The 144,179-nt window shown below is 37.9% G+C and overlaps 2 protein-coding genes across 6 annotated transcripts; both read right to left on the bottom strand.

Moving 5' to 3' along the window:
• Nucleotides 1-44,739: 44,739 nt before the first annotated feature.
• DSC3 (desmocollin 3) lies at nt 44,740-92,688 on the bottom strand. Its single transcript, XM_032421231.1, has 16 exons — nt 92,623-92,688; nt 81,687-81,771; nt 79,408-79,607; nt 77,646-77,765; nt 74,531-74,686; nt 73,091-73,235; nt 68,684-68,850; nt 65,250-65,384; nt 64,670-64,855; nt 58,329-58,588; nt 58,076-58,218; nt 56,900-57,124; nt 54,182-54,406; nt 51,594-51,715; nt 46,872-47,129; nt 44,740-44,937 (listed from the first exon to the last, which is right to left on the bottom strand). The coding sequence occupies exons 1-16, from the start codon at nt 92,686-92,688 to the stop codon at nt 44,740-44,742; spliced, it is 2,691 nt and encodes an 896-aa protein (XP_032277122.1).
• A 17,508-nt stretch (nt 92,689-110,196) lies between these two features.
• Nucleotides 110,197-143,482, bottom strand: DSC2 (desmocollin 2). 5 transcript variants are annotated; one of them, XM_032421415.1, is made up of 17 exons: nt 142,721-143,252; nt 135,169-135,253; nt 133,863-134,062; nt 132,793-132,903; nt 131,375-131,530; nt 127,883-128,027; nt 126,777-126,943; nt 122,827-122,961; nt 122,394-122,579; nt 120,624-120,880; nt 120,132-120,274; nt 115,776-116,003; nt 113,830-114,066; nt 113,355-113,479; nt 111,838-112,095; nt 111,123-111,168; nt 110,197-111,036 (listed from the first exon to the last, which is right to left on the bottom strand). In XM_032421415.1, exons 1-16 carry the CDS (start codon nt 142,787-142,789, stop codon nt 111,133-111,135), a joined length of 2,538 nt encoding a protein of 845 aa, XP_032277306.1. In that variant the 5' UTR covers nt 142,790-143,252; the 3' UTR covers nt 110,197-111,036; nt 111,123-111,132. The 5 variants fall into 5 exon arrangements, with proteins under 5 accessions (XP_032277306.1, XP_032277305.1, XP_032277303.1 ...); XM_032421414.1 differs by having other exon boundaries at nt 110,198-111,036; nt 132,793-132,912; XM_032421412.1 differs by lacking the exon at nt 111,123-111,168 and having other exon boundaries at nt 110,198-111,036.
• Nucleotides 143,483-144,179: the final 697 nt, after the last annotated feature.

Below are 144,179 nucleotides of genomic sequence, written 5' to 3'. Positions count from 1 at the left end.
AGAGGGAGAAGCAGTCTCCCCGCTGAGCAGGGAGCCCGATGTGGGGTTCGATCCCAGGACCCTAGGATCATGACCTGAGCTGAAGGCAGATGCTTAAGGACTGAGCCCCCCAGGTGCCCCATTAATCCTCTTTCTAAATAAGGTCACCTTCTGAGGGACTGGGACATAGGACTTCAACATTTTGCGGAGGGGACACAATTCAACCCATAACAGACTCTGTCTGTGAACTTGCCATCTGAATTCCAGTTCCCGAAAGAGAGCTGATTTTTAATTTTTCATCAAGGGACATTTTTTGAGTTTCTCTTATGTAACAGAACTAAAATCTCAGTCCTTGTTCTTCGTGAGTTGTTAGTCTAATAATAAGGCAAACATGTAAGCAAGTAAATACTGTGAAGGCACTGTTCCAGTGAAGGAATATGTCTCATTACAGGGAAGCATAAAATTTGAGAGTTGAAAATAATTATAGCAGATTGTGTCATCACTTTATTGAAAGTTAAAAAACACACACACATTGCCCTGAATTCTAAAATGCTCTAAGCTCCCATTAAGAACTTTCATTTCCCCTGAAAAGAAAGTAAGATTTTTTTAATATCTTATCTCAGAGAGAATAAGGCTAAGAGCATGGTAAGATGATTCAGCAATTTAGAAGGTAGTTTTGAATGCAGAAAACCAGCATCCATTTATCAGCTCCCACCTTGCTTGTGTTATAGGAAGGAATCAAGACTGTCAGCCTCAAAGAAAAATATACAACAATAGTGTTTTTGTTTTCACTGACAGGTCAAATCATGTTCCAAGCCCTTCACCAACAAAGAAGACTTTTTCCTCTGAAACGTAATTTCTAATAAGTTGAATGCTTGTGTAACCCCTATTTACTATGCACTTAACATCAGAAAGTCAGGGCAACACATTCATTTCCTACAAAGAAAACCCAAAAACAGTAATAACAACAACAAAACCTCAATTTTGCTTCTCAGTAGCATGCTCGAGGTAGGTCTCAAAAGGGGTTTCAGGAAAGCTCCTAACTCCAGGCTCCAGCCAGGCGTGGCAAAGCACACAGTGCTCCGTAGTCACGGAATTGGCAGCTCACCCACTGGACCCTCGACTGGTGAGCAGCCTGGTTTTCCTGCCGACAGTATCCGAGACCCTCCTCGACAGGCTCTCTCTCCCCGCTGAGACTCCTAAACCCTTTCTCTCCATCCTTCTCTCTCTCCCTCCTAGGTGCCCCCTCTCCTCAGCCTCTGAGCCAAAGGCCCAAGTATTTCTTTTCAGCAGTTTTACTTTCTCTGGTGCTGAAAAGGACCTTAGAACGCTTTGCCTGGTGGCATTTCTTTCCCACAATATGCCGAAAACATCTGTGTCTTTCTTTGTTTTGAATTGCACTGGGTTGAGGGGAGCTCTCTCTTCCCTCAGTTTTCTTAACCTGGGAAGTATCTGGACCCAGAATTGGATTTGGCAAGTACCATGAACCAGCTACAGGGGGAGAAGGAGAAAAAAATTCTCCCACACTCAACTTTCGAGGAAAATTTAATGTTATATTAAACTTAAGCAGGTGTACATAGAGAGTCCAACCATGTGCTTTTACACTATAATTTTCATGTATATATGTCACAGGAAGAGGCTCTGTTAACCGAAGAGAGAAAGGGGGGAAGGACAAACGGAGGGAGGGAGGGGAAGAAAAAGAACAGGGATTAACCTCTAAGAATATAACAAAAAGGTTTTTACTAATATTGACATTTTGGGGGATGGGATGAAGGACAGGAATTTCCATTATGAAATTAAGATTTGAAAGACAAATGCCAACACTGATCATTCTTTCCCTTTGCACCATTCACGGAAAAGTTAATATGTATCACTTTTTAACAATAATATTGGATATATTCCATTTATTTTTAGGTAAAACAAAAACTCTTGAGTTAGGAGGCGCCTGGGTGGTTCAGTGAGGAGTTTGCTTCTCCCTGTCCCCCTGCTCCTCCCCCTGCTCCTGTGCACGTGCTCTCTCTCTCTCTCTCAGTCTCTCTCTCTCAAATAGATAAATAAAATCTTTAAAAAAAAACCTCTCAAGTTAATGATTTTTTCAAACTTATGAATATCTTCCAATACCCTAAATGTCTTCTTAATATTCTAAAATTTTTCTTTTTTAAAAAAGGATTTTATTTATTTAAGAGAGAGAGAGCGTGCACACGAGCACGAGGGGGGAGGGGCGGAGGGAGAAGCAGACTCCCTGCTGAGCAGGGAGCCCCATTTGGGACTGGATTTCAGGACCCTGAGATCATGACCTGAGCCGAAGGCAGATGCTTCATCGACTGAGCCACCCAGGCGTCCCTATTCTCAATATTTTCTAATTCTAAGAAATGTTTAAAAAACATTCAATTCTCCCTTACCCTTTTACCTTAAATAATTTTTCTGAACAACTATAATTTAGTAATAAAGTAAATAGTCTTTACACCAAGAGTAGTTTGTGCAGAAAATGTCAAATGGTGTGATATAATTATCACATATGGTTATAAAGCAACTTCTCCAAGCCTGATGAATATTAACTGATAGGGAGTTGCCCCATGCATATGGTGCTTGGATTAAAGGATTTATCCCCTAGTAGGATCCTTTCTGGTAACTTTTTACATTCTCAAGGGTCCATTTGCAACCTACAGATACAAAAAGAGTTTAGATGATCAGATTTACTCCAGCTTTCATCATCAAAAATACCTATTGAATTGTACCAGTCTGTGAAATAGATACTTTACTGGCATACATAAAGATAGTAGCCATTTTCCAAGATATGTTCTAAAATGTATTTTTTAGTTCAATACGAACGTGATAAGCAAAATAATGTCCCTGCAAAGATGCTATATTCTGCTTCCCAGAACCTGTGAATATATTACTTTACACAGCAAAGTGGACTTCGCAGATGTGAATAAATTAAGGGTCTTTCACTGGAATGTCATGAGGTTCTTATAAGATGGAGGCAGGAGGGTCAGGTCAGAGGAGGGACACAGAGAGGAATGAATGCAGGCAGCCTCTAAAAGCTGAAAAAGGCAAGGAATGGATCCTCTTCTTCAGCCTCCAGAAGGAATTCCGCCATTGATTTTAATCCCTTAAGCCCCTTTTCAGACTTCTGACCTCCAAACTACAAGATAATAAATTTGTGTTGTTTTCATCCACTAAATTTGTAGTGATTTGTTACTGTTGCAATAGGAAACTAATACAGTGGGTTGTATCATTTGGCTTAAGAGAATCAATAAAGTGTAATATTTGAGAACTTAGGCTTTGAATTCATACAGGCCTAGTTAGAATGGACTGCTCCTACCATGTACAACTAGGCTCAGCAATTAATATCCTCAAGCCTAAATATTTCTCCTTTGTCAGATGGGTATGAAAAATAGAATTTTTGAAAAGATTCAAGGAGGTATTTGTAAAGCACTTTAAATAGTTCTAATTCTTAACAAGGCCCTGCTCCAAATATTAGCCACTGTAATGGTACACTATGAACATACTATGTTTACTATTTTTTGCTCTCGTCAGAGGAACCCTGGAACCACCTTGTCTTAGGAAACTGTTATTATCCCCTGGTTGGTATGAAGGAAATGAAACTTCAAAACAGAACTGAACCAAGTTATCTGGAGCCACTCTCAGAATTTTATGGTTAAGTATGAAGCAAAGATAGAAGTGCTGAATCTGGGAAATATGATCCGTCTATAATATTGCAAAATGGAGGGAAGAATAGAAGATTAAATTGTAACTTGGATCACATTTTTTTAAAATATTCTTTTTCAGAAACAAAAGCATAATCAGGCAATTTGTAGGCAGCTTTCTATTATAGATACCAAATCATACTCTTGGAAAACTTGAAGGTAATTGACTTTTTATTCATTTTTAAATACCTGGAGCCATAACTTTAACCTACCTTATAAAACAAATGTGGCTTTTTATTTTCACATCAGGATATTTTTAAAAGGTTAGTGTGAAGTGCCTATAAATATGCAAAGATTTCAACAGCTAAGACAAACATCTCAGTAAATAACTTAATTGAGCTGTGAATATTTAGTGATTGAAATCCGATTACTTTGTGGCTTAATTTGTGTACTGCTTGACTGCTCTGCAGTTTCAGGCAATTTAACAATGTAGACAGTATATGAAGATGGAATGTTAAATAGTGACTGAGGCATTCGAAGTAAAAATGTCTGTGTTGTTCATTTTTTTAAGCATACCACTGAGTAGGACTCAAGCTCAATTCAAAGACTCCAAGTGGACAGAATATATAAGTCATGGAAGGCACATATTCTCTCCCCCCACATCCTTGGATAATTAGTTTTACCTTCTTGTTGAATTTTTGGTGATCATTAGGCTCATAAAGATTAATAGCATAGCACACAAAATCACCTTCACTCCTGTAAAATACAGTTTACTATATACGGAGGGTCAGTGAGTTTTTGTGATGACCTAATGCTTTCAGAAGACATGTAGAGTACAGGTTCTTTTGAGAGATTTCTTGTTGTCCTTGAACCCAGCTAAGTGAGTTTCTGATATTTTACACAACTATATGCCCAGACATTGAATTTTAAGAGATTGGTAATAAGTTAGGTCAATAAAGAGAACAAATTTGGACATTGCATGCCAAATGAACTGAGTCTTTTCCTCGGTGTATCTTTTAACAAGCACATTCCAGAATATGGCTTCTATCATCAGTTCATTTTATTCTTCCTTCAAAATAAAGGTGTAAATTCTGTCCATCTCCACCCTCGGCACTCTATCTAAGCCACTTGAATTAATGCAAGAATTCCAGTTTCCTACACCCATCTCATGTCCCCCTCATTCCGTTCTTCTCATGGGAGCCAAATGATCTTTTCAAAAACCAATCATGTTACTATCATCGCAAAACCTGTCAAGGGCTTCTTGTTAAGCAGTTAGGAAAAAATACAAAATCGTTACGATGAGCCTCAGGGTCCTGCTATGTGGACTGCTGCTCACCTCTTTATTTATACCAATATATCCACATATTATTATTGCGACATATGATCAATATCACAATATCAGTAAGATATTTTATATTCCTTTTGTCATACGAACTCTCCAAAAACTGGATCAGCACTTTTTGATTCAGGTTGGCCACACCTCTAGGACTCGCTGGCCACATGGAGCACTCGTGCCACACAGCACAGGTCCAGAGAACCAACCAGCTGATGTCCATGAGCAGACCAGATGAGGTGAAACGTCGGTCACTGAATACAGTGTTTCTTCACAAACAAGAAAATATTTTTCCAGAGTCAAAGAAGATGCCTAAAAAGTAAAATCTTCTCTCCAAACTAATAAGTATTCATTTCTAAAAAGCGAAATTATTTTATGTCTATATAAATTACAAGTAGCTATCTAATAAATCCTAATACCTTATATTTAATAGTTGTTCCTTTTTCTAGTATTAACTTTTCACTTTACAATGATTATGTATTAGTGTAACAAATTATGAAGTTTCAGTATAACTACCTCATATTAAATGTGTCTTTACCAACAAAGAAGTATTTCATTAAAACCATTCTGGCATTTATAATCAAATTAAAGCAACAGTGAGCACAACAACAAGTTCATAATTACTGTGATAAATGTGGACTGATTGTAGGGGCTAATAACATCCATCCTTAATATATTGTAACATTCTACAAAGGGAGCTTAAAATTTCAATCATTTTTAAAGACTGACAACTACTAAAACTGATTGCAATGTACATAAAACTACACTCAATTCATTCTGCCCTGAGTTAGCTTTTTGTCTGGTTGATTAAATTTTTTTGGCTTTTATATTGCTGAGAACTCAGCAGTTGTTCAGACATGAAAAGCCATTTAAATTTTGTGGTTTTAAATGGTCTTTTGGACTTACTAAATAAAATTATGAATGCCAGTATCTAAATTGCCGTGATCATTTAGCAACTAATGGGTCATCTGTTCCCATAATAGGAGGAAAAAAAAAAACTCTTCAAATTAATCAATGGTCATAAGCACAGCCAGAAATAGGATTTTAAGTATAACTTCACCTAAACCATCTATATCTCAAACACAGAATTAATATGAGTTGTTGATACCCTGAAATGAGAAGCTGTTGTTGGCAAATTACTAGGATGGAGCCCAGTTATAACGGTTTGGACAACTTTGCTTTTTCCATACTAACATGTTTTAGCTCCAGCATGGATCAGTGATTTTTTGAGTTCTTGATAATAAAAGCAAGGTTACCTTTGTCTGTCCATCAGATGTAATTTCAGGCTTCAAGTAGAGACTGGTTTCCTAAAAGCCACCTGTGACCCCAAGCTGTGTGTGCCCTCTCCCTTCATTATAAATAGAGTCCCATACACTCCTCTGTCCCTTGGGCCCCATCCTAGGTACAATTTCATCGTTGCTCTTCCAGCTCTTTCTGGTTTGATTTTAATCTTTCCAACCTTCTTTTCAGTATCTTAGGTCTTCAGATGTGTTTCTAGATCCTTCCTCCATTTCCGTCTTCTATCTTAATTCACACTTCCTTTGCAGAGATTATCTTAGCCCTGAACTTTCTGCCTATGATCAATCTTTCCTCTTTCAAAAAGTTTTTGTGGCATTATAAGAATAACCTTCTCAAGATCGATATGTTCATCTACATATTCATGAGGAAACCTGTTACCTTGTGGAAACAGGTGTTTTAGTTATCTTCAAATTTTGCAGAAGAAAGAGAAGTTTCTCCAACAGAATGTGGGGAAGAAACGAACACCAGTGTCTATAAAGCAGCGCTTCTCAGCCCCGACTGTGTGTAGGAATCACATGCTGGGACTGGGGTGTACCTCCAAGATTCTGATTGAAGTGGCCCAGGGTGAGGCCCAAGCATCTGTATTTCTGGAAGTGATTATAATGTGTTTTCAAGGATAAAAATCCTGTAATGTCAGATTGTAGCACTCTGGGTAAAAAGGGCAGCCTTGGGTAAGCAAAGTACTACAGGCTTAGGCACCATGTAGAGATAGAAGGTGCAGAGACCCAATGACATGCAGGAGACTTGCCTGGGAGCAGGGCACTGAGAAGAGCCAGTGAAGCTGGGAACCAGAGAACGCAGGGCGACTGTCTGTGTTAGAACTCATGAGCCCTTGTTGAGCAATTTATACTCAGAATTAGACCAGAATGAGTAACAGAAAGACATCACGGAGGTATTCAGTGACTTAAACTAGCAGCAGAGTGTAAACTAAAATAATGGGTCAAGCCAGAATCAATCAAAAATGTATCTTGTCATATGTTCAAGAGGAATAATTAACTTGGAGAGACGGTCAAAATTAATGTGCAAACAAGTCAATAAAAAAAAAAAAAATTCTTTCTCTGGACCCTGTGACTGCATCTACCATTTGCCTCTTCCTCTTCCTTCCACAGCCCAGCCAGCATCTCAGAAATATTGTCCTATTTCTTGACCTCCAATTCGCTCATCCACTCACCGGGACGCTGAAGCCACTTTTGGCAAGATCAACGGTGAGCTTTTTATTGGTAAACCCCACGGACCTCATTATTGATAATCTTACAGAGACTCGAGCTGGTTTGGACAGAGTTGACTACTCTCTTCGATTCCTCTTTCCTTGGCTTTTGTGACGATGCTCTCTTGTTGATTATCCTCCTCTATCTTGGAAAATTTTACTATGTTTTCCTAGGTTAACCTGTCCCTTGGTGTCCCACTTTTCCTGTTGTCAGGATTCTGTCGGCCACACCTTACACACCACACTTTAGCCAGGCATTCTCACCAACTCCTATGGTTTCAACTACTTTCAAGAGGCTGATGACACACACAGCTTTGTCTCCTGCTCAAACATCAAGCCCAGGCTCTAGAACTTGCAAGCTCTCTCATGTCATTCTCAGGCACTTTACACTCAATATATTTAAAAATGAATTTGTGATCTTTCTCTCAATTTTTATTACCAGACTGTCCTAGTCATCCTAGTCAGAATTAAAAAACCATTCTTGGGGCACCTGGGTGGCTCAGTCGGTTAAGCGTCTGCCTTTGGCTCAGGTCATGATCTCAGGGTCCTGGGTTGGAATCCCATGTGCTCTCTCTCTCTGTGTCTCAGATAAATTAAAAAAAGAAAAGAAAAGAAACCCTTCTTGACTTATATATCTCTCTCTCTCCTATATATATGATATATATATATATATATATATATCATACTTTGTTGAGCAAGATCACACATATATATATGTGTGTGTGTGTGTGTGTGTATAGGAACTAAAAGCTTTGACATCATCTAAGAGTTTGTCAGAAATGCAGAATCTCAGCCCTCACCCCAGACCTGCTAAATCAGAATCCGCATTTTTTTTTTTGCAAGGTTCTCTGTCTGTTCTCCATACGGTAAAGTTTAAGGGGCACTGCTCTATAATTCATGCCTTGGAAACCCTCTGATTCAACTCCTTCTCTCCACCTCTGCTGCTACTGGTGTAATCCAGGCCATGAGTTCTGAAAATTAGCTGCATGTTACAATCACTTGGAGATTTTTTTTTTAATATCCATGCCAGGTTCTACTCTGGAGGTTCTGACTTCATTAGTCTACAGGAATCAGTAATTTTGGGTGAAAAACTCCTCAGGTCGTTTCACTATGTAGCCAACACTGAGAACCACTCATTGAGGCCATGATCACACTTCAACTAGATTATCAGAAGAGTCTCCTAACTGGTGTCTCAGTCTTCAGTCTTTCCAATTTTCCTTCTTCCTAATAGAACGTTATTTCTTAAAATCTGGGTTTAGAGCTTTTCAGTGGCTAATGTCTCCATATTAAGCACATACACTGAAGCAGGATACTCATGGCCCCCTATCATCTGTCACCTGCTTATTCATCCAAAGCCATTTCTCACCGTGACCTTTCTTCCCCTGTGTTCTTCTGTATCGCGGTCAAACTGAATGATTTGCAGTTTACCAAATGGGCCATGGTTGTTTTTGCCTCTGTGTCTGCTCTTTTTTTAACAGCTTTATTAAGGTATAAATGATATGCGAAGAACTATACATATTCAATCTGTACAATTTGATGAGTTTGGACATATGCAAACACCCACCACGCAATCAATGTAATAGATATATCCAACACCTTTCAGAGTAGCCTTGTGTCCCTTTGTTTTTTTGTATATGTGTTTTTTTGTTTATATGTGTGTTTTTGTATGTGGCAAGAACACTTCACATGAGATCTACTCTCTTAAAAAATGTTGAAGTACATAACTTTCAGCAATTTCTAAACCTCACTGTGCTCATCTATAGTGAAGAGACTTTTATCATAATAACAGAAAGTAAAATGAACTATTTTGACATTGTGTTGTATTTCGGTAGTAAGAAATTTCTAGTTTTCTCAACTAACCTTCGCCTAAGAACTGTATCTGTTGTGACTTCCTTACCCAAAGGAAACACCACGAATCAATTGGTGAACGCTATCAGAAGTAGAACTTGGAGGGCTTAAAAACCTAAGCTATATTAAAAGGAGGAAATGATGTAACATAATGAAATTTTGTTACAACGTATTTACTAAATATTTGTTGAGGACTTCTTGTATGTTAGGCACTGTGGAAGATATTAAACCAGTTCCTGACATTAAAGATACTAATATGTGGGAAAAATAAAACATGCATGCAACAATACTTAATACTGACTCAGTACTTTATGTTAATGTATATAATCCTCACTTCAACTCTAGAAGATAGACATGATTAAAATCTTTGTATTCTAGATGAAGACAGCAAAGTTTCTTAGTTTTCTCAAGGGTACCCAGCTAACAAGTGGGAGAGGTCAAATTCAAACCAGGTACTGTCTAACTCCCAAAGCCCCACTCTTACACACTGTCCTCTGCTAATTCTTTACAATCAAGGGATGACGGCTAAATGTCATCTGAGTGCTGCATGCATAGGCAGTAAAATAATCTCCCAATCTTACAGTCAAACAAGAAGCTAATTATCCTAAGATAAAAATTCACTCAGTCTTCTGATGCTGAAAATTTAGATACTTGGACACATCTGGTTGATTCACACAACTTTTACTTTTCATCCAGATTGCTTGTCATTATAAATGCCATAACATAAACACAACCAAACTTGAACTGCTCAAGCTTTTCTAAATGGACCTCAAAGCACTCATTGCTCTTTTAGAAGTATAATGTTGATTTTTATGCACTATCAGCTTCTGTGTGATAGCCTATAATTAAAAACTTACAATGCTTCATTATGAGGATATAAACTAGAAAATAGAAAGTTGTATTGGTGAGAAATCTTAACATTTCTTTCTTTCTGAAGAGCCTAGAAAAATGAGAAATATCACCGCTGTTGCAGTCACCTCTGTGGACTGAGGAACTGGTGTTAATCCAACACCTTCTGCTCTAAATAAGATAAATGGAGGTTCAGGCTCCTAGTACTGAAGGCAAAACATAACAAAAGAAAAGTTATGGCAACAAAGTCTACCCACTAGGCAGATAACAAGACAGGAAAGCTACAGGATTAAGAACTTGTTTGTTTTTTTTTTTTTTCTCCTCAAAAAGACCAAATATGGTGTGTGCTGGGTATATATAAAGCCTAGAACAACCTGGCTCAGTAATGGCACCCCCCGTCATTTCACCGTGTCTATTCCTGGATAAGACATCTTAGAATAGAGATGCTAGCATTAAACTTTTTCTTGAAGAATATCCTAATGAGTCAGATTTTTCCTTTGTGTAGAGCCTCCCATTCACCCTATTCTACTACTTTGATAGTTCCAGGGTCTTTCCTTCCAAAGAAGGGTTTTGGCTATTTATCAAACTATTTGCTTAGTAGCTATCATTATTCATACATTTATATTTAAACCAATCATTTTTCAAAACATATCACTAACTTGATTTGTGGCATCTATCCATTTAACTGATTAATCACTTGATAATATTACTCGCCAACTGACGACCATAAACAGAGAACACGGAAATTTGATCAAACACATTTCCATGCAGTCAAATCATATCAACAATTATTTGGAGGGTTCATTAGGTGTGACCTACACAAATAGGAATGAAATGATTCATCATAATACCCCAGCAGTAGCCAATCGAAAATATAACTATTAGGATTTTCTGTTTGATTTGCTTGCTTATTTAATATTTAGAGTTATTTTATTTTATTTGTAAAATCCACCATTCTTTGTTGTAAAATCAGAAATTAATAATGGGGAAAAAGGAGAAAGAGGAAAGGAGAAAACTTAAATGAGGAAGGGTAGAAGGTAAGATGATCACATACAACCCCAACAACTCCCAACAAGGAGTTAAGTTTTCCAAAGAATATGTCCTAGAGTAGAATCCCATCCCCAGTATTTGCATACATAGGTTCATTATCTAGAATGAACTATGGAAATATTGTTAATGGTGATTTTTAATTCTGAACTTGGTCTTTTTAATTCTGAACTTGGAGTAATTACAACGAACAATAGACTTACTAGCTTTGATAAAAGAAAAAGATTGAACCAGAGTGTACAAAAATAAAAAATAAAAAAAGTAGATCATCAGGAAAGCACATGAGAATTCAGAATTCTGCAGTGCAGAATCAGGTGAAAGATGAAGTTTCAAAGGGGATGAGCATAGAAAGATATTCTTTCGTTACATGTAAGGAAAGCTTTCAGCAGTTACTTAGAGTATAGATATTGGAACTAATATTAAATGGTCTATTCACTTAGATAGGTATCTTTTTATTTTATTTTAATTCTAGTATAGTTAACATTTATATTAGTTTCAAGTGTGCAATATAGTGATTCAACACTTCCATACATCACCCAGTGCTCATCACAAGGGCTCTTTAATCCTCATCACCCGTTTCCTCCATCCCCCTGACCCACCTCCCCTCTGGTAACCATCAGTTTGTTTTCATTAGTTAAGAGTCTGTTTTTTGGCTTGTCTCTCTTTCTCTCTCCCTGTCTTTTTTTCCCTTGTTCACTTGTTTTATTTCTTAAATTCCACATATGAGTGAAATCGTATGGTATTTGTCTTTCTCTGACTCTTTTCACTTAGCAATATACTCTGTAGCTCTCTCTATCCGTGTTGTTGGAAAGGGCAAGATTTAATTCTTTTTTATAGCTAAATAATATTCCATTATATATATATATATCTCACTCTTCTTTATCCATTCATTTATTATGGACATGGGCTGCTTCCATAACTTGGTTATTGTAAATAATGTTGCTATAAACATAGGGATGCATGTATCCCTTTGAATTAGTGTTTTTGTATTTTGGGGGTGAATACCCAGCAGCACAACTACTGGATTGTAAAGTAGTTCTATTTTTAACTTGAGGAACTTCCATACTGTTTGCCACCATGGTTGCACCACTTTGCATTCCCACCAACAGTGCAAGAGAGTTCCTTTTTCTCCACATCCTCGCCAACACTTGTTGTTTCTTGTGTTTTGATTTTATTCCTTCTGACAGGCGTGAGGTGACATCTCATTGTGGTTTTGATTTGCATTTCCCTGATGATGAGCAATGTTGAGCATCTTTTCATATGTCTGTTGGTCATCTGTATGTTTTCTTTGGTGAAATGTCTGTTCAAGTCTTCTGCCCATATTTTAATGAGATTATTTGTTTTTTGGGTGTTGAGTCTCAAAAGTTCTTTATATATTTTGGATAATAACCCTTTATTAGATATATCATTTGCAAATATCTTCTCCCATTCAGTAGGTTATCTTTTAGTTTTATTGTTTCCTTCGCTGTGCAGAAACTTTTTATTTTGATGTAGTTCCAATAGTTTATTTTTGCTTTTATTGCCCTTGCTTCAGGAGATATACTGAGAAAAATGTTGCCACAGCCTGGGTCAGAGACCTCACTGCTTGTATTCTCTTCTAGGATTTTTATGGTTTCAGATCTCACATTTAAGTCTTTAACCCATTTTTAGTTTATTTTTATGTATGGTATAAAAAAATAGTCCAGTTTTGTTCTTTTGCATGTAGCTGACCAGTTTTTCCAACCCATTTGTTGAAGAGACTGTCTTTTTCCCATTGGATATTCTTTCCTGCTCTGTCAAAAATTAATTGATCATATAACTGTGGGCTTATTTCTGAGTTTTCTATTCTGTTCCATTGATCTATGTGTCTATTTTTGTGCCAGTACCACACCTGTTAGATTCCTACAGCTTTATAATATAATTTGAAGTCTGGAATTGTGAGAAATGTGTATCCTAATTATAATTTGTTGTGTACATTGATGTTAACCTTTGACTTGGCTACCTAATAAAATACATGAAATTCAACTATATGGTTCCATTTATTCCCAATTAATTCTTCTTTTTTTATTATTGAGATTTTTAATGAGATAATTGTAGATTCACAGGTAGTTGTAAGAAATGATACAGAGAGAACACTTGTACAGTTTTTCATTTTCTCTGGAATAAATGCTCAGGAGTATAATTCCTGAGTCATATGGTGGTTGCATGTTTGGTTTTATAAGAAACCACCAAACTATTTTCACTCCTTATTTTAACCATTCTGACAGGTGTGTAGTGATATCTTATGGTTTTAATTTGCATTACCTTGAGGTATAATGATATTGAACATCTTTTGTTTGCTTATTTATCATCTGTATTATCTTCTTTGTTAAAATATCTATTATTATCTTTTGCTCATTTTCTAATTATGTTACTTATACTGTTGAATTGTGGGTGCACTTTATATACTCTAAATACTAGTCCTTTGTTGGAGATGAGATTTGGAAATGTTTTCTCCCAGTCATAGTTTATCCTTTTATCCAATCCCCATGGGCTTTAACAGAGGAAAAAGTTTACGTTTTAATGAGTACCAATTTATCAATTTCGGTTGTGCTGTTAGAATTCTTTGTCTAGCGCTAGATCCCAAAGATTTTCTCCTATTTTTTTATGAAAGTTTATATTTTTACCTTTTACATTTAACTCTATGATTTATTTTCAGTTAATCTTGTGTAAGTTTTGCATTTTAGGTCAAGGGTCTTTTTGTTTGGTTTTTGGTTTTGTTAATGTTTTCCCTATGCATATTCAATTGTTCAGGCATTTGTCGAAAGGCTATTTTTCCTTCACTGAACTGGTTTTATACCTTTGTCAAAAATCAACTGGCTGTACTTGTGTGGATGTGTCTCTGGTGTTCTTTTCTGATCCACTGATCTATATGCCTATTCTTCCACCAATACCACATTGTCTTCATTACTATAGCTGTATGATAAGGCTTAATACCAAGTAGAGTAATTCTTCCCACTTTATTTTTCTTTGTAAAGATTGTTTTACAACAATCTTGCCAAAAGAAATTTTAGAACGAGTATGCCTGCCCCAACAAAAAAATAAAATAAATAAATAAAATAAAATAAATTTTAAAAATCTTGACATAGTTTGCTTGATTTTATTTTTAAAATACCAAGAGCTACTTCAGTTATTACTAGAAACTGGTTTTGAAAAAAAGACAGGCTCATAGACAGATGCAGGTATCTTGATGAATGTGCTCTTGTTCAGATGTCCCACAGATTATATAAGGGTATGGTCAGGCTTTGTTCGAGTAGGAAGATAATAGGTCACAATGTCATACATCACGTAGTTCAATAACCTATATTTTTTTGATTTTCATATAGACAGCCATGATATAAAAACAAGATGAGCTTTACTGCTCTTCAGACATACACCTTGTGAAAAGGGAAGAGTAAACCTGTCTACGGTTATACTCTCACAGAACTAAGACTAGGATGAATTTATCTGTTCTCTCCTTTGGAAAAAGGAATTGGCATCTTGGATAATAGTCATAATTTTACAATGATTAATTTTAGGCTTTTATTCACATTCATCGTAATTAGAATCAGAATTTTATGTGAGGCACTAGTGGCCTCCTTTAGAAAATCAAATGGACTGTAACTAGGAATTGATGGGATTTTTGGCAGAACCACGGAGCCTTCTGGGTCGCTTTCGGCATGTGCTTTGTGAAGTGCCATCCACACGAAGCTGCTGGAGCTCCAAAAGGACATTTGACTGGTAAATTGACTTGATTGATTCAAATTTGATTACATACTAGAAACACATTTAGTTCAAGTTAAGCACATTAATATATATCAGTTAGAATAAAGACCCAATTACTTCTTTGTTATTCATTAATGAAATTTAATGACTTCAACAAAACATTAATGAAGAAAAAATATTGGCTTGCCTAATTCATTTGGAAAAATTAATTAATTGTTGTATTAAGGGCAGCCTGTTCCACAAAGTAATTACAGAGGCTTTGATGGAGAATTGCTTTATGTTATTTATTTAGCAAGCTGTTGTTTACCTTTTTCATTTTATATTGATTTGTTGTGCATATAGTTTTTTTTCCCCTACAGGAGGAAATAAAGTCAATTTACAGTGATGATGTAACTGTGTTCTTATCATTGATAAGGTGACTGCATTTTAAAATGTTTACTAAACTCTACATGCATTACAAAGATGGTAATGTTCTACCAAAGAGATTTTCAACAATAATATCTGACAAATAATGTCCTTATTTAGTAGACGACTAGAAGGCAGAAATGGAATAAAATAAACCTTAGCAAGTTAGCATCATGGCTCTTTTTTTGATTAGGCAAAGCCATGGTTTGTTAATATTGTAACATAAAAGTGCCAGAACTAAATATTTAATAAGAAAATTGCAATATTTAATGTTTTCTGAAATGCAATATCAAGGACCATATGAATGAATAATTAAACATAAAGCTGAATCAATAGTTTAGATTTCTGATTTTCTTTCACTTCTGTTTTCTTCTATGCCTTGGATCTACACACTAAAACTCATCATATCTATTTATGTAAAATAGAAACAGTAACAGAAAAATTCTCAGTAAGCATAGACTAATGGCTTTAATTGGTTTGACAATTAATACAATCATAAGAATTAATATTAAGATTAATCCTTAATATAATGTTCATTAAGTTATTTTTCATTAGATACAACTAAGAAAGAGCAAGTAATTTGTTTTAAATTAGAAACAGGTGATCAAAAGCTACCTTTTTTTTTTAGAAGATAATTCATTATCTGTTGTGAATAAATGAAAGCATTTCTACATTGAATTGCCTCACAGAGACTTCCATTCCATCACAGGGTAGATTATTTTGCAGGTAATAGAAAGACCACTTGCATAATGGCACCATGTTTCATTAAGATAAAAAAAGATAAAACCTGAAGTAGTCGCATTCCAAAATAAATCAGCCCGGCTCTCTGCTGATCGGCTTTAGCTTTTTCATTACTATATGGATATGATGGATATTTTTCAAAACCTAGTTTAGACAAACTGTTCAGAAAGGAATGAGTTCTCCCGATCAAACGAAAATTAAGGTGAAAATAGATGTTCTTCCTCCCTCCCCCCCACCGTGGAAATATTTAAGAATAAGAGACAATTATTTCTCCAAACTGTTAAGTCCTCTCAGGATTTTTCTCCTTCATACATTATGCAGCAACTATTTTAAACTCATCCTATCTCAGAGGGGTGAAAGCTAGAGAAAATAAATGAAGGAATGCCACTGAATATCATTCTTTCCGGGGAGACGGGCACAGGTCTGCTTGAGTCCCTTATTTCTATTATGCCACAGAAGCAAATAGCTCAGAGCTTTTTTTAAACATGAGATCTCCCCACTTTATTCATTTCTCAAGTAACCACCGGATGGCAGCATAGGACGATAAATCAAAATTGATCGCTTAATTCAAAATCATCCACCAGAGGTTATTAATCAGACGTGAATCCTTTGGGTGCCTAACACATGAAACTGGTAACAAATTCACTCGTGGGGAAAATGTGTGTGATATTTAGTCCACCCGTGTGTGGTTGCAATGACACCTCACCAAGTCATTTCTCAATTTAGTCCAGTAGAAAACATCTCTCTTTCATTCTGTAGTGTCTTGTAGGGTTACGGCGCTCTCAGTGTGAACACGAATTGGCAGTCAGAAGTATTAGAGCTTCAAGAAATGTAAAATACCCGTCCATGACAGTCTTACGGTTTGCTTTTTAGAAATCAAAACCCAGTTTCCTGTCTCTGGTGCCATTTCCCTGTCTCATAAAAAAGAAACTCAAATGTACAAAAATCCATTCTGATTCTTTCAAGCTCTTTTGGCTTATTAATGCAGGATTTTTAATATTCCCATTATCTTCTCGCAGAACAGGATATAATTATCTTCAAGTCGGATGATCTAGCCAATGAATTTTAGGTACTTTTTAAAGTTTAAAAATTGCAATATTTTCAAAAATTAGTTTAGATTTAGTACCGCCACATTCTATATTTTGTTACTTTATATATATTTCCTATTTCCTCACATGCCTACAATCACTTCTAATGATATTAAGTGGCATGTTTAGAAATCCTCACTTAAGACCCCATTTTCCCTCAGATGTTGGAGAATACTATTCTGTAAGGAAATGTTTCGAAAAAGATGTTCCACTTGAAGAATTCTACATACTTTTCCTTTTGAGAAAAGGAATACACATTCACATATTAAATCTCTGAAAAGTCCTAAAAGAAGAACTAGTTTATCTTTTATAAATCCGGCTTTTAATCAGTGCTATTATCATGCAGTAATAAATACTGATTTAAGTCAAAACATTAAGGTTATACTTCAAGACCCATAATATCTCTCACACTCAAAACTGGCATTTGACATCACAAATGCTGACTATCCAATCCACTCAGTTGTCAACCCAAAATATTTAACCTTGAAAATCTCATCAAACTCCAAAATTCCTGAGACAACAATTTTAACCCTTTTTTGAAATTTTCTCATATATCTTAAATAAAGTATAATTCAGTTTATCTAAATAAAATTTTAAAAATAAAATGTTTATGTGAAAATTGTGCACCATGTAATAACTTGGACCTAACCTTGAAAAATAACTTAGCAATATATGTTGCCATCTAGTGGCCATTTCTTAAATCACAGTTTGGACTAAACTGGACATTTGGCTCAAAGGTGTCTCACAGTGATTACACCCAGAAATAGAATTTTAGAGTAGATCATCATCGAACTCAGGTTAACTTATAATTCTATTTAACTGCTGTAAGAATTTTATTTCAGAAATCTTCTATTTAGTTATTTCATTGGCTAATTTTCTAAATGTATTGAGTGCTTCTAAGTGTAAAGATGTTTTCTATTTCGAGGGGGTTGGATGTTAAGCTGATTTTGATCTGCCTGCTCATACATATTTCTACCTATATGCATTTAATTTACAAATTTACCAATCATGTCAAGTTAGTGATTGTCACATTGCCTTTCAGAAGAAGTGATACATAATACATCAGCTAATGGCAAATAATGAAAATTAAACTTTTGCTCAGTTCCCCAAGTGATGGAATGTGCCTAATTTAAGCCTTAAAAATAGTTACAATTTCATTCGTTTAACAAATACTTTTTAAATACCTACTTCGTGCCTTGTTATATGCTAGTTAGCAGAAATAAATAATAAACAGGATATACCCAATCTCTGCCTCATGAGCCTCTACAAGAGGAAACAAGCTTTGAGTGATGATAAGGCATAGAAAGTACTTAATTAGAATTTAACTTAAGAATCAGTTCCATCCATTCACTAGCCCCCTTCCTGGGTGTATTGGGGAAGAAAGGGTTTTCACACATCCACCCATTTGTGTACCAGTAGCTACTTCTCTGCCTCTCTTCCCTGCTGGTCACAACGTGTATCATCCACCACCACCCAATACAGTGTTGCAGTCAACCACAGGACTCAGTCAGTGTGGGATAGCCCACTGTCCTTCACTGGTTTCCTCCTTGGTGTCTCAAAATACCAAGACAAAACACTGTAAGCATTCATAAGACAGAACTAAATGTTTAGGGATAAATAGAAAGAATTCCAACATAGAAGAAAAACTGTACATTAACCATAATCATTACCATAGTCAAAAACGATAAGTATCAAGAGGTAGATGGATCAGAACAGACGTCTCTGGGGTTGGACCCAAATTCCTAGAAGTGCCATTCTCTCCCCGGGTTCATGTTCTTCGTGGATAAATCCTGAATTTGCAAACCCTTATATAAGCCTGTATTGTCTTTAGGAAAATCCCACACTCTACCTTCAGGGGTCGGTCACCTCTAAGACCCCTTAGACACACAACCAGAAACTGTCACTCTCCAGCAAGACTCCCCAAACTGTTCAGAGTGGACGTCGGCCCCTAAAGCCTGTTCCTTTTTGAGATGGTCCACCAGTGAGGCGTTCAGAGGTACTCTGTTCTTCTGGGCATCCAGCCAGCTGGTGATGAACCCAACAAAGGCTTCTAGTACACAAGCATACACACATACTAACTCTCGGGGCAGGAGAGCCTGAATTCACAATATGGAAAAGACATATTTTCCTAAAGCAATCCTTCAGTTGTTCTCAGTTCAGGCAATATTTTCTGTGTAGCAAAAAACAGTGGCAGTTCCCTTTTGGTTTTTCTTTCTTTCTTCCTTCCTTCCTTCCTTCCTTCCTTCCTTTCTTTCTTTCTTCTTTCTTCTTTCTTTCTTTCTTTCTTCAACTATGTCCCAGGGCCTCCTATTGTGTAAGACAAGCGAGTAATAAATTGAGTCCTTTATGGGACCATATACCCTTTGATGACTATCTTTTAGCTACATATAGACACAGAAGACATTTTGAAACTAAATTTATTGGGAGCTTTTTCCCCTTTGTATGCCAGATCACGTTCATGAACAAGGCATGCTCTGGTCTTTTGTTTAGGTAAAAGAAAGTAAAAATCGTTCCTTCTTCCACCCATCTCCTACCCCAGCAACACCTAGAGTTAGGTGATGACGGTGGTATGGAAGGGAATAGTGGGTGAATATCCTCCAGTTACACAGCTAGCATAAGCACTAACAGGGATATCTAATCCAATATTAAAGGTTTGGAAGACCATAGCATTTATGATAATTCTTGAATGATCAATAGAAATTAGCTTGAATAAAGGGGATCAGACTTGTAAGGGAAGGAGAATTCTAAGTAGACCAAAACACATATTCAAAAGCCTCAGTGTAAAAAGAACCGTAATCATTCATTCAAGACCCGTATGGATCTTGTGATATATGACATCACCGTTCCTCAGCAGTCAATTATGACTACTTCAAGTCAACTTTTTTAGAATATGTATTTCTTCCAGTGAATTATGTTAACTTTGTTATGTCTCTTTATGTTACTAAAATTCGGGCTTGGTTATACTCCAATGGTATCTACTCCCCATTTTCCCCAGACTAAGACACTAAACTACCCCATCCAACCCCAAAAGTACAGAAATGAGAGTCCATTTGCAACCACATAACCACCACACCAGGTGTCCAGAAGTCTGCTGGAGATTCAGGTGCTGGGGACATCATGGACCAGAAATTTCCATGAGATAAAATTGTGGTGGAGCCTTAAGACACTGGCAGGCTGTTCATCCCACTCAGCTGTTGGACGTGAAGTGCAAGTTTTCTTGGGACAAGCAGTGTGACACTTTCATTTACATGGGAACAGGACAGTTGACAGTTGAGGGCTCTGGATATAATTGTGTGACCTCTCCGCTCACGCTATTCACAGCCAGCACCTGGGAGTCTCTGGCCATAAACAACAAAGGTTGAGGTCAACTTCCAAGGCTGACAGTGGAGTCACTCAAAATGATGCTGACCCACTCTGGATGGGTTCATCCTGCCCTAGAGAGTCACCCTCCCTTCGAGGGTAGACTAAATATCTTCCTTCACTACATCCAGAGTGTAGGAGAAGTGGAGAGAGAGAGGGAGAGAGAGGAGAGTTTTCATAACTTGTTCACCTGGAAAGAAGTTCAAAAATACCTGGGGAAAGATAAGTATCAATTAGCAAGTAAGAAAGGAAAAAAGTTAGATATATAATAAAATTATGATAGGAAACAATGGTAATATGACCGCTGAGTGAAGTTTAAGACAGTTGGCCTATGAAGCAGTGCAATGAGAGAGAGAATGAAAGAGAGAGACAGACAGACAGACAGACAGAGACTGTTATTTTCAAAGTGATTATTTTTAATCAATCCTTACTCAACAGAGTTTCAAATTTTCAAAACTTGGCTAAAATGATAGAAGTGTCCCCATTTGTTTCAAATACTTTAATCTTTGGAATTTTTTTAAATTTTATTTTATTGTGGTAAGAACCCTTAACATGAGATCTACCCTCTCCAAATTTTAAGTGTACAGTACAGTATTGTTGATTATGGGGTCAGAGTTGTACAGGCGATCTCTAGAACATTTTCATCTTGCGTGCCTGAAACACTACACTCACTAAACAGCAACCCCTCATTTCTCCCTTCCGCAGCCCCTGACAACCACCATTATACTCTTTGTCTCTCTAAATTTGACTATTTTAGACATCTCATATAAGGAGAATTACACAATAATTGTCTTTCTAAGACTGGCTTATTCCACTTAACATAATGTCCTCATTGTTCATCCATATTATTGCACATTGCAGAATTTCCTTCTTTTTTAAGGCCAAATAATAAATATTCCAGTGAGTGTATGTAGTATATTTTCTTTATCCATCTGTCAATGGAATCTTGGGTTGTTTCCACATCTTAGCTATTGTGAATAGTGCTGCAATAAACATGGGACTGTTAATGTCTCTTTGAGATCCTGATTTCATTTTTTAATAAATACCCATAAGTGGGATTGCTAGATCATAGGGTAGTTCTATTTTTAATTTACTGAGGAACCTCCACACTGTTTTCCATAGTGGCTGCACCATTTTGCATTCTTAGTAATGGTGTAGAGGGGTTCTAATTTTTCCACATCCCAGCTTATTGTTATCTGTTTATGTGATAATAGTCATCCTGGGAAGTGTGAAGTAATATTCACTTTGATTTTGGTTCACATTTCCCTGATGATTAATGACAGCATTTTTTCTATATACGTCTTAGCTATTTGTATGGCTTCTTTTAGAGAAGTATCTATTCAAGTCCTTTGCCCATTTTTATATCAGGTTACTCGGGGTTTTTTGTTGGTGGTGGTGGTGGTGTTATTGGGTTGCAGGAATTCCTTTTCTATTTAGGGGATTAACCCCTTACCAGATATATAGTTTGCAAATATTTTCTCCCATTCTGTAGGTTACCTTTTCATTTCCTTAATTTTTCTCCCCCTGCTGTGGATCTCTGGAATTCTAAACTAAGATGTTCGGAAGCTATCAGAATCCCAGCCTGCCAGCCAAAAAGTTAGGTGCTTTTTCAATGTGCAAACTAAAAACTCAGTACAACTGAATAAAAGAAAGTAAAAAAATATCTATTGCTGAGTAACAAATTATCCCAAAACTCAGTGGCTTAAAAAGATCCATCTGGGGGCGCCTGGGTGGCTCAGTCGTTAAGCGTCTGCCATCAGCTCAGGTCATGATCCCAGGGCCCTGGGATCGAGTCCCACATCGGGCTCCCTGCTCGGCAGGAAGCCTGCTTCTCGCTCTCCCACTCCCCCTGCTTGTGTTCCTGCTCTCGCTATCTCTTTCTCTGTCAAATAAATAAATAAAATCTTTAAAAAAAAAAAAAAGACCCATCTGTATTATCTCAGTTTCTTTGTTTAGGAAATCCAGCCCAGCCCAGCTGGCTGTTACGCTTTCAAGTCTCCCACATGTTGCAGTCGCGGTGCCAGGTTGGCTATAATCATCACAGGCTCAGGTGGGCAAGTTATGCCCCAAGCTCACATGGTTGCAGGCAGGATTCAGTTCCTCATGGGCTATTAGAATGAGGGTTTTGGTGCCTTTCTGGGTATGGGCATCCCCAAAATGGAGGCTTGCTTCATCAAAAAGTACAAAAAGTGCAAGAAGGCAATAGAATCTTCAAGCAAGATGGAAGCTACAGTATTTTGTAACCAAATTACAGAAGTAACATCTCATCAACTTTGTTGTACTCTGTTGTTTAGAAACAAGTCCACTCTGTCCAGCTCATATCCAATGGTGTGAAGACTAGGATATGGATGTTATTGGGAACTCATTCTAGAATTCTTCCTACCACAGATGGGAAGGAGGTTCTTGATGAAGTTTGTGGTGATCCTGAAGACCTGTTTTCACTTCTTCCTACACACATTCGTACACACGAGAGGCTGGAATCTGCCCTTCTACCTGGAATGACATGTCCACCATGTTTTTGAGACCTGAAAAAATGTCTTAAGTCTCATTGCAAAGGAAGAGTAAGGAAGTGTCTCAGCGTTTGGATAATACATTGGATAACATGCAATCCAAGCACACTAGTGTTATCTGCCAATGTGCGCATGTCAGCAGCCGGCCTCAGAATTTCCAGAGCCACCTGACGTCCGGCCAGTATCTAACTTTAACAATAGTTAATCACACTGCTTCAGTCATAGATAATATTAGATTTTTGGACTCATCATTGAAGAGGGTGCTGTATGGGTCAGGGTTTAGGGAAAACGATATATTTAAGCTAGCTTTAGCAAAAGATAGAAAGGAATGAGGTGCTTACGGATTTGTGAAGCCTGAAGAAACAGACTGAGTTGAATTGAACTGAACCAAACAGGTCAACTGTGTAGGAAATAATACAGAGCCACACTGAGGAAAAAAGGTACCAGAGGAGCTGCTTCTACAGTGGCTGGCTCCGGGCATTAGTCACCACTGCCACATTCATGACATTACCACTATCGGGACAAAACCACAGTCCAGAAGTGTCAATTTTATCAGGAGGTTGTCAGAGGAAGAAGATGCCTCTAAAAGACTTATTTTCATGGAAGAAACAGAATCCAGGCCTCTGCCAGCCTTCTACCTTCCAGCACCTGTGCAAAAGCATCTGATGGACAGGAACCTAAATTGCAGCCAAAGCCCGAAATGCAACTGAGTCTGGGAAATGTAGCTTTTCTTTTTCCAGCTTGTACACTACAGGATGGTAGGACAGAAGGCAGAGGGAAAGGCTGTTTTGAGTGGTTCTGGGGCAATCTGAGTGACAGCTTGTCAGGCCTTTGAATCTGACTCAAAGGAATTCTTGGCACCATCAGATGAAAGACGATAGCCACATGTCTCTTCACTATCATGGTATCAGCTTCTGGCCTCCCTTTCCTGCTTGGGTTCCAGGAACAGATGCTAGATCATCAGTGTCTACATAGTAAATAGTTAGAAAGAGGAGAATAATATGCGATGAACTGAGATCCACGTCTCCTTACTGTACACAATATTTTGGCTGTAACAAAAGTGCTTTAGGTTAAGAGTTTTTAAACCATCACATTTTGTTTAAGTTAAAGGTGGTTGCAATTGTTACATTTGCTTTTAGCAAACTTACAAGAAGCAAGAGAAAACCCATATGATGTGGAGAAGAGTTCATGGTCACATAGAAAGATACAGATCTTATCCTTTAGCAGCTGAGACACAAATTGAAGAAGAATTCACAACCAATCAGTATTACACAATAAGAGTCCAGAGTACACACCCTGACCTGATTTGTTGACTAGATTAATTTCAGTTTCCTTTTGTTAACCAGCATTACCTAATATCTTGTCACTGGATTCTAGATTTTTTCCATACTTTGCTTTTATGACAGCTGCACCTTTTTCCCACTTTTTTTTTTTTTTTTACTGTGGTTCTACGTGCATTGTTATTTTGAGTATGTAACCACATCAACACTTGAGTCCAAACTCATGGTTTTAAGTTATTTGGTTGGCCCGCCTGATATCATTTTTTAATTATAGCTGGAAATTTCCATCTCCCTCCCCTATTTTTTCTTTTTGCCTCTCTTAATGAAAATTTCTTTTCCATTGGGCCTCAGTAAAACTCTCCTTAATTCTACTAGATTCCACTGTGATATAAAATAACCTAAATCCTCAGTGTGAATGCTGTCCCCTTGAATGCCTTTGCTTCCAGAGTTCTAGTTTTCCTTTACTTTCTCTAAACTCTGGCATTGAGTCTATTCTTCTAGATAAGGATCTTGGCTATTTTGTTTTTACTTTGGTTTATACTAGCTTGTTTAATAAATTTCTGACTCTGGTTTTGGTTTTCAGAGCAACAATTTAGGATGTTTGTCTACTATTTCTCTTTATATCAGCCTATTAGTTTCTTCTGAAGCTCTTAGCCACATACTCAAATGCTGTCTTTATCACCTTGTATATATTTATTGTCTTCATCAAACACCCTTCAACTGTGCCATATCAGGCATTCTACTTACTACCAAGCATCAGAAAAATATCTGTGTCCTGGTAGGATGGCTACTCTTCTCAGTTTGAACATTCTTACCCTTTTCACTACTCTCACACAGAATTAAAAATCCGTACCTTCGTGGAAAGGAAAACTCCCACATTACATGGGATAGCTTAAAATATGGTCTCTAGGGCACCTGGGTGGCTCAGTCGGTTAAGCATCTGCCTTCAGCTCAGGTCATGATCCCAGGATCTAGGATCCAGCCCGACGTTGAGCCCCATGTAGAGCCCCACATCGTGCTCCCTGCTCAGTGGGGAGCCTGCTTCTCCCTCCCCCGCTGCTGCTCCCTCTGCTTGTGCTCTGTCTCTCTCTCACTCTCTCTCTTACTCTCAAATAAATACATAAAACCTGAAAAAATAAAAGAAAAAAATTACAAAGGAAAAACCATAGAAAGCAGAAAACTGCCAGAGTGGACGTTTGTGTTCACCTTGAGACCTTAGCTTGAGCAGGAAGGTCACACACTGCTTTTCATCTATCAGGCACTAGGCCAAGTGGAGGATGAAACTTCGCTGCCATGACAATGGAAAAGACCCCTACTGGGATAGTTTAGACTCAAAACATTTGGGGATAGTATGTATTTTATTATTGATACATTTCTTTCTGTGTTTATATCTTAATAATGAACACATACTAATTTTATTATAACTATTTTTTAAAAAAAACAGAAACACAGAGAAGTATAATGAGATCATCAGAGATATTTACAAGCTATATGCACAAGAAGGTTTATCATGATATTAAGTGGTAATGGACTCATTGGGGCATCAACATTTGGCATACTCCTATAGGCCATCAAAATCATAAAGCTGAAACTCAACTCTCTTCAATGTTTATCCTTGTTTCGTCATTTAATCCTTTAAAAGTGTTTGGTTGATCATTCTCTCAAAATGGCCCCTTTATTCTCAAAGGCCCTATTTGGACAAGTTTTTATCCATGAAGCATTTGTTAGTTAATTGAAAAGGTAATTGAAAACAAAACCAACTTTGAAGCTTACTTGTGAAGACATCTTATAATTACAACATTAATTGGGTTGATAAAATCAACACAGTTCTGAAAATTACCTTCACAAAGATGATTCCTATGTTCACATATTATAGTTTCACTTTCAAAGAAAAAGTACTCTTTAAAAAGAGAAATATAAGAAATCTCAAAAACAGAAAAAAGGGATTTTAAATATGAAGTCGATACTACTAGATATTTTAAATTGTATTTTAACAAAGAGAAACAGGGGCACCTGGGTGGCTCAGTTTGTTAAACACCTGACTCTTGATTTCAGCTCAGGTCCTGATCTTCAGGGTCCTGGTATTGAGCCCTGATGTTGGGCTCCACACTCAGCAAGGAGTCTGCCTGAGGATTCTCTCCCCCTTGCCTTCTGCCCCTCTTCCCCCACTCACGTGCTCTCTCTCTCTCTAAAATAAATAAATAAATCTTTTTTTAAAAGAGTGAGAAATATTTATTCCTGCTTTTAAATTGAAAGCAAATAATTTTATGACTTGAAATAAAATATAAGCAATATTTGAGGTTCATATTAAAGCATTTGAAATATAAAGATATTTACCAACTGTTCAGGAAAATCAACTATGAGTATCATAAGATGTTTTACATAAATATAACCCAAAACAGAAAACATTTTATAAATAGCTTCTATGGGCAAATGCTAACATTGAACCTGAATCATTAGGACTTAGTATCTTACTTGTGGCACAATGGGGAATAAAGCTATTCTTTTGCACAGTAAACAATGCATCCTTTGATTTTATTTTTATTCCCTAGCTCATCTTTCCACATATGAAATGCCAGAAAGTAGGGAGAAACATGAAAAAAATTGGAATTATTTGGGTAACTAAAAACCCTTACGGAATCCAACATCAGCAAAATGGCAGATTAGGATGGTCCTAACTCTCCTTCCCACATTAAACATTGACAAAACAACCAGAAGCTATCTAAACCAACTTTCTAAGAGCTGTGGAAACAAAGGATTGCTACCTCGCAAAGCCCCAGTCAAGAGAAAACCAACTCCAAAATAGCAGGGAAGTTTTGTATTTTTATTTGCCCTCACCCCACCTCTTCCCTGGTCTTGGGCAGCAACAACCCAGTTCCCAGTTGTCCTAATCCTTGGACATGATTCTGTATGTCTGTCTAATAAGGCTGCAAGATATCTGGACAACTGACTTGTTAGCCTCTGTCTCCCATAAGTTGGAATGTAGGCATGAAAAAAGTGGCAAACACTCCTCATAAAAGTCACAAGGGGACTACCGACCCACGGTACTTGGAGTAAAAGATTATGAATAGAGACATATAATAGACCATCTAAGGTCAGGAAGCAAATTTAGGGGTGAGAGTGGGAAATCAGGACATCCAAAACCAACTGTTTAGGGGTGCCTGGGTGGCTCAGTCGCTAAGCTCTGCCTTCAGCTCAGGTCATGATCCCAGGGTCCTGGGATCGAGCCACACGTTGGGCTCCCTGCTCAGCGGGGAGCTTGCTTCTCCCTCTTCCTCTGCTACGCTCTCTCTCTCTAAAATAAATAAATAAAATCTTAAAAAAAAACGCAAACAACTGCTTAGACAAAGGATTTTTTTTTTAAGATTTTATTTATTTGACAGAGAGAGACACAGTGAGAGAGGGAACACACGCAGGGGGAATGGGAGAGGGAGAAGCAGGCTTCCCACGGAGCAGGGAGCCCGATGCGGGGCTCGATCCCAGGACCCTGGGACCATGACCTGAGCCAAAGGCAGACGCTTAACGACTGAGCCACCCAGACGCCCCAGACAGAGGATTTTAGAAAGTCACATGCATGTCTAGGAAAGATGCATGCTCAAAAAAGTCCTGAGAAAAGGTTAAACCCTCACTTTGGGTGATCCCTAGGCTTGGAGCAAACCTAGCTAATCCATGAAAGACGCCCCCCAACACACACACACACACACACACACACTACTCTGCAAAGACTGGGAGAGATCATTTTTCTTTCTTTCTTTCTTTCTTTCTTTCTTTCTTTCTTTCTTTCTTTCTTTCTTTCTTTCTTTCTTCCTTACTTTCAATTGATTGTGTATTTTTGTTTATCAGTTTTGGTTCCTGGCATTCAAGGAAATCTCTGTCAAAGCATTTTCCGAACAGATATCGGAACAGAGACTTCCATGAGCATACATGACAAGGAATACTTGTTGCATAGTTTGGAAAAGTCTCAAAACAAATACTACTACAGCTTTTTTAAAATCCAGCAAACCCTGCAGAAGGGAAATACCTGATTTCCAGAGTTGCCACATCATAAAAATCAAATGCCCAATTTTCAACAAAAAATCATAAGGCAGACAAAGAAACAGGAAAATGTTGTTCATTCAGAGAAACAAAATAAATCAACAGGAACTGTCCCTGGGGAAGCCCAGACATCAAATTTAGCAAAAACAAAGAATTTAAGACAGTCTTAAGTATGCATTGTTCGCAAATTGATAAGCACCTCATGGGAAAAAGTGATACCAAAATGTTGGGATTACCACCTTCCACTTACCTTTCAATGAGCCCTCAAATATTCTCTGACTTGATGCCTTTCAAATAAAAGATCTGAAAAAATAGTAATGATGTCTTCATTCCAAAATGACTTTAAGAAGAAAATTACATTCACAGTAACATAAAAAGAAAAAGAATACTAGGAATAAATTTAACAAAACAAGTGCAAAACTTGTACTCTGAAAACTGAAAAATATTGTTGAAAGCAATTAAAGATCATAATAAATAAGTAAAAATTCACCTTTGTGGATCAGAAAACATAATATTGTTAAAATGATAATAAATCCTAGATCTGCAGATTCAATACAATTCTTATCAGAATCCCAGCTCGTTTTTTTTGTGGAACTTCATAAACTGATACTGAAATTTATATGGAAACTGAAGAGACCCAGATTAGCAAAACCAATCTTAAAAAGAACAAACTTGAAGGATCACACTTTGTGATTTCAAAACTTACTACAAAGCAACAGTAATGAAGAAGTGTGCTAGTGGTATAACAATATAAAGATCAATGAAATAGGATGAAGAGCCCAGATATAAACCCATATCTAGAGTCACCTGAAATTTAAGATAAAAATGCCAAGACCATTCAATAGGGGAAAGAATGATCTTTCCAGCAAATGGTGATGAGACGACTGGATAGACACATCTAAAAGAGAGAAGTTGGATCTGTACCTTATGCCATATACAAAAATAAACTCTTAGGGATCAAACACCTAAATGTAGAGTTAAAACTGTAAAATGCTTAGAAAAAAATATAGAAAAAAAATTTTTGTGATTTCAGATGTGGCAATGATTGCTTAGATATAACACCAAAACTATAAGCTACAACAGAAAAAATAGATAAATTGGACTTCTCAAAACTAAAAATATTTGTACTTCAAAGAATACTATCAGGGGCGCCCGGCTGGCTCAGTCAGTGGAGCATTTGAGTCTTGATCTTGGGGTTGTGAGTTCAAGCCCCACCTTGGGTGCAGAAATTACCTTAAAAAAAAATCTTTATTAAAAAAAGCAAAGAACTGTGACAAGAAAGTTAAAAGTCTATCTGCAAAATGAAAGAAAATACTTCCAAATTACATTTTTTAAAGAGTTTATTGATTTATTTGACAGAGAGAGAGATAGAGAGAGAGACAGAGAGAGCACAAACAGGGGGAGTGGCGGGAAGAGGGAGAAGCTGGGATCATGACCTAAGCCTAAGGCAGACACTTAACCTACTGAGCCACCCAGGGCCCTACATTTCTGATAAAAGTTGTATATCCAGAATATGTGAAGAACACTTTGAACTCAATAATAAAAAGAAAAATAACCTACTTTAAAAACGGACAAAGTGGGGTGCCTGGGTGGCTCAGTTGGTTAAGCGACTGCCTTCGGCTCGGGTCATGATCCTGGAGTCCCAGGATCGAGTCCCGTATCGGACTCCCTGCAGCAGGGAGTCTGCTTCTCCCTCTGATCCTCCCCCCTCTCATGCTCTCTCTCTCCCTCATTCTCTCTCTCAAATAAATAAATAAAATCTTAAGAAAAAAAAATAAAAACGGACAAAGGATGTGAATAGGTAGGTCTCCGAAGAAGATAGACAAATGGCCAATATACACATTAATAGAAGCTTAACATTATTAGAGAAATAAAAACCACAGTGAGATATGACTTCACATCCTCTAAAATGGCATTGCTAAGGATGTGGAGAAATCACAACTCTCACCCACCGTTTGTGGGAATGTAAAATGGTACAGCTGCTTTGGAAAACATTTTAACTGTTTCTTGAAAACTTAAACATAGAATTACCATGTGATTCAGTAATTTCACTCCTAGCTATATACCCAAGAGAAATGAAAACATATCCACACAGAAATTTGTACATGCATATTCATGAAAGCATTATCCATAATAGCTAAAAAAATGGAAACAATCATAATGTCCACCAGCTGATGAATAAAAGAACAAAATGTGTATATCCAGACAGTGGGGTGTTTTCAGCCATAAAAAGACTAAAGTAATGATACACGCTACAATCTTGATAAACCTTAAAAATATTATACTAAGCTGAAGAAGACAGTCACAAAGGATCACATATTATATGGTTCCATTGAAATAAAATGTGCAGAATAGGCAAATCTGTAGGCTAGTTGGCTAATGCATAAGGCCGGAGACACTGTAGAATTATGATTCATGGATATGGGGCTTCTTTGGGGGGTGATGAAAATGTATTTAAATTGATTGTGATGGTGGTTGCACAACTTTGACTATAGTGAAAACTATTCAATTAATTGCACATTACAAATGCATGAACTGTATGATAGTGAACTTCGTCTCAAAGAGCTGTATAAATAAACATACATACTTACAGACATATATATAGAACTCTAGTAGTAGAGATATAATGAAATAATTTTTTAACAACTGAATTAGGGGTGCCTGATTGGCTCAGTCGTTTAAGTGTCTGACTCTTGATTTCAGCTGAGGTCATAATCTCAGGGTTGTGAGATCCAGCCCATGTTGGGTCCTCAGCGTGAAGCCTACTTGGAATTCTGTCTCTCTCTCTCTCCCCCTGCCCCTCCCATCTCTTTCTTTCTCTCTCTCTCTCTCTCTCTCTCTCTCTCAAAATAAAATAAAATCTTAGGGTGCTTGGATGACTCAGTCAGTTAAGCATCTGCCTTTGGCTCAGGTCATGATACCAGGGTCCTGGGATCGAGCCCCATGTCGGGCTCCCTGCTCAGCAGGGAGTCTGCTTCTGCCTCTCGCTCTGATCCTCCCCATGCTTGTGTTTTCTCTCGCTCTCTCTCTCAAATGAATAAATTTTAAAAAAACTTTAAGAAATAAATAAATAGGGAAGCCTGGGTGTCTCAGTCGGGTAAGCTTCTGCCTTCCACTCAGGTCATGATCCCAGAGTCCTGGAATCGAGTACCACATGGGGTTCCTTGCTTGGCAGGGAGCCTGCTTCTCTCTCTGCCTGCCGCTCCCCTGCTTGTGCTCTCTCTCTTTCTCTCTCTCTCTGACAAATAAATAAAATATTTTAAAAAATTAAAATAAAATAAATAAATGAAGACACAGATGTGATGAAAATAAAGAAAAGAGAAAGAGAAATGCCATACACTTAGCAAAAGAAAACTGGTGTAGCTACATTACAGCTAAACAAATTAGAATTTAAGGCAAAAAATATTACAAGAGATAAAATGAAACATTTCATAATGACCAGATGATCAATTCAAGAGGAAGATATAAAAATTCCAAATTTGTATGAAATTGTCAGAGACATGAAAAAGACAAATCCATAATGACAGTAGGAGGTTTTAACATAACTACCTCCCTCAGTACAAAAGTGTGATAGAATGGGTGGACAAAATAAGAAAATACGATATTCGAACAACTTGATTAGCCATATGGACCTAAATGACATACACAAAACGCTAGCTGTGGCAGCCTCAGAATGTATATTCTTTTCATTCTGAGAAGCAGTAGAATATCCCATTTTTGAACAATTTCAAATAATGAAATGTTGACTGCACTGATTTGAGAAGTTTTCTGTAGGACTTTCAACATCGTAATCACTTAGGAACAAAAAAACAAAGAAACTGAAGAAGCATCCTAGGGAGACAGATTGAGGTATGAACTTAAGCTGCTTCAGCCCCACGCTCTTCCACAACTATTTCTATGCCTCTGGACCAGTTCCTTAATCTCTGACCTCAGTTTCTTGATCTATAAAATAAATATGGCAACATGTCAGAATTAAATTCTAAACTATCCAACATGTACTCAACAATGTTAGTTTTCTTACTTCCTTTCCTCTTCCCAATCATCCTAAACATTACAGATGCAAATTATAATCAGTCATCTAGATAGAACAGCTACAACAGAAAATGCCACATATTTACAACACAGATATAAGATGTTACGTATCCAAAACTCTAATATGGCCTAAAGAAATGGTGTCCCTCGAACCATGAGAAATGATGGACTCTGAAAAACAAACTGAGGGTTCTAGAGGGGAGGGGGGTGGGAGGATGGGTTAGCCTGGTGATGGTTATTAAAGAGGGCACGTTCTGCATGGAGCACTGGGTGTTATGCACAAATAATGAATCATGGAACACTACATCAAAAACTAATGATGTAATGTATGGTGATTAACATAACAATAAAAAATTTAAAAAAAAAAAGAAATGGTGTCCCTCATTAAATCATTAAAATTTCTACCAATGGGCTTTCAGTATAAACACAGAGATCTTTCTTTTTAAATTGTGTCAATGCATCTTTATTTTGACTTTATTTTTATTTTCTTTTTTTCATATTTTTATTAAATTCTATATAGTTAACATACAGGTCAATATTGCTTTCAGAAGCAGAATTCAGTTATTCATTACTTACATATAACACCCAGCGCTCATCATAACAAGTGCCCTCCTTAATGCCCATCATCCATCTAGCCCATCCCCCACCCACCTCCCTAAACATAGAGATCTTTCCTTTCGGAATTCATAAGACAGCAGTAAGAAACATTAAAAACAAGGCATAGACATAAAATCTTGGAGCTCCGTTTTCAGTGAGACCAGGAGACAGGATGTGGTAACAGACCTAAGTGACCCCCTGTGATCTGCTGGTGTCCATGGCTTTGTGTGACTCCCCCTCCGCCCCCGCATGCAGATCAGACTTGTGATTTGCATCTAGGCAACAGAATATGGCAAAGACCATTGGATGTCACTGCCATGATTAGGTTGCTTTATGTAGGTCTCTAGCTTAGACCGGAGGGAGACAAGCAAGCAGCTGTGTTGAGGAAGGGCAGGGCGAGGACGTGGAGTGGCTTTGAGCGCTTGCGTGCCTGAAAGACCTGAGGGCGACCTATAAAGACCACAGTTGGCCAAAAGTAGGAGGTTCACAATTCTATAGCTGCAAGGAAATGAATTCTGCCAACACCCTGAAAGAGCTTGGAAGCGATTCTTCCATAGCAAGCCTCCAGATGAGCCCATAGCCCAGCTAACGTCTTGATTACAACCTCATGAGACCCTGAGCACAAGACCTGGCTAAGCTGGGCTCACGCTCCTGCACCATGGGATCGAGATAACGAACGTGTGGTTGTAAGCCACTAAATTTGTGGCAATTTCTTACATGACGATAGAAAATGAATATACAAAAATAATTCTCAGACAACAAAATACATACAAGGACTAGTAAAATCAGTGAATCGGGACCAGTAAAATCAAATAGAAACCTTCTGAGGAATAAAGAAGCAGGAAGTTGAAAAGTGAGTGGGGGAAAACCTCAGAAAGTGCCAATAAAAACACATTCTTTGAAAGTGAGAGCTTAAAAAAAAAAAGAATAGGAAAAAGAAAAACTCATGCTAACCTACAAAAGCTTTAGAATTTGTTCTCAAATATTGTATGGGATCTGGGGGTAAGTAGTTACCATCGAGGACCTAGGTTAGTTTATAGATAGATGCAAAGAATGCAGGATTATAGAAGGCCTGGCACAGATGAGCTGTAATTGCAAGAAGCTGGAGAGAGGCAGAGAATCTTCAGTTGAGGATGCGATTGTGCCCTCTCCCTCCCAGGAACCTCCTCAACTAGCTGATTTAATAAGTTACGTTTTACTTAATGCTAATGTAATTTACTCTTCCCAAGAGGAAAAACATCACAAATTGCATTGAAAGGGGCAGGGATATTTTAGGTTAATAGAAGGAATCTGATCAAGGATCACTGTAGGGCATAAACTATGTGATGTAGAGCATAACATTATTATTTGACACATAGCATCATAACCCTTGTGCCAAGCCATTCAGGTGATTAATCATCAAATAGGTTTTTTGTTTATTTAGGTTCTTGGACCCCTAGGGAAAAGATGCCAAACAGCGATGTAGGTCAAGCTTCTAAGTGTAACTTGCTAGTTTATGACTCTCAATGTATTTTCATAGAGTCCAGATATTAACGTCACTCAACTCACTGTGAGGGGCCTCCACAGTATCACAGATGAGGGGGTCTAGTAAGTGAGGAAGCTGGGAATCCAAACCCAATTCTGACTCTAGGTCAGCTAATACCGAATGACCCAACACATGCTCACACTTACTGAACGCTCACTCCAGGCCTGGCACCGGGCTAAATACAGTGCGTGTACTGGGGCTTAATCTTCAGAGCAATCCAGTGAGATGGTTACTGGTATCAGAACACACTTCTCTTCTCTGATTGAAAGCCACCGGGGGACTTTTACTTCATCCAGAGTGACAGCTCTGACAAGAAATGTGGAATTGTATGTCACTTCCAAAAAACTACTTTACAAAATTCTTCTGAGAAATTTCCAAGTCCAGAAATTATGCCAACTTGCCGTGTAGTGTTGTTATTAAAGAACAGAAACAAACCTGCCAGTTAAAACTGCCTCGAATAAAGAATAAAGTACTATATTTGGTACCATTGCCCATTATCTCTGTCTCAAGGGTCATAGTGAAATTAGTAAAATATACAACTCCCCTTGAGAAAAAAAAATTCCTATTGACTCCTCAAAATACAGGGATTCCGAACCTGCCCTGATTCTGGGGGGAAAAAAAAGTCATCTCACCAACAGAGGTATGAGTGTGGACAATATCTGCATGTTGAGTATTATTTTAGGTGGAAAATAAAAGAACAGGAAAAAATGCCACTTATATTGGTCTCTATCCTCAATTCTTAACCTCATTAATTTTAGCATATAATTTTAAAAAATAGCCCATAGCCCAAAACTGGGATTTTCATCTAATGTTGGCAAGGTATGAAAAATAAATTAATTTTCTTATAGAAGCCATCTCAAGTACATTTATTTGTTTCATGTTTGGAATAAGCAGCAGAAGCAGGAAGAAAGCACTTATAAATCCACCACACATGAATTGCACTGAGCTTTTATGGTGTGTGAAATAAAGCATTTGGTTTTAAATAGAGAAGGGAAAAGGAAAGAAAAAAAAAGAAAACCAAATTAACTGTGAGTTTGGGTACAGCTGACATAATTAATAATAGATAAAATGCATTAATAATCATTCTATCATACACTGGTCACATTGATGCCTTCCTAAAATATCTAAAACATATTATTTGGACACATAAATAATCCCAAAAGGAAAATTAGCTCTCTAGTGAAACAATTTGACAAGTGTCATCTCTTTTTATATAAAGTGAATGTCAGTATACACAATGGAGTGGATTTTTAATTTATAATAAAATTTAGATATATTGCCAAATTTTATCTCCTTGGGATCTTTGCATGTTAAAATCTGCTTAATCAAGATCATTCTGGATATTTATTTGGTAGGCTCCTTGGAGCATGACTATTTACATCTTTTACCTTTCTTACCAGCACATAAAATTACAGAGCTGCTGGTGCAGAGATAAATAGAAACCTAGACAGTGGAATATAGAGGGCCCAAGTCATGATGTAAGATTAGGAAGGACAAGCAGGCTCTGTTTAAAAGGGAATTTTTTTTCAAGCACTATGGCCAGAATGGATTGACATGGGGTGGAGACAAAACCTCAAGGGAAATGTAAATTAGCCAGGCGGCAAACACCAGATCTGAAATCAGACCAGTCTCATAGCTGTGAAGACATGTCAGAAAACAAGTCAGATTCCCATTGTTAGAAGAACAACAAGCGGCCAAATGCTGATATTAGCAGTTTAGGTTCTCAGAAAGACTTGTTAGTTCATGCTTATTTATGTCTTCTCTGCAATATTCCAGAGTCATGGGCACCTCCCCTTTGATGTGCAAATAAAGGGATCTGCCAAGTAGCAAAGCTAGGATCCAAACTCAGTTCTAATTCTGGGTGGCAGTAAATACAAGACAAAAAGGAGGGAAAAAAAAGGACTGTCTTCCCTCCCTTCTTGGAATGCAATTGTTGTGAGAACACAGACTTCGGCTATTTTATTCATTGCTGTGTCTTGATTTTTTATCTATTTATTTATGTTTTATGAGAGAGGGATGGGAGGGGCAGAGGGAGAGAGAATCTTAGGCAGTCTCCATGCCCTGTGCGGAGCCCAAAGCGGGGCTTGATCTTACAACCCTGAGATCATGACCTGAACTGAAATCAAGACTCAGATGTTTAACCGAATGAGCCACTCAGGTGCCCCCACTGCTGTATCTTTAGCACCTAGAATTACACTTAGCATGTGGTAGATGACCAAGAAATAATTGTCAATGACTGACTGACTCACTCACTGAAGAGCCTTGCTTTAGATAATAAACTGAAGCACAGGGAGATTAAGAAGCTTATCCAGGTGACTTGGCAGATTAAGTATTTTTCCCATGCCAGGCCCAACAATTTTTGGACCTATTTAGGACAACAGAAATTCCATTCAAATTTGAAAGTTCTCTTGTGTGTATACCCGTGTGTTTTTTTGTTTTGGCTTGCTTTGTTGTTCTTCTCTTTAGAGCATTTTCTTATGTTGTCTTAGCCTCATCTATCAAGATAATAATCTTACTCTATTGTTACATATTTGGTATGTGTGTAGATTAGAGATAGGAAATTAGACTAATTAGCTGTCTGCGATAATTTGTTTCAATTAATTTGAACTGATTCAAATTCTTAGATTACTTAGCAAATCTGGTCAGAAAGATGGGCTAGAGGAGCATACAAGTTTTTCAGGAGTTAGCAAATACAGTGAAAAGAAGGCGGGGGGCACGCTGGTTCTCAAGATCTCAGGAACAGAGACCCTGTACTCTGATCCCCAATTGCTGTAAGTAGCATAAACTCTCTGAAGCTCAGACATAATAGAAGAGTGAGGGAGAACGCTAATTTTAATCTGACTGGTAAAATTTACATTTTTATTTCATTTCTGCCACCCCACTGAATGGGGGGTGTATGGGGGTGACAAGATAAAGACAAATTATGAAAAAAACTGACATTTTCTGTGAATTTGTGATCATGGGTATTATTTGTAGCCTAAGTAAACACATATATACAGAATTCCTTTGAAATGATATATGATCTTTCTGAATCAAGAGGGTGTGGGGGAGGGAGGGGCCCCCTGTAAAGAACACAGCATTTTGAGAATTGGACTGGGAAGGGTATTCTTGTTTTACTCAGGGACACATTGCCCTTGTGAATCAGGTGTGTCCAGCTTCACCAAGTTAGAATCACAGAACAGAAATGTGACTAACCTGGTTTGATTCCAATAAAATCACATCACTTTTCTTTTTTTTCTCTTCCTATGCCTCATATGCTTGAGCCATTTTCTTGCCTCTCCCCAAGTAACTTTATATAATTATATATTTGCTTTAACTTGTCTGTGATGATCCATACTAAGAAAAAAAATTTTCAATTAGAAATTGAAACTAGGGGGGGCACCTGGGTGGCTCAGTCGTTAAGCGTCTGCCTTCGGCTCAGGTCATGATCCCAGGGTCCTGGGATCGAGTTCCGTATCGGGCTCCCTGCTCAGCGGGAAGCCTGCTTCTCCCTCTCCCACTCCCCCTGCTTGTGTTCCCTCTCTCGCTGTGTCTCTCTCTGTCAAATAAATACATAAAATCTTTAAAAAAAAAAAAAAAAAAGGAAGAAATTGAAGTTAGGGATTTCTGTGAACTTGCCCTTTCGCTTGGAACCTGTCACATCACGTCAGAGCCACTTGAACAGTCGATGAGCCAGAATGCGTCTCAGCAGAACCCTGTAACCAGTCATGTAACTTAACTCCACAGGCTCAGATCATTTCTATCAGGAAGTAGATCTATTACAGTTAGAATGTAAATCTCTCTTAATAAACGAAATGTAAATACACTAATGTCACACAGCATAGATTTCCCTTCATGTACTTTGGAAAGAAAATAATGAAATCAATACAAATTTTGTGGGAACTTAGTAACAAATATTCAGGTTTCTTGTGGCATCACGTCTATGTATTAGCTTCCCCGGATGTAAACTACGGGCTCATAATACCCACAGTGCAGATTCACCTCCCTCTGTGGTTGCTTGGTACACAGGAGACAGAACGATCACAAAGGAGAGAAGTTTAGGTTGCAGGTATTTCTGCCGATGTTTGGCGCTTTTCAAATTGGCGTCCAGAGATTCTTCTGCTCTTGAAGTCTCGTGGAACAGCAGGCTGCTCAGGCCCAGCCCACGTGTTCGTGCTGCCCCAGGTGTCTTTTCCTGTCTGTGCTCAAGCACAGGGGAGGCAGGTGTGACTGAACAGTGTGCCGTCCGCTCTGTCATAGATAGTTGAAAAGGAACCACGGACACTGGGAGCTGGGAGGCACGGGCAGAACACCACGCCTCTCCTACCTCGAGGACGCATGGAACTTCCCTCGCCCAAAGAACACTGCAAAACCAGTTCATCTTGAAGGCAAGTATTTTTTCTTTTATCGTTGTGGTTGTTTCCCAGTGTGGCGAAACACACTTAACCTGAGGCCTACCCTCAACAAAGGTTTACGTGCACAGTATAGTATTGTTAACTGAAAGCACAATGTTGCGTTTTCACCTTGCACGACAAACTCTATCCACGCTGAACAGCAACCCCCTGGTTCCTCCCCACCCCCACTCGGCCACTGGCAACCACCAGTCTTCTGCTTGCTGATTAGTGGTTGCCAGGAGCTGAGGGAATGGGGAAATGGGAATGGCAGCTTAAAGGGTTTTCTTTTTGGAAACTCAAGGATGAAAATGTTCTGGTTGCATAACATTCTGAATGAACATCCCTGAACTGTACACTTAAAAATGGCTCAAGGAGAGACACCCGGCTGGCTGGGTGGGTGCAGCACCTGACTCTTGATCTCAGGGTTGTATATTTGAGCCCCACATGGGGTGTAGAGACCACTTAAAAATCAAATGGTTAAAATGGCTTAAATAGGTGAACTTTATGTTATGTGAATTTTACCATAATTAAAGGGAAAAAAAATAAGGGGAAAACAAAAGTTCTGAGGCTCAAATCGATGGAATCAAGCCATCAGAATAGCGAGACCTGCAAACTCAATCTGGATCCTATTTGTTTAAGTCACTGCCATCTTGTTTTCTGTCCACGCAGCTAATCCTAATCCTGACTAATACAGGCGCCATAAAGAAACTGTCTAGAGCTGGGATTAACCCTTTAAAAATAAAGTTGAAAATGTTATCAATGCTCATTGTAGAAAATGACACAAAATACAAATCCACCAAAATTTCACTGTCTGGAAAGAATCTGTTCAGATCTTTTTTATATAAATAAGCATAAACTCTTCCCTAAAAAGAGCTTAGATATTATAGTATATTCAACTACTTGGTTTTATTGCCTATATATGTGACCCTTATGTATCTTTCACTAATACAGGCAGTGTTCTACATGCTATGAATATAGTAACTCATTTAGTCATGCCAACAACCTCTTGAGGTTGGTATTGTTATTTTGCTTTGAAAGACAAGAAAACTCAGACTAAGAGAGGGAGTAAGTAACCTTTCTAAAGCCACACAGATAGTAAGTGCCAGGATTTACCTGCAAACAGTCTGACTCTACACTAGACATGTACCTTCTCAACCGCTACGAGCCAGTATTTTACCAAGTCAGTTCTGCTGGATGCCTGGAATTTACCGAATGTTTTGACATCAGAAACAAAAATTCAATGAACATTTTTAAAGACAAATATTTAGACATAAACATAATCATCACAATAAAAGTTCCTGAAATTGAAATTATTGTTCAAGTTCCACTACAATTGAAAGCTTTTGAGACAATGAGTACATTTTTGAAATGGTCAGCCTTACCTTTGTGGGAAAGCACACACACACACACACCCAGGGAAAAGATTCGCTGTGAAATACACAGCACCATAATTTGGTTGTGAACAAAGCTTGAAGGTCATATATTCTGTAAGTGACAGAACAAAGATGGGACTATCTGTTGCTCTTTTTTTTTTTTTAACTCATAATGTTTCCCCTTGACTACACTGCTCCAGGTAAGAATGCTATGTCAGCATTTTATTTCTGGAACACTCTACAATTACAAGTATCTTCCAATACTTCTTTACCCAATAACAATCAGATGGAGATATACATAGACATCATTTGTAAAGCTGTGCCCCAAATAGTGATCTCCCCCAAATAATTTAATATATAAATGATGTTGACAATCTGGTAATGACCCATTCTCTAAAATATTCCCCAGGAATACAATGAAGACATTTTCGAGGATCTATTTCCATGCCAGTCTTAAGCACAATTTTACAACATGACCATCTTGGAATCATTTAATCCCTAAATATAGCAAAGACAAGATATCGAGTTAAGAGTTTTATTACATCCTACATCTGCAACTATTACTTTACACAAACAATTTTTGCTTATTTTAACCTGCCATGTTTCTTTAAAAGTGAAGTAACTTCTTTTAATAGGAGACTTAAAGTTCTGTTACAAATGCTGCAAACCAAACCTTACTGCATTTTAGACAGTTCACTGCTTCCTTATAAAAATATGAAAAAACAATCTCTACATTTACATTAAAAATTCAAGAATATTCACTAGAAAAAGAATGAAAGCTATCTTCACACTGAAATAGCATAATTTTCCCCTTACACATATAAGGAAAGAAGAATACCACGTTATAAATGTTTACATTAAACATAAGAAGTCTTTAAAAGGAAAAGTACCCTTTGAAAACTCTAAGTCTGAAAATCTAGATTTCAGGGGAAAATTAGAAAACGGGAAATGTGGCATCAAGTAAACAATGTAGACACACACTTAACTGAAGACCTTCTATCTCAGTGCCCAGAGGGCTACATAAGGAAGAAAGTATTCCCCATGAATGCCTTGTTTGTTCTGCACAGCCAGTTCGGGCCCATCCGGCAAGTGCCTGCAGACACATGATGCAGTCAGCTCTTCCCTTGATTCCACACTCCAAATAAGGTGAGGCATGGAGAAAGGGTTGGTGATATTTCACCAAAATCAAATGGGAGCTGCCACTGGCCTGAGAAAAGAAGGAAAAGGAGGGCCTGGCCTAGGAAAATTTAAGTAGCAAACAATATTGTCTTTACTACCACTCCTGTCCCTTTGTTGGCTTCTCTCCTTGCCCTTGAAGGCCTGGATTTTCATGTTGCTGTCTGTCCAAATACCGTACTTGGGCCTGCACTCTCCCTAAGTCCCGTGTTTCCAAATGACTACTCGGTCTTTTTCTTTCCTGTATTAAAAATTCCTATTTCTTCTGTTACTTGAAAAATCCTTGTAAGAATGCAATCGCATAAAAATTAATTCATACTAAAAGGTGATTGACAGCCTGGAGCATTTGCCACCTAAGTGTTACTGACAATATTGGGAGAGAGATTAAAGAAAGGGGACCGATGGGAGGGCTGGATTTCTGTGAATCACACCAATGCCAGTTGAAACCAGGGCAGTGAGTAGGGAAGTGGTATTTTATCATTTCCAGGCTTAAATTAGAACACAGCAAATGGCGATGAGCCTTAAGACAGTCAGGCAGCACTCAGTCCCTTCAGTAAGATTTGTGCTCCCACCCCAGCTCCCTTTATCCCCTGAAATCTGACCAACAGAACATGGTTATTTGGCTCTAAACTTTAAAAATGTCGGTAGATAGGAGAGAAAAAGAAAATGGTGATAGAATCCTTTTACCAGAATTGAGTTTAAAAAAGCTTTCAGTATTAGCTCCAAGAAAAGCATGTCATCTCTGGAACCTCACCACTGGGAGTCAGGCAGCCCTAGCTGTAACAGCCTTTGCCACTTTGCTCCTCATTTGGGCGTGCAGAGTGAAACTGCGAAGCAAAGCTACTGTTCCACCTAGTTTCCGCTCTCCTTTCCCCTGAAACCAGAGACGTTTAATTAGCTGCATACAATTTTAAAGAAATTACACAAATGTACATGAACTATTTCCTGATGTGCTCAGCTCTGCAGCACAGAAGACCTAAGTATAAGAGGCTCTCTCTTTTTAAAAACCCTGGATTCCTATTGTAGGACAGCCCCAGCCTTATATTATCATCTTCCCCTTTGATTTTCATTTTATTTTAAACATGGCATTGGCTAATAGTTGTATATAAGCATATATTTATATATATGTGTGTGGTGTGTGTGTGTGTGTTTATCCTTATAGCATTCCTATGAAAACTTCCGTAAGTCGAAATGGCATAAAGCAAAGAAGCAATTACCATTCATTTATATGGAAAATTTTTGAGTGTTTCCAGACCCAAAAATTAACCTCTCTCCGGCTTTTCTGGTACCTTAGGACACGTCTTGCTAAGGGATGCACAAAATAAATGGAGATAAAGCACAGATGCTGGCAGACACCACTCAAAGCTCTGGCGGCTGGATGCGGACAAGGGGAGAGCAGGTTCCAGGGAAGAGCTTGGCGGGGCCACTCACGCTGCCTCTGTAACCTCGCGGCAAGACGAGCGCTAAATGCTATTTTCGCTTTTTGCCTTTTTTCTTATAAGCAAAAGTCTTCAGGTATCTTTAGGTTCGCAAAAACAGGTATTAATGTAGGTCTTTTGTGAAACACAAACTTTTGAAAAGTGGGGGACACCACTGTCTCTCTTCTCTCTCTATATATATATATAAAGAGAAAGTCAGTTAAGCCTATATTCATACTGAAAGTTGCCACTACATGGGCCACCTCACAGATTCTGCCTCAAAGTCAAATAAATAACTTTGGGGGCATGGTGGGGGGGGGTAAGTCCCAATTCTTTGGGTAAATCCCAAAAAGCTGCAAAATTTGTAAGTTAATTTCGTCTTCTCTTCCAAAATTTTCTTCAACTGGTGATACCTAAAATTTCTTGTCTATTTTTTAAACTAACACTTGAAGTGAGTATACAATAATGTGATATTAGATTTATCATAAGATTAGGTGTTAATTATTTTAAGTTTAAACACCATTGCTTTGGGGTATTTTGCAAGTCCTTCCAGGGGCTCTATCACATGAACAAATGTGAGAAGCACTAAATTTTAAGCAACGTTTTGGAAGATATTAAATTGCACCCAGGGGTTCTTTTGATCCTTTACAGCATATTAAAATATTTATCTGCCTTAATAAGGAGTAATTTGTATGAAAATGGTAGTGAATGGAAATGCACACTCATCCCTCATTGCTACCCATAACTAGGACGGGGTCTGGTTTCTTCAGAATATGTGGCACGACACAATCCATCTAACGATAACATACTCTAATTGCAAATAATTACTATCGAGAGAAAATAAAAAGCCTTATGTGCTAAGCTTGCAAATAAAAATATGCAAGTACAATATTAAAAAGAAGAAAAGCAACTTTTTCTCAGCATAATTTTCATTACTGCAAGTTAGCAATTGTAGTCCTGAATCTCAGGGAAAAAGATGTCAAGACTTGTGATTACAATCTCAATAGATCTTTGGTATTTTTCATTAAAATACCAACAATAACTCTCTGTATAGTGAATATAGTTCCGTTTCTTGAGAATAAGGAAATTAGTCCTCATAATAATCCTTTTGCAAACCATAAAGCACACATTCAAAAGCATAAAAACAACACAATTTTTTGGTCTACACTTCCCTCGTGTAGTTTAAAACCATAGCTATGTATTTTTTAAAACCTTATTAGGGCAATCAAGTAGACAGAACTGCTCTTCATGATCTAAATGCTAACCAGAAGGAAAATGAAATTCTAGTAGTCTTTGGAGCTACAAACTCAGTGGTACTGATTTTTTAAAGAGCTAAAAAATGCAATATAATTTAACACAATGTTTGATATAATCCTAATCCATTTAAATCTAAATCTGGAACAAGAACAGAATTTCTAGCCCAGATAGCTATTCTATATTCAATCAAATACAGCTTAGCTATCACTGGACTAATATTAAGTCAACACATTTACTGGTAAAATATCTATAAAGAATAGCAGGTCCTTTACAGACCTTAATTCCAACGATATAGCATGAGATTTTCTAGCTGTCTATTTACTTGGCAGTAAAGAAGACAAAACACATTTTAACATTTCAAACTCCTTGGAAAACATAAGCAACAAATTGCTATAAAAATACAAATTGGTGAATAGTACAATTCCCCAAATTTAGAAAAATTGTATATTTTTTCTAATGTATAGATATATTAAAAATATATCTATATATCTATCTTTAAATATATTAGAAATTGAAATTCTAATATAGATCCATATATGCATTAGAAATTGAAATTGAACTTTACAATATCCCTTTCCTTTTGGAAACTTCCAGAATGTCTGGCAAATACATGTCTAATTGTAGTACTTTAACATTATCTCTTTGTGCACGTCTCTGCTAATGTAGTAAATTTGGCTCCCAGATTATTTAAAAAGTCAAGGCCATCTTCTTCCTGTTTTTCACTGCAGCAACCTACAGAACCAGCTGGAGATCCTCTTCCTTCATAGTTGTATGTAAGGACATAATCTTGAGATGGCACGTGGTCTTCATTCTGGTTACACAGATGCAATTTCTGTAAAATAAAAAAAAAAAAAGGATTGTATTATTGTTTTAAACACTCTTAAACATATGAACATAAAATTTATTTTTTATTTACCTTTTATGTTTAATTTTTAACCAGTGTGTCCTCTAATGGAGTCCTACATACAAAAAATGCACATGATTGGTCGATATCATAACCGTACCACAAAGTCAGTATATCTTACATTTCTAGTAATCCATACAAATAAAAAATTATATATATATATGCACACAAATGTTATATTTAAGTACATTTAAATCATCATTTTTAAAAGCTTAATTTTATATCTAGAGGTCAGGCTAGTCCACAAAATGGTGACAATATGCATGGCGGTGAAGAATTTGATATTGGATATTCAAACAGTCCTGATTTTGAGTCAAAGCTCTTGCTTTACCAACTACGTATATGACTTTGGGCAGGTTACCAAACATCTTCAAGTCTCACTTCCAACTCTCCTTATGTCTAAAATGGGAATATATACAGTGACTATCTCGCGATAATGATGAAAAAATAATGCACCAAAAATTCTCTTATTTTGTCCAGCACATAGTAAATATTCAATAAATGTGAACTAAAACTACTATTACATGCAGTTATAAAGTAGGCAAGAATTACCACACTGACTTCAGAAGCAAGTGCCCAAGATAGCTCAAACGTGACAAAGTAGAGAAATGCACAAAGCATTTTAGTGAGATTAAAAATAATCAACATCACCCACACTGCAGAAACTGGGCCTTTGGAATGGAGCGGCCAAGCATTCAGCCACACCCAGCCTCACTGTTACCAGCCTGGCTGCCGACCTGTCAAACTCCTGTGCCTCCTCCCTCCTCACCTCACCTCACCTCCCTCTCTAACCCACAGCTTATTTCTTTGGCTTATGTTACCAAATGCCTTTCTTCATGACCATGTCAGCCTCAGATCCCATTCCCATGAACACCCCTAAGAACGCCTCTTAAGCTCCACGCCTTCCCAACCTGATCTTACATGCACACTGTCTAGAAACAGAACAAAGATGAACACTTGAATCTGATGGAAAAAAAAAAATATGCTACGGACACGTGATCAGCTACAGCCGTGTCACAGAATGGTGCCTATTTGCAGTCCATTAAAGGATGAAGGGCTTCTGGTCCACTGTGGGGGTTACAACAGTACTGGTACACTCTGATAAACAGAAAACTTAGTACCAGGTAGAATATTTAATCCAGTGCCTCTCTACCCAGGTGGCACATGTGAATCCCCTGAGGAGCTTTAAAAGTAATAATAAGAATAATAAGCCAAACCAATTATGCCCAAATCCTTCAAGGTGGAGCACAGGTATTACTATCATTTAAAAGCTCCCCAGGGGATTCTGATGTGCCGCCAGGACTGAAAATCCATGATTTAATCCCTCTTTTCTTTCATATCCTTGCTTTCCCCTGAATAAAAACACTTTGTATTTGAACGGTGCTTCTTACATTAAATAGAGTTCTTATAGCTCATATTATTGAATGTTCACCCCAGAATTGTGTACAGATGCTTTGTTTCAGAAAAATGCAGATTTGACTGGGGGAGTTTTGTGATTGAAGGGAATGAGATTTTTTTCCACATTCTTCTCTATTAAAATAGTTCATGAGGTAAACAACATCTAAAAATGGCATGTAACTTTAACAGGGTCATTAAAAACCTCCAATTCTCACGAGATTTTAGAAACTAAAAGAAATATGACAGATGGAATAAAATCTCTCTTATGTTAAATAATGTAACAAGATCAGAGGGCATGGGGTGGGGGCTGGCGGGAGTGCAGGGAATGACCAGAGAGTGAAAGAGAAAGGGTACATTGAAAAATATGGAAAAGCAGCTTCTGAAACTCTACATTAATTTCAATTTCCTATTGTTCTACACTTGGACATTTAAATTGCAGAGGCAAAACACTCATGGAAACTCACTTCACCAAGACGGGGCTGAGTGAAATTATGCCACTCGGAGTAGGTGTATCTGCAGTTGTCCACTTCCATGGGTCCTCCCCTGCAGGAATCCAGGGTGTGATGGTGCGCGGTCCCCCGGCATGATTCCAGGGTCTGGTGTCCGCCTTTCACCATCTCAATGGTCTCCTGCCCTCCATTTTTCACTCCTGATCCCATGGTACCGCAAAAGCCTTGGCCAGAGTTGTTGACTGTCTGGGTCGTAAACCCATTGCCAGAACACTGAAATAAAATAAAATCAGATCATCTGTACTGAGAGGAAACGGATTCCAAGTTAAGTCATAAGAAGACAAGGGAGAGAGAACGTTTATTTAACCTTTTATTGATTCATCCATTCATTAGCAGACATTTATATTTTCAGATTCTGTGCCCATTGTAGGGATACAAAGAGGGACACGATCTCTCAGTGGCTCTAAGAAGCTCTTATTCCAGTGACGCAGAAAAATAGAGAATTATTTTAAGAATGTAAACGTAGGTGAGCACAGAATGCTATAGGAACGCAGAGGAAGAGCATTAAAATCCAAGCACAGACAGAGTAAGTGGAATAGAGTAGAAAACACTGCACTGAAGGACGCCTACTTGAGAAATGGGAAGAAGAAAGCAGTATCTGCAGGAAGGTCTACACACAAAGGCAGCGGGGTACTTTGGGGGCCCTCAACTTTCAACCTGCTGAGAATGGCTACCACTTAGAATTCAAAGTGAGACAGGAAGTGGAGAGGTTACAAAAGACCAGAGAACATAAAGACCCATATGCCATGCTAAAAAATTTAGACTATCAAGAAGATGATGGGGACTCAAAGAAGGGTTTTAATAACAGGGAAGAGACATATTTTTTAAAATCATTCAAGGCAATAATGTAAAAGATAAATAAGGAGACAAGTTGAGTGTCGTGGATATCGGAGAGGTCACTGAATCATTCTAGGTGAGACATGATGAAGACCTCAGCCAAAGCAGAAGCAAGGATGATTCAAAGTGGTTGGACTCCATACAAAGTTTTACTGGTGGTCAGATGGATGAAACAGCAAAGGGAAGAGTCAGGAATTATTCCTAGGTGCTCTTCTTGCGCAACTAGATAAATGGTATAATTCACTGAAGTAGGGATGAAGGACACACTCGTGGGTGAGAGGAGAGTGAACAGTCCAATTTTGGACATGGTAAATTTGAGAAACCTATGGATGTCCAAAGTGAGTATATGAATATGTGGGTCTGGAGTTCAGGTGGGGGAGCCGAGCTGGAGCTACGATTCCACAAGTCACCACCATATAGGAGGTAGTAGAAGCCACGGGAATAAATTATAACACCCAGAGAAAATGGTAGACTAAACGAAAAGAAGGCTAAGACTAGAACCACAAGAAAAAACACGTTTTAAGGGGTGACTAAGGGAATTAGAGGACAGAACTCATCTGAAATAGCTATTGGAGAAGAGACGAATCCAAGAGGCACAAATCTGAAGCCATGCAGAGAGGATTATGGTAAGGAGAAAAGCATCCAAGTAGTTTAAGAACTGGTTCAAATAAAGTAATCCACCTATTAGATTCAAGCATAAAAAGTGGCCACTGGTCGTCTTTGTCAAAAGAATTTCCAAGAAATGCTGAATGAACAGGAAGTAATATCATGGAGAAATCGAGTATAAATCTCTCAAAAAGCTCAGTTTCAAAGAAAAAGAGATCAGAAGGGAACTAGAGGAAAGCAGAGTCGAGGGAATGTTTGAAGATAAAAAAGACCTGACTAAGCATCGATTTAATGTGGGCACCTCACACGGAACTCTGGGCCGCCCGTGAGAAGTTCAGTTCGAGCAGTAACCTCAAGCATGGCAGATCTAATTATGAACTGTGACTCTCAGACAAGACCTCCAGTAAAATAAGGCTCCATTGTGCCATCTTCTTACCCATTTGTTTTTCTCCTATTTAATATGCAGAGTCTCTAACTAAACTGGAAGATTTTCAGGTTCAGATGATTTAGAGTTTCGGATATTTCAGAATCTGAAATGTATCTATAAATGTCAAACACGGTATCTCATTGCCTTAGAAAATTATACCGGAAAAGAGAACTGAGAAGTAGCCATTTGGTGGCACTGCTACCCTATATTTTTTGCTTAGGTTGCTGCTACAGTGAAATTCCATAAAAAAAAAAAAAAAAAAACCCCTCATTATCAAATCTCTTTGATGGTATAATTTCTGTCATTATAAATACATGTTCAGAGATCATGCAAGCTAATCCCAGAATTAAAACTAAACTAAAACCAAGGCGAAGCCCACAGTGCCGTTTCACATTCTCTCTATTCTCTATTCCTTCCTGACCATCTCTACGTGCGTTGCCCAAAGTTTATTCTCATGGGGTATCAACGACTCCTTTTCCATGTCAATGATTTCCAGATTTAACTTCTCCAGTCCTGACTCTTCAACCAGCTCCTAACCCCACCTAAATGCCTTTGACTTAAACTTAGCTCCAGAACTAAAGTCATCACCTGTACTCATTGTACTAAAATGAGCTTACACATTCACTCAGAAATCTTGTTATATTTTGTAAAAATATACCTAAAATTATGTTTTGGTATAAATTGATAATTCTGAGTCCTTTTGAGAAGTGTTCCTAACAGAGAACAGATAAAGATAGGGATGAGTACATTTGGTGAAACAGCCAATTAATGCTACCAGCTCTAGCATCAAATGGCAAAGAACAAGTATTATGAACATCTCAATTATTCCCTTCTCAGATATAAAATAAGAACTTACTATGAGTCAAGGACGATTAAGGGATTAAATGTATTTTCTGAATGGAGAAATAATTACAGGGTTCCACATGTAGGCCTGTCAAGCACAGGTGGGCTATGATTTTCCATGATGATGGGAGGTAGTTAAAGAGAGAAAGTCAGTAAGAAAGATGCCTTCACACTGAGATATAGAAAAGTCTTGATATAAAGTCATTGTCCTTGGTTACAGCCTCTGTCGTTTGATTTCAATTTTTATTTTGTTACTCAAAAGCTAACAATCTTATCATTTACACATTTAAAATATTTATCATCCCTATTTCCAATGACCATTATCCATCCTAGCAGAGTTATCCACTGCTTCAACTATTGAAAGATTTTAATCCTTTACCTTCCCTATCCCTGACGTCTTCCTATTCTCACCGATCACCCTACTGACTCAGCATCACGCTGCTCCCAATATGCCACTTCTGTGCAGAAAAACCTTCACCTGCTCTTCCTTACCAAGAGAATAATCCCAAATCCTTAGTGTGGCATACAACAGCCCCATGTCCTACTCCTCTCTTACATCCTCTCCCCCCAAGAGCCTAATTAAGTGTCAAGCTTCTATTGTAAAACAACATTTCTTCCACTTCAAATCAATTTCTTTACTATTTGTTGAATAATCCCTAAACTTTGTCATCTCCTTTTTAAAAAATATTTTATTTATTCATTTGACAGAGAGAAAGAGAGCGAGCACAAAGAGGCAGAGCACAGGTAGAGGGAGAGGGAGAAGCAGGGTCCCCGCTGAGCAGGGAGCCCGACGCGGGACTCTATTCCAGGACCCTGAGATCATGACCTGAGGCAAAGGCAGACGCTTAACCGACTGAGCCACTCAGGCGCCCCTATCATCTCCAGTTTTATTCTTGAGGCGCTTTTCCACCTCTTTTGCTATTCCATCTCTCAACTTTCAAACTCTTCCTATTCTTTAAGTTACAGAGGAATCTGTACCTCTTTCACTAAGCCTTGACAGTTGATCCAGACAACACAAATGGACTTATGTATCACAAGTATCTTTAAACGATAACAGTGCTCTCTCATATTGGTGCTAATGGTTTACTTGCATGTTCCTACTTATTTTTCCCATAAAAGGAGATTCAATTTCCCATAAATACTTTGAAATCTTTTTGAGGGAAGAACATGCCCTGTAAGAACTTTTTAAATAGACATCTCCCCAAACAAGACACCTAGTACTAAGCAAGCACCTCAGTGGTCTCAAGAAATATATAAGGAAAGACAGTGACAATAGCCTTCCAAGTAATCTACCCTCCCCCACACACTTTTTAAAAATATATATATATATCTCTTTGATATCTTCTTAGTTTATCTTGAAAACTTTCAATAAGTTTTTTTTCCTATTATAAATGGTCAAAGAGTTAGATAAAAAAATACTATCTGGAAATATTTCTACATTGTAGAAAGCAACTAAAAGATTGTTATTATAATAATTTCACAACATCAAAGAGCAAATTTCAAATCATAACACTAGAGAGTGGAAGAATGATAATTAAAACAACACATCTGATTTAAGAAGTTCAATAAATGCCACCTACATAAATACTTGAATATTGACAGATAAAATATTTACGCCTACAAAAGCTGACCAAGCTAAAAATGTAAATATTAACTCTTAAGTTACAAAACAACTTCATGAGGGCGCCTGGGTGGCTCAGTTGGTTAAGCGACTGCCTTCGGCTCAGGTCATGATCCTGGAGTCCCTGGATCGAGTCCCACATCGGTCTCCCTGCTCAGCAAGGAGCCTGCTTCTCCCTCTGACCCTCCCCCCTCTCATGTGCTCTCTCTCTCTCATTCTCTCTGTCTCAAATAAATAAATAAAATCTTTAAAACAAAACAAAACAAAACAACTTCATGAGAATCAGTAAAAGAAATTATGGGAGATACTCAGAGATAAATACTCATTTTAAAAAATTACTTACCACCTTATCATCTCCAGGTGCTTCTGTGTTTGATATAATCAAGTTTTGCTGTGCTAAATCTTCAGGAAAACCTTTTTTTTTTTTGGCACCAACAACTCCACATACCAAAGTTAGCAATACAGCTGCATTAAAAAAAAAAAAGTTTAACATACATAGAATAAAATACTCATCTTTTATTTTTTATTACCTCGGGTACACAGGAGGAAAACAAAGCCACTAAGGCATGGTCCTGTGAATTACCTTGGCTTTTCTAAATTAATAGGCCATAATTTAGCTTAGACTTTAAAATCTGAATTAATTATATGTATATTTTGATTATAAGTCTGTTTAAGAGTTTGAATTCTATCCATAATGTTCAAGTATTTACAATTGTGAGTTAAATAATAAATTTTCAAAAATTTCAGTGACATTTATTTAAGACAGAGACCTTAAAGAGATTTACTGATTGCTAAAAGAATGGTTTGCCTATATGAAAACATGACAGATTTTTCTCCCCAGAACAGATTTATCTCCAAGTATCTTAATTAAAACTATTCTGTATTTTGTCTGTTCAGAATTTTCATTCTACATCATACCTGTGGGAGGTTGAAATATGTGATAATAAAATTAGCTGTAATAAAAACGACAGTTCTTACAATGCTCTACAAACCTCTCTAATAAAGGGTGGCCCAACTGCAGCCCCAAATCCAGCCCATCACATGTTTTTGTATGGCCCATGAGCTGTGGTTCTTAAATGGTTTTTAGAGATTAAAAGAATAGAAGTTCACTACACGTGAAAATTATATGAAATTCAAATGTTAACGTCCATAAAGTTCTATTGGAACCCAGCCATGCCCATCACTGAAATATTTTCTATGGCTGCTTTCCTATTAGAAGGGTAGATTTCGTTGGTTCTAAGTGAAACCACATGGCCTGCAAAATGTAAAATATATTCTATCTAGCCCTTTATAGGAAAAGGGTGCCAATGCCCGCCTACTCTATGTGGCCCCCTTGTTACCTTTCTGGTTCCATGTCCAACCCCGCTCTCCTGATGCACTCCACTCCAGCCACACCGGTGTCCCTGCCATGCCTTGACTTCTCCAGGCACCTTCTCACCTAAGGGTCTTTGAGCTGACTTTCCCCTAGACTGAAAACCTCTCCCCCAGGTACTATACTTAGCTGACTCTTTCAACTTTCCCAAAAATCATCAAAGATAACCTCGTATGTTGGCTAACTGAACATAATAAAAAAATAAATAAATAAAAACTTTTTTTAAAAAAGTAGAAAAGGGACATTTTCAGACAAAAAAAAAAAGATAACCTTGTCAAGTTAGCCCCTACCAAACCACCCACCAAATCTGTAGTCACTCACCCTAATCCCCCACAATCACCCACACACGCTCCACAGGACTACAGCTCCTAATTATTTTGCTCTATTTTTTCCTCCACAGCATTTCATTTATTTATTAGTTTACTGTCACAAGGCACAGTGTTTGTGTTTGGTTTGGTCTCTTCTGTCCACTGATGACTCCCAAGCACCTAGACAGTTTCTGGCATATCGTAGGTCTTCAATAGATTATTTATTTTGTGGAGTTGCTGAAAAATATTGAACACTGTACTATTCTAAGCTCTTCACATGCATTAGCTCAATTAATGCTCAGTGCTGCCCTGTAAAGCAGGCTACCCCAATTATCCCCTTTCACAGATGAGGAAACTGAAGCACAGTTAAGGAACTCGCGGCCCGCACCCCCACACCCCCCGCCAGTCACATGGCTTGCAAATGATAGAGCTGGGTTACAAACCCAGAGAGTTTGGTTCCAGAGTCTTGCTCTTAACAGCTAGTCCTATCACAGAACAAAGGAACAGGGGCTAATCCAGGCTGGAGGAGCGGATGGAAATAAAAAGAGGGAAAAATATGATGCCATTGGGAACTATACAACCGGCAAGGAAGAGGTTAAAAAAATCAAAACTAGCAAGATACACCCAAGAAGAGATATTGCTGTGATCCGACTCATTCCCATAAGGCCATGGCAAAATGATGAGACGAGACCACAGTGGCTTGTCGTGGACTTTCATATGGCAGAAATTTTAGATTGTTTTATTTAGCCCTACATGGGGTAGTACTAGGACCAAGAAATGAAAACTGTATGTTGACAGATTTGGTACCGTCTAAGGAACTTTAAACAGCTCTGTCCAAATAGGAAATCGTATTTCAAAAAGGATCTTGCTCCCTCTCCCTGAAAATAGTCCATCAGAACTCAGATATAACACAAAAGCAATTTGTAAATTGCCCACCCCTGATGGATAGTTGGACAAGATTACTTTTTAAAGACCTTTTCCTGGGGCGCCTGGGTGGCTCAGTTGGTTAAGTGACTGCCTTCGGCTCAGGTCATGATCCTGGAGTCCCTGGATCAAGTCCCGCATCGGGCTCCCTGCTCAGCAAGGAGCCTGCTTCTCCCTCTAACCCTCCCCCCGTCATGTACTCTCTCTCTCTCTCTCTCATTCTCACTCTCTCAAATAAATAAATCTTTAAAAAAAAAAAAAAAAGACCTTTTCCTGCACTCAGGTATTTATGATACATTTTAACTTTAAGTAAGTAAAAGGACTTACAAAACAGTAGTGCTATACCCAGTAGGATGGCCAGGATCGCCCATTTTCCAAGTATTACTCCTGCACTCCTTCGAGCTGCCACACATTGACTTGGATGAGTACAATCACACAGATTAACTCTCAGGGTTTTTGTTGTAGATTGACCTTCTCTATCTTTTACAGTAATAGGAACACTATATTCCTGAAATTCAGCATTTTTCTGATATGAAAGACGGGCAGCTGTATCTGAAAGAAAATGAAAGAATTATATCTTTAATGGACATTTATTTCTCCCTTAGCATTTGTTTTGCCACCTTTGTTTCTAAACATATTATTCTCAAGGAACCACCTGCCACATGAAACTGTGTTAAAATGGAGAACTACCTTCCACATTGCTCAGCACTAATATTACTATGTATGTCCATTGTAACTTTTTACGAGAGGCTGAAAGACATAATTTGACATTGGAGTGATCCAGTAGCAATTCAGCAATACTGAATATTCCCTTATCTTTCCCTTATCTACAAACCAATGATGGTAGATGGGTCCCTGATACGCACCTCAAGCATTTTTCTATAGTACCAGTTTATGGTACTCATAAAGAATTAACAACTATTGCTATGCACAAAGTACGTCTTAAGTTGACATTCTCTTGTCCATTTACTTTCTGGTACCTGTCCATTATCTTTACACATAAGGTAATTCTCCAAAGTTCAACAGACCCTTTGTTATTATGCCTTCCCTCTAGAAGTGATCTCAATACCAGAAAGCTAATTAATGTCACCCAGGCTAGGTATAAGGCTTACATAAAAACAGATGTATCTGTAACATAACAATACATTTTTATCAACTATGATATTTCCCCAATAGCCTCGATACCTACTTTAATGACTTCATTATCAGGTGACCAAAAACTCTACACACTTTCAAAGCCAATTACAGCAGTCGGAGTTTTGCAATAAGCGAAATGATACAGCAGCACCATGCACATCCTCGAAGTCATCCGTAACTTGTAAGCCTTTCTTAAATGCACTGTGACAGCTGATAAGAACTTCAAAGATTTTTGGCTGCACCTCAAATGTAAAGCTGCCCGGAGGAATGTGAATTACTACGAAGGGTTAGGTGGAACGCTCCCAGATCATACTGTGGCTAAGATAAAATCCTTCAAATTCCTCTCCTCCCTCAAGACCACAAGCTCAGCTGTAGTCACATCTCGTTTATTCATACTAGTGCAACAGCTTGGGACGGACGTCCTTGCCATTCCACTCTGCCCTCTTCAAACTGTCCTGTCACCAATGGCACCTTGTTAAGACATAAATCTGGGCACAGCATTCCTTCCCGGCCCACTCCCAGAGCACACCTGCTGTACAAAAAGTCAGTCTCCCCAGCCTGGTACATAGGCTCTTCACGACCAGAGTCCATCCATCCTCCCACCCAACCTCTCAGCATTCCTGCTAAAACCTAAACTCTAACAACACTGGTTTACTTATTCCCCCCAGCATTTTCCTTTGTGCATATTTATTAACCAATTATTGATTACACAAACACTTATTAAGCTGTTAATATCTACTAAGCACTGGGTTACGTGCTGGAAATACAGAGATTAATCACAAATATCCTGAGAAACTCATGTATTGGAGGAGAAAGGTAAACAGATGATAATACAACATGAAAGGAGCTATAATACGGGTAGAGAAGGTCATGATGCTACTCCTTCGACTTCAAGAAAGATTTCATAGATGTGAGCATCTGAACTGGAGTCATGTCTGTCTTGTTAACTCTATACATATCTGCAGGGTCAGAACAGTGCATGGTAGACGGCAGGTGCTCCACAGGTATCATGAATTAATATCGAACTATGAAATGGGAAGGGTGCCTGAAATATAGAATACTACACTCCCCCAGAAACCACTATCATAGGAAGCTGTTTTGAGGGCTCCAACGCCATGCCTCTGTCCAATCCCACCATGTTGCCTTCCAGAATACTATAGAGTGCTTGTCTCACACACCCAGATTCCTCATTTCAGAGTTTACTTACACTAAAATTTAAACTGCCCATCTCTGCTCTGTCCTCACCTCACTGGAGTCACTTTAAAAATACACCAGAGGCGCCTCAGTGGCTCGGTCGGTTGAGCGTCCGACTCTTGATTTCGGCTCAGGTCACGATCCCAGGGTCATGACATTGAGGCCTGCATTGGGCTCCATGCGCAGCGTGGAGCCTGCTTTAAGATTCTCTCTCTCCCTCTATCCTTCCCCCACCCTCCCTCTCTCTCAAAAAAAATACACCAAAAACAATTTTTCTTAATGATAAGCTGCCCAATATTTTAATAAAGCTTTTTTATCTTTGTTGGAAATACAAATTTTGCCTTCATAAAAATTATGATTTCTTGCATTTTATAGGCAATATATAACACAGACCTCCTATAATATTTGTAAAAGTTTGAGTTAGTCTTCTCAAATATATTAATGAGAATATTATAGTAAACAAGAAAATCCATTCTCAGTTATTTTAGAACATATAAATCATTATTTTTTATTAAATATTTTTGGGGTGCCTGGGTGGCTCAGTCAGTTAAGTGTCCAAAAGACACCTGGGTTCGGCTCAGGTCATGATCTCATGGGTCTGCTTGAAGATTCTCTCCCTCTGCCCCTCCACCCACTTGCTCACATGCTCTCTCACACTCTCCTCCCTCTCTCTCAAATAAATAAACAAATCTTTAAAAATAAATCAATAAATACCATTAATTTTGGTGAGGATCCATATTCTGTTCGTTTCTGGAGAAGTGTTTGCCAAGCTGAAATAAAACGGAGCACCGTGGACAGGTTCATCAGGATCGACAGCTGAGATGTCCGTATACTTCATCTTTGGTTTGCAAACTGTTACATAACTTTGAAGTATTTCTGGTGGGTTATCATTCATATCTTCAATGTTAACTGCGAGTGTTCCAGTACACGATCTACCATCTAGGAAAAAAGAGAAAAAGTTTAGTGTAGTTTCTTGCCTTCTTTTACAGTTTCCTAATAAAACAAATTAACTACATTCTACATATATGTTTTCTTAAATAAGCTGATTATTACAGAAAATGGGAAATAAGAATGTAGAAGGATACATGAAACCTACAGATCATCTAAAATCAGTACCACCATTGATAATATCAGCCAGAATTGCCAATAACCTTATGTCAGGATTATTACCAACCAATAAAAATCAATGTGTGAATTGCAAACTCTGTGTTTCAGGGCGGGTTTCTTCTGGTACAGATGTTAATGAACAGTAAAAAGGGTACAAAAAGTTATTCTAATCCTGATACACATTTAAGCCACTTAGGGAGATTTTTAAGATCTGATGTTCAGGTTCCCCAACCCAGGATTCTGATTCAGCGTGTCAAAGTCATGTCTACAAAATGATTTTTTTAAGTGCCCCAAGTGAATTACTATTATTCTAATTGAATTAGAATATTATTCTAATTATGAATTATTCTAATATTCTAGTATGAAGCTGAGGTTGAGAACCTCTGGGTTGTTTTAAGGAACAGAATTCAAGGAAAGGATCACTTTGATCTAATAATCAACTGAGTTTCTCAAAGATTCTATTTAAAGTGGCATAAAGAGATATACAAGAGTCTAGGGAGGCCATTTCATCTGATCCTAGACTTAAGTTTTGTCTTTGCCCTCCAACACATGGATCCATAAGCATTTGAGGTCTCGCTATGCTGGGGATATAAAGATAAATAAGACATGGCTTACCTTACAAGGTTCACCTTGTTAGATGATTAAAAGAAACAGGAACAGTCTTCAAAGTAATTTCTAACAATTCCAAATACTTATCACAAAAATTCTGCACAATAATAATAGCAGTTTATTCTCTAATTCCTTTCTAAAATACCATATTAAAACTTTTTTTTTTTTTTTTACCTTCGTCTATTGCCAGGACTGTAATATTATATAAGTCATTTCTGGGAGTCATGGCCTCCCGGTCCAGGATTTTGGAGGTTGTGATTGACCCCGAAATCTCATCAATGGTGATCCATCCTTTAGGATCATGCAATTTTTTGTACCTATTAATGTAAAATAAAAAGTCTTTAGCAATATAAAATGTATTAAAATAAGTTACTATCTCAATTATTACAAATACATTATTCATATGTGGTTACAGACTTCTTTGTACCTTAAGCCATTGCTACTTCTAGTTTCAGGGTCATACGCCTTATAGCCATTGACCTTTGACCCCACTGCTGAGTTTTCTTTAATCCGCACATATTGAGCTGCAGGGATGCATTCAGGCCCTTCATCCTGATCCCTCACATGAACTGTGACCAAGGCTCGGTTCATGGTTGCCATTCTGAGTGCAACATCTCTAGTAAACGGAGCTTCATTGTTTGCTCCAATTTCCAGGATCACTTGGTGGTTTTCTTCATAATTCAGCGGCTTTTTAAAAAAGCATATGGGTATCAGCATCAGTGTAAAATACATACGGTATTTCAAATAACAAGTGAACAACTGTAAATATGAATAGTGTTGCATATATTCTATGTTCCCATTCAATCAATATTGACTTTTACCCTTGGCTAAAGAGAGAGGTGATTCTTCACGAAGCCTTTAGCAAGAGTGGTCTGAACGTTTCTGCGGGGGGTCTTATGGAGCTGTGGAAAAATAATTCCTGAAATACTTTTATAGTTCATTCTTACTAAGGAAAATGATTCTGAACCTGGAGATAATGCAAAAAAACAAAAAAACAAAAAAACACCAAACAGTGTTTTTACAGTCCTGCTTTAGAGCACTAAAGGACCAGTGTAGGGGGCATCTAACTCCAGGAGAATGCAATTTTGTTTGACTTACTACTTCCTATTGACTATGTCCATTTCCTTAACCACCACACTATAATCCCTCTGCTATATGATGCTGCTTAATTGGGTTCATCGGCCTCTAAAAATATTTAAGTGAATCCTTTGATTAAAACTGATTTCTAGGGGCGCCTGGGTGGCTCAGTCGTTAAGCGTCTGCCTTCAGCTCAGGTCATGATCCCAGGGTGGTGGGATCGAGCCCCGCATTGGGCTTCATGCTCAGCAGGAAGCTTGCTTCTCCCTCTCCCACTCCCCCACTTGTGTTCCTGCTCTCACTATCTGTCTCTCTCTCTCTGTCAAATAAATAAATAAATAAAATCTTTAAAAAAAACAAACTGATTTTTAGACAGCAAATCAAGCAAAACCTATAAAAACATTATTTTACATTGTATTGCAAACTCGAAGCATTTTTTTCTTTCTCTTTCTGCTTATCAAAACCATCATTGGCTGGCCACTGAACAAAATCAAAATGGAGGAGTCAAATTTTTATTTTAAACCTTTCCCCATACCTAGCTATTATCAAGCTGAGATACCTAATATCATGAGTCCACTAAGAAGTCAAGGAAATTTCTGAATCTTAGATTCCACAAAATGTATGTGAAACGCTTTTTTATTTTTTATGAACATTCCAGAAAATGGAGAGTCAAAAGAGGAAAAGAATTAGTATCTGTTTATCTGTTGCTAATGAACACTATGTCACAAATTACATGTGTCGGTATGATCACAAAGAGAATGAGAGCATCTCCTGGCAATGACACATGGATGGAAATTCACGAACAGCTGCTGTTCTGGAGGAAGTGCTGTTATTCCAGCCAGGACCCCTTGCTAAAGCCTTAGAATTTCTTTATGTAATTTTTCAAGGCTTACACTGGATATTGCTTTAGAAGCTTAAAACTCTGCAGATTGGAAATCTGGTGGGATGAAATCAGTGATTAATGAAAAAAAACAGGAATTCTCTTCCACCACAAGGTAGCTTTCTGTTTTAATCAATTAAAAAAAAAAAAAGCTCAAAAATATCCTAGGGGCGCCTGGGTGGCTCAGTCGTTAAGCGTCTGCCTTCGGCTCAGGTCATGATCCCAGGGTCCCAGCATCGAGCCCCACATTGGGCTCCCTGCTCAGCAGGAAGCCTGCTTCTCCCTCTCCCACTCCCCCCTCTTGCGTTCCCTCTCTCTCTGTCTCTCTCTCTGTCAAATAAATAAATAAAATCTCAAAAAAAAAAATAACCTATATCTGCACTGAGATATTAATGGCTCCCAGAATATAAAGTGCTGTTTTGTAGTGGGCCCTCTCTGTTGAGAACAGCCGAGAACAGTATTTTTGTCACTCAAGCCCATGTGCACTATGGCTGCTCCTCAAATAGAAAGGAAATGCTGGGATGGAAAGATCATCCAGGCCTGAGCTAAAGATTGCATCAGCTCATGCTCGACGGTTCCAGAAAAGTTATCCAATATGGAAAATTATAACACTAGCCCCACGAACATGTAAGGCTTCTAAAAATATAATAATAATATCCTATAGTTTACCAAGTGTTTTCACTTTCATTGTTATAATGCAATAGCTATTAGGGAGGCAGAGAGAAGTATTTTTTTATGTTTTATAGATAATAGAGAGGCTAACTTTCCAAGATCACATAGCTATACAAAGGAATTTAACATGGCACTTAACAGCATGTACTTTGCAATTAAAGAGACCTAGGTTCAAATACTGTCCTACTGCATCCTAGCTGTGCCACTTCGACTAAGGTCCTTAATCTCTCTGAGACTAAGTTTTGTCTTCTGCACTACTGTGTAAGAATAACATTTAACATTGTAAGCCCACAGTGAGTGCTTTCTACTATAGATTATAAGGATCTGTCACCCGGGCAATTGAAAGAAAAAGGGATGTATTTTTGGTTAATAGCCAAAATAATGCACCAAGAGGAGACACCAACTAACAAGGCAACGTTTGGAAGCTTTGTTTAGATTAAAGAAGTATATTTGAGCAATCTTTGGCTTAACTTACTGATTATTTAATTCATTTTGGCATAAAGGAATGAATAAAGTTCATTCCTAGCCATCATTATGTAAGTAGTGAAAGAATGATGGATTTCAAAATGCCTTGATTATACAGTGTTTGATTTTAAACTTCTTTTTTATCTTTTTTTTTAATCTTTTTTTTTTTTAATTTGACAGAGAGAGACACAGCGAGAGAGGGAACACAAGCAGGGGGAGTGGGAGAGGGAGAAGCAGGCCTCCCGCAGAGCAGGGCCCGACGTGGGGCTCGATCCCAGGACCCTGGGATCATGACCTGAGCCGAAGGCAGACGCCCAACAACTGAGCCACCCAGGTGCCCCTGATTTTAAACTTTTTTTTAAGACTTCATTTATTTATTTGAGAGAGACCGAGTGAGCATGAGCAGGTGGGCAGGAACAGAGGGAGAGGGAGAAGCAGACTCCCCACCCAGCAGAGAGCCCAATGTGGGGCTCAATCCCTATTCCGGGACCCTGGAATCATGACCTGAGCTGAAGGCAGCCGCTTAACTGACTGTGCCACCCAGGCGCCCCCAGTGTTTGATTTTAAAATAGAAGATGACTCACCAAGGTTAGAAAGCACTTAAAGAAATAACTTAAGTACACAAACACAAATCTTTAGCAAGGAAAAAGATAAGACACCTTTAAAGACCAGTGTGGCTACCAAAAGAACTGTGTGATGAATTCAAGTTTTCTAAGGGTTTGTGTAAAATACAGAAAGGAAAATATACCATGGAAAATGCAAATTTTATTGACCAAAATGTTAGAGACTATTATGAATGGCTCAAAGAAAGAGAGAAGGTAAAATTACCAAAGGAGCTATTAATTACAGAGGAAGGAGATAATTTAAAAAGTAAACTCAGAGAAGTAGAAATTAATTCAAGTTCCAAAAAAAGACCCCTTGTGCAACTAAAGTCATGGTTTTATCAAACCAAGTAACCCAAGGATGGGAAAGAGGAGAGACAAGGGGAACATGACCCAAAGGTCCCCAGCTGGAAAAGTAGCACAGCGGTTCTGAGGAAGGTTCTGCCTCAAGAACGTCTGAGTTCGCATCCTAGCTCTATCACCTCCCATGAACTGGGGCAAGTGGGGCATCTTTTTTTAATTGTAAAATGGGGATAATAATAATACCTTATCCTAAAGGGGATGTGACAGCTAGATATAACCTACATAAGATGATTAGCATCATTCCCTGTGACAGACATGAAAGGTGATCAATACTTGATAACTGCTTTTAAAATTCTAAAAGCATTTCCTAGGTATAAGAACTAGGATGTAACTATAAAATATAAGTGCAACTATCTTATGTTTAAAGATAATAGGAATAAATGCATATAAATTTTATTGGGGGATTTTCTTTATTCTTCATATGTGAAATTAACTTAAACTGAATGAGAGACAAAAAATTAAAGTATCACCATCTAATTGTTCTCCCTCCTGGGGAATCCTGAGATGGTACCCAGAAGCTGTTCACCAGAAATAAAACAGATGTTTATTAGTCACACAGAGTGAGAAATATTCTAGGATACAGGCTGTAATTTCTGAAAATATTTGGAAATATTTTTCTTAATGTCTCTGTGATCAACACTCGAGGGAAAAAAATCCACTCTGAATATGAAAAAAATGGAATGTGTTGACATACTATGATTTTTTTTAGAATATATTCTTCTGACAAAGTTTACTAAAATTCATTTTGTATTGTTTAAAAAATTCACAATAAAAATTTAATTCCCAGTGTTACTTAAATTTTGCCTTCTGAAGCAAGATAAAATCACTGAGATTTAAAAAATAATAATAACGGGTCTTTAATAATGGACTCGAATGAGAGAGAACCAAGGAGGAGCCTTCTAATCAAGCAACAGATACGGAGAACTCTAAAAGGTCTGAGCTTGGGTCTGACTTGAGCTACTGCAGTTGGCATAATCTATCCACCTCAGATCTCAAGCTATTTCTTTGATTTATTTCTAGAAAGAAGTGAAGGTGGGGGTGAGGGGTGTGCAGAGGAAGTGTCCAGGAGAAATCTCTTACAGAACATTTGTTGCCAATCACATCAGTTTTTGAGGCAAATGCCTGTACTACATAGGTGTGTCTACCTTTGGAAATTATACATCACAGACCCTCAGCCTACCCGACTTCAGGGGCAGCTGTGGTGGACACTCCCCGGCTTATGCTGACAGATTCACATCTCAAGCACACAAAGATTTAGCTCTTCAGATTCAAAGTTTGCTCGCAAGCCAGAGTACTCTCCCTCTACAAAGCACAGCCAAGCCCAGAAGTGCAGGAACACTAAGGTTCCCTGGAGGCAACCTCCAACCAAAGAGGCATGGGCATCAACAGTGGGAGTCGATGGATAAATGCCCCAGGTACTATTTTTTGAGGAGATAATTCTTAAGTACATTCTACACGGTTCATTGCAGGATTGAACACCCGAGGTGACTAAGTCAATAACGCAGACTTGATTGGCTTTCCATTCTTTCCTGTCTTACTTTCCCATTTTTACTCTGGCTTCCTGGGATCCACTTTCTAAATATTTCCCTTCATTGAATTCCTTGTCTTGGGTTCTGCTTTCTGGAGAGTGCAAATGAAGACCAGATTGAGCTGGACCAATAAAGAGGAAAAACAATCAGTACCATCTGCTTATTTCTTTTCCTACTACTATTAGTTATAAAGTTTCATTTTTCTTAAGTAGTTGGTTTCAGTATTCAACTGGAGCAGATCATATTAGAGAAAACTAAAATAGAGGTTTGATGTTGAGAGTAATTTGGAACAAATATATTTGACTATTCACACTGGGTAGAACTTGCAGATGCTTATTACATAATCTCTGGAAATTTTTACAGAGGAAACAATTATAAATAAATATTTATGTATCAAAGTCTCCACCATATTGTTGTTGGCAGGAAAGCTTCCTTTAGTCAATGGATGACTCCTTTACCTGCCCATAGGACAATTTTCTTCCTTGTTCTGAGTTACAAATATAAAACCAAGAATCCTTCCCAAATAGGGCCTTTTCTGTCCTCATAACCTGGACCCTAGAATAAAACAATGCAACCAAAAATACAATATATAGAATAAGGAGTAAGTTCCTTCAGTGCTGTCTGATATAACACTATATTTCATCCTCAATTCCACCTATAAAGGATCAGATACAACCAGGCATATTCCAGAGAGAGAGAGAATGAGAAGACTATGGGCTTCTAAATTATATCATGCTAGGAATAAAGGAATCAGGAACACTTACCATAGAGAAGGTAAGTTTCAAATGAACATAGCAATCTTTTCAAAAGAATTCTATTTCTTCCATTAGGGATGGAACCCAGACCATTAGAGACAGAACCATGGGATATAAGGAGAATAATTTGGGCACAGTAGAAGAAGGACTTCCGAGAATCAAAGCTCTCCAAATATGGAATCTGCTGCCAATGGAGATATGGAGATCCTTAGAACTGAGAATGTTCAAGCATAAGCTTGGTGACAAATGACTGGCAATAAAATTATAGAAGAAAGACAGTATTAGATGGGAACAGTTGGACTAAACAGACTTAGCTCTATTCTAACTTCTGGAGTCTTTGATCTGAAACTATTTAGTTGATTAAGCCACTAGTTGAATAGAACTTGTTAGCTTGCCAAGTTGTCAATTATTAATTATTACTGTACCTTTACAACCCACAAAACACCCTCATTAGTTTCTTTGTCTGTGCTGATTTTGAAATGTCCATTTTCATTGCCCTTCCAAATGGTAAAATTGGCTCTCCAATTGGCAGTGTTAATTAAATCCTTATCTTCTATAGGTATTCGTAAGATCTCCACATTGTATGCATTTTCCTCTACTGATGTTTCATACTGAAACAGAAAGAACTCATTAAAAACTTACTTTATAAAGAGAACTTCTACAAACAAAGTAAAATATTTCTTCCACTCCAAGAATACTGGTTCTTATAGTTTTTATCTAGTTTATTTTAAAGTTATGAATTACAAAGACTGTTGTTTCATTAAGGATTATCTTTCAAATGAAAGAACTACATTATAAATGAAGATGAATGTTACTTGCTTTTATTAGGAGATAATATAAATACTACAATGAATAAATAAGAGAGATTTATATGTCAGCAATTTAAATTCTAATTTTATTCATAAAAATAAACATAATCAAAGTATGCTAGATACTTTGTTAATTCATATTAAATAACAAATAATAGTTGACAAGTGGAGGTAGATTCTGAAACTATATACTTACAGTATTTTGTTTGAAAGTAGGTGCGTTGTCATTTGAATCTTTTACTGTGATCATACAAGTTGATGTACTCATCAATCCGAAAAACTGACCATCCATGTCTTGTACTTTCATTATCAGTGAGTACTTTTCTACAGACTGAAAACAAAGCAAATATTTAATCAGTTCTGAAAACATATGCTTTGACTTACAAATGAAACCTCAATTGTACACTCTTCTATTTGTGCATATCCATGCTTTTATTGGATTCCATATTTGTATACACTTCAAGAACTTGGTAGACAGGGAGAAGCTGAAAAGGTAAATAGAGGTTAAATTACAAAAAGCTATACTAAAAATTTAGATTTATACTTTAAGTAGCAGGTAATTGGGAAAAGTTTTGTGGGAGTCCTAGAGGGAGCACAAAATAAGAACATCTGAGTTTTAGAAAGAAGTTTCTTAAAGAAGATTTAGCATCATTTGTGGTAAACTGAGCTGAAAGTAAAAGAAATCGTCTAAGACAGGGGATCCAAATCTGAGGAAGTGGCCATGAGGACAGACAGAAAGGGTGAGAGGCAACTTCCTTGGGAGTTAGCATTTAGTAGGATGTGATGGTAGATTCTATACAAAACCTAAGAGAGGTGATTAACATAACATAATAAAAAAAACTAATGATGTAATGTCTGGTGATTAACATAACATAATAAAAAAAAAGAGTACACTTTTCCTGATGAGCACTGAGAAATATATAGAATTACTGAATCACTCAATTATACACCTGAAACTAAAATAAGAATGTATGTTAGCTCTAGTGGAATTAAAATAAAAATTTTTTTAAAAATTAAAAAAAATAAAAACCTAAGAGAAAAGAGAGAGTTGAGAATGATGCTCAGCCATCATCCTCGGGCAGGCAGAGGGTGGGTGTGTCATCAACCATTGCAGCAAATGCCGAAGGAGAGCCCAGTTCTCCACGGAAGTGAACACTAGCAAGGTTGGCAAGGAGGGCCAAAAGGAATGAGCTGTGTTTGGCATATGCTGGATTTTATGCGCCTATGGGAAATCTAAGGAGAAAGGTTCAGAAGGCACTTGGATGTATGGCCCCATACTTACGGGAGAGTTCACAGCCAGAAATACCAATCTGGGGGTCATTAGTATGTAAACGCTGGTTGAAATTATAGCAGCAATCAGATTATCTAGGAGAGGTTAACGGATGAGAAGAGCTGAGGATAGAAGGAACAGTAGCATTTCAAGCATGGGGGAAGTAGGAAGACTAAGCTACGCACACTAAAAAGGAAAGATCAGAGAAACAGGAAAAGAACCAGGAAAGAGAAGAGTTTTATTAAGTGCCAACAATAGACAGGGGCTTCAGGCAACAGGTGGATGTGGCCATTAGGAGGTCACCGTTGACTTCAGTGAAGAGAATTTTTGCAAATGGTGTGGTGATGATGAAATGAACTCATTACTTTATGACACAATTACCACTGTTGCCTTTCTCTTCTCTCTCATTATCCATTAGCCACTCCTTTCGTTTTGTTTTCACTTTTTTACTTTTCTCCGTTTTCAATTTCCTGCCATCTCTTCCTCCAGTGTTCATTTTGCTAACCACCCCCTTCCACATTGGAAACCAACATTCCCACCCTGAAATGCTCCTCCTTTAGGCCCCACTGTCTGATACCCTGCTTTTTCTTCCTCTAAATGCACTGGGGTTTTTTGTTTATCTCTCTTGTTCATTTCTTTCTTTTGTCTGCTGTTCGCACAACACACTTTGTGGTTGCTCCCCGAAAAATCCTGTTGACTTTTTTTGATCAGGAAAACAGACCTGGGGGGTGCCTGGGTGGCTCAGTTGGTTAAGCAACTGCCTTCAGCTCAGGTCATGATCCTGGAGTCTGGGGATCAAGTCCCGCATCGGGCTCCCTGCTGAGCGGGGAGTCCACTTCTCCCTCTGACCCTCCCCCCTCTCATGCTCTCTCTAGCTCATTCTCTCTCTCAAATAAATAAATAAAATCTTAAAAAAAAAAAAAAAAGGAAAACAGACCTGGGTTTGACCACAGATCTGTACCTTACAAGCTGTGTACCCTCAAATTATTTAATTTTCCTAAAGCCTCATTTCTCCATGTGTAAGAAATGAGGGAAAACGCTTGTTTTTGCTTGATTACTACATAGACTCTACCTATCCCCACATATCGAAAAACACATTCATATTGCCCCTTCAAACCTGCCCATTAGTTATTACCATCCTGTGCTTTCTCACATAAACTGTCCTGACCACACACAAAAATAAAAATAATGACAAATAGAACCTTTATACTATTTTTGATTCCTTTTCACGGGTTCTCATCGTCCCTTCCCTTTTTCTTTGGCATCAAATTCCACTGATTTCTTCTGGACATTATCTCTCCATGTCACACTGACCCCTCTATTTGTGTTAATCTGGTTGCAGTGGGAACCACTGAAGTGTTGTAATCGAGCTCTTTAGTGCACATGAAAGTGATTAATCTGCTTCAGTCAATAATTCAGGGCTCTGAGTTAAACACAGGCTGACAATATAGACACAGCAACAATAACAAAAATCAGAAGATTCAGTGCAGTAATTTGATTCAGGCGAATCACTCTTTCTGTCACGTTTGTCCTCTATAAATCGGATGGAACACTTATCTAGTTAAACAAGGAAATTATAAAGACCAAATAATAATTATGCATAAAGAATTTGAACATAAAGTGCTATATGCCCGACAATATGCTAGTGTTATCATCCAAACAGTGTGACAGGTTTCAGAATAATCCATCAACCTTATATCAACTAATTCATTCCTCATAAAAAGCACATATCAAGGGGCGCCTGGGTGGCTCATTCGGTTAAGCCTCTGCCTTCAGTTCAGGTCATGATCTCAGGGTCCTGGGATCAAGTCCCACATCGGACTCCCTGCTCAGCAGAGAGCCTGCTTCTTCCCTCTTCCTCTGCTCCTCCCCCTACTTGTGCTCGCTCTCTCTCTCTCTCTGTCAAATAAATAAATAAAACCTTAAAAAAAAAAGCACATATCAAGTATCAACAATAACTGGAGAGGGATCAGTCTATGATCTAAACTCATGCAATAAGCAAAATTAATTGTCCTACATGAGAGAACTGAAGGCTTTACTGAGCTGGAACCAACTAGCCACACACAAGAATAGAATAACAGTTAACAATAGCAACTTTCATAAGAAATATACTTTGTTCCTACTCCTTCTAAGCACCAATTGATCTGCATTAATCCTATGGCTTCTCTTACCGAAGGAAATAGAAGTAATATTAAAAAAAAAAACAAAAAAAAACAGGTAACAAGACCAGGAATTCTTACTGTCTTACACCTAAATAAAATAAAATAGAAACACCTAAGACCACGGGAGAGCAAACTACAGTAAATGGGGTAGGGTTCTCAGCCCCCAGTAAAATGATGTTCCTTGGAGTGGAAAGCTACCTCTCTGTCCAAATAATGAGAGGTGATGGTGATGACACCTGTGCTGGGATGCACAGCGAAGACCCCAGGGGACCTCGGGGTCTGCTCCAAAATGCTATACTTCAGGCGTGTATGCATCGTGTCCGGTTCATCTCTGTCTGTGGCACAAACCACTCCCACGGTAGTACCTACAGGTTAAAAAAAAAAAAAAGAGTCTTTAATTTCCAGAACTGCAAAACATATTTAGGAGTATTTACACTATTCAAATTTTAACAATGATAGTGGCAATGTAATTTTAAGTATATTTCTTCTCAGAGCTATTTCATCTTTAGGAAGCACCAATGAAGAGGACTTCAAATTTATAATGTAAAACACTATGATGCCGGGAATCAAGGTACACTTTTACTCTGTTCACTGTTAAAAATGTTTGATAGTAAATTACTAAAAACTTATTTAAATGGCAATCAAGAATATTTTCAACATGGGGCGCCTGGGTGGCTCAGTCGGTTAAGCGTCTGCCTTCAGCTCAGTTCATGATCCCAGGGTGCTGGGATTGAGCCCCATGTGGGCTCCCTGCTCCGCGGAGAGCCTGCTTCTCCCTCCGCCTCTGACCTCTGCTCCTGTTCCCCCTCCCCACTCATGCTCTCTCTCTCTCTCTCTCTCAAATAAATAAATAAAATCTTTTAAAAAAAGAAGAAGAATTTCAACACATATTTCCACACACTTCAATAACAAACCTACCTGGAGACAGAAACCATGTTTCCTAAGTAAATCAAATTTTTTAATTTAATTTCTGATTAATAGATAGATCAAGACTGACTTGGGGTATAATTGTATAAATGGTCAAGTTGACCTTTAACAGTCTAATCTCCATTCTCTGATGTTTTTTACTAGTCTCTGACGGGTCTCATTCTCTTTCATCCACTTTGCATCAACACCCCACTGCCCTCAGCCCCACTTAATCCTCAGGAAGGGATTTCATACTATTCACCCTTCAGGAGGAATTTAAGCCAACTGTTTCTTCAGTTGGAGCTGTTAACACTTGCCATCTGTATGGAATGTAAGAATATTGCTCTGGTAAAGGATTATAGGTATCAAAGCTTACAAAGAGTTGGTATTGTTTAGTATTAAGGACAGTGTTCCAGTGCCCATGAAAATATAATACATAGATCCACTTTTCCTATAGCCCTGTATGTAAAGCTGAGGAACAATACATAGACAGATAGTCACACATATATACATACTCCCACACATATACAGATTTGTTGAAATACTATATTTGAAAGAAACAAAAACCAATTAATGCAAGAAGATATTAGTTTTAAATAATTTTTTCACTCTGTCTTTAAAATTTGTATATGTGTGTATGTAAATAAATACATATACGCACATATATATAAAAATTGTAGGGAGTATCCAATTATATATTTATAAGTAATGGCAAGACTTTTGTAGTGGATCCATATGAAGACATGAAGTAATCATATTACGGTAAGAAAACAAATGCTATTCATCTACATTTGCATAGAGAAAGAGTTTCTAATCTTTGTAAGGCAGAATATTTTCTTCCTGCGATTTTACTGACAGGACACAAACACTATTTTAATTCTCTGGATAAGAACTGCTTTACTTATCACAGAAAATCTTCCTAAAATATTGACTTCAAAAGTCCTTTTCATGAGTGCTATACTTAAATATTAGTTGAGCACCCTTCGTCCAAATCTCTGTATGTGAATTAAGGCAAAGTCAAGGAACACCTAATAGTTCAGAGCATCACAGTACAAACTGGTTCGAACCTTCTTGTGTGAGATGCTTCAAGTGCCTTAGGTTAATCTGGACATCAAAGTATTTGCCCTTGATTCTTGTCTGTCACTATCATAGAGAACAGAATCCTCAAGAAAGACTTTGCAACCAATAATCTCTCTTTGAAAAAAAGAAAATGGTACCAGAGTCATAGTCACTGTGAAGCTAAAAATTTTATAGGTCATCTAATGTAATTAACTCCTTTTACAGGTCAGGGAACTCAAAGGGACTTCCACCATTTCCCACAGTGAATTAATAACAAACCCCAAATCAAAAATTAGGTTTCTTAAACTCCAAACCAACATTTTTTATTTTTTAATTGTACCATATGAGTAATAAAGAGGTTAACATCTATGACACCAAATTATCAGAGTAATATATAAAGGGGAATAGCAGATATAAAAATCTAGTGAAGATCTAAGTAACTACTTGAAACTTTAATAGGCAAGTTAGCAAAGTCACCCTTTATGAATGAGTCCACATTCTTTCAACTTTATTGTGAATGGTTATTCTCCATATTGTAAGTCTCAGAAAGCAACAAAATGCCACATTTTAAGGGCCAACTAACCTGAACACTTTGGTTTTCCATGTGTCTGAACAAATGTTTAGAACATGTGATGTAGGTGTCTCTAAAGTTATCCTCGTATCATTCTAAATTGGAAGTAATAAAGTAGTAGTTTTAAGAAAGGAGATAATATAAATAAGAGCTTTAAAAGATTGTGTTTTCAGTAGATGTCATTAAATACCTCCCTAAATAAAACCTAATAAAAATATAGATATTAATTTTAATTTTATTGTAATCCTATTCTGTATGTCCTCTCTTGGAGATGAGAATAATGATAAACCCACAAAACGATAAAGTGAAATAAAGTATAAAAACTAAATACAATTCAAAGCTTGAATAACTGTTATCTGCTTTTATAATTAATTGGTATCGTGTTGACAACACCAGACTCCTATAATATCTTGTAGGTTACACTCTGTTTGGATGTAATAGGATTACCCATTCTGGTAAATAGATACTGGTTCAGTATCATCTCAGGATAATCTGGTCTTGGGTATAAAAAACCCAATGTCTCAAAAAATGTAGATAAACATATTTAACATAATATATTTTACTTTTAAAAGTTTCCTTACACAAGGGAAACAAACGCAAAAGTGAACTATTGGGACTTCATCAAGATAAGTTTTTGCACAGCAAAGGAAAGAGTCGACAAAACCAAAAGACAACGGACAGAATGGGAAAAGATATTTGCAAATGTCTTTTCAGATAAAGGGCTAGTATCCAAAATCTATAAAGAACCTATCAAACTCAACACCCAAAGAACAAATAATCCAATCAAGAAATGGGCAGAAGACATGAACAGACATTTCTGCAAAGAAGACATCCAAATGGCCAACAGACACATGAAAAAATGCTCAATAGCACTCAGCATCAGGGAAATACAAATCACAACCATAATGAGATACCACCTCACACTGGTTTGAATGGCTAACATTTACAAGTCAGGAAATGACAGATGTTGGCGAGGATGCAGAGAAAGGAGAACCCTCTTATACTGTTGGTGGGAATGCAAGCTGGTGCAGCCACTCTGGAAAACAGTATGGAGGTTCCTCAAAAAGTTGAAAATAGTGCTGCTCTACAACCCAGCAATTGCACTACCGGGTATTTACCCCGAAGATACAAATGTAGGGATCCAAAGGGGCACCTGCACCCCAATGTTTATAGCAGCAATGTCCACAATAGCCAAACTGTGGAAAGAGCCCAGATGTCCATCAACAGATGAATGGATAAAGATGATGTGGTATGTGGATAGATAGATAGATAGATAGATAGATAGATAGATAGATAGATATACAATGGAATAATACTCAGCCATCAAAAAAATGAAATCTTGCCATTTGCAATGATGTGGATGGAACTAGAGGGTATTATCCTAAGCGAAATAAGTAAATACAAGAAAGACAATTATCATAGGATCTCACTCATATGTGGAATTTAAGAAACAAAACAGAGGATCATAGAGCAAGAGAGGAAAGAATACAACAAGAGGAAATCAGAGAGGGAGACAAACCATAAGAGACCCTTTATCACAGGAAACAAACTGAGGGTTGCTGGAGGGGAGGGGGGTAAGGGTGAGGGGATGGGGTAACTGGGTGATGGACATTAAGAAAGGCACGTGATATTATATAAGACTTATGAATCACTGACCTCTACCTCTGAAACTAATAATACATTATATGTTAATTAATTGAATTTAGATTAAAAAAACAAATAAAAAAATAAAAGTTCCCTTACCATAAAGTATGAAAGGAAAAGGCCTTTCTGAGTCTAATAAGAATAGATTTAACTAAATGAAAGTCCTGAACTTCTTTACCTCAAAAAAGTAGCTTTAATAAAATTGAAAAGCAACAATACACTGGGAAAATATTTGCAATGTGACAATAGGTTAGTACCCTTAATATGTAAAGAGCATTTTTAGCTAGATTTAAAAAAACAGTTAAGAGCAAGATAAACAAGGAAATTAAGAGCAAAGGAAATGAACATACATTTCCTAGAAGAAAAAATACAAATGGCAAAAGAAAGCACATACAAAAAAGTTCAATTAAAAAAAATTATCTTACCAACTCTGCTACTTTCTGGAATTTCAAAATTATAAATAGCTTCTGTGAAAATAGGGTGGTTGTCATTTTCATCCTCCACTCTGATGGGCAGTGGAAGAGGTAAGTCTGCCGAATACCCATCTGCAGTCGAGGCATAGGCAATTAACTGGAAAACAGGAAAAAGCAAGACCAATAGTCCATTAATATAAGACTCTAGCAAGAGAGAACACTATGCTTTATCTGCTAACTTCTCTGCAAATCTTTTTGGTAATTAACCACTTAAAAAATTCTATTCAATTCTTTTTTCATCATCAAAGCATCAAATGGAAAAACACTTTAAGTGCAGTAAGAGGCATCCAGTATTTGGTAAAAATGGCTGCAATTCAAATAAAACTCGAGTACAGCCAAGTCAGAGACAACTCTGTCCATTAGACTCAGGTTAGAGTCCTTATTCTCCCCATAATCAGAAAGTTATATTGGGGAGAACAATTAAATTCACTGCAATGGGAAAGATCCTACTACATACATCATCTAAATAAAGCCATGATTCTCAATCTTGCAACTAACAAGCCCTTTTATTGTTTTACCTCATAGATCACATATTTGTAAGAGATTTTCTAACAAAACATATTTACCAGTTTCTGCATTGCCAATTAATCAAAGGGTAACGTAATGTCAAACAGAATGTATTTCTTTTTTTTATTTAAATTCAATCAGCCAACATATAGTATTTCTATTCAGCGTGTGATTACAACACCAAGTTGAAAATTTTCTAAACAAAAGCAAAGAAATGTCACGTGGTGAACATCAGTTACATTTGCTTCCCAGCATCTCTTCCTTCTTCTAGGAAGAGAATCCCTCTTTCTTATGGAGAAACATCCCCCCCTGCACTACAGGGATGACCACATGACCCCACAGAATTTACCATATTGCACTGAAAATTGTCGGAGTTATTCCTCACTGACTGTAAGCTCATTCATATCAGAAGGCTGACTTATTGACCTTGTTTGGGTTTGGTTTCCCACTTTTGCTTCCTTATCTAGTTCTCAGACATGATCAGAGAATCACGTAAGTGAAAGGAAGAACCAAAAAAATTTTTCTAAATAAATAAATAAAGAGAACAGAGCAGAATAGGGAAGAAGTCCCTTCCAATCAATGGTGGCCGCATCCTGAAGACAGGAAAATGTAGCATGAGAAGAGACAGAAAGTATCTCATAAACAAAACCAACTCCAGGAAATGTACCGGAATTTACATCCAAATACAACTAAACCTTTTTGCTTCACTTTAAGCTTACCTAACAGAAGTTAAAATAGAGAGCAGATCAAATATTCCAAAATATTGCACAACCTATTTCCTTTGACTCTAAGAAGAGAATGCAAGAAGACAGGAAAGAGTACATGGAGTATCAGAAGAAACATAGTTTAATCATTTAAAATCATGTATATCAATAAAATGCCTACATCAAAAATATCATATTCTTCACGATCCACAGGCCGGGTACAATACAGATTTCCAGTGTCTTTTTCTATGAAAAACAAATTCAAAGGTTCTTGGTCAACTCCACGCCCACTTATTGAGTAGAAGATGGTATAGTTCTGTGCTGCATCAGACTGAACCTAAAAGGGAAAAACCATATTTTTAAAAACTTTAAATTAAAATCTGTTGAACTGCTATTTTTTTAAGATGTAGCTTATGCATTTCTATTTTTTTTTTTATTTTAAAGAGACGTTCATAAAATAATAATCACATTTATCACTTCATCAGCACACAAAAGAGTAAGGAGCATTTGGCAAAAGATTTTTTTAAACTCTCAGATTTAATGAAAATAATGTTCAACATAAAGAGTAACCAAAGAAAATGTAATTAAAAACAATAAAGCATAATTTCCCATCTAGAGATCTGGCAAAGATAGAAAAGAACTTCAATACCCATTGTTAGCAGGAGCCCGGCCATCAGGGACTCTCATATACAGGTGAAGGGAAAGTTAATTTGAATGTTTCTTAGGGAGGGGAACTGGCAAAAATTAGAAGAATGACATATGAGCATAAATAGGGAAGACTATTCCTGGCAGAGGAAACACAAAGTACAAAGGGACCGGGTTAGGGTTGTGCCCAGAGTGTTCAAGGAGCAGTAAAGAGACCACTGTGGTTGGAGCAGAGAAAGCTAGCAGGCAAGAAGTAGGAGATGATCACCATATCATGTAAATGATTCCAAGAGTGTTGACTTTTCCTTGTAGTCAGGTAAGAAGCCATTGGAAAATTTAGACAAGAGTAATATACGTAATTTATATTTTCAAAAGATAATACTTGGTGTTTTGTTAAGACTACACTTGGGTGGGTAGGTAAGCAAAGGAGGAAGACCATTTAGTTACTGCAAGAATTCATGATAGCAGTAGGGGTGGTGAGAAATGCTTAGATTCTGGATATAATTTGCAGGTACCGCCAACAGGATTTGCCGATGGGTTGGATGTGTGTTGTGAAGATGACACTATGTCAGAGGGTGCTAATATCCCCTAACATCTATTCTGCCCATGTTCCTTTGGTTGGAATTTATAGCTGAGTGCAAGACTGCCCAAAAGAAATACATTTCTCAGTCTCCCTTATAATTAGGTACGGTCACATGAAGAGATCGGGTTAATGGGATATGAGCAAAAATAACATATGCATGCCCTAGACTGTGCTCTGGAAAGTGAAGGGATGTGTTCCCCCATTTGGACACAATGATGAGCTATCTTGAACCTGCAGAGATGGCCAAGCTAAAAAAGAAAGAAGTCTAGGTGATTTTTCAAATTAGAATCTCTTTACCAGATCACAATTTCACATAAAATAAATACATTTCTGTCATGCTTATGCCACTCAGTGGCACTTTGGTTCCTGAATTAGTGGCTGCCCCATCATAGAGAAAACAGCATGTCCCCTGGTTGTGGATTCTGCAGTGTAGCTTGGGGATTCATTCCTGAAAGTTCAATCTAAATTTTGTGTCTTCAGTCCCCCAATTCTGTTAACTGCTTATACGCTGTAATAACTCCCTATCTGTTAACTACTTAGAGAGAAGTATGTTCTCTACAACTAAAACCTTACCCAATAGACTCTAATACCCCAACAACTGAAAGAATGGAGGTACCATTGATTGAGATGGAGGATGATTTTAGGAGAAAACCCAAACTTCTTTTTTCTGCATATGTTATGTTTGAAATGTCCATTAGGCTTCCAAGTGGAAATATCAATTAGGCAATCTGTCCTAGAAATATGAGGTCTTAAGCCTCTGATAGATAGTAGTAGTTAAAGCTACGAGACTGGATGAGATTACCGAGAGAGCGAATATAAATAAACAAGAGACAAAGTTCATAGGCTGAGCCTAGAGCTCTCCAAAGTTTGGAGGGGGTGGGCATACGGGAATGAGGAGGAACCAGCCAAACATACTAAGAAAGAGTGGCCAGTGAGGTAAGTGGAAAACTAGGTGAGTGGTGTCCTAGAAGCCAAGTGAAGAAAGTATCCAGAGGAGGAGGAAAGGGTCAGCTATGTCAAATGGACACAGGTCAAGGAAAAGAGGACTGAGAGGTGGCGACTGGCTTAGCAAAGCAGAGGCTAAAATTAGCTATGATCAGTGTAACTCTGGTAATCAGAAATCATTCTTAATATGCCTCCTGAGTGCTTCAAATACAAAATTTGAAAAGAAGAAACAAGGTCTAGCATTGAAGTATGGAAGACACTGGAAGGGAGGAGACAGGTCACACTGTTGGAATGAAACATCAAGCACAGTAATAGGAAAAGGCAAGCACTGGGCCAGAGCCCTACCTCAGCAACTGCTTTCATTGTATATGTTCCATCTAGATCTTTATGAAAAGTAAACCTGACCTGGTTAAAAACTCCTTTTTTTTTAGAAAAAAGTTAAATTCCCTATCAGGACACACATGGTCCATTATGGCTTGGCCTCTACCTGCCTCTTTGGCCTCATCTCCCTGCTCCAGCCCCATCATAACCAGGAGGGCTGAGCTACCCAGGACCTACTAAGGAGCTCACCTTCACCTCTGTACCTCCCTCTTCTTCCATAATTACTAACCTGCACAACACTTTCCCATCCTTTAGGTCCTAGCTCAGATGTCTCCTCATCTAAGTCTTTTCTTGATTTGTCCATTTCACCCCAGGACTTAGTGCTGATCCCATGAATTCTCAGATCACCCAAACCATCTCTGCCACAGCACCCATCACTCAGTATCGTAACCGTGTGTCTACCTCTGTCTTCCTTACTAGGCTCATAACCTACGTGAGAGCCAAGGCTCAATTTATTTCTCGGGTCGTACTTAGAGCAGCGCCTTCTGTGGGACATGGCAGGTCCTCGATAGCCAGCTGCTAAATGAATGAATAAGCTCATAAAGATCATTTACTGCTTGTAGTCTTTTTCATATTATTATTAGTTTTTTAGTGATTTTCTCATTTTACTTACTTTGATTATACTTCATGAATATCTTCAATCAAATCTGTTTCTTTTTAAGTATCTAAAGAGTTATGAAACCTGAACAAAACAGACTCTGGGAATTAAAACACTCCCAATTAGAAAGAATGTAAAACCTACTTGTTGAAGAAATAAAGGGAACGGGCCCAGTGAATTCTCTTGCATTGAGCAGGGAATAGGGGCCCATCTCCTCTTGGAACGCCTGAGAACGGCTTCTTTAGTATCTCTTTTCCTCAGTACCTGAATTTAGAGAAAGAAAATTAAATAAATAAAAGTATCACAGCCGACTTTGTTGTGAAGGAGTGGACAGTCCATCAACCTCATGCCTCCCTGGAGGCTCAGTCTCAGGAGTTTCCAAGCTGAAGCTAACGGCCAGATAATAAGGTCTTTTTGTGTTAGATGGAGAAGAAAGAATGCATCCACAGTTTAAAAGTTTCATAAACTGAAGAATTTCATTTTGTATACTTTTCTAACACTGACGAAACTTTCAGGTTAGGAAAATCATCACTGCACTCTTGGTTTTTCTTCTTCTTTCCTACATAGAAATAGTGAACATGTCCTCTTTATAACACTCTAAAGACAGCCTGTCCTTTCTGCTAAAACCTCACATTCTCAAGAGAACCAGAGCAAGAAAAGGCACGTTCTTCATTGCCTTAACACTCCAATCTGCGCTCTCTAATATGGTAGCTCTAACTATATGTGACTATTTAAATTTAAATTGATTGTAATTAAATAAAATATAAAGTGCCATCCTTCGGTTGCACTAGCCACATGCCAAGTGCTCACTAAGCATTAATATTAGGCTACCATATCAGACAGTGCAGATTATAGAACATTTCCATCATCCCAAAAAGTTCCATTGGACTTCTGAGTGATTTCCATCCCATTGCATGGTGTTGCAAGGAAGCTTTTTTATTTCCTAACAATTAATTAATAATTTTATTGAACATGTATTAAGGTTCTAAATAGTCATTTAAATTAACTTTCCCATTAATTCACTAAACATTGATTCGTTGTAACCCAGTCTAAACCTTTCATCATTTTTGTGATGACCTACACAATGGCGTTCCTCACGATGTAGAATCTAGAACTGCAGCAAATGACAGCCAATACGATGCCGTGTATCCAAATACTTACACACACTTCAGGATTCCCATCTCATTTTAACATCAGAATCACTGTGACACTTGAAATCGACCTCTTATTCCCTGGAAACCACTGTTCTTACCATTAATTTAACATGAACCTATTGACTACAAGTTAGGTATTACCGAGGCTATAAGCACAAAAGGAATCAATTCGTGCCCTCAAGCAACTACAGATAAATTGTTTGCACAAATAAAAAAAAAAATTCCAAATGCTTACAAAAGAGGGGTAACCAAACTGACACGGACACACAAAAGCAATTAGTTGGACTTTAGAGGTGGAAGAAGCCTTCCCAGAGGAGGTGCCATTTAGGATTAACAAAGCAAAACCCAAAGCCAATGGTTAGCCAGTGTTGGTGGGTGAGAAGGGGAAGAGAGAGAGGGAGGGAGGGAAAGCAAACTGAAGGGGAGGGAAAAGAAAAGGATAAAAACCGACTTATCCTTTTGGCCTCTTTGCAATTTTTTAACCTTTTAAAATTTTTTTAAGATTTTATTTATTTGATAGAGAAAGAAAGAGAGCACAAGCAGGGGGAGTGGAAGAGGGAGAAGCAGGTTCCCTGCTGAGCAGGGAGCCCTACGCAGGGCTTGATCCCAGGACCCTGGGATCATGACCTGAGCTGAAGGCAGACACTTAACTGACTAAGGCACCCAGGCACCCCCCTCTTTGCAATTGTTAATGAAAGTATTTAAATTTAAAAAAAAAAACATGCCTGAAAATATCAATGTATTTTGAATACCTTCTTCTGATGTTCCAGGAGCACCTTAATCTTTTTCTGTGTCTGGGTTTTGGTGTCAGAAAGCCATATGGTGAATGATCTGTTCTCATCAGACAACACCACATTGCTGGCTGTGTATACTGAGCCGTCATCGAGAACTCTGAAGTCAGGGTCACCGGACTGGATGAGGTCTGCAGACCTGAGGCACTCTTTCAAATTAACTGCAAGCAAAAGTTTCCAAGTTGCAAAGTAGAAACACATGCAAAAAGACAAAAAGAAGTGTTAAAACAATGTATACATCTTCAAAATCATGAAGTAGAATAAAATAAACCATCACTTCGCATTTACCAAATACCTTAGATTCTTTACATGTATAAAAAAATGATAACTGTCTTTCAGTTAAAAAATAATTCTTGATTGTATACATTTCTTAAGTAAGGTGTTTTTAAACCTTTATATGTTTCTAGAGGCTTATGAAAATGATCTTCCTATTAAAGAGGTGTGTGTGCTGCAATCATGACCAAGCTGAGCTACACGCCCCCACACACAGCTGAATAAACAAACAGAAAGGTCCCCCCCACCAACACTATAGTTTGAGTCTTTTAAGACTCAACCAGAAGTTATACACATGAGCCCAAAGAGCAACAGAGGGTATGAATTTGGCAAACAGTCAAGTAAGGAAAGGCTCTCTTTGAAATCTTTCACTGGCACTCCTGTTATCCACCTCCTGCCAACCACCAGCTCTCCTTATGCCCACAGTTCTCTCTGCGTTCCTAGTCCTAGCTTTCCAGGGCTCCTCACTGAAACTCTGCATGTGGGTCTTCTCCTCTCCCTGGGAGTTTTCCTCCTGGGAGTAAAAAGTAATAAAATATAAAGATCAATAGCAGTGGTTTGAAACTTCTATCAAAAGTATCGAATTCGGGCGCCTGGGTGGCTCAGTTGGTTAAGCAACTGCCTTCGGCTCGGGTCATGATCCTGGAGTCCCTGGATGGAGTCTCGCGTCAGGCTCCCTGCTCAGTGAGGAGCCTGCTTCTCCCTCTGACCCTCCCCCCTCTCATGTACTCTCTCTCATTCTCGCTCTCTCAAATAAATAAATAAATCTTAAAAAAAAAAAAAAAAGTATCGAATTCATCTCATTCTTCAACTATCTGTTTTAACAACAACCGAACTGATAGATTAATGCTGACATATTAATGCACAATTAAGTAATAACCTCTCAAGGGATTACTGTTACCCATGTAAAGCTTTGTCACTTTGATTCAAATCTGTCACCGATGGAAACGCTGAATCAAAAAGAAGTGAACATCTTTAGGAACGATGACATATTTCTCTCATCTTCACATTTTTAGCATAATGATAACCTCTCGTCTATCCCCCAAAGGAACACCCTCCTCTTTTACATCCTCTTTTTTCTTCCTTCCCATAGGAACTAAAGTGACATTTGTTTGATAAAAATTAAATGAGGCACTTAACCAGGAATGGGACACTTTGCTGAAAAAGTAAATTTGATATGTCTGGGACAAGCTATATCTTTTTAAACAAAACAAAACATGATGCTTTCCTCTTGTATTCCCTAGATCACATGGAAAGTCCACCTGGGCAGAGCTTCCCAGCTGTTGGGAAAGTTTATAAAGTTCCCCAAATTCTCCATGTGAATTAAGTTCAGTTTGGATGGAATGGCTCATCTTGTGATGATCCTCAACGGAGCTCTAGCATTGATAAAAAAAAAAAAAACTGCTCTTATTTTCTCAGCCACTTATCTATACCTCTCTAATGCTTAGAATACTAGGGTAATGAAAGCGTTACATTCTACATGTAACTTTTTTTAAAGATTTTATTTATTTATTTAGAGAGAGCACGCACCCGTGAGTGGAGAGAGGGGCAGAGGGACAGGGAAAGAGGGAATCCCAAGCAGGCTCCATGCCCAGCCCAGAGACCGATGTGGGGCTGGATCTCAGGATCCTGAGATCATGACCTGAGCTGAAATCAAGAGTCAGATGCTTAACCGACTGAGCCACCCAGGTGCCCCTACATGTAACTCTTTATGTAATCTTTAAACTGTTAAAACATAAATTACTACAAAGATGGGGATTTAGAATATTTGCACTGGAATCAACCACAGAATTCAATAGAGTTATAAAGAATAGAACATATATTTAAAACTATCTTGAATTGTATCTAAGTATAAATAGATTAAGGCTAATTCCAGAGGATAATATCCAAAGATTGGATAATATACTCTTTTCAGCATAAGTAAACTAAATTTCTGTTTTAAAAACACTTGTTTTGAAATTTCTCACCTCTGCCGACTATTTTGTCTGCCTCTAGTTCGGAAGGTATGTTAAATGTCACCTTTTCACAGCCCTCACAAGCAAAACTGAAGACCTAGAATTAAAAAAAAAAAAAGGTCACATTAATACAGTATAGAATAAAGAACAAAGTTTCAGATAAACAAGAGATCTACCGTAAAATATAGTGCCTATAGTTAATACCACATTATATACTTAAAATTTTTGCTAAAAGCATAGTGCTCTTATCATAAGAAAATAATACAAATTAAATAAAGAGGGTGGGAGGAAACTTTTAGAGATAATGGATATATTTATGTCATAGATTGTGGTGATGATTTCACAGATGTATACTTACCTCTAAACTCATCAAGTTGTATATATTAAACATGTACAGCTTTTTGTATGTCAATCTTGCCTCAATAAAGTGGTGTAAAAAAAAGGAGAAACAAAACCACATGATTATCTCAATAGATGCAAGCAATTGACAAAATCCAACCTCTATTTACAATTAAAAGCCATCAACAAACTAGGAATACAAAGGAACTTGCTCAACATGATAAAGGACATGTATGGAAAACTTACAACCAACATCATACTTAATGAAGAAAGACCGAACGCTTTCCTCTGACATCAGCAACAAGACAATGATGCCCTCTCTCACCACTTCTATTCAACATTATACAGGAGCTTCTAGACAGGGCAATTGTACATGCACACACATGTGCACACACAAACACACACATATACACACACACAAATCAAAGGCCTCTAAATTGGAAAGGAAGGAACAAAAAGTCTCTTTTTGCAGATGATGTGATCTTGTACGTAGAAAATCCAAAGGAATCAAAAATAATAAATGAGTTCAGCAAGGTTGCAAGATACAAGATTAACATACAAAAGTCGACTACATTCCTATATACTAGCAATAAAAAAATCTGAAAATAAAGGTAAGCAACTACTTCCATTCATGATAGGTGTTCCATCTTCATGGATCAGAAGATAAATTTCCAAAATTCACCAGAGTCAATGCAATCTCCATTAAAATCCCAAAAAGCTTTTTTCAGAAATTAAAAATTAATCCTTGTAAAAATGCAAGGGACCCAAAGACCCAAATAAACTTAAAAACAACTAAGCCATAAGACTACATTTCCTAATTTCAAAATTTACTACAAAGATATGATAATCAAGACAGAGTGTTACTGGCATAAGGGTAAACATATAGACAAATGGAACAGAACTGAAATCCTATAAATTAGCCTTTACATTTGTGGTTAGCCAATTTTGGGCAAAGGTTTCAGAAAGTTCAAGGGAAAAAGTCTTTTCAACAAAGGGTGCCGAGACAATTAAATATCCTCATTAAAAAATGAATTTGTACCCTTACCTCATACCACATGTAAAATTACCTCAAAGTGGATCACAGACCTAAAGAACTAAAACTATTTAGAGGAAAACTGAAAATAAATCTTTATGATCTTGGGTTAGGCAATGATGCCTTATAACACCAAAAGCACAAATGATAAAAGAAAAATGAATAGGACTTAATCAAATTTAAACACCAAAAGCACAAATGATAAAAGGAAAATGAATAGGACTTAATCAAATTTAAAACTTTTGCTCTTTAAAAGATACCATACTGCAGAAAGTGAAATTATAACCTACAGCATGGGAGAAAACATTTCCTAATCACGTAAAAATAAAGGATATATCAAAAAAATATTAAAAACTTTTACAACTCAATAATAAAAAGACAAACACAAAAAATGGGCAATGGATTTGAGTAACTGTATCCAAAGAAAATATATAAGCAGTCAATAAGTGGATGAAAAGATGCCCAACATCATTAGGCCCTACAGTTAGACAAACTTAAACCATAATGAGATACCCACTAGGATGGCTAAAATAAACAAGACAGAAAAATAACAAGAGTTGCCAAGGATGGAACCCTCATGCATTGCTGGTGGAAACATAAAATGGTGCAACAGATTTGGAACATAGTTTGGCAGTTTCTTAAAAAGTTAATCATACACTTAACATATAATCTAGCAATTCTACTCCTACCCATAAAAAATGAAAACCTACATCCACACAAAATCTTGTACATGAATATTCACAGCAGCATTACTTACAATAACGAAAGAGTGGAAACACCCCACAGGGCCATCAACTTACAAATGGATACACAAAATGTGATACATCCAAATGGAATATTATTTAGCCATAAAAAGAGACGAGGAACTGATTGTAATGCTACAACACAGATAAACCTAAAAATCATTATGCTCAGTGAAAGAAATGACACAAGGGAGCACATATTGTGTGATTTCATGTATATGAAATGTCCAAAAAGGGTAAATACATAGAAACAGACTAGAGTAGCTGTGTAGGGCGGGGTGTAGGAATGGGAAGTGACCATAAATGGACATGAAGTTTCTTTTTAAGGTAATAGAAATATTCTAAAATTAGATTGTGGTAATGATTGTGCATTCTGTAAATTTGCTAAAATTTATTAAATTGTGCACAACATATGTGAGTTTTATGGAATGTAAATTATATCTTTAAAAAAGTTTTAAAAAATGGATTACATTGTCATTGATATAAAAATCATTCTTTGCACACCCACCGCTACAAATTGGCAGTGAGAAGCTCTTCCAAATTTACAAATTCACATAAGTAACTTCAGCAAGACAAAATTGGATAATAACCACAAAGAAGTATTGCACTTCTGACATAATCAAATGTAAAACAAATTCCTTCACAAAATTAAGAGTCATGGTGGTAACAAATTATAAATACATATATGCATATACATATGCTTAATCAAATCTTATACTAATATGTTAGTGCAATATAACTACCATGTATGATCTATCTTATCCTTGCTTGAATTAGTAAGGAAAACAACACAAAGATAGGGTCAACATGTAATAGTGTTGTTTAATTTAAATATAATAAGCAAAAAAGTCATTTTCACAGTGTCATAATCAGATTGCCCTGACAATAAAACAATAAGTTGTTTGCTCTTAAAAATAATTCAACCATATGATGTATGCTCAATTGAATATTGTCCCTAAGAATATAGTTGTCAGCATGGGTGAAAAATGGTTTTATTTAATAATGCACCCATTGGTCCAACTATGTTTGAACTCTATAGTTGGTATTTCTGACCTATCAAAAGAAAGCCATGTTCAATATATTTTAATCACAACTCTTTAAAAAATATTTGAAGTTAAATGTTAAATATTTAAATCAAACAGAACATATTATAATAAATGTGCATGTGCCTATCCAGATTTTTTAATTTTACAATTTTTGCTTCTTTTTTTTTTTTTGAAGTTTATTTTAGTAACCTCTACATCCAACATGGGGCTCAAACTCATGACCCCTAAGATCAAGAGTTTCATGCTCTTCCAACTGGGTTAGCCAGGTGCCCTGTTGCTTCATTTTTTTATTAAAATTTACACATCTGGCTATGCTCTACTCCATTTCCATTTCTCTTCTTCAAGGAAGAGTTTTTTCTAAGTTGGCATTTATACTTCCTCGTAGGTTCTTGTAATTTTATTATATATGTATGCACCTATAAAATATAAGCTGATATTGTGTGCAGTATGTGTCTTTATGCATCTTTTTGCAACTTGCATTTTTCACTCAACAATATATTTAAGATTTTTCTAGGACTACACCACAGTTTATTTTGCTCATTCCCCTATGATAATCATTTAGACTGTATTCTTGTTTTCCATTTTCTCTACTACAAATGACACTCCAACAAACAGCTTTGCAGGTGCAGAATATTAGAAGAGAAATACATTACTTCAATTCAATTAACTATTGCCAAGTTGCTGTCCAAAGTACTAACATCAATTTATATTAATGTCCCCAGAATATTAGATCCCTCTGTTTCTCATATCCTCTACTATAATTAATTATACTTGGCTTTTCTAATTTTTGCCCATTCTATAGCAGTCACTTTAACGTGCATTTTCTTAATTTCTAGTGAGACTGAATATTGTTTCTTCTGTTCATTTGCCATTTGCCTTCTGTAAATCATCCATTCCTCTCATTTAATCATTTCATTTATTGTCTTTTTTAATTATATTTTCCTTATAGATTTATGTAGGTTACTTTTTTACTCTTTTAGTGGTATCTTTCTGGATAAACAGTAATTCAGTTTTAAAGTAGTCAAATTTATCAAGCATTTCCTTTAGTTTTCTTTTTTAAAGATTTTATTTATTTGAGAGAGAGACAGCACACAGGAGGGGTAGAGGGAGAGAACCTTCAAGCAGACACCACCACCCCCACCTCACCAGTGTGCAGCCCAACTCCAGGCTTGATCTCAAGACCCACAAGATCGTGATCTGAGTCAAAACAAAGAGTTGGATGCTCAACCGACTGAGCCACCCAGTAGTCAATTTCATTAAACATTTCTTCTAGTTTATACTTTTGTGTATTAATATCTCCCCCTCTACCCTGTCATAAACATATTATCTGGTATTTTCTCATAAAAATTTTAAAGTTACTTCCAACGTTTTAATCTTTTACTCATTGGGAATGTATTCTATATGTGATTCACTATAAATATCTAATCTTATCATGTGCCATATGGATAGACAACTATATAGAATCAGTACTGAGCAACTCTTCCCTTCTTAACTCACAATGATAATGCTGCATATATCATATGCATGGACCCCAAATATAGAATCTATTTCTGGGCCCTCTGCACTATTTCATCAGTATATGTGTTTATCTCTACATCAACACTATATTGTTTAAACTAATATAGCTTTATTATAGATTGTAGTATTTGTTATGGTGACCCCAATCCCTATTATCTTCCTTTAAATTATGTTTGCTTTGTTAGCCTCCTACTCTTTCAAAAAATTCTTATGATCAGCTGACCAATTCCATGAAAAATCTTTCTACAATTTTTATCCAGGAAATTTGCTTACTTTTACTAGTTCTGGTAGTTTGTGAAGATAGTGTAGGATCTCCCACGTAGCTAATCCTAAAGCTGGCAAAATGGCAATTAGATTTCTTTCTTTAAATCCTTAACCTCTTTCATTATTGCTATTACATATTTTATCTGATGCATGTGCTTGTTAGGACCTCCAGTAGAATGCTGAATGGGAACAGCTATAGTGACCATTCTGGATTTGTTTCTAATTTTAAAGATAATGCCTTTACCATTTCACCATTCATTAAGAGTTCCTTCCCTCCATTCCTCCTTCCTTCCTTCCTTCCCTCTTTTCCCTTCTTTCTTTCTTTCTTCCTGTCTTTTTTCTTTTTTAAATTTTTTTAACATTTCTTTTTTTTTAGGATTTTATTTATTTATTTGTGAGAGAGAGAGTGAGAAATAGCATGAGAGAGGGAGGGTCAGAGGGAGAAGCAGGCTCGCCCCTGAGCCGGGAGCCCGATGTGGGACTCGATCCCAGGACTCCGGGATCATGACCTGAGCCGAAGGCAGTCACTTAACCAACTGAGCCACCCAGGCGCCCCCTTCCTGTCTTTTTTCATTCATTAATTTTTGTTAGGTGTGCCTCAATATGTTTAAGACAAAAAAAAAGTTCATTCCCTTACATTCCTAGTCTGCTAAGAATATTTTATAGCAATAAATGTAATTTCCACTTATTTTGAAACATACAGTTTTTCTCTCTGAATATGTTACTATGTTAAAATACAATAATAGTTTTCTAGGATGCCTGGTGGCTCAGTCGGTTAAGTGACTGACTCTTGATTTCTGCTCATGTCATGATCTCAGGGTCATGAGATCAAGCCGCATTGGGCTCCGTGCTGGGCATGAAGCCTGCTTAGGATTCTCTCTGTCCCTCTCTCTTTGCCCCTTCCCCCTCTCATGCACGCACACACACACACACACTCACTCTCTCTAAAAAAAAACAAAAAACCATAACAGATTTGGTAATAGGAAACCATCTTTCCATTTCTGAGATAAATCTTACATGGACATGATAACTTTTTTTTTTTTAAAGATTTTATTTATTTATTTGACAGAAAGATAGAGAGAGAGAGAGCACAAGTAGGCAGAGTGGCAGGCAGAGGGAGAGGGAGAAGCAGGCTCTCCGTCGAGCAGGGAGCCGGACGTGGGGCTCGACCCCAGGACCCCAGGATCATGACCTGAGCCAAAGGCAGCTGCTTAACCGACTGAGCCACCCAGGCGCCCTGGACATGATAACTTTTTAAATATATTATTGGTTTGGTTTGTTGCTATTTATTTTAGTATTTCAAATATATGTCCATAAGTGAAATCAGGCTACTACTCTTCAATATCATACAATCCTTATAAAATGAGTTAAAAATAATTTCACTTTTTTCAGTTCTTTGAAACAATTTATATACAGGAGAGATTATCTGTTCCATATAATTATGGAAGAATTTACCTATCACAGTCCTAGGCTTGATGGATATGAAGGTGTCTGTATGTCAAGACATTTAACTTTTAATTCAATATCTTTAATGGTTTTAAGTCTATTTAGGTTTTGTATACCTCCTTGAGCCAGTTGGTAATTTATATTTTGTAGGAAATTGCTCGTTCTGTTTTCAAATTAACTGAATACATTAATATTATTATCTATTTATTTAAAACATCTGTCTTCTCTATGACTATGCCTCCTTTTATCACTAATATTGCTTTATCTGTGCTTTCTCTATTTCTTACTTGTTCAACCTTAGCAGGGTTTATGTATATTTTCAAAGAATAGCTTTTGGTTTTGTTGATGCTCCGTATTGCTTGTTTCTTTGTAAGATATAAATACAAAAGGCTATATATATAGCATACATGTTTTAAAAAATAATAATATGAACACTAGGGTGCTCACTTTCAAAGTTAAGAAATAAAATATTACTACTATTTTCAAAGTTTCTCTATACCTCTCCTCAGGTGCATTTTCTTCCTTCCCACAACCCCTAAAACTAATGGATAATTTTTGTGTTAATTATGTATTTCCCTGCCTCTGCTTAATTTTATCTCATGTATGTGTCCTTAAAGAAGATACAGGGGTTTTTTTGCCAATTTTGGGCTTTTACATATACGTAGTCATATGCTAATTATATGCTACTTGATTTCTTTGCTCAAATTATGTTTGTGAAATTTATCCATGCTGAGCATACAGCAGTAGTTCATTCACATTCATTATTATATAGTACATCATTGCAATGTATAATTAATTCATTAATATAATTGTTGAAAGGGATCATATTCATGTATAGATTTGTTTATGTCATGCTTCTTGAAACTATAATTTGGTATTCTGTAGAGATTGGCTATATTATTGAAAATAAAATAAAAATGTAAAGACACCATTAGATTAGTAATGGTGAATTAATGACCTTTAAAGGTATTTTAAAAATAACTTTTATATAAAAGAATGCCCAATAAAAAAAGCAACATTCCAAAAATAATTTTAAGATTAATGAATTACGGATTGACTATTTGAGTTATAAAAGACTCTCTTTGAATGGAAAATCTTTTAAATATCTGATTTATAACGCCTAGAGCTGCAGAACTTTACATTAAAATGTAGCAAATTGAGTTTTAAAAAATGATAACCAAGTATTGTCCATGTGGTCTGGGAAAAATTACTTTGATTCATCTTACAGTATTATTCAAATTTTATTAATTCTGTGATAGAAAGTTTATCATACAAATAATTAAATCCTGATAAGAAAATCTAATGCCAAAGGAGAGTGAAAATGAGAGCGGTTATCTGAAATTGTTTTACTTCTCTCCTGTGTACAGTTTTACTGTGAATACACAGGTAGGCTTTCTAAAATGACACCCTTTTTCAACAAAGGAAAAAGAAGCTAAACAATGGAAATTTATGAAAAGTCTGAAAAATAAATAGGATCTTCTTAGCTGAGCATAATAGTTATGAAATTTTAAATTTCTCATTTCTCCTATAGACACCTGCCTTCTGCAAAATGGAAATATTACCTTTCAAATTCTTACCAGCTCAAAGGTAAATCAAAAGATTGACCTCTCTGTACTCGCGGGACTTAGATCATGCTAATAAATTTCTTTCTAACCAAACTCTTTGTAAGACAGGAATTCTAATTAAATGGAAAGCAGGATTAACCACAGGTGACCACAGATTCCATATATGGAATGCTAACTGCCAAGGGGATTACAACAGGACCAAAAAATGTGCATAGGTTTACATATATTTAGTGATTCAGAAGGTGTTGCAGGATCTAGCTCTATCTCAATACAAACATCAACAATCTCCTTTTAAAAGGCTAGCTGATAATGCACCCATCAAATATATACCAAAACTCTGACTTTTAGGATCGTAGTTTTAAAATTAACCAGTTCGCATTTACTTCCTTTGTTTGCCTTAGCCTTTTTGTCACTAATGCAAAAATTAATAGCAATTATTGTACTCTTATTTTTAAAAGATTAATATGTCAAATGTTATCAAGAACAACAACAACAACAAAAAGTCTGCTAAAGGAATCGCATTATTCTTGTTAATTAATGCTATAAAATCTGAAAAGAGAGAATGTCCATTTGTCAGCAGAGGTGGCAGGTAGGATTCACATCCTCCAAGGGAAAACAGTATGTTATGCTAGAAAGGAAAACACTATTTTAATTCCTTTTGAAGAATCCTTTCAGGAAAATGAAAGATTCACTGTGCCCAAGAACATACTATTTAAAATATATAATAGATAACAATTCCCAAAGTGGATTTAGTATGGTGAACAATATTAAACATATTTGAAAGGTACTGTTATTTGTAATGTGGCATAACAGCTGAGCAACTAAGCTAATGCAAATTCGTTTTCAATTTTTGTTACATTCAGAGGAGAAACATTTTAAGAGACATTCAGTACTTTCAACAGCAGTGGGATGGTCTGATATGTTTACTTTCCAGTCCCCGCCCCACTCCTTTGCTCTTTTTTTTTTTCCTGTGTGTGTGGGGGGGGGTGGTCATTAGGAATTTATTTTGTGGCAGTAGTGTAGACTGTACTGAGGATAGAGAGCTCTGAAAGGGATGCAGATGCAGGAGAAGGGTGCAAATGGGAAATGCCTCAGCTTATGGGACAGCTGAGTGGGAAGGCTAACCTGTTAAAATCTCAGTTTTGTGTTAAAGACTTGCTTTGAAGAGCTCTCACTTCAAACAACGAATTGTTTTTGAGAGATCCATTAAAGTATCTATAAAACGAAAACTGTGTCTCTAAAGTGTTATGCCATTAATACTATACTGAGTCCTATGAGTCAAAGGGAAATACCAACAGTAGATGGTCAACAGAGGTCTTCATTTACCCATCAGGGCAGAAACTGAAGTTATTTGTGCACTGGGGGTTTTGGATGAAAGAAATTATTCTATGTACACTCTCCAGTAGTCAAGTCTCCAGAAAATCCCATTCAGTCTAAACTTTAGGAAATTCTTTTTAAAATAATCCTAAACGAGTATGTCTAATACTAGAGCTGACGCTATCTCCGTAAGGACTAACACACACTTTCTTGCCTTGCCGCACCCCAACACCTGCACCTCCATTCCCGTCACCGTGACAGTTGCTTGAATTCCACACCCTCCCCTCCAGGGAGATCTTGGGAGCAAGGCACCTCTGCAGTTTCTTCTCTCCATTCTCCAATCTCTTTCGCAGAGAAAACACAAACCACTAAATCCATACTTTTAAACATAAAAACTGGAAACTCTTCCAAATTTATCACAAAAGAGCACACTTTGAGGCCAGTTCTCATTTGTAGAGTCATTTCATCAGCTCATTTTGTTGGAACAGCTGCCTTGCAGATCAACGCCCTCATTTGTACAATTCATTGTCCATAAACATATCTTAGATCATAAACACCAACCCAATATTTCTAACTCGCTGATTCAAAGAGAAGACAAAGCTTTGCTCCATCCACTCGCCCTGCCTGGGGGCAGAGGAATCCGTGTAGCCAGAGCCAACCTACTCCCGAGTTAGGTAGGTCCTCCCCGCACCGCACCCCACGCCCATCCTTGGATGCGGGGATGCGGGTCTGCGGCTCCTCTCCACAGCACTTCCCGAGCGCAACCCCGGGCTAGTCTGAAGCTCCACGCGTAATCGTGCCGTCAGAGTTCCGGATTTTTCCCTGTATGTCTCCCAAATTCTCGGAGAATTGTCCCTAATTTCCTCTCCAGGCGAATCTCGTCCTGAGTCGCGGGTTTCCAGGGCACAGAAGACCCGAAGCTGGGCTCCGGCTTCCCCGAGCCGGACAAAGTACCACCCAGACCCACGCCTATCCCACCCCTCCACCCACCCGGACTCTACCCTCTCTGCCCCACCCCAACAGCCCCCTTCCCCCGCATCACACCACCGAGCCCAACCCCAGTCCGGATCCAGCCTTCCCACGCCCTCGTGCCTCAGGCACACTTCGCCTCCGGCCAGGAGACTCGTGGGTGAGCTCTGAATAACCTTTAGCAGAAGGAAAACCTGGAAGCCGGTGTTCAGAGTTAATTCCACGCGGGGACCCAGGGACACCACTGCAGCCCCTCCACTAACGTCCCCATCCCAGGGGACCCTGGGGTGGGGCAGCCTCTTGGACCTCATCTCACGTCTGCTTTACTCACTCAGGGATCCTGAAATACCTGACCAAGTACTGTTCTTCCCTCTCCACCCAGATGTGCCCCAATCATCAAAGCTAGCCCGGGGAGCCGGGGGAAGAGGGCGAGCCCCAGGCGCCCGCGAAGGCCCGCGAGAGCGCAGCCACGCCGGAGCGCCACTCGTAATTCAGACAATCGGACGTGATGTCCCAAAGACAAAACTCAGTCCCGAGTCGTCCCTCCAAGGATCGTTTTCTGCTCTCAACCGGTCCGGGCCCAAATTTGGCTCGGCGGAGCCGCGGCCGTCAGCTCTCTGTCCGCTTCGCCCCGGTTCCGCTTTCCCCGCGGGACCAGGGCGGGTGCAGCCCTTCCCCATCCCAGCTCCCGCCCGGGCTCCCACTCACCGCGAGGGTCAGCAGCAGCCTGCAGAGGGCTCCGCGCAGGGGGATCCGAGGCTCGGCGGTGGCCATAGGGGCGCAGGGCGGGAAGGGGGAAGGCGGGCGCCGGGCGGGCGGGAGGCCAGAGGCGAGAGCCCACGGAGGTGCAGCGGCGCGCGCGGTGCGGGCGTGCCTCGCTGCCACTCCTCTTTAAGTCTCCTTGGCCTCTGTCAGGCTCGCCTGCCCGGGAGCGTGTTCGCTCCTGAGACGGGATTGGACCCAGGAGACGCCGAGCCGCCCCTCCTGGTTATTTGTCAAGTTTTATCACGCGGGGAGCTGGGGAGCTGCCCTAGCCTGCCCCTCCGCTCCCCGGGGGCCGCGCCGAGTGCTGGCGCGCGAGAAAGCGGTCCCAGCCCCACCCTCTGCCGGCTTTCCCACGCCCCTCGTCTGCCCGGCGGCGCTCCCGCCCCGCCCTCGGTCCGCCCGGCCCCGGCCTCCCAGATTGTCCCGGGGCGTACCCCTCACCCGCGCTGCTTGCGCATTCCCGCTGCAGGGCCCAAGTCTGCCTGCAGGGATCCCTGTCCCAACACGGGCGCTCCGGGGTGCCAGGAACACCATTGTGATTGGATCAGGGGAGACTCCCTTCAGCTCCTGGTCAGATGCTGGGCCTGTCTCTTGGTTAATACAACATTTATATATTCTTTCCAAATTTGACTAACATGGTAAGATAAAGGACAGAGGGAGAATTATCCCAAGTGGCATGAATAAACTGGCATTGGGTATATCAGAAATTAAAACCAAGTAGAAGAAATTCTGATATCTGGCCATTTTAAGTACCTAAAATATGAGTGATTACATTCAGAGCTTCCTTACTGCCAATTTTGTGACCTTATAAGAAGATTCCAAGGAAGAATTTGTTCTTATATGTAAATTGTTGATTTAGTAATTACATGGTAATTGTACTAAGGTGCCATTTTTCAGTTTGCTGTAAAAGGAAAATCTATCACACAAAGCCCTCTACTCTAAAATGAGGCTTGCAACTCAGTATCACTCAATAAACACGTATCAAGGCTCAGTTGCCTGGGCACTGAGTGAAGGGCTAGAGGAAAGAGAATGTACAAAACCCAGCTCCTGTCCCAAGTAACCCAAAGTCTAGGAGGGAATAAAGGCAAGCATCATAGCCCAACATGGTAAATGTTTTAATAGGTCACTTACAACAACACCTAGGCACATTCCTTTATTTCTCTCTAGATGAAATTTTGTGTCCTCGAAGCCTCCACTTGGCAGATTGGGAAGGAACTCCTTCTTAGATGTGTCGCTGCTCTTCAAAGTCCATGTACAAGTTCCACCGTCAGAATCCTCAGACAGTCCAGATTAATCAGGGAAGGTGCCATGGCCTTCATTCATCCTGGCCTGGTCATCCCAGTAGGCTGGTGGACTGAAGTCTGGGGCTTCCCTGAAATGCACAGGCTCTTGGGATTTGGACAGTAAGTTCAGCATCCAGTCCATCTCTGAGGCATTCAAGGCACCCATCAGAAATCCTGTCTCACCTCTGGAGGCCTCCATATGAAGGAGCTTTCCCAGTTTCAGAGCAAGGTCTCCAACCTTCTCTCCACTCCAATCATTTTCACCCCACACAAGAAAGACCTCAGGGAAAGTCTCTCAAAGATTCCTCTGGCCCCAGCCAGCCTTTAGAAACACAAGTGAATCATGGCTTTCCTGTAACAGAGATGATGCCGTGGATTGAACTGTGTCCTTTCAAAATTCATATGTTGAAGACCTAACCTCCATATGACTGCATTTGGAGACAGGGCCTCTCAGGAAGTAATTAACATTAACAAGGTTATGATGGTAGGGCCCTGATCTGATGGAATTACGTCCTTATGAGAAGAGCTCCCCTCCTCTCTCTCTGTCTCGGTCTCTTTCTCTCTCTCTTTCTCTGTTCCATGTGTGGGCACAGTGAGGTGGTGGCTGTCTACAAACCAGAAAGAGAGTTCTCATCAGAAATCAAACAGACCAACACCTTAATTTTGGGCCCTTAGAATCCAGAGCTGAGCACTAACGCTTGAGATAAGAACCAACAGAGAAAAGGAGAGGGTGGGAGCATGTTCCAGACAAAGGCCACAGCATTTCTGAAGCACTAGAGAGCCTTGTAACAGCTTCCTCCATCAGGGAAACAGAAAGGGAGTTTCTCCAGAAAGCCTGGCATTCAGAAGTTCTATGACTGGGAATTAGATTAGAAAGATAGGCTTATAACAAACCAGGCTGAGGAGTTGAATTTCATCCTGGAAAAAATGAAGAACCTTCCACTCAATCTGTAAAAATGGTTACTAACTGCAGTTACACAGTCATCACTTTTGGTGAGTTAATGAACTCATTAACTTCCTTCGTAACCTGTTTATGTCTTCATACAGCTTTCCCTTAGTACTCAGGGAATAAAAGTCTTTGAAATGTTTTTCTTTATTCTAAGTAGCCCTGCTTTTCAATGATTTCAATTTTATCTACTAGAGTGAGTCCGACCTGTTTATTACTGTCATCCAAATGACTAAAACTATAAGATAGCTATTATCTGCTTGTTTCAGTCCGTACCGTGTAATTGAGGAGATTGCTAAGCCTACTGACTATGGAACAGTTACTCTGAGCTTCCATTTTTAGCTTCTACAAAATAAAAGTTATAGGAATCTTTCCAGAAATCCTGTAAGAAAGCATATTGGGGATATTTTCCATTTATACTGCAAATTTTTGGTGCAAAAAGAATACTGAATAACTGGGTGTAGTTTTAGTTACTGAGTTGGCATGTCCTGTTTTGCTATAGCATGTGCTTGTCCATCATGAGTAGATTAGACTAAGTTCTAATGAAAAATGCATTTTTATAGTTTAGAAGAATCATCATAGGCAGTTAAAATTATAATATAAATGTGACTTGAGGATAAATTAAAATTGCTTTTATTTTTCCTATGTAAATTATAATATAAAATGAGTTTGTTGAAAATCTATTTAAAATACAAGCCTCAGTTTGAGGATAGTGAGAACTGAATCCTTCTATAAAGTTAACTTTAAATCATCATGAGACATCATAAAGCATAAAGAGTTATTCTGAAATGTCTTTATTTTAATACCCCATTTCCCAAACTGCCAAAGCAGTTGGAAATCACTCCTAAAAGAATAGTGTACACAAATGGGAAAGAAACGTATTATTTTCCCTTGTTATGTTCTTAGTTTGAAGGGTAAGAACAGCAATAATAAAGGATCAAAATGGGAAGTGATTTTAGGCTGAAGTACAAAATTTCAGGAATCCAGGTAAATCCTAAAATTTTCAGTAGAAAGTAAACCTAAGATTATTAAGAAGAGTTGTCTGTACTTAGGCAGGACCTCTGGCCACAGAAAGGGTAATGACCTTAAGAGGCAGGAGCTAACCCCCAGCCCACTGAGAAACCTACCTTGCACAACTCAATGCCAACAGGTGCTGGTCTCACACACTTACTCGCCTCTGTGGCTTATGTGGGTGGTGACATGGCAAGTGTGGGTCTCCTCACACACACCTATAAAATACAACCAAGACAACTGTATGATGTTTGGAATGAACCTGCTAATAAGGAAAGAGAAATTTGTGAAAAGAAGCTTAAACTAAAACCAAGTAAAAGATTGGTCTTGAATAGTCCTTTTTTTTTTTTTAAAGATTTTATTTATTTATTTATTTCAGAGAGAGAGAGAGAGAGAGAGAGAAATAGCATGAGAGGGGAGAGGGTCAGAGGGAGAATCAGGCTCCCTGTTGAGCCAGGAGCCCGACGTGGGACTCGATCACAGGACTCAGGGATCATGACGTGAGCCAAAGGCAGCCGCTTAACCAACTGAGCCACCCAGGCGCCCAGTCCTTCTTGAGACATGAAATGAGTTCCGCCATGATACAGTAGGTCAGAAGCACTTTGAGAATACCGCTTAGAATCAGTGGTCACTGTAATAAGCAGTAATCGGGCAAATTACTTACTGGATCAGCAGTGAGGAATACTGTACAGATGTGTACTCAAATGCCAGGAGGCCGTGCAGACTTTATTTTTGGAAATTAGCTCTCCTTAATCGACCCACTTGCTCTTTCAGAGAGACACTTTCCTTCTACTTGGGAACCAAGCGGTCGTTTTCCTCCAAGAGTAACCACCTCTGCTACTACCACTCAGGTTCCAGGAAAAGACTGCTCTTCCTGTACCACCTCTCTGAAGTAGGACTAGAGGCCCTCCACTAATTTCCCACAACGCCACTGAGAACAGCCTTGACTTTTTGGTCATTTAAAAAGACTACTGAGACTTAGAATAATAGACAATTGAAGTCAAGAATAACCTATAATATTGAAGAAGAGGAAGAAGAAGAAGAAAAGGAGGAGGAAGAAAATGAAGGAGGAGGAGGAGGTGGAAAAGAAGGAGGAGGAGGAGGAATATGAAGAAGGAGGAGGAAAGGGAGGAAGAAGGAGGAGGAGGGGGAGGAAGAAGGAGGAAGAAAGGGGAGGAGGAGGAGAAGAACCTATAATATTACACTGCTGCCCAGGACAAGAGCCATCCCAGAATCTCTGTCTGCCTCCCCCTCTCCTGTCTTCCCATGGCAGGTACACCTCCCAGCTCTATCTCCACCCCCATGAACATGCGCCAGGCAGCTAAGAGAACCTCACGTCTAGACCAAAATGACCCTGGCCTCCCAAGCCGAGAAGGGTCCCCTTCCACTTTTCTATGTTGGGTCTATCAGGTCCTCAGTTGACATTCAAAGATTAATTTCTACCCAGAGTAATTGAAAGAGGGACTATACATTCCCTTCAGGAGAAAACTCACTTCCATCTACAGAGGTGTCGCTTTTCACTATAACCTTGGCAACAATCATACAAAATTCAGACACTTGTACATTTCTCAAATTCAGAATTATCCAATATAAATGACACCATGACAATCGTCCAATCCAGTTAGAATGTGCTAGGGTCAGAAAGCCTCCTTTTAGTCTGTCTTTATTCATTAATGATGCAAGAACTTTATAATGGTTTTACTTTTCTTCTACTAAAATCTTCAGACACTCTTACAAATATCTTCTACAAACAGGCCTTTTTAAGGCAGGAAGTGGTCTTCTAGCGACTTCTCACTGGACTGGAAGGAATGGTGATTTCCACAGAAAATACAAAACCCCATTGTATGGGTGATAACTTCCTCCAGGAACTGGCCAAAAACAGTATAACAAAGCCCTGACTCAGGGTGAAATTTTAGTCCCTCTCATTGTGGAATCATCCCATAATTCTTCACTTCAGTCTCCTTCAGAGTGGAAATCTCCTCCCACTGGGTGAGGCTGTAGTTTCTCCTGGACATTCTCATGTCCCCAGGAGCTCATTGTGTGCATCTGTCTGTTCAAAGGGCATTGCTCAAGCAAGAAGGTTTACAGATGTGAGTGGGCTGACTTCCAGATCCCATGTGTCATTTATCTCCACGTCATCCTCTGATTCACTGCCCCATCAGCCTTCTTTTCTCCCACACATTTAGGAGGACCATCCCTCAACACCAGCTTGGGGAAGCCCCATATCTCCCAGCTCAAATGCCTATCAACTAGCTCAGGACTAGAAAAGCAGCCTTTCCCACCAGTTCCCTATAGGCAGTAAAGTAAACTCAATAATTTACTTCATCTTTTATGGACTTATTGTTATTAATTTGTTCTATTGATTATCAATTATCTATTCATTATTTTTACTTACTCAAGATTTATTATTCTTGATTTGTCTTTTCTTTTCAACCTGCCCAGTTTCGCAAGCCCTTCTGTCACTAGATGAGATTTTCCACCAATGAGCTATTTAGTCTTTACTAAATTGTTTAGCCAATGCCACCACAATAATTGGTTTTTTTCTTGCATTGTTTTCAAGTGTCGTATTTGTGTTTGCCTTTCGATGTTATAAGCTACTCACGTTCCTAACTGGTAAACTGGAGTCTTAACTCGCACGTACCTATGTAAGGTTATGCCAGATTCTTACTCCTCTAAACAACCCTAATGCAAGGGTCTTACCCAAACATTTACAAACACAAAAACACAAAAACTGAAGGGCTAGTAATATTCCTAGTAGGCATATGGGCATGTACCAGGAAAGCTATTTTGTTGTCACCTTCTACTAACTTTGTTTTTAAATTTTATTCATTTATTTAAGTAAGTAAGCTCGACACCCAGTGTGGGCCTCAAACTCATGACTCTGAGATCAAGAGTCAAATGATCTTCCCACTGAGCCAGCTAGGCACCCCCCACTTTCTACTAACTTTACAGTGTTCTCAACATGTTCAATAAAATTGGCTGTTTCTCCCAGATTCCAAGTTCTGTTCAGATGGTGGTCAGAGGAAGGTCTGATCTTAACTATAATTCTTTACTTTTAAAATGAGAATCTTGGGCCAAAATCTCCTTGCCAGGCACCCAAAGTAATAAATATTTTTTATAAATGTCAGAACAAATGATTTCAAACTCAGAGGCATCCATAAGAACTTCTTTATTTCCTCTTCAAGAGAACATTAAGTAGCAATCAGATATTATCTGGAACAGCTTCTCAACCATCTAACGAATTATCTGATCTCAACTGCTGTATTGCTCCAAAGATCTAGGCAGAGACTGGAGACCATTGTCTCCCACACTCCTCTTATCCAGGATGGGTGGACAAGAAGAAGTTGGGAAGGGACAAACACTATGGATGTGGGCTTGAGATCTTTCCTCTTCTATGGTGACCTGTTTTTCTGTAATATTTCCAAGATGATTGACACCAGGGTTACCCAATCTCAACTTTTCTTTTCTCACTTGATACACCGAGAGTCAGGTTTTCTCTCACCAGAGATACTGGAAAGTGATAAGTGATAAGCACACACGAGTTTTTTATGACATAATGGAAGACAAAGGACATCTTATTTTCTGTCATGTTCCCTTGTTATAACATATAAATGGTCCCCTGAGAATAAGGTCGTCTGAGCCTTGCTCTACCAGGCTCTCCTGTGACAGTTTTCCAAATTCACCTATTCATAGAAGAAAGTACTGTATTATGGCAATTGGCCAGGAATATACCAGGTCTTTTTCCCCAAGTTTGTCCGAAGGCCTCTAGTTCATTTCTCCCCTTAATTACTTCTTTTAATTTTGAACAAATGGGGCGACGTTCTTTAGTTCACAACAAATCTTTGTACTTTGCCATTGTTGAGGCAAAACAAAAGAGACTGTTTGGGCAACAACATAATATTAGTAAAATGAAGAAAACCACTTCAAAAATTACAAGAATTCAAGGGGTGCCTGGCTGGCTCAGTCAGTAGAGCATATGAGTCTTGATCTCAGAGTCAGGAGGTCGAGCCCCATGTTGGGCACAAAGATTACTTTTTTAAAAATAAAAAAATAAACAAAACAAAAATACAAGTCTGCCTGACCTGGGTACTCTAGCCCCATTTGTTTAGAGATTCTAAGTAAAGTTTTAAATTGTTTGCTAATGTGTTTGACATAATTGTCTTATGTCACTTTAGAATCTCTGGCCTCTCCATCTTGTAAAAATATAAAATTTTTAAAAAGATTTTTTCTTTTCCATTTGATCCAACTATGCGATTGATCTATACCAACCTGAGTAGGTTCCAATTTACCTCCCCAGTTGGTCAAACAATGATGCTCCTGGACCCTTCTATTTTTCTCTATTGAGGTATAATTTACATAGAGTAAAATTCATAGACCTCAAATGGACACTTGAGTAAGTTTTGACAAATATATATATGTACTGGTGTTACCATCATTCAAATCAAGATACAGAACATTTCTTTCACCCAAGCCAATACCCATCCCGTGCAGAGGCAACCACAGTTCTGCTTTCAGTCACGGAGTAGTTTTGACTGCCTTGTAATTTCACATAAATCAAATCACACACTGCATAGCCATCACGCATTGTTTCTATCACTGCACCACTTTTTATCTGTTGGATGTCACTTTTGTGTTATTCCACAGTTGAGTGGCTTAAGACAAGAACCTGTGATCTCACAATTTCTGTAGAATGTAGGCGTGGCTTAGCTGCCTGTCTCTGGTGCAGACACTCTGTAGTAAGGTGTTTAGCTAAGGCTGCATCCATCTCAAGGTTCCATGGGATCTGGGTCTTACTTCACTTCTGTGACTTTTGACAGGGTTTCCTTGATGACTGTTAACCAGAGACATCAGTTCCTGGCCACATGGTCCTCTCTAGGGCAGCCCACAACATGGGTACCTGGCTTCCCTCAGGACAAGCAAGAAGGTTAAGGTGACCAAAGCGGATGCCACAGTCTTTTTGTAATCCAGTATCAGAAATGACATTCTTGCACCTCTGTCTAATTTTGTTGGCTAGAAATAAGTCACCAGGGATACTCTAAAGTCAACAGAAGGTGATTACAGGAGAGCATGAATACTGGGAGGCAGAGATCTTTGCTTTTGTGTCTGGCGTCTTCCATTTATCCTACTAATAATTAGAATAATGACTTGTTTTACTTAAAATATAAGAACTTTCACAGACAGGTATTAGAATTTTAGTGTTTTCTTCTCTCTTTGCTGGTTTATATTATCAGAATAAAAGAGAGTTGATAAGCATTTTTTTATTTAATTCAAGTTTATATCCCTCCCACTTTTGAAAAAGAAGGCTTATCAAATTAAATTATATAAAGCAGATACAAAAAATCAGGTATCACTAAAGCAACTGAAGTGGGTCAATTACTACCATTGAGTCCTGAATTTTGCTCATGACTTTCTTGATATTCAGGCAGGGTATCATACTTTTAGTTTTGGAGTTACATAGCTCTCAGTGTGCAATAAAAGAAAATATGAAAGTTGATCTATAGTGTTAAACATCATCCTAGCATTGTACTAGCATGCTAGAAAACCATTAGGTGAACAAAATGAATCTCATTTTCAAACATGCTTTTTCAAAAACTTTAGAGCACTATTTAGATGCGATGTTCCAATACTGAACATCTTCAAATGCAAATGGCATTTATATATAACTTCTGTCTTATCTCAAATAAGATGGCTTTTTAATGTGGGGCCATCCTTCTCTACAATATCATCCATTAGCACAGGGAGCCCTGGATTACATCAGGAGATCTGCTGGGAGGCCATTCAGTTCCTCCTTTCTGAGCAGTCAACTTTACAAGTCTTAGTAAGACTTCCTTTAAAGGAAACATGTAAAATGACTAAATAGCAAATGATAGAATATTGCCTTTTTAAATTTCCTATACAATGCTGAGAGTCAAGAGAAGAACTTTGTCTAAATTACAAGAGACTAGAAATTGCCAAAAATATTATTGGCAACTTTACTAAAGATGCTCAGGCTAAAAAAGCAGAAGGGAGCTTCCTGAGGAATTCAGTTCCAAGTGAAGACAAATGATACAAATTGAAGCATCGAAAGTCCCAGATTTAAGACAGAGATCTGTGCATCTGCCCGCCAGAGACATTTTCTCAGGGCCACTTACCAGATTCATGTAGGTATGGAGCTAAAACGAAACTAATCCAAGCCCCCTTGTCCCACCCCTGGCGTACAACCCCACATACCACAGACATTCAAAATGCAATCTCTTTAATTTGGGAAAAGTTTACAATCAAAGTTTTACTAATGCCGAATTACCATTTCACTCATATTTAATTAACATAGAATCATAGAAAATTATAACTGAAAGTGATTCTATGTTGAATCTAGTATAACTCTTTTTACTGAAGATTTATACCCAAAGGAGTTATGTGACTTACCTGAAGATAAGAAGGTTGAGATAAAACCCCAGAATTTTAGACTCCTACTCCTTTTATAGAGATAAATGAGCCAGTTAATCAAAACCAAAATAGTTGAAAGCAATAGTGCTGTTTTCTTTCTTTTCTGCTTAAACCTAAAATGTTTTGGCAGGGTTTAAATTATTATCAGTCTTGGAAGAAATGGTATGCTCAATTATAACTGTCAAAAACAAAACTATATCTGCAAGTTAAATCCTGTTCTGATTTCTAGGAAACTATCCAAAATCTCTTCTTGTCCTATAGCTTATTTTCTGAAGCCTTATGTGCAATGAATCATATAGAGCTTTAGAAATATTTTATTATGTAGAAGGTTTTTTAAAATGATCTTTATATGATTTCTATATGTGTTATGCAAAAAAGAGGAATTTAACTGATGTTTATTTAAAAACTTTGTAAAAAGAAAACATTAAAATGTAATTATAATAATGTAAGCTGATGAATTTTTTTTCTTGCTTCAATTCAGTCATTTGCTATGAATATAAGATGTTCATTGTAGGCTTGACATAGTAAGGCTGAGATTTACAGTTTTTCTTCACAGGTCAGCAAATCTTCAAAAATCCTAAAGCCTATGAGCTTTTTTTTTTTTTTTGCTCTTAATTTCATTCTTTTAATTTCCCCCTGATTTTATAAATAATAATATTCATTATAAAATGGAAACTCAGAAACATATAATGAAGAAACATTCCTATCACCCAGGGATTACTGCTCAATATTTTAGTATATTACATATATTCTGATATTTAAATGAATTTGGGATTATACTGATCTGGACAATTATTCTAGTTTTTCATTAACACTATATTTTATGCCCTTAATTAGTCTTCAAAATAAGATGATTGCATGACATTCCCTTATCATCATTATCATAAAAATAGCAGTAGCTACCATTTATTGATATATTCAGGCGCAAAGCACTAAGAATCTTTATATCTATTTCCTCATTTATTCCTATTTTGTCCCCATTTTGTATGTAAGGAATCTGAGGCTTCTGTGACTTTCCAAGTTTACCTTGTTAGTGAGAACAAAGCTACAACTTGAATTCATGTCTTCCTAACTAGGAAGTCAGTGTCTATGATCATTATATACATTACCCTCGATCGTTGTACATTGTATCACAATAACATATTATAAATCATTTACTTTCCTGTCATGGAGCATTTGGTTTGTTTCTAATTATCCACATATTTAATGCCACTGAGATAAACATCCTTGCATGTGTATGGGATCTTTGTGCCATATCTTACTTCTTTAGGATAAGGTCCTTTTATCTGATTTGACTGGTAATTTTGCACTGAAGCTTGTATGTTGACACCCACCCCCTGCCCTCCACCTCTGGCTTTCTGAACTTCTTATTCCCTATGAGTTCCCCTCATGTTTTTGGTTCCTAGAAATTTTCCAACTGGCCCCCTTTCCATGGAAACACTCCTTAAACTGAAAACTCCTGACTCTTCCCGCATGCCCCTTTCCTGTTTCATAGGCCCCTCTGAACGTCCTGGCCATGATAGTCATCCTATGAACATTCCCTGTCACCCTACCTGACATGGCTTCCACACCACAGCATAGTTCTGCCAAAGAGCTGCCACCTCATGGACAGAGTCACCAGATGCACATGCTGTTGGCCTCTCTGGTCCTATTTGTCTCTGGAGATTTGACAATCCCGATTTGTTTTTGGAATATACGGAATATAATTTGGATGCATCTTATTGGATAGCCACATTCATGTAGCAAAATCAGTTAATTTTTATTGAGTATTTACTAACTGTCCTGGTCCCACAATCCTATCTTAAGATTATGCCTCTGGTTCACCTCCATGTAGTGAGTAGGAACCATGGAATACAGAGTACATCTGAAATGGTTCATTTAATGAAAGCGTAGAATTTTACTAATCAGTGTGTTTCAACTCTTTGGTACAATTCTAGCATTTAATGCATCTTATATGAAGAAGGAAGCTGTAATACTTAAGTGTCCTAAATCTCCAAACCATCACATAGACCCAATCAGTAAATCCCTATCAACGGTTCTCAACCTTTAGAGGATGTACCAGTGGCCTAGGAAACTTACTGAAAAGTGAAGGCTGCCATCCTTCCTCCCTGTCATCCTTGTGATTCTGATTCCATAGGGGACCTTTACTTGGACAAACATGACAGGTGATTGGATGCAGATGGTCTGTGAACCACACTCTAAAAAATAGTGCAAATATTTCAGCAAACTTGTTCTAATCTTTGTCAACTGCAAAAGAAACAATATTCTGCTGTGTCCCCTTCTGCATCCTAACATAACAACAACAACAAAAAGAGGCAGCTAGTAGAAACTCTACAGTTCTAAACTCTTAGCTATGCCCAGATTTCCTGCTGGGGCAAAAAGGTACAGGAGCTAAAGGAACTAGAGTGGCACAAAACAGCCCTTGACTTTTCCTTGCACTGTCACTACCAATAGATGGTCACCAGTGAGATTCTTCTCTGTAGTCTCATATAGATCTAGAATTTAAATCATACCCAATGGGTTTGAAAGTAAAGAGTATGTCCCAAAGCCGTGACACAGCAATATTCCTCTATAAAATAAGATGTGGGTCTTTTTCAATAAAATAAGCTCAGTGTTCTGCGTACTACACTAGTTATAAACAGAGCACTAGTTTTCTTCACATTTCCTGTCTTGTCAACACTAGGTTGTTTTGTTTTACCTGAAGACTCTATGCTGTGTGTTTAATTTAAAATGCAGCTGGATGATGCATTTATTTGCTCTATTTTAAAAAGTGAAGCAAAAGTGACTTACACTGTTCTGTAGCTATGTGGGTAGTCAGGGGCAGGGGAAGGTGGGGACAGAGGACCCACCTAAGAAGGAAAAACAGGATCTCACTTTCTAAGACTTCAGTTCTCAGACTGAAACCCAGACCCGGGGCAGAGGAAACAAAAGAAGGCATATGAACGATTCCCAAAAGCCAAAAACCCAGAAGCATAGCTGACTGCCTATTTACTAAGCCTTGCCCACCATTCACTGGGTGGGTCTGTTCCTTAAAACAGCAGGACAGGCGTCTCTGTCTTCTGTGTTATCTTCAGGCCACCTTATCAGCTCACAGTGCAGCACAGTCACCGGCTCCCAGGCTCGCAGCTACAGGCAACTTTTCCTTTCGTCTCCCAATTTCCTTCCGGCCATGCATTTGAGCACCGTGGTGTCCTATTACAGAGAGTCGTCGGAGGAAGCTCTGAGATCTGCACTTTCCTTGCTTCTGATTTCTCAAGATACTTCTTGAGTCAAGGCCTGACTCTCAACAGTTTATAAATAACTTGGCTTTGGCAAACCCATAAGAATCATTTCTTGAATTTCTAAGATCCAAGTGTCTCTTGGTTGCTTTTCTTCAGGAAAAGGAGGGTAATTAGCCCTTTAGCAAACCTTATTTTCACTAGTGTTAGAACATGCTAATAATGAAAAGATGGCCACAAAAAAGATTTCCACATTGGTCAATGAGTTTCAACTGAGGAAAAACTGGCTTGAACTCATGACCTCGAGATCAAGAGCCGCACGCTCTACCGAATGAGCCAGCCAGGCGCCCTGGAAAAAAATGGTTCTTTAAGCAAAGCTGCCATCTAATCTCAGTCCAGTACCTATGTGAATTCATTCATCCATTCATAAAACAAACATATGGAAAGTCTACTGTTCTATATGCTGGGCACACAGTGGTGAAGATGAACAAGAACCTTTGAGAACTACGTTTCAATGTGGTGTAGCCAGTTCTGAGAATGTCAGGCAATTGGTGGTAGGAAGGAATTAGCTAAACGGAACCACAATGTACAGATGCTATCCGTCACTCCCACCACCCCAAGGATTCCAAAACCTCACCTCCTCACTTTCTAAGTAGTGAATGTGAATGTTTGCTGTTCTATGTATTCAATGTCCCAGTATTGAAAAAAGAATTCAATGCAGAATCTAATATGCATCACATCTCTAATAGGAAATTTATGTCAAGGGAAAGTTAGGTATTTTGCTAGGAATCAAATAACTTAATTTGTAATCTTCCTTTTTTTTTTTCCCTTTGTGACCTGGGCAATATAATTTGGCTCATCAGAATGCATTGATGGCCGCAGTTCAATGTGCATACAAATGGGAACACCTTTGTCTTCAATAAGTTTCTCATATGAGAAAACACACACACACACATGCACACACACACACGCATGGACGTATGAATGCATACACACATACACACATACCTATAAGTGAAAATTTTACAGCAATGTGCTCTAGACTCATAAATGTCATTGGCTAGAGATGGTTTTTGAACTAAATCTTTTTAAAAAGTCATATTTTTGCAAGAAAGAAGTGGATAATGAGTAAAGATACTCACAAGGTGGCCCTATTATGAGCAAGGCGTAAGAGAATGTGTGTGGGGGGGTACAAGAGGATTGGTATTTGAATGTGATTTGCACTTCAAATTTATCCTCTAAAATCACCGAAGGCCCTTAGGCAGGAGAATGCCATGATCTTCTTGTTCTTTGACAGCAGGGAGAAGGATGGAAGAGTGAAGAGATTGGAGGCATAACCATTGTTGGAGCTGAGTGATGCCGAGGAGTTGAGATGGGATACTGGTGGGACGAACATATGAAGAGGAATGGAGGACAATAGAGGTAGGGTCCTCATGGTCATGAACGCTTGGCTTGGGAGTAATGGAAGCACAACTTCACTCACTGGAACAGTAGAGTTCTTTTGCATCATCTGGAATTTTTTTTACCTGTATTGAGCACTTGCCATGTGCCAGGTATCATGTAATACATTTTACAGGCATTGGACCATTCCATAGTCACGTCCACTCAAAACTACATCATATCTTTTCTTGCAGTAGAGTGTGTGGGTGGGGAGAATAGCTAATTCATCTTGTACCTTCTCATACCAGCACAGTCTTTATTAGGAAGGCCTTGCATGGCTCGGAAGGCATTAAATGACTGTATGCAAATGAATGAATGAATAAACTTGTATTAAAAATTCTCAGAAAGTCTGGCAGTTTGGGGCAACAAACAATATGCTATGCAAACAAGATAAAAAGGAATTGAGTTTTATGATGTCTACATGGATATTATGTAACCTCTTGGAGCTTCAGTTACTCAAGGAAGTGAAAAATATGATGGCTATAGGCACAGAGAAGAAAAATCATTGGATTTCCAGTACGTTGCTGCCTAAGGTGTTGACCAGGGCAAAGTCTGGTGTGAAGACTTCAGTGTGGAGCCCAAGAAAAAGCTGGAGATGGGGACTAAAGAGAAAGCCTATAGTCAAAGTCGAATTTTGCACAATACAATCAGGAACAAGATAAAAACTAGCCTTAAGATAAGGGATCCAAAAAAATAAAGCAGAAAATGATTTCAGGGATACCCCAAATACAGACTGTATTGAACTAACAGTACATCCCTGCTGAAGTAGCTCCGTCCATTTCTTAGGGAAATCCCTCAAGGAGGCAAAATCTAGCGACTAGAAATTGTATCTGTTTTTCATTTAAGTCTCAAGATTTATCACACTCATCTGTGGTCTATGGATAAGATGTAGCTTCCTGAATACCAAGAATGAGAGACCTGAAAACAATTATGAGTCAAGAAGTTCCTAAAGGCCATCACAGGTAAAATGCTAGTTAGGCTTTCGGGAAAGATGAATGGGAACATCATGGCAAGATGTCAGCTGTAAGGTACAGTGAGACTTGAGACTGAAGCTATGATTATCCCAACTAAGGCGTTCTCTTCTCTTATGATAATAATAGCAGCTAATGTATACTGAGTATTCCTTTTGTGCCATTTCTTTTCATGAATTAACTCTTTTAATTCTGACAACAAAACTATGAAATGGACTCCTAAAACCCCCTCAAATACAGGTCATATAATAGTGGACACTAGACTCCAAGTTTAAGTGACTTCTCAAATCCCACAGCTAGTAAGGGTAGAGTTGGGATTTGCATCAAGGCACTCTCTGGAGTCTTTGTACTTTTAGGGTTACCCTGAGGAAAGCCAACAGTCTTAAATTCCCCAGGCAAGCGATTTCTTGTCTTTGAGACAAGCAACCTTTCCAGCTGGGAGAGAAGCCTAGGAAGGGCATGGCAGGAAGAGTCTTAAGCATATATAACTTTTATAGGGTTTTAGAATTAGTGCCCATTTTAAGTAGATGTTCTGCTTTCCATCCAATTGGAACTAAACAGTTTCATAGTATTTCAAATTAGGCAATCCTTTGCAGATGCTTCAAAAATCTTTACAATATTCGTTATGAACAATTGGATATATAAGACCCAGTCATCAGGTAATCATTATGAAGAGACATATTCTCAATTGACAAACATTCTAAAGTAAAGCAAAACAAAACAGCTTTCAATTATCCTATTTTCTTAACTGATCTTTGTTAATATGAAATGAGGTGTATAAGTGACATTTTAAATCATTTAGTATTATAGGAGTGCCTTTTAGGTGGACACTCTATATGAATTTCATGCTTAAAAACCATTTTTTTTCTTCAAATTTCTTACAGCCACCCTAGGAAAGGAGTTATATTATCATCCCCCATTTTATGATGAAATTAAAAAAAAAAAAAACACACACAGAGAAACTATGCAACTTAACCAAATCCCATAGCATGACAACCTTTAGAATAGCAAAATTATATACATGTGGTGATAACAATGGACCAATGATCTCTCCACATCAAACTCTAAAATTCTGAAAAATGTAGAACACGATTCTAAAGAATAGACTCACTTCTCAAAGTAAGACAAATATAATCTTATAAGGTCACATTGGACACATGATTAACAAACTCACACTAATATTTTGAAACTACTTGATTTACTTTCTCATAACTAGTAACACACAACATTGTAGACATGATTTATTTAAAATAACGTTGAGAAATAGTATTTTTGACTGAACAATAATAAAACTATTAAAAAGATAAATTGACTATGGAATAATTACCCAATGTTAATTTTTAAAAATAATTTTTATAAGCCAAACTTGTGAATTTAAGATAGGCACATTATTAACAATTGTTACTATCAGAAACACATTTAAAATGTCCATGTGGTTGGTATACATAGATAATTCATTGACTGAAATCAGCTGTGAAACCTGGCCTGGAACTTGGTTGGCTGTTTAGTTTAATTTGTCTTACTGTTTCAAAATATAAATAGTTTGGCCCACTCTACATTTGTTAAAAACTGTAATCTTAAAATATGAAAAAGAAAGCAACAACTTCTCAAACACATAGATACGACTAGTCATTTCATCTAAAAAGTTATAAAATACCTATTCCTGGAGAACTTTCACGATCCCTGTACCTCAAAGCTTATTTCAAAAACCATCATTATTTCATATTTAAAAACTATATCCTTGCATTGAAGATATGAACTGTAAACATGCTATTATATACTATCCACATTCCAATTTTAAATACCCTTTTGTTAACACAGAATGTTGCATCTAATAAAAGCATGACTTATTTTTAGTTTCAATGGCAAAGTTAAAGTTCCTTTGTTGAGGAAATAATGAAGCAATGACCAAGATACTTGAAACAATAACGTCAACATTACACAGATTTCAAGAAAAACAGAGTAATACACTTATATAAAACATAAACAGAATCACTCGCTTTAGAAGAGAAGAGAGATGGCTTTTCAAAATATTTAGATTCTCCAACCCAAGAAGAAATTTAAAAAATAAAGAGAAAGAGAGATAGTGAGACAGAGAGAGAGAGAGAAATATGTATATAGAGAGATATTAGAGACAGAGAGAGACCAAGGACCAAAACTCTGCAGAAGTAAAAATACATTCTTAAAGCAGTTTTTAAACTTAAACTTCTCTGACAAGGTAGGTAACAGAGAAATGTAGATTCAGTGCAGGATTTTATACAGAATAAAACACAGAAACTAAACTCCACCAAAATGGAATTGTATTACCAGTCAATGCCTGGCTGGGACTCCCCCTTTGCATTAAAAAGAAAGTTAATGTTATAAGAATAAAACATTATCAAGAATGTAATATACACACTTTATAATGTTTAGGAGAACAGCAGTTTTCAAGCACCACACAAAAAATTAATTAGGTAAGTGAAGATAATGTTAAAGCGAGTTCTCTATAATTTTCTATCAGGTTATGCTTTAAGTAGTGTAGGACACACACTTGAATTCATTACATTTTATTGCACTATAAATTGGCTATTGTCATTATACCCAAATGTAAACAATAATGTAGACTTCCTTAATTTTTCTATCTGTAGGTCTCCTTGGGTGGAAGACAACTAATTAATAACTATGTAAAACCTGGGAAATTTGTATACGTATATACAGCATTTTTCTGTAAATACCCATTTGGCTAAAGAGATCCCATGGAAATAAAGAGGGGAAAACCCGAAACACAGCATCTTTTATTTTTCAAAAATCCTGGCTTGTAATGAAAAAAGCACAGGTGGGAGGGAGATAAAGCCACTGGCTTTTGTAGACTTATTAGAATACACTCATCTCTTTATGCATGCTTCTGCTAGTGTCCTAAATTTGGGTTCCAAATGATCCAAAAATTCAAGCCCATCTTCTTCTTGTCGTTCACTGCAACAACCTATAGAACCAGCCACCGATCCTTTGCCTTCGTAGTTATACATAAGGACATAGTCTTGAGCATGCTTATGCTTGTCATCCTGATTACACAGTTGCACCTTCTGCCAGGGGAGAAACACAATATATTTTATTATTATTATTTTAAACACCAAAACTTACTAACATAAAAATAATTGCTTTGATTTACCTTTCATTGTTTAATTTTTAACCAGAGTGTGTCCTCTAATGGATTCCTACATATAAAAAATGCACATGATTGGTCTATATCATAAATCATCTATAAATTCACTCTAGAGCATGTTTCTAAAATCTCACATATGTGGCAGCAAACCCAAGTATACGAGGGTTCATGTTAGGTAATCATTAGTTTCCCTTTCAAAATCATGTCTAAAGTGAGATGCACCCATTAAACTGAGCCCAAATTGATGTGGGCTGAGATCTTTCCAGATAGGCTTAGTGACCATAAGGCTATAATTGCCTCGTACCACGCTTCTGGTTTCTAAGATTCGATTTGTCACATGGGAAATATTCACACAAAGTCATGGAAAAAAAATAATTTAAATATCATCACACAGATAACTTCTATATTTTAAAAACAAAAACACATAAACTGGGACTGTTCTTATACCAAATAAGACATTTCATGTCCAATAAATAAATAAATAAATAAATAAATATCATCTAACATCGTTTCCATAAGAATTAAAAACCAAACAAACTGAGAGGAAAAGTAAATGTCCTCTTAATATCTGAGCATTACTAAATCAAAATTAAGGAACAACAACTTTACAATTAATAGATTAATCATTAACTGAAAACAAGAGTCAGGCCACTAAATTGAAATAATTGAGAAAGTTGAAAAGAGATCAAAATAAACTTGTAGGACCCTCAGGGAAACTCACTTCACCAAGATGGGTCTGAGTGAAATTATGCCACTCGGAGGAGGTGTATTTGCAGTTGTCCACCTCCGCAGGTCCTCCCCTGCAGGAATCCAGGGTGTGATGGTACCCGGTCCCCCGGCACGGTTCCAGGGTCTGGTGTCCGCCTTTCGCCATCTCAATGGTTTCCTGCCCTCCATTTTTCACTCCTGATCCCAGGGTGCCACAAATTCCCTGAGCCAAACTGCCCACAGTATGCGTTGTGAAGCCATTCGTGGGGCACTGAAATGCAAACAATTTGCATACAGAGACAAACAACAACAACAACAACATGCAGATAATGCCATGCATTTTTGTGTTAGAAGGTAAGCTCCCTGAGGGCAAGAACTAAATCTGTCTTAGCAATCCTGAATACCCGACTCTTGTAACCCCAGAACTTCATGCAGCGTCCAATGCATCTGCAAACTGCAGATGTCAAGCGGTCTATACCTTGAGACAAATCAGAAAGCTGAATGTATATTCCTTCTTAAAAAACTTTTTAGAACACTGTACAATGTCATCTGTTAAATCCTTCCGAAATCTCAAGGCTCAAAATCAGGATTCCGGTATCAACATCTCACGTGAATTTACCCTGCTTGGTTTAAATTCACTACCTTCACCTAGAAGGACTGGACTAGACTAGAACAGAAACAGAAATGGGGACCGGTATTTTTATTCAGTGTCTACTGTCATTCCCTTCAACTAAAACAAAAATATAGAAAAAAGAGTTGCCAAAAATCTTAGCTGCAATAATAAATTCTTGCCATCTCAATGAAGAAAAATAAATCAGCAGGGCAAATAAGAACACCAAAGCTCTGGTCGCTGATTTTCTATGCTGTGTTTTTGTAGGAAACCCTAAGTTTTATTTTTTTCAATACCTTCCTAGATGTCAACACACTTTTGTTTTCTAAATCTTTCCTGTTCTTATCATCATTATGCTTTTTGTAGAAAATTTACATGTTCCTCATCCACGTACTAGGCTAGAAATCAAAGCTGGAGTTCTGTAGTCACTTGTTAGCATTGCCGTTTCATGTATTTGACCTCAGGCTTCTTGCTAACCCATATTAGAACTCGAAAGACTCCATTAAAGTTCTTCCCACACTGATCAAAGCTTGTAGTCATTTTATTGCTGTTGCCAGAAAAAAAAAATTAAAAATAATTATGCTGATGATCTGTGAATAATTAAATGAAATATTTTTACAGCACAAACAGCAGTTTCAATATATAAAAAAGTCTGGACCTAAAGTTGAAGTTCTATTTTAAGTAGAAATAATGATGAGATGCTAAAGGATTTTTACTATTAAGTAACACTACATGACCACAATGAAAGGCCATATATCACCATGAGAATCAACATTGTTCTATCTAGTCCAGAGGACCGATGAAATTTTATATATTGTCAGTTACCTGATTTCAAAAGAACTCTTCTCAGAAAAGATAATTATAGTTGGTTAGGCCAATTTGTCCTCTGCACTTATTTTAAAAAAGAACGAACTACTTACTATTTTGTCATCTCCTGGAGCTTCTGTGTTTGACACAATGAGGTTCTGCTGGGCTAAATCATCAGGAAATACTTTGGGCTGCTTCGCTGCCCCAGCACCCCCACAGACTAAGGTAAATAGGATACCTGGAGGATGGGAGAAGTTACTTCAGTTGATCATAAAACAATGTAGAGTTATGAATTTAGGATGATTAATACAAAGACAGCTTTCCAGAAAACATCAATGGCTTGTGGAGAAAGTCTGACCTGACCAGGTATGCCATGAAGACACGCTAAATGCTGTGTTTCTGCGCTGAATTTTGTATCTATGCTGAGATAACACGAGAACAGTGCTTTCAATATATAAATTCAGTATGTTGTGTTAAGTAGACCTAGAACTATATACAAATGAACAGCTACAGATAGCAATGCTGATTCTAAGAATGTGTCTTGAAAGTTATCGCAAAAGCTATTATTCGAGTTGGTGAAGGACTTACAAAAGAGCAAGGCTATGCCCAACAATATTGCAAGGATGGCCCATTTTCCAAGTCTCACTTCTCCTTGGCCAGTCCTTGCATCTGTGCGAAGCGTGCAGTCATTTTCAGTAATACAGTCACATAACATAACGTTCAATGGAGTGATGAGTGACAGGCCGTGTCTATCTGTGACTCTGACAGGTACTCGGTACGTTCCAAATGGAAGGTCCTCCTGAAAGAAAAGACGAGCTGCCGTATCTGAAAGAAAATAAAACTGAGTGATAGAGAATGTCACTAATTTCTCCTAGCATTAGGATATTCACCATATTTCCTGACAAACGGATCTTCCTGATGGGAAGGCACCACTGCTAGGACTGAGAATGTGAACGAACTGACGAGTTCTCATCTAGAGCAACGGTAAACACACTGCACATGCAAGTTTCTCTCTGCTGCCTCTCACATAAACTTCCTTTGGCTCTCATAATAATGTATTTTTCTGCCCATTAACAAACGCTTCTTATCGTAACAGGCGTGCTAAGACATTGGTCTTTATCATATCTTTGAAAATTTTTAATATCACCATTCAGCGTAATTTTCTTTTATACATGGTTCATCAGAATCTGAAATTCTGGATGTTTCCCCTTATTCTTTTTTCATATATTGTGCCAAACAAACAGTTGTGACTCACTGTCAGAGACTGATTCTGACAACTTAGAACATGGCTGACTTGAACATAGTGGCAAGCGTGAGTTGTCCTAATGCTACACCGTCTCACAGTCCTATAGGACCCTGGGACCAATTGTATACTTTTTAGTTTTGCTGTATTTTTTTAGGTGAAGGGTAGAAAATATCCAGGTCAATATCCAATTCAGTCTCGGGTACAGATCCAAAGACAGAATACTATTCTGAATATAAATGCCACATGCCCATGCCTAAGAATAATCCCTCCCCATTTAACTGGCCTAGGGTGACAGTCCCATTTATTTTTAGGGTGTTTGAAGCTCTAAATATAAATTTGGGTGTTTGGGTAAAGAAATCAGTGAATAAGTCCATTTTAAAAGAAAGCATGGTTAACTTGGTAAGTTTATGTGTAAAAAATAAGAAGACTAGCAGAACCAAAATTTATGATGCATAATGTGCCATGGTCTGATACATTCATTATCTTGTTTACTCCCCCAAATAATCCCATTTTACATATGAGTAAATTAAGGCCCAAAGAAAATAAACAGCATGGTCATATTTATATCACTAATAAACAGGGGAGCTGGCATTTAACACAGCCTATTTGACTTCAAAGACTATTTGGGATATGTTCTTCGTAACTTGGTGTTTCCCAGACTTTTGGGTTATTTCACAGATGAGTAGAACTTTAAAGTAACAAAGTTTTGACTGACATAATCCTGCCAATGTTTTACTCTATGAAGCAGGAATATTAAACAAAATTACTACCTCCTTCCACACAATCTAAAAAGAAATGATGTTATGACACCAAATCAGCAGAAAGGAGAAAATCTAAAAATGAGGTTAGTTCTGAAAATGCTGTCAGTTCACAGAGCAGGACTCAGGACACAGGGCCTTAACACGTCACCGTAGCTTCTGTGTGTCCTCGCTTTCCTTCTCCCTTCCTGTTCCCCTTCCCTTGGCTTTGTTTTCTAATCTGTCATAAAAGAAAATGGAGGAATATTCATTGGAAGCATGGGGTAGAAATTCACATTCAAGGACACCTTAAAGGCAAACCCCCTCAGTTTATAGCAGGTGGTGAGTCGTGAAGGCTGGAGTGCTGGGTGACCAGGGCTTCAGGAGACACAGGATGCACTGAACTGTTAAGAGCCGAGGTAGGGAGTGATGAAGCTGGCATGGAGAGAGCCCCTTTGTTTTTGTCATTCTCGTCAACACAGATCCTCTCGTGGCTAAAGTCAGAAGCACAAACTAAGAACTAAGTTGGTATCAACTTAGTATTCACGTACCGTTAATTTTTATCAATCTCCACTTTCTTTCTAAGTCTGAATCAGGATCACTCTCCAAACTGAAGTCAAAGGGCGGGCCATTCGTAGGCCCATCGGGATCGACAGCAACAATATCCGCAGATGACAGGACAGGTTTGCAGATTACTACTGTCCGCTTTGGAATAACTGCGCCATTATCGTTCACATCTTCAAGTACAATTCCCAGTGTCCCAGTACATGTTTTCCCATCTAGAAAAGCGGATGAAAAAAACAGAATTTTTTAATGTTCTGAGTTTTCACTAGGAAACTGTACATCGAAAAAAACAATTTTAAATATGGATGTGGCACCGGTAACATATAAATGGCGGTGACAAACACAGTCGCAGGCTATGCCCTTAAAGAATGTTTTTTTAAAAAAATGATCACTTTCAAATAGGTTGTGCTATTTGAAATAACTGCTATTCGATTTGTCATTCATTCACTAAATAGCTGCAAAAGACATGGAAACTTTCATGGAGGTTAGTTTTGACCGATTTTTTGAAAGGAGAAAATATGACCAAGAGCACTGTGGTATAGTTACATGCACAAGGAGACTTGAGAAGGTGGGAAAGCACAGTATGTGCATCCACGTTCTGAACATAAGGAGGGGGATGGACAGATTGGCTGGAATTGATACCACAGAGAAGAGCTAAAAGTCCAGCCTAAGGATATGCATATAGAAAGTGCATACGGTTTTGGAGCAGGGGAAACGAAAGGTAGAAGATATGGATTTGGAAGATGAGAAGAAAACAGTACATAGAAACGTTTGAAGGGTAAAAAGATTCCAGAAGTAGAAAATCATTTGTAAACCAAACTCATCACAGTGGCTGTAGCCTAAGGAATGCATCTGTCTCTATACTTAATAAAAACTTACTGAATAACTACTTTGTACAGGGCACCGTACTGGAAAATCTAGGGGCTTCAAAGATGAAGTGGATGTGGGTCCAGGCCACAGATCAGTAACACAGTTGTAAAGTCTGAAGCTGAACACAAATCCAGGACTTCTGTGTCTAGATCACTTCTTTCTGCTTAATCAGGAGGCCTTGGGACATCAAGGATGGACAAGAGGATAAACAAACCTATGCTGTCTGGGGCTGTGTCTTACATGAAGCTGCCAACCTGGGAAAGCTGGAAGACCAGGCACCGCCCTGCAGTCTCGACCAAGGCAACAGGACCTGCGATACCTGAAGTGTCATCAAGGGCCAGGAGACCTGGTTCTGAAATGTGGGACCCAGAAAAGGACAAGATGGAGGCAACTATGAGACTGCTATGCGGTAAAGTGAGAGAGAGGAAGAAACCAAAAACAGAAAGCAAACCGAACACCTCATACGTAATATAAGCTTGCAAATCAAAATTCCAGAAGGAGCAAGAGCAATGCTACAAAGAAAACCAACAAAATCACCCACCAGAAGATTAATTTCACCCTATGCAAGACATCTTTGAAACATGTATATTTAGGATCTCCAAAGACATAAAAAAGGGTAACTGTTGAAAGAACGATGAAATTATAGCTTAAGTTCCAGTGGAAATAAAACAGCAACATTCCTCTAATAGGGACTCCAGAAGAAGAGGATAAATGGAATGGCAGGGAAACACTATTTAAAGAGATAATTGCTGAGAATATCCCAGAATTAAAGAGAAGCATGGATCTTTTTTTAAAATTATTCTGAAGGCAGTGCTACATAAATAAAAATAAACTCACACCATAAACATTGTATTAAAACTACAGAATGTAACCTAGGGAGCCAAAAAAGTTACCTAGACACATTACCTACAAATGGACAAGAATGAGATTGACAGTAGATAAACCTCAGCAACATGAGACACCAGAAGATAATGGAGTACGACCTGCAAGGTGCTGAGGGAAAGGAACTTAACTCAAAACTTTACATTAAGTCAAATGATCAGATCAAGCAGGAGAATGACATTAAAATATTTTTCAGAATAAAATGGGTAGGGTTTATCACCTAGAGCACACCACTGGGAGAACTAGTAAAGGATGTACACCGGCAAGAAGAAAAGGGAACCAGGAGACAAGGAATGAGATGTAAGAAACAAGGCAATGATCTCTCCCTTTGGACAACTTAAAAAAAGAGAGAGGAGAGGGAGCCAAAGGAAGCAGGGGGATCTGTATTTTATCTGCCTGGCATACTTTTTTGGAGGGCAGAATAATTTCACGTCTCAAAATCTCTTGTCCTCACCCTATGTGCTGTGTTCTGGCTCTCTCTGAAAACTGGGATTGTGGAATATCTCGAACATTTCTTGCCATTGGAGTCCACACAGAGTTGAAAGCACGTGGCTTACTGGCTGAATCTGATGGTTCGCCTTGTCTTTAAAAATTGACTTCTACGATGTCTGCTCTTTTACCACCATGCTAAATGCCTGAACTTCCCTTCCATTCAACATTTAGAGTTGTGCAATTCACTCCATTTTTTGAGGCATTGTGATTCGTAGCGGTGTACAATATTTAAACCGAAGATCTTAGACATCTAATTCAGTGTTTCATGGCTGTTTTTAAATCTGTTGTTTAAATAAATAATACTCTAATTCATTAGAGTGTATGCATGCAATGCTTACCTTCTAATATTAATGCAACTCTATATGAGTAAGTACTAATTCCAAATATGAAGTCACGGAAAGTGAACTACCCATGGTTTTGTGATTTTTCTGCATGGCACCCTCCTGATCAATGTTTCAAAAATTTTGAAAACACACTCCTCCCTAAAGCTGGAATAATACAACAAACATAGAAACCTAAAGCTGAATGACACTGCCAAGAGAGTTCAATTTGAGAAGATATTGAGAAGAAGAGAGAAATTGAACCCAAAGTTGAAGAAATAGCTAGGTTCAGGAGAGCAGAAGGTAGTACCAGAAAGCATATGGACCACAGAGGAAAGTGTGGAAAAATTTACATACAGAAGCCTTGCAAGAGTTTTAGAAAGAGAAAGCAAGTGCTGTAGAGAAGCAGGAAGTTGGGAAGAGAGAATGGACCTGAGGTCAGTGCTCCCAAGAGAGCATCTTTCATTAGGAAGCAGCTGGGAGGGTCCAAATGAAATTAGCCAGCATAGATTTTAGAAAAAGATAAAAACAAAACAAGGAAAAAAAAAACAAAACCTTTTTGTATGATCTCAGTTCATAAAATAAATAGTTGTAACATTTAGCCCCTACCCTCTTCAACAGAAATGAATGGGAAAGGCCCCATGACACATTTATTCTATTCCACAATGATGATTAGCTCATCTAAACTCCATACAAATATTTGAACTCTCAATTATTTTATCTCCTCTGCAACAAAGGAGAATGTAGAATAAAATTATATCCCAAATCACTTAATTCCGGACAACAAATTTATCTGATCCATCAACAAGCCATTTGCCAAGGACTGTTAAAAATGTAAAAAGAACAGATTTGATTTTCATGTTATTCTTCTTTTTCATTTGCCTTTGACCAAAAAGCATGTCCTGACAAAGGGACAAAGGAAACTGAGGCCTTTAAAGGACAGTCTTTAATTAATCAAAGTTAAATTAATAATAACTACAACCTTACCGATTCAATCAATGGATAGGAACCATTTCTCATTCATTTAGAGAAAACTGAAATACCTAAAACATCTTCCAAGATTGCTTCTAAACTCTAATGTTGTAAACTATAGTGTAATAATTTATGTTTGCTGTAGTTAGCATATTTAGTTTATGGATGCACAAAGATCAAATGTATGTTATGCACTAAATGGATCTCATATATAACCACTGTGCTCATAAATCCTCTCCATTTTGTATGACTCACAGAACATTTTACATTTCATATGGTTTTATGGATTCACAGTGTTTGTCTTTCTAATTTTATAATATACCATTAATCATGACTATGATTATTTTTATATAATGTCCTTAATTAGAATTCTAATCCCCAAGTATACTGAGAGTTTCTGTAAAAAGATAGAACAATTTTGTAGGAATGCACTATGGAGTAATCAGTATGTTCTCCGTGTAATGAATTTTCCTGCCAAAGCGAATATTTTAAAAAACATGACTAGATAAATTGAAGCTAATTTTACTAAAGTAACTTTCTCAATTTTCAATGATTGTTTACTTTTAATAAATTATGGTTTCCGGTATTTCTATTACTAAATTATTTTATAATTACAGAAAACTGAGGGTGTTATTAGAAAGCAGCCATGAGTTAATAAATTACAGCAAACCTTTCAATTGCTCTATGTCTTCTGGAGAGAAATACATTTTGAGAATATATGCAGCTGATTTCAAATCGATGTTGGTGGTTTACAAACTGAGGATGTAAGTAGGCAGAAATTGATGGGCTTAAACACAAAGTTCTTACCTTTGTCTGACGCAAGAACTGTGATATTATATATACCATCTCTGATGCTCTCTGCCTCTCTATCCAGGTTTCTGAAAATTGTGATCGATCCTTCCTTTTCATCAATTGTGACCCACCCTTTTGGATCAGTTAATTTCTTATACCTATTAGTAATGATGAATGAAAATAACAAACTGTATCATAGGCCAAATTACAATTCTGGCATCAAAACAAGTTATGAATTTTATTTTATTTTTTAAAGATTTTATGTATTTATTTGACAGAGAGAGACAGCTAGAGAGGGAACACAAGCAGGGGGAGTGGGAGAGGGAGAAGCAGACTCCCCGCTGAGCAGGGACCCCCCCCCCGCCCCGATGCGGGGCTCAATCCCAGAACCCTGGGATCATGACCCAAGCCGAAGGCAGTCGCTCAACCGACTGAGCCACCCAGGCACCCCAACAAATTATGAATTTTGAAAACATGGTAAATTTGGAGTTAACTAAAACAGGATACCTTATGTCGCTGCTACTTCTTGTTTCGGGGTCATATGCTCTATATCCATTGCTCTTTGTTCCCACTGGCACATTTTCTTTAATTTGAACGGTTTGCACTGCAGGGCTACACTCGGGGCCCTCATCCTGATTTTTTACATTAACAGTAACTGTTGCTGTGCTCATGACTGATCGTGAACTAGCCTCTTTAGAATACGGAGCTTCATTAACTACGCCAATCTGTAGGTTCACCTGTTGCCTTTCTTCATAATTCAGTGGCTACAAAACACAAGTGTGTTGAAAATCAGATCAAGACATTTAGGATTTGGCCACGCTGGCATACATAACTAGTGTTGAGTATAGTCAGGAGAATATTAAATGTATACCCAGAAACTAGGTGGTGGTTGGAGGAGGGGAATCCACCTGATTCAGTATTTGGGTGGAACCAGAAAAGCAAAACAAAACAAAACAAAAAATGTTTCTCAACTGTGAGTAATATCAGAGGTCCTGATAATGAATTCAAAAAGCATTTAATGAAGGTGTTTCAAGGTTAACACTTGAGAAATTACTTTAGGACCTCCATACCCTAATCAACGGTTATTTACTACTCCATTCATTTTGGGTCAGCTTATCCTATCCTTCTGAAATGAATAGAATTATTTGTACCTGGTTTGGGATAGAAAATGTGGGTCAAATTTATAAAATGTTTCTCAGAGAGGACAGAGAAGAAAATAGAAAGCTCATGGACATTACACTTTCCTTTTTTAGCTCTTCCATCCCAGTTACTTTTTAAAGAACCAGTAGTACCAAATTTAATGGAAGGTTTTTATTTTATCTTGCCTGATATGTAGCTGTAATGAGAATAGGTAAAGCCATTTCCTGCAAGACAGAAATCTTGTCAGGTCTTGGACTTCACAGAGATAAAATTGCTTCTTAGAATACCAAGGATTAGGGCAGGGGTTGGATGAGGCAAGAGATATGATTCAAAAGACATTTCTTTGCTATTCTGAAACATAGAAATTAACCTACAAACTGCACTTAATTTTCATCATTGTAAGAAAAAGGATTTGTCATTTTTGATGCATGCTCTTTGTGAATATGTACAAAAGGGAAACTACATGGACCCAGGATAGAATCATGTTCTAGTTAAAGATGCAGCAGAAATAAGACTATGACTGTGTCCAAAGCAGGTGGCTTTATGGGCTAACTGGCTTCTGAACTGGCAGGGAAGTCTTCTGAGATGCTGCAGAATAGTATTAGAAGGAGGTTTCACAAGTATTTGCATCTTTGAATGGTTGAGGATTCCCATCCTCAAACAAGAAGGAAGTTAAGGTTGTAATGTGTGCTAGATACAGATGAACAAATCTACAAATGCTGTCCCTATGGGTCTCACCAGGAATAACTCACCATTTGGGAAATTCAGGAAATAAGTGAAGGCTCCCTGACTCAGCTACAGAAAGAATGAGCTAGGAAAGTTTGGCACTGTCCCATGGGCATCAAAGCTGTGCCAGTTTTTTAATTGTTAAGACTTGTTGGTTACAAAGTGGATATTATTGAACACACACACACACACATATATAATATTATTTTAAATACCAAGACTTTATAAAAGGTTCTCCAATTTGAATATACTCATCCTGTTATAGTTAACGGACAACATAGCATTTATATTTACCTATGTATCTCTTTTATTCTTATATTTACCCAGAATTCCCTTCTTTTCATTAAGCTCTAGTATGCTAATCTATGATATTATAAGCTACAAATAACTAATTTACTAATTTATTCTTACCTTAACCACACACAGAACTCCTTCATTGGTTTTGGGGTCTGTTACTATTTTAAAATTCCCATTTTCATTGCCTTTTAAAATGGTATAATTAGCTCTCCAATTCACAGTATTCATTAAATCCTTATCCTCAATAGTAACACGTAAGATTTCCACATCAACTGTATTTTCTTCCACTGACGTCACATACTAAAATAATAAAAACAAAAAAGCCTTAATTAGTAACTGTCACAAATAGAGCACTGTGGGAAATAAACTCAGTTCTTCTAATTTCCAAGGACTATGTTTACATGATTTCAAACCCTAAGTCCAATTTACTGTCATGTGATTGGGGACACTGCATCTGAAATAATGGGGCAGGCATGGTTGGAGTTATGCATGTTTTGCAATTAACACCGGGTCCTACATTCTTCTTTTATTACTATCATGTACTTACAGAAGTACGGGTAAATGTTGGTAAGTTGTCATTTACATCTCCAATATTAATGATGCAAGTTGAAGTTGTCTGCAAACCGAAATACTGACCATCCATGTCTTGTACTTTTATTTTCAACTGGTATTTATCAGTTACCTGAAAAGAAAGAATTTAATTATTGAGTGAAAGCAACATTGTAACTGAAATCTTATTTTACACTCTGTAATTTTTCTTGCATTAAAAATTTAAGAAGTAAAATTTCACAGTTTTCATGTACTGGCAAAAAATCTCCTCACACTAGTAATTTTCTATTAATTTATGAAAATAGAGTAGCTTCTCAAATTTAAAGTTCTGCTTTATATAGAATATAGAAAAATTGGTTTTTGTTTTACTAACCAGAAAGGGAAGGGGTAGCCATAGCACATTTTAAATTGCCTAGCAGTTAATCAAAATCTTTTATCTCCTATCCAAAGTACATTCTTAGGCTGAAAAATATATGGCAGTGACTCTTACACCAGTCTTGAATAATAAAGTAAAATAGCCTCCCATAAAAAAGGCAGATTTTTTTTTTTTAAAGATTTTATTTATTTATTTCACAGAGGGACACAGTGAGAGAGGGAACACAAGCAGGGGGAGTGGGAGAGGGAGAAGCAGGCTTCCCACTGAGCAGGGAGCCCGATGCAGGGGCTCGATCCCAGGACCCTGGGATCATGACCTGAGCCGAAGGCAGACGCTTAACGCCTGAGCCACCCAGGAGCCCCTAAAAAGGCAGATTTTTAAATATTTACATTTATAAAAATATCTGGAACTGTAATTTTTTTTTCTGTCTATGGAAAATGTAATCTGGTTCTTAGGGCTTTACATTCATCAGGGACTGTAGAAGGCTCATTGCTAGTTTTAAAAAGAAATGTGTTTCTCCTCATAACGGTTTCATTTATCATAAGTATTGAGGCATGAAAGGATTAAAAGCAATTCTAATAATAATGCATTCTGGATGAATTTTAGGAGCCTTGGGTTCTTTTCCTAACTCTAAAAATAACAAATGTAATCTCTCTGGCAGTTGGAAAAGTCTTTTTAGCTAGGTTTTCTCTTCTATAAAATGATGATACTAATACCTTTCCTATATAATGCACCTCTTTTCATAAGACAAAATAATATGTAAAAAACCATCCTGCCCTTCTACCAAGAATGTTTACCCTTCTCTCAACTCCATCACTTCTTAAACTTTCTTGTCTGTTATGTCTTACCTAAAATAAAACTAAAATTTCTCTATCTCTGTGCTTTTTACACATATGATTTTCCTGATGTACTCTTCTCTCATAATCAGTCACATATGCAGAGCTGAAAAATACTGGCCTCATTTAAAAACTCATGCTAGTGTACTTTCAAGGAGAGAATACATATTTTGTTTGTAGTGAATTAAGATTTATTCAAAATAATCAACTGGCTAATAAAACAAAGAAAGAGATGAAGTTTGGGACCTAAATATTAACTTGTGATATCTTCAGATAGAAGAAAAAGTGTGATGTTTAAAGAGCGTAAGGGGTTGAAAGGAACAGATGAAAGCTGGAATCCTGGCATCGATAAGTGTCTCCAGAGCACTCTTGGGTAACACTCCAAGACACCTTCATTAGTCCAATGTTTTCAACGGACTTAGTAGAAGGAGCTATTCAAGACTTGATAAAAGAGGATTTGGTCTATAATCTGCTTTTCCCGAGCACATAAATTCCATGAAAAATCTGTATGATTTCTGGAGTTATAACAGCAATTCATTCATTCATTTATTCTGTAAATGATACTGTACTCTTCACTGGCACATACAGTAAAAACAAATGAATTTATGAATAAAATAAATACAATTGTAATAAAATAAAATATAATTTCACTTAGGAATGTCCTTATAGCTGCAGTAAAAATGATTAATTTTACCAAATTTTATTAAATTTCAACCCATAGTCTAGTGAAGAAATGGGAGGTATGCATAAAGCAGTTCTGCTACATAACATATGATGTTCTTCTCAAGGGAAGTACTTGTGTGATTATTTAAGAACTAAACTAGCTATTGTTTTGGGGGTTTTACTGCACAAAATACCATTTTTACATGAAAGACATCTATCGTTATTCAGACTAATGTATTTGGAAGACATTATATCTTAATAAAGTGAATCTGTCACTTCAAGGAAAACAACTATTTGTTGTCAATGATAAATTGGAGTTTCAAACAAAAATGAGACTTCTGGAAAACTTTTATCAACCACTGTGATATCAAGGGAGGTGAAAAGGTGACTTTTTTCCTATATTGCTTAATGAAATGTGTCAATCTCTGGAAGATCTACATAATTCAGTAAAACACTATTTTCCAAATGGTTAACACATGATGTTACAAAATTATACATGGATAAATTGTCCAGAGTACAAGATAGACCAATGGATTTAATATAACAAAGTATGAAAGCTCCTTGATAAGGCTTTAGAGTGTACATTGCAAAAAACACATTTATGAAACTAACATTTATGAAACAAAAATTGTCAAGTTTTGGTGTAGTATCAAAAGAGTAGCCACAATGACCTAAAATTACTATTAAAATACTCCTCTCTTTTCTAACTTCATCTCATGTTGGATTTTCTTTATATACTTTAGCTAAAGCTACATATTATAACAAACTGAATGCAGAAGGAGATATGAGAATCCACCAGTCTTATATTAAGCCAGGTATTAAAGAGACTTGGAAAAATACATTAGAGTGTCATTCTTCTCAGTAAATTATTTACTGTTTTAGAAAGTGTAATTGTTTTTTATAAAAATGTTATTTATGATAATGTGTAATATATTTATGATTTTTAAATGGGTGAATAAATAAATATTTTAAACTTTTGTCAGCTTTAAATACTAATGGAATAAATATCAATAAATATAGCCCATATAAACAAAAGATCTGTGAAATCTTCAAAAATATTTAAGAGTGTAAAAGGTCCTGAGACCAGAAAATTTGAGGACCACTACTCTAATCCATGAGGAAAAGAGAGAGGAAGATAAAATGAATCTGGTATGAAGTTTTAGGAATCAAATACCTGACAAGCATGTATTACTATACCTTAAGATTAAGGATTATAAACGTAGTAAGTAGGCCAGATAAACTAAGAATTCAGATGAATAAATGCCTGGTGGAAGAGGTAATAGTTGAATACCTAAGTGAATGACTCACTAAACTAGGATAGCTGCAGTGGAAATGGACAGAATATAAATACAAGGTAATTTTGGAGGTAACAGCACCATGTTTGGGAAAGTGATCTGAACAAGGGAGCAAGAGGAGACATTAAATACAATTCTGAGAGCATGAACTCAGGGTGACAAGAGAAAAATTATCAACAGGAAAAGAATGTATTAATGTCATTTTACCTAGAAAACACGGCAAGGAGAGCACGTTTAGAAGGAAAAAAGAGTTCGATTTTACATGTATTGCATCTTAGGTACCTGTGAAACATCCAAATCAGGATTTCAAGCAGTAGATTGAAAATGGTAAACTAGAGATCAAAGAGAAATAAATTTTCTCTTAAACTATATAAGGGGAAGAATGTAGATGAGACTGTCGGGGAAGAGACGATACAGGCCAAAAAAAAAAAAAAAAAAAAAAGCATTGTTATCTGTAAATAACAGATGTCTGCACATTTCCAAAAGTTTCACTTTTCATATTTGACATTTCCTGTTTTTACTACTATACTATAAAAATGCTAATATTAGGTAACTTGACTTTATAAAACATACATTTCAAGAGAGAACAAATTAGCAGTTCAAAATTAGCACACTGCAAGGTTAATGACCTCCATCAGCAAACAATTAGTAACTTTTCTAAAATTAGATTCACAACATGCTTTTCACAAACACATCTACAGGCGCTATACAAGATATATACAGATATGGTTCAATGGCGATGTGACAATCAGGTTTTGCCTGCCGATATTGGTGTTACCTCTCGGTCTAGCTGAGACGATGATGTGGTGATCACGCCTGTAGTTGGATGCATGGAAAACAGCGTGGGGTATGCTGGCAACTGCTCGATGATGGAGTACTTGAGACGCGTGTGCATCGTGTCAGGTTCATCTTTGTCAGTTGCACACACCTGTCCCACGGTAGAACCTACATATTGAAAAATCCTCTTTCATTTCCAAAACTTTTACATTTTCAACATCCCCTTTATTTCATTCCTTTCCATCTACCTCAAAAAGCTTTTGGACCACTTAATTATATGGCTGAGTAGTAGTTTTTATACATTTGCAGACTTCTATATAAAGTATCATTTTTAAATATATCCCAGCATTCTAACATTTGGGAATTTGGTGACCATATCCGTATTTACTGTATAATTTTATAAATGTTAATAATATCCATCCATTGCCATTGTATTTCTAGACTAAAGAATTCTAACTACTCTAACTTTTTTCTATTTCTCAGTCTGCCCTTACATTGATCAAATGGTCAAAAATGTGTCCAAAACTCTTGGTTTAGTTAGATCTTTCTGGAAGACTCAAAAATTGCATTCTGACTTCCAGCTGATACAGTCCATTGACATAAGATTGAGAAAACCTTTGTATTACTCTCAATGACCTTTATGATAATGCTCAGAGTACTGCCAATCATTTAATCAGTATGGGATATCAGTAGATCTCTTCAAGGCTAAGACTTTAATTGCTCAAAGACTTACTCTTCTTAGAGTGTTTTCTCTTACAAGTATTTATTTTATCTCACACAGGAAGTAACTGAGTAATTTCTCTAGTTTTCGGGCACTAGGCTTGGCATTCCAGATGTACGATGCATCATTTAATCTTCACAACAATCTCGCATATCATAACCCATTTTACAGATAAAGAAAACAAGGTTTGTCAAGACTATTAAGTCTGCCCAAGGTCAGAGCACACAGCTAGTGAAAGGCAGAGCAAAATTCCCACCCACAGCAACCCTGATTAGCAAGTCCCTTGTTCTTGCCAGCGGAATATGCTGCCTCCCAATGGTCACAGTGAAATTCAATTTATGAATTAAAATGTTAAGTTGCCATACATTGTTAAGGTAGGTACGCACCAACTCTGCAATTTTCGGAAACTGTAAAAACGTAAGTTGTTTCTGTAAAAACTGGGTAGTTATCATTTTCATCCTCAATTCTGATTACCAGGGGCAGTGGAAGTTCCGGAGTATATCCATCCGGAGTTGTGGCGAAGGCAATTAGCTGTGAAGAGTCAAATAAGGAAAAAAGCAAAATTAAAATATGGTTCCAACTTCCTTTGGCTTCAATTTGGAGACTGTTCAGCACGGCGGTGTGAGTTTCACCATTTGTTATTGTTTGGGGATGTGGACGGAACCTTAATGTCACAGGAGGTGGTTAATCCCATGGTGTACTACAGCATTTTATGTTTAATATAATAACATAGATAATTTTGGTTTCTTTACTAGTACTTACTATTGTGGATGAGTGTTAACAGCTTTTATATATTTTCCCAGAACAGTCTTGAAGATTATTTTGTGGGTTTTTTTTGTTTTGTTTTGTTTTATTAAGTTTTTCATTTTAATCCCAGTTGTTAACATAGTGTTGTATTAGTTTCAGGTATACTATAGTGATTCAACACTTCCATACAATAGCCGGTGCTCATCCCAAGTGCCCTCCTTAATCCCCATCCCCTATTCCCCGCATCGCCCTACCCACCTCCCCTCTGGTAACCATCAGTTTGTTCTGTATAGTTAAGAGTCCGTTTCTTGGTTTGCCTCTCTCTTTTATTTTTCCTTTTGCATGTTTGTTTTGTTTCTTAAATTCCACATATGAGTGAAATTCTATGGTATCTGTTTTTCTCTAACTTATGTCACTTAGCATGATACTCTCTAGCTCCGTCCATGTCATTGCAATGGCAAGATTTCATTCTTTTTATGGCTGAGTAATATTCCATTGCATTTATATACCACTCTTCATATCCATTCATCAATCAATGGACACTTGGGTTGCTTCCATAATTCAGCTATTGTAAATAATGCTGCTATAAACATAGGGGTGCTTGTATCCCTTTGAATTGGTGCTTTTGTATTTTTTGGGTAAATGCCAAACAGTGTGATTACTGGATTGTGGGATAGTTCTATTTTTAACTTTTTGAGGAATCCCCATACTGTTTTCCACAGTGGCTGCACCAGTTTGCATTCCCATCAACAAAGCAAGAGGGTTCAGGGTGCCTGGGTGATTTGGAAGCATCTGACTTCAGCTCAGGTCATGATCTTGGGGTCATGAGATGTGATCACATCGAGCCCCACCTGTGTCAGGCTCCCTGCTCAGCGGGTAATCCGCTTCTCCCTCTCCCTCTGCCCCTCCTCCCCACTCACGCTCTCTCTCTCTCTTGAATAAATATATAAAATAAAATCTTTCATAAAAATAAAGAAATAATGCAAGAGGGTTCCTTTTTCTCCACATCCTTGCCAATACTTGTTGTTTCTTGTGTTTTGAATCTAGCCATTCTGACAGCTGTAAGGTGATATCTCATTGTGGTTTTGATTTGCACTTCCCTGATGATAAGCAATGTTGAGCATCTTTTCATGTGTCTGTTAGCCATCTGAATGTCTTCTTTGGAGAAATGTCTGCTCATGTCTTTTGCCCATTTTTAAGTGGATTATCTGTTTTTTGAGTGTTGAGTTTTGTAAGTTCTTTATATATTTTGGATACCCTTTATTGGATATGTCATTTGCAAATATCTTCTATATCTTCTCCCATTCAGTAGGTTGCCTTTAGTTTTATTGTTTTCTTCACCGTGTGGAAGCTATTTATTTTGATGTAGTCCCAACAGTTTATTTTTGCTTTTATTGCCCTTGCCTCAGGAGACATATCTAGAAAAAAAGTTGCTATGGCTGATATCAGAGAAATTATTGCCTGTTCACTCTTCTAGGCTTTTTATGGTTTCAGGTCTCACATTTAAGCCATTTTGAGTTTATTTTTGTGTATGGTATAGAAAGTGTTCCAGTTTCATTCTTTTCATTCTTTTGCATGTAGCTGACCAGTTTTCCCAACACCATTTGTTGAACAGACTGTCTTTTTCCCATTGTATATTCATTCCACCTTTGGTGAAGATTAATTAACCATATAATTGTGGATTTATTTCTGGGTTTTCTATCCTATTCCATTAATATAGGTCTCTATTTTTATGCCAGTACCACACTATTTTGATTAGTACAGCTTTGTTTATCTTTTTTTTAATTTTATTTATTTATTTGAGAGAGAGAGGGAGAGGGAGCACGAGCAGGGGGAGGGGCAGAGGGAGAAGCAGACTCCTCGCTGAACAGAGAGCTGGATACGAGGCTCAATCCCAGGCCCCTGAGATCAAGACCTGAGCCGAAGGCAGATGCTTAACCGACTGAGCCAACCAGGTGCCCTTTGTTTGTTTATTTTTAAAGATTTTATTTTTGTTAAGTAATCTTTACACCTAACATTGGCTCAAACTCACAACCCTGAGATCAAGAGTCACATTTTTCACCAAATGAGCCAGCCAGGCGCCCTGATTAGTAGAGCTTTGTAACATAACTTCAAGTCTGGAATTTTTGTTTTTCCTTTTCAAGACTGCTCTGGCTATTTAGGGTCTTTTGTGGTTCTATACATATTTTAGGATTGTTCTAGTTCTGTGAAAAATGCTATTGGTATTTCGATTAGGATTGCATTAAATCCATAGACTGTTTTGCACAGTATGGACATTTTAACAATATTTGTTCTTCCAACCCATGAGCCTGGAATATCTTTCCATTTCTCTATTATTTTGTTTTGTTTGAAAGTTTCCAGTGCATGGATTTTAAATACCCTCTCTGGATCTTCAGTAACTTTGGATTCTTAGGACTCCAAATTCCCCAGGCGCAGTTAACTAAAATATTATCTTATATACTACTAATTAGAATTTCATGCATATTGGTAGTTATATTTAGATAATTCTCTTCATGAGAATTTTTACTTTAAAAAAGGAAAGTCAGAAATAGAACAAATGCATGGCTATAAATTGTATGTGGAATGCAATTTATTTCTTTTAATTTTATAATATGAATTTCAACTCCAATTTTTCTCATAACAACTCTCAGAGAAAGCAGAGCATCACAGGTACTTAGAAGGCCATCTTGTAGCAATTCCAAACCTAAATATTTAAACCTAGGAATGCCTGGGTGGCTCGGTCTGTTAGTAACTTTTGGTTTCAGCTCAAGTCATGATCTCAGGGTTGTGAGATCGAGCCCTACTCAGCACAGAGTCTGCTTGAGATTCTTTCCTTCTCCCTCCCCCTCTGCCTCTCTCCCCACTCAGGCACGCTCTCTCTATATATAAAATAAATAAAATCTTTTTTAAAAAGTAAAAAAAAAAAGTGAAACTATCATACCAAGACCAATCTAAGAATCTAATGCTCTCTATTCTATAAAGCTCTTTTTGCTTCAAGTCTGTGCTATCAGATGTAGCCAGAGCAGAGACAACAAGCTCAGAGAACAGAAAAAGGTAAGCAAATTGAGAATGGGAGATGAAACAGTCAAGCTTAATAATTACTAATACAATATGTAAACTTTAGACTTTACCTCAAAAGATTCATACTCCTCACGATCTACAGGACGAGTGCAATACAAGTTTCCAGTATCTCTCTCTACATAAAATAAATTTATAGGTTCTCGGTCCACCCCAGGTCCTCTTATGGAATAGAATATAGTGTAGTTTTGTGCAGTGTCAGATTGAATCTAGAAAGTAGATATTATATACATAAGAGACAAATTTTTATTTCAGCAAAACTTTCATCTATATATATTTATACAATCATGTTGCCATTTTTGTCACAATAAGTAATTGCCCCCTTTAATTTGTTATCATGTATGAATAAAAAACAGCAATAGAATAAGGAAGCCTAATAATTGAGAAATTTCAAGAGCAAGGCATGAGGAAAATAATGTAGTAGTATCTTAGTTTTCCCGAATAACTGAGAAATACACTAAACGGTACCTATGTGAACCAAACATTTAAGACTTTAACTGTCTGAGAAAACAAAGTATTCAGAGCATGAAAAATTACCCTTTCATTAATTTTTTAAACTTGAAGTTTTATTATACATAACATTTGAGACGCTAGGTTTAAAGTTACTGTATACAGGGAAAAACCATGGGAAATGCTTTCCTTAATTAGTTTCTATTATTTGTCAGCGTCTTTTTATTATAGAAGCTGAGGTGAAAGGATGGGTGGAAATGAGGGAGAATAGAAATGACATAATATCTTGGCAAGTGTGATATTCTGGTACTTGATTCAAAAAGCAAATTTTTTCCCAAGTTATTTTGATCCTCTTAGTAAGATCTTGACTATATGTCAGGATGACTAACAATGATTTTCAAATGATTTCTTTCTCAACTTTGAGATGCTCTTTTCTCAACTGTATGAAATTTGTTGGTGGATATAAAGGAGAGTTCCTCTCAAATTTCAAGAACTGAGAGAAAAGAAACCCAAGTCAAGGACTCAATGGTCATGGCAATGGATAGTGGAAGAAGGCAAGATTTGCTGGGGTTGCTACTGAAAGTTAGAAAGAGAGAGAAAATGTGGATCCAGTACGATTTAAGTGGTGGACTTGGGGATAAACAATGGAAAGGATGTATGTGTCTTTTGCCCTTCATGGCATTTATCCTGGTGTAAGCAATTTCATCTATTATGAAAGCGGTTTCTAGACTATGCCCAGGTGACATGCTTGCTAATAGGAAAATTCATTAAGGAACAATATGTTTGAGAGTGCTAGATGGGTTTTACAATTTCATAAATGGACTTTGCGGGACTAAAACTGCAAAAAAGTATATGCTGGTATAAAGATATATATTTATACCCATTTACTGAAACATATAATACACATACTCATGTATTCATACAGAACTGTTTTTAAAAATAACTTTATATTCATCATCCAAATTAAAAAAAAAAAAATGGAAACCATAGACTTTCACAGTGAAAGGAAAGTAAATTGTACCTGTTGAAGAAAAAGTGGGAAAGGACCCAAGGAATTCTCTTGCATTGAACAAGGAATAGGAGCCCATCTTCTCTTGGCACGTCTTAGAACTTTTTCTTTAGAATGCCTCTTCTTTAATACCTCAATTTAGAACACAGGAAAAAAATAATAAAGTCCATGGTTACTTTATTCGCAAACATTGGAACTCTGACACATCTCTCATGAGGATTAACTGGGAAGGTGTAAGACCATGGTGGTGCTTGAAAACCAAACTAAATGTCAACACTGCAAAAAAGATAACAAAGAAATAGCAGTCCTATCTGTTAACACAACAGTACTCTCAAGAAAATAACTTGGTACGAACATGGAAGAAAGAGAGATGGAATTGGAAGCCTAGAAGCAAAATTAAAAAAAAATAAAATAAAAACCAACAACGTTACTGTTGCCATATTGCCATGCAAAACCATGGGAGGAGAGAGATGCAAGGAAAAGAAATAAAGTGAGTGACCTTCTAAATATAGCATATGCACCTTCCACTCACCAGCAACTAGGAAGAGCCAGGGACCAACAGAGAGAGAATCTGTGTCAGAACGGGGAGAGAAAAATGGTGATAACTCTCAAGCTGCTGCACTGAATTATGGCCGATGGTTGAATAGAAATCATCTGGATCTTTGGTGTCAGAGTCCAATAAGCATGCATGAGGTCTGAATCTCAACCTAAAATAGTCATCTACTTTTTAAGACTACAAATTATGCTGTCTAAGATACATATAGACAGAGTTGCAAAATTTGTTTTGGAAATCTATTCTACAGGAAAAGATTAAGAAATGCTTCTTTGTGTCTAATCTCAAATTCGCATGCTGTAGCCTCCCAATTTCTCTGTTTATGTCCCAGATGAAAAGCAATGACAACCTAGAATAACTGATGTGGCAAAACCTTTTTCCACCATTTGAACACTGTTAAGTTGCATGATGGTTTCCATTCTTCATCAAGCTGAACTATCCCACGTCATCTCTGATTCCACATCTTCCCTGGTAATGTTACACCTGCAGAATACAATTCATTATGCTTCATTTTTATAGTTTGGTGTACCTTTGTTTGATGCTGTAAAAGAACAAGCAGTTTCTTTTCTTCTTGGTTCTCAGTGTTGTAAAGTAATATGGTAAAACTTCTCTCCTCTGAGGACAAAAGAATAGCATTTGTTGTATAGACAGACCCATCTTCTAAAATTTGGAAATCAGGGTCACTTGAATGAATTAGATTTGCAGATTGAAAGCACTCCTTCAGGTTAACTGTAGAAAATACACACAAGCAATCATTTGTAAGGTAAAACAAAACAATATATAGTGCTAACAGTAATCTATTCATTTGGGGGTGCGGAACCAAAAACTTAAAATTACACTGACACTTGTAAATGTTGCATTTTTAAAAGTACATATGAAACTATATGGTTAATTAAATTGTGCATAAACACCTATGTCACTTCAAACACCTCCTTTACGTCCTTTTAAAAAAGAGACATTTGTCCTAAAATAAAGGCATGTGAGTTCCAGTGTTTTAATATGTAAACCAACACCAAAAGATGTTTTTCTTTATTAACTGAAATTAGCTATAGCGTAACACATGAGAGAACTTAAACAGAATCTAGAAAATTAATCAGCAGTTATTAAATTAAAATATTTCTTAACTCTTTGCATCTATTGTTAGAGTCATTATATTCTGTGTTCTCACTGGTCTGCTCTTTCCTTGTAAGCTTGAGTTATGTGAAAAAAATTAATTGATAAGGGGCGCCTGAGTGGCTCAGTCAGTTTAGCATGGGACTCTGGATTTCAGCTCAGGTCATGATCTCAGGATTGTGGGATCGAGCCCTGCGTCAGCCTCCACGCTGAGCAGAGCCTGCCTAAGATTCTCTCTCTCCCTCTCCCTCTGCCCCCCCCACTGCTCTTTCTCTCCCTCTCTCTCTCATTCCCTCTCACTCAAAATAATAATAATAATAATAATTGATAAAAAGCAATTTCTGGAAATATATATCAGTAAAATACCAAAATGTTTTATTATTAAAATCCAAAAACAATACCTTTAAACTCAAGAAATAGATTCAATACTATTTCTCAATTTCATAGAAGTATGTTATAACATATACCATTACCCCCATGTAATATAAATACTAATAATTATTTATTACTCAAACTAAGCCTTTTTATCTACTTCATATAATCATGTTTTTCAATAAAGGACAATATTCCTTTTATTGGAATGATATTGTGTGTATTACAAATGATAATGTAATATATTAGTTTTAACTATTAATTCCAATACAGCTATCCTTCTAAAAATTACACTAATTTTACAAGATCATACCAAGTAAGATCTATTACACATTTTAGCAGTTTCTTACCTCTACCAACAAATTTCTCAGCATCTAGCTGGGAGGGAACTTGTAGTATGACTTTTTTGCAGGCATCACAGGTAAATGTTAAGATCTAAAACATCAAATCAGTATTACACATTAAAAAAAGATCCTTTTAATCTGTACATCATTCATATAAATTAGAAATTGGTATAATTATAAATTAGTTTATACAACTAGCAAAATAAAATTTAAAAACATACACTGCAGTAGAAATCAGAACAAAATTACATGGAGAGGAAGAATAAAACAAAAGACCAAGAGTCATGGCTCCCTCCTTCACAAAGCATGTAAACTCCAAGAATTCCTTACCCTCTTGGGTTTTGTTTCCTATTCTGTAAAAAGGAGCTAATAGTAAATTCACTGACTAATACGGTGAGTATACTGAGGAACGAATGACAACCAATGTGAGAGCACTAAAAACTTAGGAAGGCAGCACAGGTATGTGAATAGGAAAAACAAACAAAAACAAATTTAGAGTCAGCAAAGTGTTTCAATTAATAGTCAACTGCCTATGAACTATGGTACCAAATCAATAGTATCTTAAACAAAAACCCAATGCTTTAAAGAGAAGCATCAACTCATTATCACGGAGTGACTTGGAGATTACTTATCTATGACCCCACACAAACAAGCACAGAACTTTGAAATACGAATTTATTTTGAAGGCGCATCTTCTCATAAGTGACCAGTAAGGTCATTTTACAAAATATTTCACTTAAAATTTTTTAAATGAGTTAGTGATTTACGGTAACCAATTCCAATACAATATATATTTGAACACACCGAAATTTAATTCTGCTCTCCCTAAAACTGTATAATGTACGCTTCTGAAAGATTCAACAATTCTATAGTTTTGCAAAGGCTTTTAACCAAAAGCAACATAGCTGACTAGCACTGATACTATATATACAAAGTCTATAAACACAAATTAAAATAATCAAAATTTGGATTAAAATTTTTATTTCTAATATACACTTTTATTTCCACTACACATGCCAATATACATTTAATTATCCAATTTAAGTTATATATGGAGGATCAGGCAAGGCAGTGATTACATGTCATTTGGAAATTAGGGATGGACACAGTGAAGAGACTATTTGGATTGGAAATTAAAAGATGAGAAGAATGTTCACTGGCTGTATTGTCTTAGAGAAGACAGGAGTAAAATGAGATGTGTGAAGAGTCCAATTCAAGGTGGTTGAAAACATGCATCTACTTCTTCATTCAACCAACATTTACTGGTTGCTTACTATGTACAAGGCAGTGTTCAGCAGTGAACAAAGTCCTTGACCTCATGGAGATTACCTTATAATGTGAGACAAAAAAAAATAAATACATAAAAGTCATATAATGCCAAGAGATAAATGTTATGAGAAAAATAAAACAGGCAGAAAAGGTGACAGAGGGAAGACCAGAAGCCTGAATGAAATGAGGAAGCAAACCAGTTCACTAACCGGGGAAGAGTCTTCCAGGTGGAAGAAAACCCAGAACAAAGACCCTGGAAGAGTATTTTACCTGGTGTGTTAGAGGAACAAAAAAGCAGTCATGGTAGGAAAGCACAGTGAGGGAAGAGTGATACAAGATGATATTAAAGGGACAGTCATGGGCATATCACATATGGTTTAAAAGACCATAGTAGGAGTGTAGATTTTATTCTGAGTACAGAGAAACAATCATAGGTTTAGAAGCTGTGGAGTGGCATAATGTGGTGAGCATTTACACAGACTCATTCTGGTGGCCCTGTGAGAACAGACTACAGAGAAGCAAGAGTGGAAGCAAGATGACCAATTGGGAGGTTCCAGCAGAAATGTAAGAGAGGGAGGATGGTGACTTGGACTAAGGTGAAAACAGCAGAGAAGGTGAAAAATGGCTGGATTAATTCAATACTTTAGAGAACAGTATCCTGGACATCCATTCATTCCTGCATTTAACTAATATTTACTGAATGTCTACTATGTACCAGACACAGAGCAGTAAACATGATCCTCATGAAACTTTCAATTCAAGGATAAGACATAATGGTAATTTCAATAAAGTAGGATAAATGCTCTACTAGATGGGTACGGGGTGCTATAGGATAGCAGGGGGAACTAGCCTCATGTAAGAGCCAGGTGAGGTCATCTGAAGAGTGGCTGTACATTAGCCAGTTCAAGAGGACGCACAGCTTCCGTGTTCCAAATACAGAAACGGCAAATGTGAAGCCCAGAGATGACACGGGTCTGAAAACAAAATCTTAAAAGGCTGATGCTCACAGCACAAAAGGGACAAAGTTTAAAATGAATTCAGGGGCGCCTGGCTGGCTCAGTCAGTAAGAGCATGCAACTGTTGTACTCGGGGCTGTGAGTTCGAGCCCCACTTTGGGTGTAGAGATTGCTTAAAAATAAAATCTTAGAAAAGAAATAAAAGAAAATGGATTCAGAGAAGTAGGTGTGGGGTAGATTCTGAACAGTGTTAACAAAGCATATGGATCTTTTTTTTCCTAAAGACAGTAAGAAACCAAAGATTTGCTTTAAGCAGATAAACGACATAAGCAGCTTCCCATTGGAACAAGGTGAGTCCGAGCAGTGTGGGGAATGGATCAGGGGAATGATTCTCATTTCCAATAATGGCAGCTAGGTCATTCAGGGGAAAAAAATGCCAAAATGAAAAAGGATGGATATGTTTTTTTGTTAACGGTCCTAAACCATCTAGCAAAGAAATGCTAGGCAGAAACTGAGGATCAAACTCAAACACAGAGTGGTAATCAGACACAACTTCTGATCTGAAAAAAGATTGGACTCTGGTTGTTTGGCCTCAATAGAAGAGAAGAAAATCAAGCACAGGCCTGCCTAAGATCTAAGAGAAGAGCTGCCCACATTAATCTGGGACCCCAAATGTAAAACCTTCGCCGTAGAGGGAGCCTGAAGCAAACTGGTCCTTGAACGGATTTGTGATCCACATTCACCTTACTTGCTTGGGCTGGGAACCTCAAGCCACTGATTAAAGAAGGCCTGGCATGTAATCACTACCATAGATGCTGAAAGACGTTTGACCAAATTCAATAACGATCCTTAGATTTAAAAAAAAAAAAAAAGCCCCCCAAGGAGTTAATAAGTACTTCTTCAAGATGATTTTATATTATGTTTTAATCACAACATCTATGGGAAAGCATTAGCAGCAGCCCCACTAAACTCAGAAACAGCATACTTTCCAAGGTCATCATTTATAGTTAACATTACATTAAAATATATTAGGCAAGAGGGAAATATCAGATGACATATAGATTGGAAAGGAAGAAGCAAAAAAAAATCTCTATTTGCATTTGATATGACTACCTGGAAAACTGAAAGAAATCAACTAATAAATTACTATAAAACTAATAAAATACTATAAATTACTATAATTACTATAGAATTTCCGTAAGGGAGCAGAAACAACTATTAAAATACAGAAATCATTAGTCTTTGCACACATAAATACAAGTTAAATAATATAATGAAAGAGAAGGAATCATTTTCAAAAGCAATAAAAAGTTAAAAGGCCAAGGAGTAAACTTAACAAGAAACATGTAAAGCCCTACTTGAGAAAAATCTGAAAATATTTCTGAAGGACACAAAGTAGACTCGCACAAAAAGAAAGATATATCATTATTTTGGATAGAAAAAAAAATCAACATAAATATATCAATTTCCACTAAGTTAAATTATAAATTTCATGATGTCAATAAAAATCTTAATAGTATTTTTTCTGGAACTAGACAAGCTGATTTAAAAGGTCATAAGGAAAAATAAATAACTAAGAATAGACGGGAAAATTATGAAAAAGAAAAGCAATGAAAGGATATTAGGCTTAGCAGGTATTTAAAAATACTATGAAGTCTCAATAATTAAAACTGCCATTTTGTATATGAATAGGCAGGAAGATATTAGATGCATACAAATTGGAAAGGAAGAAGTAAAAGAGTTTCTATTTGTATTTGTTATAACTGTATACAGTCCATAAATGTTCTAACTTTGTTACACTCACCAATTATAGGAGTTCCTATTTCACCACATTCTTGCCTATGCTGTGTGTTGTCGAATTTTGGGTGTTTGCCAAATGAGGAATATGTCACTGAAGTTTAACTACATCTTTTCTTATTATGAGCGAGGCTGAAATATTTTTATGGGCCATTTTTAGTACTTTATGGGACTTTTTCATATCCATGTTCATGTTGGACTATTTGATTTATAAGAGCTCTTTATATACTTGTAGATTAGCCTTTTAAAATATGATCTGCAATTTTCTTTTCTAATTTGAGTTACCTTTGACTTTGCTTATAATATTTTTGTTTGGGTTGTTATTTTTGCCATGGACAAGTGTGTGTGTGTCTTAATATAATTGATTTATATTATTTATAATATTTATAATATATTTATATTAATGATCATAATTTGATATAATTGGTTTTCTCAATATTAATAAATGGCTTTTGAAATCTAAGCCATGTGAACCATAGATACGCCTTCTTGACTCCAAACTTAAACAGGAATTCACCATGTTTTCTTCTATTAACTGTATGGTATCGTATGTTACATTTAAACCTTTCATCTGTTTGGACTTTTCTGTGTTCTACATGAGTTATGGGTTCGACTTCATCTTTTGCCAAATGACTGCCTAGATCAAGTAGTCTCATACTATATATATATACATATATAGTATAATATGATACAGTATAGTATAACATGCTCTATAATATATAATATAGTATATTATACTGAGTATAGTACTATACTAAAATACTATATTGCTATAATAACTAATATATTAGTATACTATATACATTATATATTATATATAATACTCTCTATAAATCCTCAATGATGTGATACGACGTCCATTATAAAACAGCTTTCCATCTAGTCATGTACAACCTTTATGGAGGGGTGAAGGAGCTGTTAATATCTACCAAAAGTACACAGTCATTTATACTTTTATCTAGCAGTACCATTTCTGGTAATCTAATCTATTCTATTCATACACCTGCCCATACATGAAATGACATATATACACAAGTTTATTCACTATGACATTATTTGTAATAGCAAAAAGTAACAGCAGAGATGATGGACAGAAGCAGAGATATCCATAAGGTATTTCTGAATGTAGATTTAATAGGACTTAATGATGGATTTGGGGAGGGGAGCAGTGAGGAAGGAAAAGCAAACAGCTTCCAGACATCCTACCTGAGCAACAAGGTGTATGGTAGTGTCATTCACTGAAATACAGGATGTAAGAAGAAAAGCAACATTGTTTGAGAAGATAATAACTGCTGTGTCACACAGCATACTGGGTAGATATAAAGACTTATTGTTTAATGAAGACATCCCAACTACCAAAATACATTTCATCTAAAGAGGCACCTGTATGATATTTCACCGACAGGACCTAGAATAGGGAGTCTGATTCTGAGTAGTCAGGAACAGGAAGGTCAAAAGAAAAAAAGGGAGTGAATTTCAATAAAGGCACAATCTACAAGGTGGAATTGTATAAGGAATGGTTTATATTTAGCAGTGGAGATCCGGTATGACCTTAGAGAGTGAGCAGCCTCATTAGGTGTTTGGGTAGAAACCAGAGTTCAAGTGGTTGAGACACCTGTGTGGCGAGGCAGTAGTAGGAAGCAGGGAGAAGCTGATTTGTAGAATGGTCAAGGATTAATTGGGTACATGGAGAGGAGGAAATGTAAAGGGTGTTCCCCCAGTGAAAAGGAATTATTCACTCCTACTTAATAATATCTTCTACTCAAATGCTCTTTCCACATCTATCTCACTTGAGGCTCACGAGCACAAGAACCACCTGAGGCTGGCAGGACTTGGCCCTGATATGCACACAGACACCAGAGCAGCTAGAAGGACCCACACCGCACCTTCCAGCTAGAATGTAGCAGGATGAGGGGTGCTTTGCTATCTATCCACTTCTGGCCAATCCAGCTCTGAAGCTAAGAAAAGTCACGTTTAGTTTATTCACTTCATCGTCTTTCTTCTACAAAGGACCTGAGAGCACACAGAAAGTTTTGTGTGCAAGCATATGCAAAGCAATGCTATTTATTGCCCATACCTATTACTGTCCATGCTTAATTACACCTATTACTGTCCCTGCTTAATTACCCCTTTTCCTTCAAAGAGTAATGGCCAGTGGTTTAAAAAGAAGCGGCAACTTTATTAGGGATCTAACCAAAGTCATTTCTTTGTCATCAACTACATATGTTGTGACCGTTATTTATTCCATTCTTGGTTTTCTCAACTATAAAATACTAATTGCTGTACACCTGGCCCTTTTATGACACTAATGTGCCCTGGGAATTTCACTAAGGGACTGAAGTCCAGAGAACTCCTAGAGAAAGATAGTGTAATGACAGCACTACAGTTTCATGATTTAAAAATTTAAGGAATTCACTGTAAACTAAGAGCGGTTGAGAAGTGAAATGATCCGACTATTTCATCCCCCCAGTTCCAGCACTCCCAGAAGGAATCTTCCTGCTGTCTGTTCTCCAGGTTTGTCCCCTTGTCCTTCAGGCAACTTTGTGCTCCAACGCCTGGGGCTCAACGAGAAAGGTCACTACCGGGTTGAGCACTTTCTGGCACCTGGTCTATTTAATTTTTCTCTTCCTACGGGACTCAGGAAGTCCAGTCTGGGAAACCTCTGATCCCAAACTCTCCCAGGGGCTGTCCACTGGCACTGAATTCCTGTACCTTCTGCCTCCCCCCTCCCCGCCCCTGGCCATGGGATCCCAGGCTTTTCTGCCTGGGCGGGGAACCGTCCGTCCCCAAATAAAGCCACCCCTTTTCACTCCCAGGTTTGGGTGGGTGAGGTCATTGCTACTGTGTTCTTTAAAGTGGGAAAGAAGTTAGAGCGAGAGGGCAAAAGAGAAGAATCCAGATGCCCCTGTGCACAAGAAATCCGGACGAGCATTTCCCTAAAGATTAAGGGGGTAGCAACCGCACACGCTGACAGTGGGAACTATACAAAGGGTCATCTAGGGCCCGCCCATCTACCATTTCCAGGCGCGAGTGTCGAGACCACTCCTCTACAGACACGCACACACACGGAGAGCAAGCCCCGGAAAGGGGCGTAGTCCTCCCACCCAAGGGCACTTTCCGTCCCGTCCGCCCAGCGCTCCCCTCCGCCGCGGCGGGAACCCGGCACCGCGCCCGAGGTGGACAGCACCCTCCCCCCGAAAGGCAGAGGCACGGAGGAGCGGCGCTCCCCGCTCGTCCCCAGAGGCCAAGGTTTTGGATGGGTGTTTGCAGCTGGCGTCTGCGTCTCTATCTGCCTGCGCTGATTACATCTACGGATGACTCCCTTCTCCTCCCCCTCGGGAGCGCGGCGCCCAGGTCGCGAACCTCTTTCTGGCAACCTTCCCCCATTCCAACAACTCCATTCATTCAACTGGCCGGCGACACATTAACCTCCGCTTTGCCCGCCACCCCCACCCACTCCTGCTCCCAGAGTTTCCCCTGGCTCCCCCAACGGGCGGAGCCCCCTTCCGGGAGCCGGCAGCCGGGCGGCCACTCACCGTGAGGGCCAGCAGCAGTTGCCTGCAGAGGGCTCCGCTCCGGGAGCGCGTGGGGCGGGCGGGCGCCATAGGAGCGCTCGGGGACAGGTCGCCGAGAGGCGCCGGGAGGCGGGGGTGGGAAGGCTCGGCGGGGCCAAAGGCCGCGGCGGGAGTGCAGGCTGGGCCGGCCGCGCAGAACGAGTGGGAGGCACAGGAGGTGGCGCGCGGGGAGAGGCGCGTTTCCTCTGGCTTTCTCTGAAGCGCCTGCCTGCCACCCAAGGGGCTTTTCCTCTGGCCGAGGGTGGGGCTCCAGGCGCGCCCGAAAGACACCGATCGGCCCCTCCTTGGTATTTTCTCAAGTCTTCATTTCTTTAAGAGCGCAACAGGTGGGAACTCCCTCTCGCCGCCACCCTGGTACCTGCGCTAGGTGTTTCTCAGCAGCGGACGCCACCTATATGCCCCGTCTCGCCCCCCCGCCCCGGTGTCCGCCTGGAAGATTAGCAGCTGGCCCTGCCCAGCAGAAGCCCTGACTGTACAGAGACTCACTGCCCGGGCGCGGCGGGCCGCGGGAAGGAGGCGCGGGCCTGGGCGCGCTCCCGCGCCCCGGCTCCGCCCCCGCGCGCTGCCCTCTCGGCCGGCGAGCGGCTCCGAGGTCAGAGACCGGAGGAGCTGGAGAGGTCGGGTCTACGTGCCAGCTGCCTCAGGCCTACCTGCTGCAGAGGAACTCCAGGGACTCTTCGCTGGAGTAAATGCACTGCAGACATCCAAGTGCAGTTCACACAGGGTCTTGTTGTTGCTTTTAGAATTGTCATGGCCGGGGCGCCTGGGTGGCTCAGTTGTTGGGAGTCTGCCTTCGGCTCGGGTCGTGGTACCGGGGTCCTGGGATCGAGCCCTTCATCGGGCTCCCTGCTCCGCGGGAGGCCTGCTTCTCCCTCTCCCGCTCCCCCTGCTTGTGTTCCCTCTCTCGCTGTGTCTCTGTCAAATAAATAAATAATCAAAAAAAAAAAAAAGAAAGAAAGAAAGAAATGTCATGGCCAATATAGCAGTGATGCAAGAAAATTACCATAAATTAAAGACAATAATTAATTAATTAATTAAGGGATTCCAGGCTCCAAAAAAATAACAACATCAAGGGTAAGTTACAACAGAAAACGCATCGCTTCAGATCCTAGACGTTAACTAAATGTGTGCTACTGCTGATCTCCAAGACCCTCCCTTGTCCCAAATTAAAGCCATCTACTGACTTTCTTATAGCTATCTCCTAAAATGAACTGGACGTTTACTGGAGATTTCTCTCTTCCTTTCCTACCACCAAAACCAGAGTTTGCAGTAAGAAAAGAAAAAGAATGGGATACAATTTATGTTTGGTTTGCAATGTACTTGAACTAGGTGAATTACCTCGGGCCTTCACCTGGAAGATTAAAATATGAAAGCAGCATGCTTGTGCTCTCCAGAGAACAATGACAGGGCGTTCTGACTC

Source organism: Phoca vitulina, unplaced genomic scaffold (genome assembly GCF_004348235.1).
Source record: "Phoca vitulina isolate PV1807 unplaced genomic scaffold, GSC_HSeal_1.0 scaffold24, whole genome shotgun sequence".
Classification (NCBI taxonomy): Eukaryota; Metazoa; Chordata; class Mammalia; order Carnivora; family Phocidae; genus Phoca; species Phoca vitulina.
Note: the sequence above shows the minus strand (reverse complement) of the source record. Positions and strands in the feature narration are given on the sequence as shown.

Coding starts and splice junctions, on each gene's coding strand:
- DSC3 (XM_032421231.1), bottom strand. CDS start 92,688: ATGGCCACCGCCGAGCCTCGGATCCCCCTGCGCGGAGCCCTCTGCAGG. Junction 65,385..68,683: donor CTCATTATTTGGACAGAGAG/GTAGCTTTCCAC, acceptor CTTTGTTTTCAG/TCTGTAGAAAAGTACTCACT. Junction 51,716..54,181: donor GGGTATAGCACTACTGTTTT/GTAAGTCCTTTT, acceptor TTTTTAATGCAG/CTGTATTGCTAACTTTGGTA.
- DSC2 (XM_032421410.1), bottom strand. CDS start 142,789: ATGGCGCCCGCCCGCCCCACGCGCTCCCGGAGCGGAGCCCTCTGCAGG. Junction 132,913..133,862: donor TTTTACAGCATCAAACAAAG/GTACACCAAACT, acceptor TTCTAAATTGAG/GTATTAAAGAAGAGGCATTC. Junction 128,028..131,374: donor AGGAGTATGAATCTTTTGAG/GTAAAGTCTAAA, acceptor GACTCTTCACAG/CTAATTGCCTTCGCCACAAC.